The following is a 144179-nucleotide window of genomic DNA, read 5'->3' on the forward strand; positions in this document are numbered from 1 at the left end:
TGAATAGTTGCACGAACATTACGTGAAATCATTAGCATGCCTCGTGCTGTGCTCGTTCATAAAGGAAATTAGTGGCCCTCCGAGCGCATCAGCTTAACAGTAACCTTGTCAATACGTTACACTGTAAACCACTTTACACCCGTATGGGTGTAACTTGGTGTCTATAACTCACACCCCTACACCCCAAAAAATAGGTGTACCAAGCAGGATTACACCTATACAATGGGTGTAATTTCAAACTTTCACCCAATGGGTGTGGTTGGGTGTAAAAGCATATTGCACCCAAATGAAAAAAAGGGTGTAAGGTGTAAAAGCACATTACACCCAAACGAGAAAAAGGGCGTTAGGGTGTTTATGCACAATTACACCCAAACACCCAGGCAAAAATTTCCATAATTCGAGTGGTTCCCCCCTCCCAGTTGGCTCCCATTGAAACGCTAGAAAGCTTACCTTTTAGCTAGTCCTTTCAAGGGCGCATGACCTATTATAGTGGCTCCTGCCACTGAAGTAAAATGCTGGCAGCAGCACTGATTTTATGGTGCATATGAAGCACGGCATATATGGTCCTTACATATACAGTGCAATCGTGACTGAATACAAGGTCATTACCTAAAATGTGTTGACACATATTGCAAGGTGTTCACACAGTTATCCAATAGTACAAAATAAAGTCAAGCTTTTATAAACACAGAGCTCGTACATCCGAGAAAAATTCTACGGTATTCAATGACCTTTCTCGAGTGTGCGGAGCGGCATCGCGTATGCCGCCAAACAAGGAGCACAAATGACATGGAGGACAAATGACCAAGGCGTTTGTGTCAAAATATGAAGCAAGGGCGTTATTTCCACTTCATAATGAGGAATTCAATTTAACATGCTTCATTGCAACACAGCCGTATAGTGCAGAATGGGTCTTAGAACAAGCTACACCCGTGCGAGTGGGGTGTAATAGATGAAACCGCCCTCAAAAAGGTAGCAGTTACAGGGAGAAGCACAAATGAACCTTCTTCCCTGTCAGCCCCCTTGGGGCACTACAGACACCTGGTCCCTTTGGGCGCACCTCAAAATGAATTTTCCCGCTGTAGTTGCCCTTCCCAAGAAGGGAAATATTGGTGCCACTTCTTATACCTGCACTTATGCAGTTGATAAAATAAGGTGCCATCGTCTTAAATGGGCTGCATAACATCAGTGTATGTGTTTGAAATCAACTGGAACACACAAGGTACGGTCTGGTCGTTCTCCTGTTAAGGAGATAGTTCAGAAATGTGCAATCCCTTGATGAGAAAGTGGATTGATAAAGTTTCAAAATTCCAGCAGTGCCCACACCATTGTGCCTGTTGTCGACTTTCTTAGTAGGGTAAACACTGTCATCACACAGCTGTAGCTGATACACGAGCAGGGTATCAATGCTCCGTGACAACTCACGCAACATTATAAGGACTCAGAATGTCGTTTTCCACAGCAGGCCTCCATATTTCTTTTCTGGGAAAGTACATGAGTGAAGTAGAAAACTGTGCACATTGCTGGAATTACGAAATATTTCCCACTTTCTCAAAAGCAATGGATTGTGGCTCCAACACAAAAAAGTGAGCAATCGGGCCATGATCGGGCGCATGCTGAATGCGGTAATATGCAGGAAATGCATGGGAATAGGGACGTTATGACCACGACAGCACTGCAGAAGCATTACCTGCATAACAACAGTAGAATCAAATTTTACACGGGCATGTTCAGAGAAATTTAAAGATTATCCCTTTCCAAGCAAAGACAACAGAATCATTGGTAATTGAATAAAACGAGTATTTATTTCCTTTAAAAAATATTGACAAAACCGAAAGCTTGTCATATAGCTCAAAAATAAATTTTAAAACAATATTCGATGCACTGATTTCACTGACAAGTACTGGCAGTTTTGTTAAGCTAAAGTTTCAATAGCAAAAGATCTCAATTATTAAAACTACTGCAAAAAAGTCACAAAGTCCTTTGAATATAAAAACTAAGCCAATAACCACAAAGTGGAATGACCTGCGAGAACATGTTGAAATCGGCAGAGACAGAATGGCTCGTATTAAATTTCACAAGAAAATGAGCAAGAAATTGAAATGAAATACTAGTACCGCCATAGTATTCGTTTCTGTATAATGTAAAACAAATAACTACTCGTTACCATATGAAAATATAACTTTATGGCTTAAGCTCGAGTTAATCAAACGTGGCGACATACTTTAAGCAGAAGCTAAGGCCTATTTTCTAGGCTTTCTTGAAAATGTTCAGGAGCTTTACTACTTGTATCCTCGGAGTCATTACCCACTGGCCAAGAAGGAGCCATTCAACAGCGACGAGAACGTTGAACGCCTTGTGATGGCAGTCGATATTTAACAGTCAATGTGCTGCCATGAGTGCCGCTACTCATTCTTCGGCATTGGACAAACTGAAGAGCAGTTCTTTATCCACATGGAGGAAAAGCTTGCTTGCATAGGGAAGATTGGTGCCATCGTACATAATGCAAGGTGTTATTGGAACGCTCTCTCCCTGCATGATAAAAAATAAAAAGATCATTGTCTGGCAAGCGCTACGCAGACTTCGGTTATTTGTTTCAGTAAATAACAGTTTCTGTACCGTGTACTATCGTGAGTAATATGAGCTCGAACATGCGAGCACGTGGAAAATAGAGATAGGGTGATACGTGGATGGCGCTGCCGAAACTGGAGGGGAGAGGGGGGCGCCGTTCCGCTGACTGTTGGTACTCCCGTCTCGCTAGCGTTGCTGCGAGATGTCGGCTGATTGCGTGCCAATGACCGCTAGCAATGATAACAAAAATAAATGAGGCGCAGCAAAATCCTCAGCCGACACCACCGAGATACCGATGCGCAAGCATGGCCTGCGCATCGTGGCAGGCTACGTCACAGCCGATATCTCAGCAGCTACCTAGTCTGATGTGGCTGTTCGCGTTGATGGGAATTCATATCACCGCTAGCGGCCACTGACACTCTCTAAGATGCTGTTTCGCATCAACAATATCGAAGCGGGAGGGTCAACAGCTAGTGGAAGCGCGGCGCCATTTCCGCTTTGTTTCCGACAGCCGCCGCTGCGAATCAGCCGACGTAAGGTTCAAGGCTGTTCGCCACGCGCTCGCGCGTTCGAGCTCATATTGCTCACGATAGTACCATCCAAATATGAAGCTCATAACATGCCCCATATGGAACTGGAGAGAATTAACAGCTTTTCTACGTGCAATGAGCTTGTTTGGGAAAGAGAAAGTACTATTTGACAAATATCATCCGCATTTTTAAAGAAAAAGGAGCATTCTTTAGTGGCATGAAGGATTCCTGCACATCGATAAAAAGCATATAAAACAAAACTATGCACAAGGACTTCTCTTCAAGGCTGCAACTTGCAGCCTTGAAGGTGATTGGAGAATTTAAAATATCTTATAAATCATTAGGCTTGTCTTTTACCAAATAATATCATTGGAGGTGGTCGTACAAACTGCGTTTTTTAACGTTTGTACACGTAAAAGTATTTAGCGAAGTTACAACGCCAAAGCGAGGCGAGGCGCATATAACTCTTAATAACCACAACAAAATAATGAAAGCTAGACATAATGGAAACAATTAGAATAAAATAAATTGTGCTTGAACGCGGGCACTCAGGCGTACGCACGAAGGGGGGGGGGGTGCACCCCCCTAGTCAATTCAGAGGGGGGGGGGCGCAAAGTCTGCCCCCATACTTTGATTTTTTAGTAAGGTGGGGGGAGGGGGGCAGCGATTAACCTTCCTACTTCCCTCCCGCCTGATGGCGAACCCTGCGCACGTCTAGGTGCACACTGATGCTCGAACTAGCGCTTGCACAGTTCAGGTAGTTAAGGCGATTCGGCCACACATAGACATGAAAAATTAATTCGAACACAAGTCAAGTTTAACGAACGGCTCCCCGTGCTTCGGTGCCGGCATTATCAGGAAACCTATGTTACGATGAATTAAAACATCGGTACGAATTTAACGAAACGGAATGTATTAGCACTTAGGCGAGCTTCGCGCGGCGTACCTAAAACGAAGCAACATGCTGCGTTAAAATGACCCACACGCATCAACCCGAGCATCACGTTAGTTGTAGCGCACAAAACAAACACGGACGGAAAAGAACGACGCGGACACCACGTCGTTTTTTTCTGTCCTGTTTTTTTTTTTCTTGTGCGAAAAAAAATGCACTTGAATTACCAACAGGCCGAAGCATACGCGACTTAGACACGCTTGACGCTTAGAGGTAACAGGCGCCGTCACAACCCAACTATTCTTAAATCAAAATCGTGGTTCATCGAGAGCGGGGCCCCCTTCCAACACCACCGCCGACAGGAGGGCACCGCCACAACTGCGTTCAAATCCCCTTCCGAATCACAGCCGCGCATGCGCACACTGCTTTCAACACCAAACAAAGCAAAGCTTGCCCGCGCCTAATGTCACACAACTTTGCCTTCATCCCGATGAAACAATACACTCACATATGCTCGCTACGTTAACAAATGCTCACCGATCGTCAACCAGTTAAGAAAAGCTTAGTTAACGGCATTAGATCGCGCTCTCGGAGTTAAGAAAGCGCTGGTCGTAGCACCGTGATAGTGGTACATACCGTTTCAGTTCGAGTGCTCCACGATATAAAGCTGCAGGTCTCCCTTTGAGTATAGTGCATCTTCGTAATAAGCAGCACTGGCAGAAGGTAAAGGACGAGCACACAGCGCAGGCACACTTCAAACAACCGAAACACCGACTGCAAAACTCGACCGATCGGGAGGCGATGCACAACACACGCAGAAAACGATTGAGTCCGGCGGCGCGTCTGAGCGCGTTGCATAAGTCACGTGGTGATAGAGCTGTTCTGTTCCGCGCGCTGCGCACGCGCGGCGGCTGCGCCGGCCGAGGAGGTGGCGCCCCGGCCGTTGTTGGGTCGCGTGGGCGCAGCTTTCTTTCTGCGGCAGTGTTACGTTTTGTTATGCTTTACACAGTGTATTCGAATCGCAGTAAGCATTGCGACGACACAGTAAGGGCTGCATGACTACAAGCAGGGCTTAAAGTCTCCCTTCACTGGAGGGGGGGGGGGGCCTCAGAAAGCGGCAATATATATGCATATATATAATCTCAAAGAATAGATCGCCTAGCAACGATCTTTTCGCCGCTAAACTGATGCTGCTGTGGTCTCAGCGGGATGTTGGCAGGAAATAAAAACGAAAACGTATTAGGCTGAAAAACGTATTATGCAGAATCGTGTCAACGAGATTTCACTGTATATGTATGCTATAGATTAAGCGTTAGAAGAGGTGTTTGCGATGATCACAGTGCAGTGAAGCCAACTGTCTCTAAACTGAACAAATGCTTATGAATGCTAAACAAATACATATATTATTCCGAATGTATTTCGGGCATTCATTCAACGTGTCAATCCAATCAAGCAATAAATGAAATTATTTTGGAAACGATTTCTCAAAAATAAATCGGGATGTAAAGGCTTAAATATATGTGAGCTCAAAATAAGTAACATCAGTTGACTCACTGCATTCAGAACCTCAGGCACGACAATGCTATATTTTATTTTCACTACCACTTGCCTAATAAAGTAGGCAAAATACATGCGTCTTTGCAATTACAGCAGACTTGTGATGCACAACTAAAAGAATGAAAATTGAGTGGCAAGCTTAGCAGACCAAGGTGAACCATTACTGATTCACGAGCAGGTAGCTTCACACTCAGGTGCCTCGTGAAACAGTATCCTGTGCCAAGATGCTCTGTCGAACAGGGTGGTGACCCGTGGTTTCAGGAAGCGTTGCCCGTGGTGTTCAGTGTCTCAGTTAATTGCATTCAGCAGTACAACGATACCTGTTTACACCTATGGGTCAATTCACTGCGTTAATTGACCCATAGGTGTAAAATCCAAAGAACACCCATGGGTGTTTAACAGAACATACACCCATTGTACACCCAAAAATAAAAAAAGGGTGTGCGAAGGGTGTGCAAAGGAGACATTACACCCTTTCGGATAATATTGACAGAAAAAAAGGGTGTACGATAGGTGTTTTATCGCAAATACACCTATAAGGGTGTGAAACGGTTTGCAGTGTAGTGGCTGCTGCAGATTGTGACAGTCCTTATTTTCTTACTTTCTCTCACAGATATGCTCACACGTGTGTGTCCTGCCCGCTTCTTTGCACTCAGCGTGGGTTAATCTTCCCAAGTTTTGGAGCATCTACGTGTCGCCACCAGCTGCGATTGCAGTATCCAAAAGAGCAGCCGTACGCGCAAACTACGGTCCAACGAGTACGTGGAAAGTTTTCAACCATCTTGCATACGCAACCAGGCAGTGTTCTCTCCGCCGCATAAGTTTTTGGCTCTAGTGTGCATCCTGCGCCTGCTGTTGAATTGATGCTTCATACGCGCCACTATGACTCGCATTCATTCACGCTTCCGGAACAATATTCAGCACTCGTACACGAAAATGTAATATAAAATGCATAAAATATATTAAGTGGCTAGGAAGCACGACCATATGGTAGATCAGTGTTAGAGCATGCACACACCAGAGGTGAAGGGCTTGGCTCCCACAAGGGGCAATCGAGTTGTGTTCGCGCTCAGTTTTACTTTCCCTTAGTTATTCCTCAATATCAATGAAAAATAAGAAGAAAATTAAGTTTGACCTATGCTTTCTCTGGTTTAATTGTGTACTCGGGTTTCTTAATTATAGCTACCTTGTATCACACGTTGTCCCACCGTATGTCATTTTATTACGAGGTTCTCCACTTTCGCAGCGAAGACGTGGCCATTTATTGGCCTCTGGTGTCTCATCAAACGCGAAAAGCGACTGCCGATGGCGGCGCCGGTGTCAACACGAACAAAGCAAAAGTCACGTGATGAGACATGTCGGCTACATGACGTCATCATGTGGCGTCATCACGACTTCACAGATTACAAAAATGTTGGCATCTCTATGAAATCATCATAAGGTCACCATGACGTAATTTAACATCACGTCGCACGATGACGTCATACAATATAATCGCTTGGTCGAAGGCCACCTTAGGCAGGTCTACATAGTGCTTAAGAAGCACAAAAGTGGTTCAACTGCCTTGTGGGCCGCCGAGCGATGGGGACGGGGCTCCAGCAGCATCTGCACGGAGAGCGGTCGATCGTCCAATCGTCGCATCGCGTCAGAAAGAGTTCGTCGTTCAGAGGCAAATCGAGGGCAGCGGCATAGCAGATGATCAATGTCTTCCTCAGTACTGCAGACCTCGCATGCTGCACTGTCGGTCACGCCTATGACTGTTGTACAGTGCCACCGCCACATACGTGTCAGCTCATTTATTGATCATTTGCTTTTTTTTTCTCGCTCCCGCTCTCTCTCTTTGTCTCTCCCATCTTTCCACTCCCCTTCCCTTTCCCCCGGCGTAGGGTAGCCAACCGGACTGCTGTCTGGTTAACCTCCCTGCCTTCTCCCTTTTTGTGTTCCTTCCTTCTACATAGTGCTGATATACAAACACCTGAGAAGCCAGAAGGGGCTACAGCCTCTGCGGTAGTCTAGAACCGTAAATGGGGCATCGTACGGTTTACGCTTATGTAGTTGACTGGAGAGCTTCTTCCAGCTCTCCGAGTTCTTAACTAAAACTTTTTGTTGGGCTAGTTGGTGCATTTTAGAGCGGTGAATAAACGGCGTCAACGAAACAACGACATGAAGAAGAGACAAGGACGCACGCCTACTAACAACTTTAGCAGTTGTTAGTAGGCGTACGTCCTTGTCTCTTCTTCATGTCGTTGTTTCGTTGACGCCGTTTATTCACCGCTCTCCAAGTTCTCTTTATTCAGGTTTTATCTTCGATTTCGCTTACGAGTTCTGCGAATTACCAATAGAAAAGAAGCTGAATGACATGTTTAGCATTTACATGCTCAATGTCCTCCTTGACAATGGCACACACAAGACAAGATGGGGTTCCCACGAAGTTCTGTCCTCGAGCTCTGTATTGAACATGGGGGCATAATCAACAATGATAAGTGTGCGGTTATTGATTGCACATGTTCAATATACAAAAAGAAGAAGCACATACAGTTGGTAGCAAGTCGCTCACGCATTCTCAGTGTAAAATCAGTCTCTACTTCTTTAAGGTACGCTTAGTATTCTTCGTTCGACTCACGTAATTTCGATGATCTTTATGCGTACAAGAAGCCGCAAAAAGCTACGTAATGCACTCCTTCACAGGTATTATATGTCTTGTCTTGAACACACTTCCGAAGAATAAATCGAGTTCTGAAGAGCGAGAGGCTTTTAGAATCACCCAATGCATAGTATGTGCGTAAATACATCGTACGTGCTATGTTGAGGCGTGGCACGGTTGCTGTAAGGAAGTGGAGCCTAAAGTAAGATGGCCTGATTTGTATTCGCTGTAAATACATCGCGACGTCTATTCGATCCTCGAAATTTGCTTTGACCACGGTCAGTCAATACTTAAAAAATGAAGAAAAAAAATACTCCACACAGTATCTCCCTTGCGAGTTGTCTAAGTTTTTGTATGCATAGTTGTTTTTTTTTTTTGAAAACTGAGTGGTTGCAGCCTTCCCTGTAACTTTGTTTTCGGGCTGCACCGGCACGGCGTCTTTAATCTTTCTAGCGCTCGTCAGCCTCTGGAATGACCCAACGCCATGCACATGCCGCGACCACTGAAACGCGCATTCGGCATTAAATTGTCGCGAAGCTGGAAATGAATGCAGTCCTCCATGTCTGTTTACCTCTTGTTCTACAGAGCATGTTTATTCCATAACAACCAAATATTTCTTCGAAACCCTCACTGAAAGTGCTCTCATTTTTCATTTCTTTCGTAACGCCGGTACAAAGTAATTACATGGTTCAGATATAATGACATTCTGCATGCGCGGGCGTTTACTACGAAGAAGGGCCGTAGCTTAAAAACCCAGCACTGCCGCGAAAAATAAAGCGTTCTGTTTGACAGATTTATTTTTTATAGTGAATAATTTACGTGAAAGGGAGACGGATAGAGAGAATGTTCTTGTTGACTCGGTATATAAATGCTTAAGCACTAAAAAAATTAGTCGCGGTGCATTCACAAATAATCAAAGCTTATATGAGACAGAATGCTTTGCAGAAATTTAATAAGAATAGGCAACTGATAAGCGCGCGTTTTTTTATTGTTGAAAGACTGGTAATAAACTTCAGCGTAAACCCTCGAACGCAGCAGAAAGACCATTTCTGCGACAGCTTTAGCAACAATATCTTGTATATAGATTCTTTTTGTCGTCGAGGTTCCCTGGCTATTCATCGGAGGTCAGCTGGCTTACAATAACGAGTTAGAAATTTCCTACGCGCTGATTTTATACTTACTGCCTTGAAATCTTTCCCTAATTCTCTGTAATAATGTCCCAGAAAAACACACCCGCTCCGGCAATCTATAAACACGTGTCCACTTGTTTCCGGTTCATTGTATAAGAAACAGCGTGCGCCCCATGGAACGATTAATCTTCTGTCTTCCAACCAGTTACCGTTAAGTCCACGTGGGGTCCGTTTTCTTTCTGTTCAAAATGAGGTTGGCATACCTTCTGACTAGAGCCCCGTGTTTTGGGAAAAATCCGATAAATACTCGCCGGTAATATTTTTGACAAACGGTTCTAAATGATAAACTCCGACTTGAAAAGATGATTTTCAACGTTCAAAGGGAATTTTCAAAGCTGAGTATCATCAGTCAAAAGGAGCGCACCTGCATCAGCGGCAGCAACCTCGTAAAATATTGTCACGATGGTCGTGACGTCGACGAAGGCAGCAGTCGGTGTGTCAGACTAAACTATTTATTTGGCCGAACTTGTGGCTGGGAAATGGAAACTACAGCAATACACACTGTACACTCACAGCGGTGAACAGAGCGTCGGCCATCGTTAAACGGATCATCACTGGAACGCGCCGGCTTTTATACATCACGCATCGAACTTTCCAGCGTTTTTGCTGGTGCTCGTACAAGCTCAGGAATATTGTTGGCTAGTCAGATTCTGCGCGTAACCTTAACGGAATGATCTCAAACAGACGCGAAGCTTCTGAAGCATTGTGGCGTGGTCTGCATCGAGCGTCGTAACAGTCTTTGCGGGTGACATCCGAACACCAGAAAACAAAGTTAATAAATGCGTGTAGCAATATGCTGGCGCCTATTAGAAGAAGCTTTGAGGCTGTAATACGAACAAACGTAGGTTTTCGCATTCAAGTATATGTCTTGTATGTATATGTGTTTGTGCGTTCAAACCTTCCGGACATCTAAAATACACCTAATGTCTTCGCATGCTGCCTGTTCAGATATCATTTCATCTAAGACTTCGGAGTATTGAGAATATTAATAATAGATCATTTATTTTTCATGAAGAAGATGAGGGAGGCTGGGAGAAAAAGTTGAGAAACAGCTTGATCAGTCCTGCCCCCCCGACCTCCCCGCTCGAAAGTACACGTTGGCGAGTTTACAGCATTGCGCATGAACAGCCCTATTAACATGGTAAATGAAAAGGAAGTGAGAGAGAATGAAAGAATGGAGAAACAGGATAATCAGCAACAATGCAACACATTTTCATCGGAAATTGCATGAATAGGAACACATTGCAACAAATTATAATGCAAAATTATACACTGAATTTCGGAAAATTGGGGACTTACGAGAAATAAACCCCGATAAATGCCAAATTTACGCCGGAAAACTAAGCTTCAAAAAACACCCTCCGAATTTCAAGACAAATAAACTCCGAAACTACGGAGCCCTACTTATGACCTAGTCATGCTCCTGGGCCCGCATAGCATATGGCAAACCCGAAATGCCTTTGACAATGCGGACGTAGAAGGGAGATCTGTGCGCAAATATTTTGGCAAACCTGTGTGCCGTTTTCTTGAAATGCTAAAAAGGCAGGAGGATGTACCGGAGTGGGTTTCGCGAGTGGAACCATTGTTACGCATGCCAAAGTTTCGATAAGTAGTCAGGTCAGAGCTGACGGTTCATCATTGCACTTTGTAGTTGTACTGCTATTACCTTGTATTTTTGGCGAGTATGAACTGTCTTGTATGCAAGGCAGTAAAGAAAAAAGCAAAAAGTGAATCAGTCAGTCAGATTTCTTTTTTGTGCTCAACAGGAGATAGCTCACCGTTCTTCCATAGTAGAGTACAGCCATCAACACGGTTAACTCGAACGCTCCGCCGCGTGGCCTCAACCTGCTTCGACTGACGCCAGCGCCGCCAAGCGTTGGATACTGTATGTTTGCGGCGGCTAATGATAGGTGGATCGCGGGTCAATTGGACTGGTAAATTTTTCCTTCTCTTCTGCCGTACCAGCGAATCGAACACACTCATTTGGCAGGTCTGTTTTCACCAGCTTTCGCTCGTGGCTGCGCTCTCACGCGTGCCCATGAAATTCGTTGCCGTACGCTTGCCTGGGCAATGCCACAGCTTAGCATACGGCAACGTGGAGATAGGCGTAATGCAACGAATTTCATGGGCACCCGTGAGAACGCATACGCGACCGAAACGTGACGAAAACGGACCTTCTAAGTGAGTGAATTCGTTTCGCCGTTCAGGCCCAAGCGAAACAGAAATTTACCAGTGAAATCGACCCGCGCTCCATCTATCGACAGCTGCCGCAAACATTACGGTATTCAACGCCTGGCGGCGCTGGAGTCTGTCGAAGCCGGTCGAGGCCACGCGGCGGGGCGTTCGAGTTAACCGTGTTGACGGCTGTACCACGGCCGCTACATAAAAAAAAAAAAAACAGGTGCGGTCTGTTGCGTGGCACCGAAACGGCGTCCGCGGCCTAGTTCACCTTCCGCCCGCACTGGCGCCACCACACTGGTACAGCTGTTCACTGAGAAGCGCTTCGACAGCCGCGTTTGTACGCCCGACACTTACTCCAATCAGGCCGTAGATAACGCGTTTTATAGTTACACATTACAGGTTGAATATTAAAGTCGTTATTAGAACTGCCGATTACCCCACATCTGTGAACAGTTTGCCCTAGGAGTACCTGTGTTTTGTAGAGTGGGCCTCAATACTCTCCACGAATACTGCCCGTTTGACTCACCTGAAATGAAAAGTGTCACTCAATCACTGATCCCGTAAATGGACAGGCAGTCGTCGGGCAGATTCCAAGTGCTGACTTATCGGCCCACCGAAACGCACCACGAAATCACACAAAACTTAAATGTAGGTCCTGTTAGTGCGCCAGCAAATGCCGGTTGTGGTCCAAAGCAAGAGTTAGAGCCAGGAGTTGACAACACAAATAAAATATATTCTTAGTTAAGGCAGTACAAGTATCACGCAAACATCCACACTTGGCAGGTATCAATTACAACTCGCAACATCGCTTAGTGGTGTTTATAACAACGGGAACAAACTTACCGTGCTACAAGTCCACTCTCGCCCATTAGAAACTGTCCAAGAACACTAAAAGGCCTTGATCATTCACCAAACGTGTGCAGCCCACAATTCTTCGAACGTTTCTGGAATATTTCTCTTCCAGGAAACACTCAAACGAACTCCAGCTCTGGTCACCGTCATTCGGCGACACTCGTCTAAACAGTGCTCCCACGGTGTCATCACTAGATCATCCAAGATCGACTGACCGCACTACACGACTCCCACGAACAACATAACTTCTTCGCCGACTTCACCATACCGTCCTACCCTCCGTCGTCTCTCGTTTGGATCCTTCCCGGTTTCGCGAACATTCCAAGTGATTGTTCCGCTCGTAGCACGCAGCGCAGCGACAGCTAGGGGAAGGGGGTTCGTCTCGCCGATTCGTCTGCAAAATCGGTTGGTTCCACTTTGATTTCTTGAATTCTCCCGATCTGCGCGAGTGTTTAGGCTGTCGCGACCGCGACGGCGTCTTCGGTGGAGAGGGTAGGGGCTCGCCCTGGGCGCCTTTTGATGCTTATCTTTTTTTTTTCGTTGCGCGCACCCGTTGGGGGGTAACAGTCGGCGCAGTGGTTTGATGCTGTCGTCAGGATGCAGCGGCGCGCCTGTTTTAGCGCTCGTTTGTGACAGAAGTGCTCTGTTACGAATATCACGCTTCCCGACACTGTAGATCGCATGGGAATACGTGGTACTTCACAGTAGCGTCTTCTCACACGTTCGAGTTGCACAGCGGCACACAACAACTTCTCGTCATCACACCGCTAGAAAAAACCGTCTGCCACACACGCGCGCACCAAAAAACCGTACTCAGGCGCAGGAAACATGAGGCAAACTACTCACACGCGCGGTCACACACAAGAAAAACACGAGAAAGCACACGAAAATGCACATGGACACGTATAAATCCTGAGGCGACCACATAGTAACACGAACCGGCGTCTGTCTTGAGGACCGTGCTAGTGGCGCCCTCACCCAAAACAGCTGCCGCTCAGCCGACCCGCGCTCGCCCACTGACGGCGACGCGACGCAGCAGGCCGCGCCTGTTTTTTTTAAGTAGCGGCCGTGGCTGTACGTAGTGCTGTAATTTGTTAACCTTTATGCCTGAGCGCACGCTCATCGCCCACTTTTCAAGCGAAGCATGTATCGTATCACAACAGCCATTGGTGTTTTAGGTGTGACTGCAAAAGAAAGTCACAGTCTCGCCGCAAGGGTGAAGCAATGAATGCGATAGCAACGAGTTGGAATGTCACGCGAAGAACGGCAAGCAGCTCGATACTCGCAGCGTGCCTCTCAAGCGGAAAGGAAGCAGGAAAAAATATTCGGCAGATCTCACGTACCGTGGGAGTCGATGTTATGCGAAGCATGCGGTGAGTAGGTGACTGGGGCGTAAGTTTTTTTACTGAGCGACACGTTACAAAATGACGCTAAAGATTTGTATCAATTTTATACGCACATATATATATGTTGAAGAGCCGCATATGTGTTATATAACCAGATGTTTACGGTTGGGTAACGCTGCCAATGGCAACGTGGGTATTACCAACACCAGAAGCGGCAAGCTGATATGTAGTGCTTATACGTGTCCCGAGAACGCACGCACGTTTCACGAACCCGTGTGCATGTGTGCTAGAAGTTTTTGACATTTCTTGAACAAGGGCATCATCACCGTGATCAATGAGCACCAGCAGCTGGTCATGACTTGTTATAGGATCCGGTCCTGAGTGTGGTGACGAGGGGTTCATATGTAGTGAAGTATGTGGTATAGTAGAGCTTTTGGAGTTCGTGGATGCCTCGGTCATTTCGGCGACAAATTGTCTGTGGACAGAGCCGGCGACATGTCGGAACCTGAAGCCACCCTTCGCGTTGGTGAGGTATAGGCTGTCGAGGCTGGTAGGCCTGGATAGTGCTACGTAGACCAACATCAGTGGATGGTGTTTGTCGTATTCGTAGACTACCTGGGCGTATGTGGCCTACGTAGCCTAGTCTACAGAGCGGCTCTCAATCAGTCATCATCCTCGGTCGGCATGAGGCCATCGCCCAGCCTCGTAAGAAATTAAGAGGACACTGCGTCGTTCTGGCGGACTAAGTGCACTTTACGGTGCGATGATGGGAATATCATACGTAACTTTCGTTAATGTATTCCTCCGGGGTCGAGCATTGCTTCAATATAGCTTGCTGAATCATAGGAATACAAACGTAATGTTTATTATACTGCTATAAAAGCGGAGCCAACACTGAAACTACAGACGTTAATCTGATATGACGCCTGTATCGTAGGAGTACACATCGTAGGAGTATCATATAGTGTTTATTGCTTTCTTGTAAAATTAGATAGCCAGCCCCACAACCACAATTGACGTTGCACCGATATTACGCCTGCGTAGGCTGTTTTTCCAAACCAGTTTATAGACCTGGCGTGGCTCAGTGGTAGAACACCTGATTACCACTCTGAATGCTTGGGTTCGATTCCTGCTGGGATCTTAATTTTCATTCTTTCCATTCGTCGAGTCAACGCTGCCGATGTTGGTTTTCCTGAACGCTCCAGCATTTAAGTTACCAATGTCTGTTCTCGCCGTTCCTGGATAGATATAAACTGTCAATCACCTGTGGCACATACCCGCACACCATGGCCCGTGGAAAACGGGTATGTGCCACACGTGTCTAGTGGAAAGGGTTTGACGACGTACGCGACAGGAGTTTAACGTTATTCATGTCATGACCCGGCAATCATATTCGTCAAATCCTCTTACCCTCCCATGCAAATTTTGGTCTTCACCAAGTTAAGGAGGCGATCATGAGAGCACCCAGACGTAGGCGGCTAGATAGATAGATAGATAGATAGATAGATACGTAGATAGAAACGCTCAAAGTGCCAGAGGTTCGCTAAGAAATGCTTCGCATTTAAAATGCACACAGGACAAGCACGAACTAACAACGGTCACGGCTCGACATTTGGAGCGCGCTGCTCAAACACAAGGCAAGATGCTCGAAAAGAGCGCACAGGTATACGCAGGACGGAGCGCGAACAAACTGTCACAGTTGTTACTTCTTGTTTGAGCAACACGCTACAGCCGAACGATCTTAGATAATTTTTTTCTTGAATGGTACCGCGCGTGGGGTGAAGCCTCCACGCCTCTTGCCGCGCGGTGGCGTTCGACGCATTGTTTGCCCGGCGTTCCTCACCGCGAGTGGGTACAGAAATGGGCCGCTTTTTTTAGTGCACGTCTGAAGGGCAGTTTTCACATTGCAGCAAAATCTGTGATCGTTGCATTAAAGTGGGCCCATCGGGCAATCTCGCTATTGACACTGCACAGGCTGAAGCACCTCCGAGCTCTACGTACCTCCAGCGGTAAACGGTGTATATAGACAGCTCGCCGTTCGTATCCCAAGCAACGGATGGAGCGTGGCCCAGTTGCCTAACGTGCTGTGCTGCAGAGCGAGGGGTCGCAGGCTCGAATTCCGGTGGCGCACTTCGGAAGTTTTTGCTTCTGATTTATTTTTCTTTCTGAATTTTATTTATTTATACATACATACATACATACATACATACATACATACATACATACATACATACATACATACATACATACATATACACATCTGGGACATGACGGCGACGGCAACGGCGACATTGGTGTCAAAAACCCGCCTAGGGTATCCATATAATAACCGTTTTTCTAAACGCCATTTTTTAAGCGACAACTTACCGCTCTCTCACAGGGGAGCATTTGGCACTACCTGTTAATACCTTCTGTTTCTTTCCCTTGTTCTTCCTCCTCTATCTTTTCTATTATTTCACCATCCTCCCCACGTGTAAGGTAGCCAACTGAGCCAAAGCTTCGCTGACCTCCCTGCCTTCCTCTTTCGTTTTTTTCTCTCTCTCTGCTCACTTTGTGCACTGCATCTCTAAGAACTGCAGACTTTCTGCGCTCTTCGTATAAAAAAATTCTGAGCACTGTCTATAAGAGAAAGACAGTGATTTTGAAGCTTTATGCGAGTAATCTAGTACTTTTCTTGTAGATTGTTGACCCACGCATTACGTTGATTTCAAGGAAACAAGTGTATTCCGTGCGAGCATGACGAGTCAGTCATAATTTATATAAAGAGGGCACGTCACTGGGTCGTTTCCAACAACTTGAATTGTGGCTATAAAAAGCTAAAGCGCTGCTGACTGCGAATCGCGTTTTAGCCAGAGGTGTGTCTAATGCGAAACTCTGCACTTGACAGACCTTTGGTGTTTATATACATCGTATTTATAACTTCTCAAGCGTGTTATTGTTTTATCAGTTCATTGTCATGTTCCCCATTCGTCAAAGTGACGTAGTTGTGTCTCATCCCTTGTCGACGTTTCAATATTTTGCCCCGCAGCAGTACGGTGCTGCTGGCATTTTTTTGCATCCCCAATAGTTAGCTTAAAACTCAGATGCAGAAATCATTATCATATCCTTATCTCTTATTGTGACTTTTTTCCTTTACCAGCAAATTTTTTCGTCAACTGTATTGGTGTCTTATGCAGACCGGATCGCTCATTCTCTGCACGTTTTCTGTTGGAACATTGCAGCTTTCGTTATGACCACCGAGTTCGCACAACTGTGGAGGTGAAAGTCGACGGCAGGGCATTACAAGAAACCAGTGCTTGCGTGTCCCGCATATGCTCTTGTTCAAAAAATTCCCAATGAGAAACGCACCTCACGACATTTTTTTCTTTAGCGAAAACTTACGTCTCTCATAGCAGAGCACACGGAACTGTAAGTGATGTTTTTTTCCAAGTTATTATTCTCTGTGGAAGCGTTCATCGTTTACCACATCGAAGCGTTTACCTAAAAAAAGCAATCGGGTCATTTAGCTAGCGATAAGATCGCGTGGGAAAGCCATGTTTTCCAGGGCAAACATGACAATATCTCATTCTGCGACTTAGAACTTGTGACGTTGGACACTGCCCCGTGGTATACTTTTATGCTAACTGAAGCGGTTCTTTTTTTTACTTCTTTTTTCTTTCTCTTCCCTCCTCTTTCTTTCACGTCTTTATACCCCTTTTTCCTAATACCCTAGTGTAGCGCAGTCAACCGGAAGCTTTTCTCATTAACCTTCATGCGTTCAGCTTTTGCGTTTCCCTCACTCCTTCCACAACTGTCGCAGCTGCCGGTTACAAAGAACGTCCTCGCTAGAATGCATTCAATTCCGCGTCTGCGCACTTTCATTTCATCAAGCATAAGTATGAGCCTTTCATTGCTTTGTTGTTAGCGTAAGAGGCCAGCGTTCAAAGAATTCTTTCCTCAGAGACGTTGTGTAAGGTCCTACCTAGGGCCATGTGCTTAGGAAAAGACGACGCTTTTTTACAATACGCGAATAGATAATGTCGAAAATTCCAACCGTTCGCGACATTCTTCAGATGTTTATGGACTGCACTGAGCCGTCAGTCTGACTAACTCTTGTTAGCCTGTTATCCAACCTATTTGTCTTCACTTATTGCTCAGTTCGAGTGTACTGCTCGGTGAAGAAGAAAGACAATTTGTTTCTAAGGCGCCGCTCCATTTCCCACGCACCATTTTTTTCGTTCTATTTCAAATTTCAGCAGTTCACGCGAAAGCAATATACTCAGCCGGGTGAAGTTAGGCGTTATATTAAAGAGGGGAGGAATTTGTTCCTATCGAAAGAAGGAGGGGAAGGAAGTACGCAGGCCAGTTTGCCGTGACTGCTTGAGGCATGAAACTCCGGGAGTTCTCGAATGGAAAAAAAGACGCAATACGAAAAGAAATTGAAGTGGAAGCGAAATGTTGTCCGCACTAAAACTATTTGCGTTGGTTCGTGCGAGTGTTTTCCTCTACATACGTTGTTTTCAGGATGATGGTGCAAGAACTTGAAGGTACCGTTCCTTGCAGACCGACCAATGACAGTTGGCGTGCACACTGTGTCACCGTTTACGTGAAGTGAGGTTACAGCTCTGATTGCTTCAGACAGCAAGAAATGAACGCTGATTTTATGCCTAGGCCGTTCACTGTCCCGTGGTTGTTGGTAGTCGAGAAGAATCACTAAATATTTAAATTATTTTAATCAGCGTTGGTTGTTAGTCCCCCCCCCTTGAGCTAGTGATGTTCACAGTGAATATGTAGAATATACCGTTGACGTGATAATATACATGAAAAAAGTTATCTCGTGAAGTAATATTGATTCTTTTTTTTCTGGGAGTAATCTATGCGACAGATACATCTCTGTGGTCGACATGATCTCTGCAAGTAGAATAACGCTTCCACAGGAATGCGCTTCTCAACAATACCGCATACCTTCCATGATCCATCGATGCGACACGCATATTCGGCGAATTTATCTGTGCATTGCTTATAGTGAGCAGTGAGTAGCGGATTAGTAGACCTGTATAACACGAAATAATATGAAAACGCCCATTCTTATTGTGTAACGTCTGGTGTGTCAGCCAGCACGTGATTATACACCGTGGTAGCTTATCAGTGCAGTTGCCGAGCAGCTCAGTTCGCGAACACGACCACTCTACACCCATCCACGGTGGTGGAAATTCTATAAGAGATAAGTGCAAAAGTACTGGCGCATTTAATTCAGGTGTACGTTAGCGAATTCCATGTGGGCAAAATTATTGCGGAGTGCCCCGCTACGGAGCGCTTCGTTTGGTGATTTTCTTGAAAAGCACCAGCATGTAACCTTTTTAACGTATGATAAATACAAATGTGTGATGTATCATATTGACGACATCTTGTTTTCGGGATGAAATTTCCAGGGGTGCTCTAACGTTTCGTGGGAACGCACCTGTGTGCAGCTGGAAGTGGTTTATGTAAGTTAGTTTTATAGAATGGGAATGTTATCGTTCACTCCGTTTGCATCATGAACCTGCAAAAAAAATTCCTATCACGTTTTCAGAAAGAAAACCTCCTAACTTACCGAAAATTTGCATGGGTCCTCAATACAATCGCGGTAAGAACGGCTGTGGGGTCCTTTCGCTCTGCTATCTAAGCCGACCAGAACGCTAGCAGATAGAAGTGCGAGGGCGAATAGTAAATTCAAGTGGTGGTGATATAGTGAACAGATGGTAGAGCCACCAACTTAGATGCATTGGTATAGGTTTCGAATCCCGGATCAAGACGGAGATTTCGTCAGCCTGGGAGCTTGCTTTCAGGAAATCCGTGCAAGTTTCGTAACTTCCTGACAAAATTAGACAAATGACAGTTTTCCCCCTATATCTATAATCAACTTGCAGGCTTCTTTAACGGTTCGAGGTTAAAAGCTTATTTTTTTCAAAAAGGTTGACAAAGTTTACGAAAATTTGAAGTCGCACAGCCAAGAGTAAAAGCTGAACAAGTCAGCTGTACTATCGTCCGCCTCATCACCATACAAATACGAAAATCTAGGAATACGAGAACCCTAATTAAGACAATGATTTAAGGGACAGTCGCTGCGATTGATGCACTAAGTATAGGCGAAAGGGTTGGCCACATGCCTTAGTAACAGAACAGCTTTGAAGACGTGGTTTTTTTATCATATTGACAACGCGTCAATAACATTTTTGTTTTAGGTGCGCGCTATAGAATCCCAGTCGGTCGATATTTCCGGAGCCCTCCACTACGGTGTCCCTTATAATGATATCGTGGTTTTGGGACGTACATCTACAATTATTATTATTAGCGGTAATATCTATCCCAGCTGCATGCTGTCCTTTGCTTGTGCGTAGTTGTTATGGGTCGTACAACTTTACATTGCATAAGCGGGAGTCTGGATAGTACTCAAGTGAGCCTCTGCAGGAATCGAGATGCACTGCGTGTCACGCATGACCCCCCACTGAGTTGGGTCAAAAATCGACCTTAATTAATTTAAGCTGAAAGGACCGCCAGCACACCGAGTGAAAAATGCAGGAAGGCAAGTGCGGTGCACCCGTACGACCCGCTGAGATAAACTGCGCCCTAGCGGAAACGTTGGTGCAGGAAAGTAAACACGATATGGGCGCCTTCACCTTTCACCTTATAGCAAACCTTGCGGATTTCAGGAGATTGGATGGGATATTCGAAAGTGCCTACGTGAGCCACACGATGCGTGTGTTTATTTTTCCGTAGCGATAATCTAACAAAAAAGAGGAGTCTCTGCAGACTGTGCAGACTGCAGTGAAAGCGCACCATCAGACTTCTAAATTAGACTTTAAAAACGTGAGCCATATTTCGAAATTGTAAACATTATGAGAGATCGTTCATGGCACTTAGTGCGAAGATTTCGTCCTATTATGGACTCATGTCTTGGGAAGGAGATCAGACCTTACGCTTTTGTTCACAACAGCAAAAGAGACACGTTCTTACGCGCTAGTGCAGTCGAGGTAAACGATATTTCTGAATTTCATTCTGAATGTGGCACGACGCCGTTTCTGAAGGTGAGACCTATTTTTCTGCTAGAAATGCGTTTGTCATAACGTACTTGTCAAGAACTGTTTACAAAATTGAATACTCTTCTAAGGACATCCGCGAAAAATAGAGTACCACCACAAAAATATTATCCTGTCTTTTGAGAAAAGTGAGATACATTTTTTACTGTGCTACTTGGAAAAAAATCGTTTTTTTTTTTCATAACTTTGATTACTTCACGTAACTTAGAATAATTACATCTATTGGGACGGATATGTCACGAGGTAAGTGTTAAATTATATCGTCAGGAAGACGAAAGAAAGGTACATCAATAAGTCGCTCTGTCAACCTGCTGAATGCTTTCTTAGAATGAGGCGAGGACTCCTAAAAACAGCGCGGCGGCAGCAGCGTAGGTGTTTCATAAAAATAATGCCGCCGCTGGCAGCCGCGCAGTCGCAGCTGCTGCTAAAAAGTTTTACGTACAAGGATGCGGCAGTTGGGAAAAAGTACTAATATGTATTATGAAAACCGGCTCTAATCTTTACTGTACTTTCCCATATATGTACCACAAACTGATCAGCGATGCTGCTTTTTAAAGGAAAGCGATTGAGCTCATGCTCCCTTTCATGCCTATGCAGCCGTTTAATCACCGGATTAAAAGTTGACAATGTAGTCTTGAAAAAGTAGTGGGAAGCGCTGTTGGCAGAATTAAAACAACTGCACCAAAAAAGGATGAATACTCGCAAAGACATAGTCAACATCAAGATTAAAATATTTCAGTGAGTTTTGTTCTTTAGTTTCGCTTGATTTGGATGGTTCGGTTGCGACCTGAGGACGATCAGAAAAGAAGGGTAGCAAAACTGCAGTACAAGCAAAGAGAGGCACATGTAAAAATAAAAAAAAAAGCACCGAGGTTGAGCGAAATGCCGCACTGAGCGCGTGTAGACTCACTTTTGATCAAACTAATAAAACACCAAGGCCGCAAGAGGTTAGACACGTGGTCGTACAGACCGCAAGATAAGAGTCAACGTCCGTGAGGGAGTCTAAATGAAGAAAGCAACATAAATACTGCTTAGGTTTTTCCTCCACGTGGAAGAACAAACATTGACTCAGGCGAGCGACTAATGGCATGACAATCTCGAAAGCTTGAGACATCGTACTCAGTGTAGTTATTTGGTTTCTCGCAGTCGGACTGTTTTTCTGCGACAGAATAAAATCTATCAGGTGAAAGAGGCACTTCAAAGCAGTCCTCTGCCACGAGTAATAAAAAAAGCACAAAGGAAACAGGGATGACTTGGGAAGATATCAGTGAGGAGAAGTTCAACTTGGAGCCAAGATCTAAAAATTCCCTCACCGCTTGCTATTTTTTTTAAACTGGGCGAATGTTAATAGCTGGCTTTTCTTTCCCGTTTCCATTTATCAACGTGCGTCCCGATATCAAAACAATCAAGCACGACACCGAAGCCTTCCGGAAAAACTTATACGGTGCAGTGAGAGTACAGCATAGTTTCTCGTCTTAGTTGTGCTACCTGGATTGGTGGCATCCGCTCTCCTGGGTAGCAAATAATACTAGGAATGAGAGAAAAAAACTTGTTGTTTATGAAACAGAACGGATACCATTTCAGTCGATCATGTTTTAAATTCGGAAACGCAGATACCCGACAAAGGCACCTGACGGAATTAAACGTATGCAATAATTCGCGTAACGTGTACAAGAAAAGGAATGGGTCTGCTAGCAGTCCAGCATATACAAAAGGTGTAGAAAAGCATCTAAATACTATAACTTATATTTTTTATATATGAGGAAAGCGCACCTTATATACAGTAAAAGTGTGGAATTATTATGTACACCACGCGACGCATGCTGAATAATCAACGTATATCGCCAGCACACACATCCTCTGATATAGAGCGGCGTGCCCATTTCTTTGGATATAAGTATATGTATGTAAACAATTATCAGAAATCAACTGCTCGTTTCTCTGCGAAGATAAGGAAAGAATAATGCACTGCGTATTTGAACTGCCGATCAATTGGAGGTATTAAGTCTCCAAAGCTTTCTGCTTCATATGCAGTCTCCATGTGCAATAGACGCTTCGTTTCTTATCAATAGCACAGGAAATAGGAATACGAATAAGTTGTTTTCTTTTACAGTCCTTGCACATGTATATATGAGGTGAGAATCAGGCGTAAGAATAAAAACAGCCGTTGGCCTCTCGTACAACCTTGTTTCGCAAGTGTAACGAAGTGCGAGAGTGCCTCCGCGAATGAGTGTCCCGAGTAACGATGGACAGTAGGATACATAAACGGCCTATAGACCTTGGCCCTGAGTGTTCTGACTGCACATGTTGTCGATCAAGACTTGCCTCGTTAGCCTATAGACCTTGGCCCTTTATTCGCGGCAGAGTGTTCTGCCTGCACATGTTGTCGATGAAGGCTCGCCTCGTCAGATTGTTCTCCGGGAAGGGAGAAGTGAATCCAGTCCTGGGAAGCCGATGTGACGGAACGGAGGTAATTTGTTCCTCGTTGAGTGAGCGGAAGGGTGGGTTGGGGGAGGCTTGGGTAAATGCGAGAAGGTCTGTACGCTTGGAACGAGAACGGGTAGCAGCTTTCCTCGGCTGAGCAAGGACACGACAATATCCGGGTCGTCAGGTACTATAGGGCAGTATAGGAAGCACGACAGCCGAGATATGTTTACCAGGTATTTGTTCTTTCCACTGTAGGGCAATCGTCACTCGTCCGCGGCTGTTACTTTGCGACGAGTATATATCGCTTTCTGGGAGGTGCTACCGGCACGATGACGTTCTCATCAGCGGCAAAGAATAACAGCGATTACTACACAGAAGACTTCAATATAAAAACGAGTGGACTTAGTTTTGCGCATGAGTAAATATTCATGCCTCACGAATAGCGTGAGAAAAAGTACAATATACGAAATGAAAAAGAACAGAGGACGAGCGTTGACGTGCTGCGAAATGAAACATTTATCGCAATAAATGCAAGTAGGGCTTCGTCGCCAACTTGATTAGCTGAGCGCACGTGGAACCTTATTAAGAGTACGGACGATACACAACCATTGCAGAAAATGCAGTGATATCTAAGCTGGCCTGTCACCAGTTTTGAATTCTTTGGGCAAGGTTTGCGTAGTATTCAGGTGGTTGTGGGCAATGACCGCAATAAAATATATACATCTTCCGTTGTTAGCTATAGAACGTCTGCAATCCGAGTACAGAATGTGCCTATTTTTCCAAAATCCGCCCGCGCTCCTCCTTGTGTATCTCCTCTTTGCCTCCGTGTGTTTGCGCGAATAGACCGATCTCACCAGATGATCTGCGCATGCGCGAGTTTCCGACAGCGGCACTGCCGCCATCTTAGTTGGAGTACTCTGAGCGCTGCTGGTGCGGCTGCTTGCTGCGTGCTTCAGGTATATTGCCGTTTGGCATGAATCCTCGGCACAGACAACAACTGAACGCAGTGTTGAACTGTGTCCGGACCTCTCATGTATGTTACTTTACTTCAGGTTACACTCCATATCCTAGCTTTAAGAGAAAAAAATAGAACAGTAGACAACGTTAACATGTGGCCAGGTCGTCTCGTCGTGTTGATGGGCGCGCGTCGCTTCGCTGAATAAGTATTAGTTAAAAAAACGAATCACGTTCCTGTCGTCATGAGAGCGAAAATCTTTAGTGAACGTCAGCTCGCGAGCGGTACAAATTGCAGTGTGCTGAAGATAACTTGCCCAAACGTAGAGCTCTCCGCGACTACGAAGACGGGAAAAAAACAAACCGATGGGACAAAAAAAAAAGCTTTTTGCGCTTCTTTCTTGTTCAAGGAGTACTTTCAATGTACGTACACTGTGTTGTCAGCGCAGGACTTCAAGCACAGTGATGCGTTAAACGTGAATGAATATGAGACGGTCACCGTGAAGCAGCTTAGGAGCGCGCCCGCGGGGCGACGACTGGCCGCATACCGTTAGCAAACGTTTAACGTCATGGAAATCTTGTCAACGGCAAAATATTTCCTGCTGCTCAAGGGATGGAAGAGTCAGTAACAGGTTTTGGTGACACACACAATGTGGCGGATGAGCAGTAGCCCGCTCAGGCCGGCGGCGGCATGCAGCCTCAGCTGATTACTCGGCGCCGATATCGTCGCTAGGCCTATACTGCTTCGAAGCTGCACACGTACGTTAAGAGCCGCCTACGCTTATATAAGAAGCTAAGCTTTGCTACCGCTGTTGCTGGTTTACGCTGCGTTCGCCGTAATATCACATTTTGAAAAGAATAGGGAAATCCAGGCGGCGAAGTTGCCTGCGATGCCGGCACGGTCGAATTTTCGCCGTGCACTCCATGGCGCGAGTTGTAAACATAACTTTGGCTTGTATCACAGGTATCGTTCACGCTAGACACTTCACAGTCGTGATCGCTTTCGATGAGAGGTCGGTTTAGGTTTCGCTATATATTGAAGCGATCTCTGTTTTGCCCGGAAAACACGTCGTATCCAACCTGTCGCCGCTGGCGGCGACCGCCCCGACGAGGGGATCGAGCACACGTTGTATGAAGTTTTGCTGTCGCGGATCGGCACATCAGTAGCGCAGAAAGCTTGTTATGATGCAATAGATTGTTGCTAAATTACCATATTATACACACGGAATTCCCAAACACGGTGAACACTACGTTGAAAGTGCGCGGTAGTTGCTACTCCGTCCGACTTTGTTGACTGTCGCACACATTCCTGTCGGAGCTTGACATCCTTTGAAAACACGTAAAATCCGTGTCTTTTTACTTCAGGTTGCTGTTGTAACATCTCAGATTGCCGCACGTGAACCCAACCATCGCGATTCATCCAAATACGGCACCTAAAGCGCGATAACGCAGCTCGCCGATGCACCAGCTACATGCAGCTGAACGTACCGAGTACTCTAAGTACCGGCACGCACTGCGGCAGCGGTGGCGTAGTGCAACTCGCGGTGAGATCGGTCTATTCGTTAAGATGAATATCTTTCAACTAGGCCGAATTGCAGTACTTCAACGAAAGTGACTTTACGGCACACGAAGCTTATCAAGAAATAGCGAAAAAGTGCCAAGAATTCGTAATCAGGTAACAGTACGATGAATATGTGCATTCGTTACACATTTTTTGTGTATCGAAGAAAATGTTAGGTTTTCGCTTTGTTATGTATTGTTACACCGTAAGTAAGCTTGCTTTTACTAGTTATGAACCTGGTCTCATATTTATATCGCTTATTTAATGGTCAAAGGTATGGGCATACTTACGCTCCCGATATAGAAGAACCGAAACTTCAGAGGCTTCGTGGAATTAGTGTAAAGTGTGAAGTATATCAACATTGTAAAGTATATGACCTATATGTTACCTTAAGGGAAAATTAATAGAGATCATATTGTAGCATGTGCAGTCCTTAGCGTCAGGTCTTGTCATTTAGTTGCACATGCACTTCTACAGCCATACCTTATAAGAACAAAAGCTTATTTTTGCTTATTACAAAATTTAAGTATATTAAACAAAAAGCTAAACGCAACATCGTTTGAGCTCAGATGTGGTGGTGGTAACAACTTTTATTAAGAACTCCGACAAATTCGTGGCCTGGGCCTAGGCCGCCCCCGAGGAGGACCGGAGACCCTGTCTCCTCGCCACCTCACGGCCTTGCTGGATGGCCCACAATTGATTTTGCAGGTTTGAGCTGCGCAGCGCGGCCGTCCACCGCGCCGCAGCTTCATCTGGGGAGACTGCATTTTCTTCGCCTGTAACCGCGCATTCCCAGAGAATGTGCCTAAGAGATGCGTGAGTCCAGCCGCATAATTTGTAGTTATCGTCTGAATAGACGTCTGGGTATATCCTCCTGAGGTGAACGGGGTTGGGGAAGGTCTACGTTTGTAATTGCCTCCAATCTACCGATTGGGCCCTGACGAGTTTGGGGCTTGGGGGTGGATAAATACACCTGGATTTTCGATAAAATTTTGTAATGTCACAGTATCTAGTCATTCTGTCCCTCTCTGTCCAGCCCTCCTCTGGATTTCCATCCCCTGGAGGGGACCTTTCTACACGAGCGCGGAACGTGAGAGCTCGCGCTACGCGATGGACCTCTCCATTGAGGTTGGGTACTGGGGTGTGGGGGGACGTCTGCCAGATAAAAAAAAAAAAGAAACATTGAGGACGCTGGAGCTTCGCCTTCAAGAATAGAACGCAATAGCGTAATCGGGCCCCGTGCGCATCGCCTTCTCAACTGCTAGCCTGCCTTCGGTTCTCGGTGCATGCCTCAACCGTGCCGTAAGGAAACGAACGACTGTGCGCTTAACATTGGCCGTTTCGAGGTATCCTAGAATGCCTACGACAAGTACAGTTGTTAAGTTCCCACTACGCCATGATTATTCCTTTCACGAATCAGCGAAGGGCCCACACACATCTGTAAGGCAACAAGCGAACTTACGCAGCTGTTCACTTTGTGGATGCATATGCTACTGATGATGATTAAATATGTCTGAGCGCATTGTAATGGGTGGCCCTGTAGAACATCCAGTCGTTGCGCAATTCACATGTTTTGACGCCTGGCGTGGTTCTACGCCTCTGTCACGCAATATTACGTGCGTTAAGGAGACTCCTTCCACTATATGACATTCCTATAGTGTTTTTTTCCGAAAAAGTTTCAAGAAAAGGCATGGCTCTTTGGTGGAACACCTGCTTGCCACGCAGACGGCCTGCGTTCGATTATCACTCGAACCCGAAATTTTGTATTATTTATTGTATTTGCATCTTTCTGGAATTTTCGGTCACGGAGAAGGTGATGATTTTTCGCTCACAACCAACGACGCCGGAATCGACGCCTGAATTTTTGCGGAACAAGGTCTTTAACGCTATCGCTTCAGACTTATTAGTCATCACCTGCAATAAAAGATACACCACAGGCAGATGTGCCAGCGCACCACAGTTTCGGAGCGCTTCAGAGAATCGACAGAATTACACGGTGTTGCTTTCCTGTCTGTCCTGTGCGTTGCCTGATGCGGAGAGATGATGCAGGTATTTCTATCAACCATGTATGATAAACTTATGTAACCACATAAGAAGCTTGCCGCCACCTTCCGGCTCGGTACCGGCTCTTATGCGGATGTTTCTTATGCACTTCCAAGCTTGGTCGGCGCGGCACGAAGTTAACCTGAGCCTGTAATCCCCTTAAATAAATGACCTTCGACGTTCAGAAAATGTCGACTTGCCATTGGAAGCCTGAATTTACGTAGGTTATGTTACAATACTTCGGGGTTTGTGGTACGGCAAAACATTACCCTACAAAGGATGCTTCGCACATAAAGGGTTGTATTGTGCGGTATTTATTGCGGGCGCACAAGGATACAAATAAAAGCCAGCGCTTTTGATGTCACTTGAGAAATTATAATTTTAACGCAGGAAAAATGAATGCTGTTATGATATCGAACACCGCGGCAGCGGGCAAACTTGTAGAATCATAGGAGAGCTGTTTCTTGGGCGAGTTGGAAATTCATACTTGAAAGGGTAGCGCTAGGGCACACGGACTAAAGGAAGACACACTGACACACAGACGGACAAAAGAAGAGAGGTTGACTAGTCACCCAGGACTTCTTGAAACCATCGAATGGATTAAAAGAGGCGTAAAACAGGCAGGAGGGCGAATGCACCGGCGAGTACCCACATTCGCTTTCTTGGAAGGGAAGCTTAAGCAAATACGAAAAGGTCAGTAATGTTCATGTAAAAATTTTATGGGGTCCCATATGTACTCTCCTAAGATGAGTGGAAGGCGCGCGCGTGTGTGTGTGTGTGTGTGTGTGTGCGTGTGTGCGTGTGCGTGCGTGCGTGCGTGCGTGCGTGTGTGTGTGTGTGTGTGTGTGTGTGTGTGTGTGTGTGTGTGTGTGTGTCGTTTTCTTAGAAGGCTTGCCAGTGCGTATAGGCAAGAGCCTAAGGAATAATTTCTAGTAGAACGCGTTCAGGGCATAGCTTGTTAGACATACTTGCAACTATTCGTACCACAAAGCCACGTTCACCTATGGTTCCCCACAGTAGTTTACAGGAAAAACATTTCTGATCTCGCAGTTTATATGTGGCATATGTCGTCAAGGTCATTTTCAGACTATCACCATTTTACTTTGTCTAGAAGCAAGAAATATTTCGGAGCCTCATTTATTTTGTACGTTGTTTTTGTAAGGAAAGTGTGCCCGATCTCATTTGAAAATATTGATATTTGGACGCCTATCACAAAAGGCCATCCATGGACAGACGTTCATGAGAGTTGTATTGTGGAGATTAACAAAACATCATTTGGTTCATGCAGTCTGAGAGAATAACAAAAACGGAATACCCGGTAAAGATAGCAACGGTGAGCATTACTTATTACCAGACAACGCGCACTTAAACAGTATGAGCACAACCCAAGCACCTGCATTAGTGAAGTCTGTGCTGCTCTGCGGGACTGACACAAAACATGAGCTCCGTGCTGGGCTTCTGCGAAACCGCGATAACCAGGTCCAGTGCTGGCATGCAGGTTTTTTTTACAGTCTACTCAAGCAGACAGTAATGAATCACGCTATTTATCAAGTGAGGACTGATTTGTCACATTATTGCGTTCATGCTACAAGGAGGAAAGTTTGTTTGAATGCCAGAAAAGTAATTCTTTTGTTATCAGTATTCTGGCATCAGAGATATTTATTACATTAAACAAAAGGGGGGGGGAGATGCTCAGCGCCTAAATCCTTCCACAGGTTGCAAGCTTGTGGGTTTAGATACTACCGACGGATAAGGTGCTTTTTCGTCCACTTTATTCCTTTCAACAAAGGTTATAATTATTACACTGCACTTGAAACAATAAAAAGAAATATTGTCCGCTATGCTTTAGACATATTACCAGAAAAAAACGTTCGGTATGTGCATAAATGACAAAGCACACAATGTAAAAGAAATAATATTAAGGAAGCTGTGGAACTTCCTCGCGGGGAAAATTTCCGTGTAGAAAATCGAATGCCTTGACTTCACAATAGCCCTGCGGGATGGATAGAAGGGGGTGGGAGGGGGAGGAATTTCTGGGCTTTGTTACTTGATTAAAATGATTGCTTCGAAAGTTGTCTTAGTGGCGATGGTTTTCGTTTTCGTGTCTGGTAGGCTAGCACAGACAAAACTACCGCTACGCCATCGCTAATTAGACTGTAGTAATAACGTTAATTTTGCAGCTCGCAACGCAAACATTTTTTGTCACAGTAGTTTAAAAACATCTCTAAATGGGGCTTTTGTTCGCAGGTTTAAGTAAAAAAACTGCGGGAACCAATACACAGACCGCTGCTGAGTGGCTTCGTGAGTTAAAACAAAGTAGAAGAAATAAAGAATGTGTTAGGCAAGGTTGCGGTGACGCCACCCTCTTTCGAAATTACGCGCGCGACATGATTAATTAATCCTTTGTTTAGCTAAGATATCTTTGACGGTGTTCTTACGCCGGAAGGAGTTTTGTCTGCGAATGTAACAAAAAAAAAAGATGCAAAGCTTTCGCCTATCACCAACGCTCAGAAGAACACGCATAAAAGTGAGATCCCTAATATCTTCCGGGTCTCGAAAAAGTGAGAACAGTCTCTGAAGTAAAAATTTAAGAGGTAAAAAGGGTAAACCTGCGCACGAGTCTAATGAGAAAGTTGTTGGGAAATACAACGCGTGGCATGAAAGGTGCGTACGCGAAATTCCTTGTGGTAATATGCAGGAACAAAATTCCTGGGAGTTTGCTCGATAGTTTTGCTCGATAATGTTAACGCCTGAAACAAAGAAATGTTTCGCAGCTCTCGCTCTGCAGCCTTTAGGTGCACCAGGTCCTGTCGTTGAGTAAACGAAGCCTCAAATAAATACCGAAGTAACATTAGCGTTAAGTTGGGGCGGTCGTGATCTTCGCTGAAAATGATGATGACTAATTTCCTGGAAACCTTGACGGAATTAACTCGTATAATGCACTCTAAGAAAAAAGGTGTCCTTTGACTCTTCATTGCTACACATGTGCTCTCCTATGTATAACTCTTTTTAGAGAGTCACATTGACTCTCTTTAGGAGTGTCGGGGGATGCACGACTCTCCAAAAGAGAGTTAGCGTGCTTTTTTAAAGAAAGTCATACATCCCACGACCCTCCTAAAGAGAGTCAGCGTGCCTCTCTAAAGGGAGATATACATAGGAGAGTCACATGTGGCAAAGAAGACACCTTTTTTTTTTTCATACAGTGTATGCTACGAATTATGAGTAAGAAGGAATCACATTTACCAGGAATCCAGGTTCCCTTCAGTGATGATCTCCCTTCAAAGCGTACTCACGATGCTTCCCCTGAAACAGTTGCACGTTAGGTAGTCATGTCGACTGTTGAGCTGAGCTTCCGCTGTAAACGGCTGCGAATGATAGCGAGATTAATGTGAACGCCTAACTGATTGTCCATACTTTCTCCCTTGGATCTACTGTTGACACTGCGATATACATGAAGCATTAATCTCTGTTTCCAGTTGTACAGTTCAGCACAGATGCGATAGGGAACGTATCCGGGGCCAAGAACGAGAAATCATATTTTCTTTTAAACTTATAAAGCACGTAATGTGTAGTTAGACGGAATTCCTCAAATATCACACACTATATGGTGTAAGGAAGAAGTTCTCGAGAATATAGAGGTTTGAAGATAAGAATACGGGGGGTGTCGCTGGAAGCAATGTTTGGGCGAGCGGTCTTGTTGTCTTGAAGCCGCTGCCTTGAATAAGACAATACCGCGTTTCGAAACGTCAGCTCCGGCGACAATGCCTGTTCAAGAATGTTCTTCTCTTCCGTATAGGAAACATTCGGAAAGTCAAGAAGAGCGCGACTTATACTAGGGTGAGGCATAAACAATACAAGCGCTTGTTTTGTGTCAGGCTCGCCATTCTTAGACTGTGCGATTCTTAATTATGCAGCTCCGAAACTAGCTCACCCAGCAACACGGTGGTCAAGGAAACCTAGAATATTCCTTTCCAGTAACAGTTTTGTCTCTAATGGTAATATACCGAGAGCAACTTATGTACGGGACGTGGAGGAATACACCCAGCAGAAGACAACAGCTTGTCATGCGCTGTGTGAGTTCTTCTATGGCCAGTACATAATTTGCCATAAACCTTTCAGAAACAAACCCGATTTGGCCTCGCGTTTATAGACATTTTTCCATGTGGCTACTTACACGTCTGTGTTATTTTTTTCATCTCTTTTTTTTTTCTTTTTTTTTCATTCCTGCTATTTTCCTGCCCTCTGTTTCCCCCTTCCTGAAAGCGCAGCCATTCGTTGTGCCCGTTTAGGTGGCAGTTGTAAGCCTGTTTCCTCCCTATTTCCTATGTGCCCTTGTGCGTTTTGTGTATCCAAACCCTAGAGAGAATGAGTAAGCGCGAGGGATGGGAGGAAGAAGAAGTGGCTCTGTTCGGTCGCTGTTTTTGTGCAGTGTTCGATTTTTGCTCTTTTCTTGGTCTACTACGCTGACATCCATTTCTTCCTCGGCGTGCCAACAAGACGTCGGGTGAAGACTTCGAGGGCTCGGCGCCTTACAGGTACGAGGTTCCTTTATCAAAGACTTGGCTAGTACGCGACCACTACGGTGGTTGGTAACCATCGCCACAAGCCTTATGCTCGTCCAAGTGCGTCAACCCTCATGAGTGACACTGCAGGACACAATGAAAAGCCTGGGGGCTTACAGGCGCGCCAAAATGTCCTAAAGCCGGCACGTTTGCACATTCACAACCGCGAAATGGCTTCAGCGAGCCCAGCAGCAATGGACGACGATGAAGCTGAGCGCAAGAAGCTTCGCTTAGAAGAGAATCTTTTCGACGATAAAACGTCAACTTATAACCTAAGTTATGAAGAAGACATGGGCGAAGATGAACCATTTACGTTGGTTGCGTATAAGAAGAAGCGAGCAGAGGGCATCCCAGTCGTCTTTCGTCCAACAGCTGAAGGTGCTAGTTTCTGGAAAGTGAACCCCAATCGAGTGTCAGCCGAAGTAGTTTCCGCTGCTAAAGAAAAAGTGCAGTCATTCAGAACGACCAGAGATGGAAGCTTCAGTGTCAGCGTTGCTTCCTTAGCTTCAGCCAAGCGTCTTCTAATGCTTTCGAATGTAGGCGGCCTGGAAGTTAAGCCTTTCATCCCAGAGTCATACACTCGGAACGTTGGGAAAGTAAAGCATGTGCCTCTGCAGTATTCAGACGAACAACTCCTAGAGTACTTGAGAGATGCAGGGGTTATATCGGCGCGGCGGCAAATGAAATATTACCGCCAGGAAGATGGAGCAGTAACGTCGCGTCCACTTCACACAGTGATTCTGACTTTTCGAGATGACCGCCCGATTCCAGGAAGAATCTACTTAGGATTCACCAGTCACCCAGTGGAAGAATATCTTGGTCCAGCACTCCGGTGCTATAACTTCCAGCGATTCGGACACATGGCAAAAAGTTGCCGTAACACACGCCGGTGTAAGATCTGCTCAGAAGAACACCACCATAAGGAGTGCAAGTCAGTTCTTCAACCTAAGTGTGCAAACTGTGCAGGTAATCACGCTGCCTCATATTCAGGCTGCCCGCAAAGTAAAGCTGCTGCGAAAATGCGTCGGCATGAGCTCATTCATGGAAGAAAACCGCGCCCCAATGAACCCTCTCCAAACCTTGAGATTGTTCATCCTGTACGTGATCTACCTCAGCGCACACCGCAACAACAACAGCCGACAAACACACCAAGAGAACCGCCAAGAGCACACCCGAGAGACCACTCACGAGAAGTACATTTAAGTACCCCAACCTACGCGTCAAAGCTGCGAACGCCCACGCGACCTCAGCCGGAAAGTAGCAGAACCGACAGCGCCAGTGTTCGCCCAAGCTACAACATCGAAACATCACGTCGTTCTCAACAGGCCTCAGAAACTGAACCATTCAAGGGGGACCATGCCTCTGCATCAGTCATGCAATTGATTCTACCAATGCTTTTCGCAGCACTTAAGGCAATCCTGTCTGCTCTACCGGAAGCAAACAACCTGCCAGAAGTAAAAGCCCTGCTGCCTCTGGAAGCACTATTGTATCAACAATCCGGGTCAGACCTGCGACAAGTAACATATGGATAAGCGCTATAAAAATGTCTCCGTACTCCAGTGGAATGCCAACAGTCTTCGAAGGAAGTGTGCTGACTTCCGTAAACTCCTTTTGCAATATAACTTTCCAATACTTTGCATCCAAGAGGCAGGAATGAATGACAATTTCCGCCTCTCTAACTACGTGATATATAAGTCATCTCGTCGAAGTGGTCCTAGCAGAGTGCATCTGTGCGTCAGAAAGGACCTACCTTCTCACCAAGTTCACTCAAGTGATTCGGACTTCCCGGAATTCGTCGCTTGTAAGGTATCCTTTGGTGAGCAGTGCATAACAGTGATTAATTTTTACCTACAACCTTCAAGCCGCATTTCGGTGGAAGAGCTAACAAATATCTTCAATATTTCAAATTCATATACATTTGTATGTGGAGACTTTAATGCGCACAACATAATCTGGGGTAGTGATCGATGTGATGCACGTGGGAACGTTGTTGAGTGTGCCGCAGACAAATGCAATTTGACAATTTTAAATGACGGCTCCCCAACTTTTCTCCGTGGACATAATTACTCGAGTTGCATAGATGTTACCATGTGTTCCCAAGATCTAGTGAATGGTGTGGGATGGACAACGGATGTAGAAACACATGGGAGTGACCATTTTCCCATCCTTATAAGTCACCCCTACTTGCGAAATGACGACATCAGGCGCTACAGCAAACTGACGAACTGGAAAGCTTTTCGGTACCGCCTAACAAACCAAAATAGTGAACTTACGACAGTTGAAAGCTTTACTGAATTTTTGCAAGATAATGCGAATAAATGTACAAAAAAAGTCCCGATTCCAAAAGACTATGCTGCAGTCGACGGAGAGTATGAACAACTAAGAGCCATCAGACGACGTTCCGAAAGGGCATATCGACGCAGCGGAAGTTTAGAAGCATACAAAAATGCACAGAAAATCCACAGTGTAATGCGCCGACGACTAGAAAATTTAGGTAAACGACGCTGGCGTGATTTTTGTGGAACGCTCTCTCCCCACACACCTGTCCCAAGAATTTGGCTGGTAATTCGAGCATTTAGTGGCCCTGTATCACAGAGCTTCCCATTTCGTGCGCTTGCTGTAGCCTTGGACAAACGGGAAGTTGTGGTAGCAGATGAATTTTGTCAACTTATCAGTAGGCCCGCCGCATCACAATGTGCCTTATTTGATAATTCTGTCGCGTTAGCCAGCCAGAAAATTAATGCTTGCTATTGGGCCCAGCATCCTCAACTAGACCCTGTATTTACGTTAAGTGAGCTGCAATGTGCTATAGCATCATGTCGTCAAAAATCGGCCTCTGGACCGGACGGCATTACGTACACTATGCTAAAGAACCTTGGGCCGACAGGCACAACCATTCTCTTAGATATTTACAATAATCTATGGATGCAAGAAATTGTACCCGAGTCTTGGAAGTTTGCTCGCATCATTCCGATCTTAAAACCGGCTAAGACGCCCTTGAGCCTTGAATCCTTCCGCCCAATTAGTCTGACAAGTTGTTTATGTAAAATAATGGAAAATATGATTGATGCAAGACTTCAGTGGTGGTGCAACAGAACCGGTGTATTCTCCAACTACTTAACAGGTTTTAGGAAACAGAGATGCACAATGGATGCAATACTGGACATAGTAACGTATGTGGAGCATGAACACGCCTGTGGTAGTTTGACGGTCGCAGTGTTCTTAGACATCAAAAGGGCATTTGACACAGTCAGTCACACTCATGTTCTGCTGAGTATGTTGGAACTCGGACTGTCCGGCAGGTCTTTGCGGTGGATATCTAAATTTTTATCAGGTCGCAAAATATTCATTCAGACGAGCGAAGGAAAGAGTGCAGAACACGATGTCAGACAGGGAGTGCCACAAGGAAGCGTACTCAGCCCTTTTCTTTTCAACTGTGTTATGGCTGACTTAGCTAAAAGACTGCCTTCTAGGCTGAAATACTCTTTATATGCAGATGATGTGTGCATTTGGGCATCTGGCACGGATGTACGGTTGATTCAGATTGCATTGCAAGACGGCATAAATATTATTAACAACTTTTTAAAAGAAAGAGGAATGGTTCTGTCGCACGCAAAGACAGCTGTATTGCCCTTCACCCGTAAGAAGTTAAAAAACTTCAATCTCAATTTAGAAGGCGAACCACTAATGACTGTGACACAGCATCGATTTCTCGGAGTAATACTTGATAGGCAGCTATCATGGGCACCTCACATAAAGAAACTCGAAAACGAGGTGAATATGCTAGTGAATATACTCCGCAGAATTGCTGGGACATCATGGGTCGGATCTGTATCATCCATGCTCGCTGTTCACAATGCGTTAATACGACAAAAAGTTGCATATTCTGCAGCAGTCTTACATGGCCTTTCCCGCACTTCAGAGGAGCGACTTCAAAGACTATTAGCTAGGGGACTGCGCGTCTGCCTAGGTGTTCCGCGAGCGACTTCCAGCAGCCTTGTCATAGCTGAGACTCGACAAGCTCCCTTTCCAGTCATGAGAACAATCGACACATGCCGCCATTTTTTTCGCTTACAGACGCAACACAAGGACCACCCATTGGCACTGGAGATTTTACGAAGGGATAAAAGCAATGCTCATGCAGAAATACAGAGTAATATACATATATTACCAAGAAATGAAATTTGGAGCTCTGAAATGGACTATCCTCCATGGCTACTTGCAATACCAAGCATTGAATTCTCAGTAGATGGCATTATCAGAAAGAGAGACATGTTCATCCAAGCTGCTCAACAACTAGCGCTTTATCAGATACACATGCGGTATCCAGGGTACATTCAGGTTTACACAGATGGCTCAAGTATCACAACGTCTTCAACATCGGCATTTATCATACCACAGCTCAATATTCAGGAATCATTCAAATTATGTCGTACGACGTCATCTACTACAGCAGAGCTTTTCGCTATTCTGTATGCTATAAAGTTTATAAACTCGGCAGCAGACGCGAGAAAATGGGTACTTTTCAGCGACTCACAGGCCGCATTAAGATCACTCTCGAGTACAAACACGACAGTAATTAGTGATAGCATGATATACGAAACGCTGAAAGAGCTCACCAAAGCAAGCAAGGCACAACATGAAATCAAATTCCAATGGATACCTGGCCATTGCAACATTCCTGGAAACACAGCTGCCGATGAAGCGGCACGACAAGCACATCGTAAAGATGTTACTATTCCTTTACCAATTTCGAAAAATGAATTGCGTGGTCTTATAAAGGCTACAACTTTCAGAATGAGCAAAACTGCTTGGTTTGACCAAAGTACAAAGAGCTGTGATTTATATCACATCGATCCATTCATTGAATTCAAAATTACGATAGCATTAGATAGAAGTATGGAAACTCTTATTCACCGATTGAGGCTAGGCACCGCATACACAAAACATTTTTTGCACAGAATTGGTAGAGCTGAAACTCCCGAATGCGAATGTGGATTTATAGATGAAGACGTATGTCACCTTCTCATAGACTGTCCACATCATGACACGCCGCGACGCCGTCTTAAATCGGAACTGTTGGCATTAGACCGCAGACCGTTTAGCTTGAGGAAACTTCTGGGCCCGTGGCCAACTAGAGTTTTACAGACGCAAGCTTTAAAAGCGTTAACACGTTTCTTACAAGACAGCGGCATTGCTGACAAGTACTAAGAAATACCGAACTTTCATTTCTATAACACATGTCGTACTTATTATGCGCAGTCTCATATGACACCCATCATATATGTGTGTGGTGAAGTGAATAACGATCGACTGTTATGTACTCACGAGCGAATACATCTTCTTAAAGACCAGACGTGTGCTCTGCTCTTTTGTGCTGGTCGGACCAAATATTAACGACGGACATTATCAGAGACTTCATTCGCTGTCTTTGGAACATTTCTTTATCATTGTGTTGTGATATGTGCCTATAAGTGTGTTTTTGCATATGAGTGCCCGAGTGTTCTATTTTACATGAACTGCCTTGTATGTTTTACTTTAAGATATGTGTTCAAGTTTCACTCAAGGGCTAAGGAGTAGCCGGCGCCATAATTGTGCGCCAACATCTCCTTATATATCATATCAATAAAAAAAAAAAGTAAGCGCGACTTTACAGGGACGTAGAAAGAAAACATTTGAGGACACAGCGCTGTCTCCTCGTCTGTTTCTACTTCTACGTCCCTGTCAAGTCGCGCTTACTCATTCTATCATGGATGCCAACCAATTAACATGCCAACGTGTTTTAGCGAAGTTGTGTGCAAGCCAAATGACAATAATAATAATTTGCACTCAGGAGTTTACCATTATGTACAAATTAGCTCAGCAAACAATTCTCTTCATATAATTCTTTCCCTGCAGGTATTTTCATGCAAACAAAATACGTACACTTTCACTGGCTACAAAAAGACAAAAAGACCCGTACGAACCTTTTCGGCGGGGTGATTAACCTTTAGTGGTCATGTCTAATTGATGCGTCCGTTCGACATACCCGACTGTCGAACACCTGCCGGTCCTCTTTCCTGTCGTGGACCAGATATATGGTACGAGGCCTGAATGAGCAGCTGTAGCAACAGCAGCAGCAATGGGGCAAAACTCTATACGTAATACGTACGTCGTTGAGCAACAAGGCGAAAAAACAACAACAAAAAAAACGTGGCTTATCAGTTAGGACGACCACTGGACAAACGCTATTCACCTTCGCGCCGACGAGGCCATTCCCGGGGTCTGAGGCTTTCCGTCGAAGGGGTGAAAATAGAGGGACCAAGAAATCACCGCGGTTGCATTAGTTTCATATTAGGGATATACCCGTCGCCTGCGCATGGCGGGGTCCTTGCTCCACGCAAGACGCTATGTAGATATTTTGTTCTTTCTGTGCAGATATACTTACGTGCAAGCCACTGCTGCGCCAGTGAGGAAGTCAACAGAATCCAACAGCCCTTGCCTTGGAAAAACATCTATTGCGTAAATGCCGCCTGTGATTGGCAATCGCCGCCGGGGCGGCTCTTTTCCGCTATCGCGTCGATCAGCTAACCGCCAATGACGGGTGCCATAAGCTGGCATATTGCTAGGAGTCTTTGCAAAAGGCAAGTTTTGAGAGTGCATGTTTAAGTCCTCATAGGACGAACGCATGAGTTAAATGTGTTGTGCTAACTCGACAAGTGAAGCACATGCGCATAAGTGTGTTTCGCTAGTTGTACTCTATTTGCTCGCTTCTGTATGGGCCGGGTGTAATCTTCCAAGTACGTGACTTAATCTAGGGATCACTGAGAAAATATGGGCGTTTATCTAACTGAATAGATTGAAAGGTTATTCAGCTCTTAGTGAATAAAACAAATTTTGTTCGTAAAATAACGAAATTTGAGGGATGGCTCAAAATTAACGCAATAAACAAGGAAAACTTACCGGCTTAATCTTACCGGACTGGAAGGTGGCAGTATAGGACTGAGAGGTAAACATGAGTTCTCAACTCACGTTCCTTGTTTCCTATAGAAATAACGTGGCAGACTGAACACGCTCTGTTCACTGAGCGCAAACTGTCACACTTACTGCCCGTTGAGCATATCACCTCGCACCTTACGTAATGAATTGCAAAACTTTCGCGTGGCATTCTATGTCGTGCGCGTTGGTAATGCAGATAATAGAGAGGATAATGACTCCAACGCTTTCAATCTGTATAGCCTTACAGTGTTCGCCGCTGCCATGCCTTCATAATGAAATTCTATTTCGTCTCAACGAGGAATAATGTCTGGTTTTTAGAGAACGGTATCCTCTAAACGGTCAGTGGCCGTCGAAAAGAAAGCCCGATAATCGGTTCCTGCGCCATCGTATTGCGATCAATCTGTATAGGTCAATAGATTGAGTACCAAGAATGCGCCTAAATGAAGGTGTCGAAATGGCAGCTTAACGGTCGATAGGACAAAGTTCACTGGTCTGGTAGCGTCCGTTTCAGTGGCGTTGCCCCTGACAACACTACTCAAGCTCCGCGTAATGTGAATGCCCCTAGAAGCGGCAAAATTGATGTGGCCTACCTAAATTGACAAAGCGCATTAGGAAAGCCGGCTACTTGAAAAATAGCAAAACATTACAGAAAAGGCTACGGTGTAGGTCATTAGGATTCTAGGGAAAAAAAAGAATAGCTCTATGGTGAGTTTCTAAACGCCACTGAAAATGAAACAATCAAGGGGAGATCTGTTTTTGTCGCCGTATATTCAACTGTTGTAAAGACCTTGATGAAGCAGAACGCTTGCGCTATGTGGCAGTACACGTAAGTGACAGAGGGAGCGTATTCTCATTGCAAATTTCTAACATGGAGGTATTTATTCATAATTCAGTAGCTTACAAATATAAAGAAAACAATGAAAAAAAAAACCGAGCTGCGTCTTTGAGTGACTTGCTGTTCACATTGCTCCATTAAGCTTTGAAAAAGACAGAGACAGACCTACAAAAAGAAAAAGCAAGCGGTTAATGAGGCAGAGCGTTGTTGGCTACCCACCATTCGTGAAAGTAAAATGGCATTTAAAGATGGGGAAAAGGTTTTGGCACTTTGCACACATACTCACACGCACGCATGCACGCACACATAAAATGTTCACTGTCCCGACCGTAGCAAACGTTGGCACAGGTTAGACCGTCTTAAGATCAACAACGCTTTCATAGTCATGTACAGTCAGCGTCAGAAGTTTAGAGACCATTAGACACAAGATAATTAAAGCTGAATATTGCAGCTGCATCGGCTGTGAGCCTTGAATATGGAGATCCGGCCTGTTATAAAACGCGATAACAGCCTATACCGTACAGTTCGAGCGAATACAGTAAAAAAAACCGCTGCTAAATTCAACGTTTTTCTAGCGGTCTCTAAACTTTCGAGGCCGACTGTACATTGCGTAAACACGAGGCCATGTTCGCAGAATATTCTCCTTTGTTAAGGGCTTATCATCTAAATGCCTTAATGCTGCCTAAAGAGCAAGCCTCTCATCACTGTAAGCAGGATAATCGAAGCTATGTAGTATACAAGAACAGCCACCTAAGCTCCAAAGGAATTCAAACGAGCTACGGGATACATATAGTTAAACAAGCAAATGCCTTCCCTCTCATACTCTCAATACCTCACTTACAATTCCTTTTGGTAGTACATGTGAGACTTTGCTAGTTTGTTCAGAAAAGCCCCGTTAAAAAGAAAACTATGTTCAGGAGAACTTTACACAGAGCTGCATCGATGAACAGTTCATGATTACACGAGTACCACAGACACATAATTCTCGAAAGCATTCTGAAGGTGTTCCCTTATAATCCGGGCTTCGCCTTTATTATTTGAGCGTGAGACTTACGCATCCATTAGTGCTTCAAATCTCACTGCCAGAAACCTAATTTGCCATATACCGATTGAGGAAGTGCGCATTTTTTAACATTTAGAATGGTGCATCACGTTTAGTGGATGTAGTGACGGCGCAGTTATCTGTATTATCATCATGTTACAGAACTGGATGTTTCTTCTCTGCGCCGCTCATTCCAGAAAGATTAGAGATGGGGGAATGTCGCGTAAAAAAATTTACGTCAAAATGTTTTAGTTCCTCAGAAACAGTTTTAGACAAAAAAAGGTAAAGTAAAAGAGAAGAAAATTTAATATAATGCCCAAGGCTTACTTCTAAAGAAAAAAAATTGATATAAGCATCAGTGAACGATGACTGAGAAGAAGAATGTTTAACAAGACGAAAAGAGGACAATTTGAGTAGAAGAGGAATTTTCCCGCCTCGTCTTTCGACAAAAGAGGCTCCTGAAGTGCCTGCGTCGCTCAGCTCGACTTTTTAAATGTTCCACCCGCAAAAGAAAAGCCATCTCATAAGCGTGCCTTAATGAGGATCAACTTTCGAGAGGTGCAGCCTGAAAAGTATGTGAGTGCTCGTCTTCGTCCTGCTTCCTGTACCCTCCTTTATGTATACACTATTTGTAAATGTTTACCGGAGAATATGGGACGGATGTGCCATTATAGCTCATGAAATTTTGAAAAGTGTTCGAGCTGAAAGTCACATGCTTGGAGCACTTAGAAACAAGATCCGTTCGAAGTAGACGTTTTATGAAGCAACAAAAAGGCGTAAGCCGAGAACCACCATGTACATTGGAGCTAGTGGCGTTGTAGCCGTTCCTCAACTGCTTTGTGAGTTAAGACACAGGCTTAGCCACCGCTCAAGCTTCTGGAAGCATTTAGTTTTAGGGCACCCCATGTTTAAGGATGCGAACTGCCGGGCATACAATAGAGCAAAGAATCTTGTTGCACCAAAGAATTCACGCACGGCGTAGACACGGAGAACAAATAGTTTTGACATTATCGAGCTGTTCTTTTCAGGAGATGCACCAGCAGAAGCTAGTACATAAGCAGTCAACCCGGTACCTTCGGCGGTCGATTCGGTGGCTGTGCAGAAGCGAGGTATGTTTGGGGCGCGCCAACGTGCTGCTGCTGCATATTCTTCTAATTCCCGTAACCTTGGCAATCTTCATGCAAATGAGGGCATTGGTGAACGCATTTTTGCGGAGGCGATGAGAATCACCTGCCGCTCTCAGGCCGAAATTTTGAACTTGCAGCCCCATGTTTACATGTCAGTGCAGTCAAAGTGTCAACTTCCGGTGAAGTGGAAAGACGTTCCGCTGCCATGCCGATGGGGCCTGCAGTCTTGTTTCCCTTCCACCTATGCGGCAGACCGAGCAGAATTCCATTCAACTGAGAAGCCATCATCATGACATGACCTAACATAACGCGATGTCACAGGATGACATCAAAATTGGGCCGATCTCGGAGGCACTGGAAGACCACCTGAGGTGTAGAAAGCTTTCGGGAGTGGGGGGGAGTGATCAATACAGTCGAGGGAGAAGTAAAAGATGAAGAGGACGGCTTTCACCTAGGAGTAGCCTTAGGCAAAAATGCAAATGCATACGAAGCCATGTGACTTTTTACAGCGGTAATGAGAAAGAATAATGACGGTGTCCCCACGTGAGACCTAAGGATACATTTTACCACCATGCATGAGCGTGAACTAACTGTCACACAAGGATGAGCGTGAACTGTCACAGTTTTAACTTATTTTTGTGTGAGCAGCGCGCTCCTTTCGCAAAAGCGGCCGCTGCAGTGAGCGAAGTGACCTTCGTGCTCTCAACGCAAAATTGCGGTGAGAGAAGACGACGTACAAACCACTGCCATCACGAGATAAGCGCGCGCTCGAGCGACCACGCCCTGTAGAGGCGCGGGCTCATGGCAACGCGTGGGGCGACGACCTTTAAAGCGCGTTCTTCGAGCTCGTCGCGCCATCTCGCTAGTGATAATGAAAACACGCTGATGTAACACCGATCTCTGAGTACCGTCACCGGCGAATGGTATATATAAATAGCTCGCCGTTAGCATGGCGAAGAACGTGCCGTCTGTGGCCGAATTGTTTCGCGCCGCGCGCTGCGGAGCGAGGGGTCGTAAGTTCGACTACCTGTGACAGAACTTTCTGCTAGTTTTTTTCTTTGCCCTCTGTTAGTCTTTATATTTTTGCAACGTCATATCCGTGACCGAAATACGTCAGTGGAGCCGTGGTGGACCCCGGAATAAAACACTTTCGTGTTAAAAATCAAACAAGACGCGAAAGAACTTTAATTTCTGCAGGAAACACGCTAGAATTATGACTAATAAGCAAAGACGTCATCTTGTTGGCCCTGCATGGCGTGCTCGAAATGTGAACCACGTTTCCGATGCGCAAGAATCCTAGGTAGAAGCAGTCAAAAAACAGCTCGTGAAACGTTAGAACATTTTAAGTCAGAAAAGCAGGTGAGGAGTGCGTAAGCGACACATCCATTGCGCTGTACAGTGCAGAAATTCAATTTCCTTCGCGCCTTGTTTGATTTTTTTTTTTCATTAGTCGTTGTGACGATGCGCCTGCTCAGTTTGTTGATATATAAACGTGTGGATCGGCCTTCAATAAAATCAGTTGTTAGTTTGCGCCTGTACTCGGCTGTTCCTGTCTGGTGTCCTGTCTCGTTGCGTTACTCACGATGGTTTATATGTTCAGCTGTAAGGCAGCTCTCGCGCCATGCCTTACGCTCCCGTTTGCTCCCGCATTCTGGCCTGCTTTTCTTCCCCCCGAACACTGCATTTTTGTTGCGTTCCCAATAGGAAACGAATGAGTACTGTGACAGACAGATTGCGAAACTCCCGAAAAGAAGCAGTGAGCGAATGGCAGCTCCCGCATCAGAAATGAAAAGACGAGCCCATCAGTCTTCTTCTATTTTAAGTGTCACAGCTACCAATCAAGCATACCTCGACTGCTGCACGTCATTCGAGCACTCTGCGCTCCGGCATGAAACCCGGCGGCAATGAATCACGTTGCTATGGCGCGTGACCAAAGGTCGTAGGAGTAGGCAGTGATAGAATGTTCTCCTCTGGCGTTCGAAAATATCCACGGAGTGAATGATAATGAGTGGGCGAAGCTGCGGAGGTTCATCGGTAAACCGTGAATCTTCCGCGAATTCTGCCCAGTACATCATCACCGACGTGAGATCGGGCGCGTTTATACTAAAGGTTCGATGAGTTATGACGACTTGCAGCTCACTTTAATTTTACATGTACGCTGTGAATTTTCATTGTTTAGAAAACCATTGCTTTAGAAAACATCTGGCGTCTTTCGTTAAACAGCTGGCGTATTTTCGTTTTGCTTTAGAAACATCTGGCGTTCTTTCGTTTTTCTTTTACAAAACATCTGGCGTCTTTCGTTGGTTTATTTCATCAATCAACGGCGTTTTGAACAAAATTTTTATTGTTTAATCACGCACAGGAGAAATCTCACCAGGCACTACCTTGGAGGTAAAGAATGGCTGCTAATGGGAATGAGAGACAGAAGAAGTCGGCTTTTAGCTAACGCTGCGAATTTTTTATTGTTCAACAACGCACAGGAAAAATCTCCCACCGGCACCACCTTGGAGGTCAAAGCGTAAGACTGGTTACGCACTACGACAACGACTACGAGGGAAGAACGGGTGCCGCCTTAAGGAGCTTCGCCCCTAAAAAAGCACCGTTCCATAGGAACAGGAGAACCTATTAAACGAACGCCTCTTTAGCAACAAGCTGAAGTGTTCCCGAACAGTAGTCTTCAAATAGGAGGAGAAGGAGGAGGACGGAAGTAAGGAAAGTCAGGCAGGTCAATCAGACGCGCGCAGGTTTGCTACCCTACTCTGGGGACAAAGTATTAAAAGGAAGAAACAAGATGTAAGAAAACAATGTCAGGGTATATGTGCGCCAGTCCATTGCACGCCTACAAGCGATCGCTTAACCGGGTCGATTTAAAAAAACAGTATCAATGAACGCGTCACTTTGTTGTCCTGATTCTTCGAATACAATGTGTACAGCATAAAGGGGGACTAAGAGCAGTTATCGGTGAAGGTAACAAACAATTCGTGAGCCATTCTATTGGGATCCAACACGCGATCTTCGGGTCAGCAGCCGATCACCGTAAGCCCTGTGGCGTCGAGGCGGACAGCTCCGATCTTCTCGGAAGTATGCAGTATAATGCATCCAGTAGATCCTTGGGTGTTGCACTGTGCTCCTGCTAATTTTAATTCGTCGTAGCACAAGCGCATGGATAGAGACTTGGCAGATGCGTCAGCAAATAGAGTGAGGTCTCGTGTGTCCTCTCGTGTAATCTTCATATCCAAGTTCTTGCACTTTCTACATAGCAATTAACAAGGAAAACATCCTTCAATGTATCCCGTAACCCCGTATATTGGTTCAGTGCTTTTTTTTTGTCAATTAATTAGGCATGCTGGCCTTGCGAGGCTTCCCATTTCTACGGCAGTCTTCTCTTCGGGACTAAATTTGTGTTTTGACAATTACGGCGCAGTTTTAGTTTTTCAATTATTAGCGTCACAGCTAAGCCGCATAAATGATGAAGGTTTAGCGTTCTCACAGTGTCATTCATTAGCTTTGTTCTTGTTATTCGCAGAAATATGCTTACGCCTCTCGGACCTGTAGATTGTATTTCTACGAGGAAACATTATAATGAAAGTGGGATTTCGAGTACTTTCATTGGATTTGGATGAGAACTGTTCCTTGATGTAGTTGTTACCTGAGATCCTTCCTATGCAGATTGCACGAAAAGTAAAAAGAGATACCCTTACGGGTTAATTAAAATTTTCTTTATCTGAATTTTTTTTGGTTAATCTGCAAAGTGTCGAGATACTATGCACATTTAATGAGCAATTTCTCAAGTCCGCTCGTGGCCAGCTTCTTTAGACCGTTGAAATATTAGTTTCTATGCTTTGGAATATCGTATAAATATAGATGCACACTCGCCAGCTTGAACTTTTCTTAATGCGAGCAGCGAATGACTTTCCATTTCGCACGAGCAACTGCTCTCACCGCCGCTTAATTAAGAGCTAACTTAGGTGTGATTTCCGTCGAACGCCCGACTCCGAGTGTTGAAATAAATAGCCTCTTAATTAAAATAATATTGGGGGTTGAACGTCCCAAACAAACGATATGGTTATGAGAGACGCCGTATTGGAGGTCTCCGGAAATTTATACCACGTGGGCTTCTTTAACGTGCGCCTAAATCTAAGTACACGGGCCTCAAACTTTCGCCTCCATCGAAAATGCAGCCGCCGCGGCCAGGATTCAATCGCGCAACCTTCGGGTCAGCAGTAGAGCGCCATAACCTCTTAATTTAAACCTTATATGGGACGTGTATAAAAAAAATGCTTCTTGCAGCGTAACAGAGCGTCGTAGGTAAAGAGTAAATAAACTCAGATGTGTAAGCTGCTTAATGAAAAATATAGTGTAAATTTGTGGCAATGTTCTTGTTTCGTTTCTTAAGGCGTTGCCCAGTTAATATTGACTAATTTTGCCGAAAATCATACTTTTTGCAGAATAGAAATTGTAACCCTCTCGGTAACGAAGATATTCGTGAAGTGAGAATTCACCGCACGTATTTCTTTAATGTCTCCCACATATGCGTTAAGTCGACGTCAGGTTAAGTCATTCGAATCAGCTACAAAAAGAATAGGTATCTAAAATGCCAATAAACCGCCTATGAATCATGTCAAATGTTGTAGAGAAGAGAGAAGAGAAAGAGCAGAGGAAGGCAGGGAGGTTAACCAGAAGTTTGCATCCGGTATGCTACCCTGCACTGGGGTTGGGGAATAGGGGGTTGAAAGCGAGAGAGAGAAAATAAATAATAAGAAAAAAAAACAAAAAATAACAGTCACAACCACACACACACAAGAGCGTTCCGCTCAGAGGCGCTCTGACAGGCCAGTGGATCGCAGGAAGGTGAGTAGTGCTTGTAAAGCCTTCTTCTGCGACGTTATGTCCGGACGATGGCGTAAAAGTCTTTCTTCTGATAGAGGCTGGTCGTCTATCTTGTTGAGAGCATGGCAAAGAGATTGTCTCTGTGTTCTATACTTCGGACAGTCACACAGAACATGCCGAATCGTTTCTTCGTCGCCGCAGTGTTCACAGGCGGTGGTGTCGGCCATCCCTATGCGAAATGCATACGCATGGGTAAACGCGACGCCCAGCCATAATCTACAGAGAACGGTAGCGTCACCTCGGCGAAGTCTTGATGGCAATCGAAGGCTTAACGTTGGATCAAAGGTGTGTAGTCGTGCATGCATGAAATGTGGCTCATTCCAATTTGACATGGTGCATTGGCGAGCGAGCATGCGGAGCTTCCGAGCAGCGTCTGTCCTAGAAAGAGGTATCGACAGGTCGCGGTCCTCTGTATGGGCTGAACGGGCAGCTTGATCGGCCCGTTCATTGCCGATAATCCCACAGTGACTTGGTAGCCACTGAAATGTAATGCAGTGTCCTTTCTCGGTGAGGTGGTGAAACATCTCGGCAGTCTCAAATACCAATTGTTCGTGCGGACCGCGGCGTAAAGTCGACAGTAGAGACTGCAGTGCCGCCTTGGAGTCGCAGAAAATCGTCCACCTTTTTCTCATTTGGTCGTTAATGAAAAGCAGCGCGGCGCGAAGCGCTGTGAGCTCTGCTGCCGTCGATGTTGTTGGGTGAGCCGTCCTGAACTTGATAGTTGTGGCGATCGTTGGAATCACGACCGCCGCTGTTGAACTGCTCGGTAGGACGGAGCCGTCAGTGTAGACGTGAATCGAGTCGTGATACTTCTCGTACAATAGAAGTAAAGCGAGCTGTTTAAGAGCTGGTGCTGACAGATCTTGTTTTTTCTGGACGCCTGGTATTGTCAGGTTGATGACTGGTTGTTTCAGCCACCATGGAGGAACCGAAGGTCTCGCCGCCGGTGTGAAGCCAGTCGGTAGAGAGTCGCCGTGTGCGGTTACTGTTCGGCAAAAGGAGGTGCGTGGTCTGTCCGCTGGTAGAGAGGCTAGGTGGTGGTGTGGTGTCCGGGCAAGATGCCTTATGTGGGTCCTCAGTGCTTCAACCTCAATATGAGTCTTTATGAGGTGGTCCTTGGCGATGGCTATGGTCGCCGCTGTTGAAGCACTTTGAGGCAGGCCTAAACAAATCCGGAGGGTCTGGGCCTGAACACTCTGTAGCATGCGTCGACTTGTCTTGTTTGCGTTAGTTAATGCAGGCAAACTGTATCGCAGGAAACCGAGAAACAGCACCCTGTACAGCTGTAACATAGCACTGGGCGACATTCCCCAAGTCTTTCCAGCGAAAAACTTGAAGAGGTGAGAAATACCTGCCAACCGCTTTTTCAGGTACGAGACGTGAGGACTCCATGATAGTTCTCTGTCTATTATGACACCCAGGAACTTGTGTGATCGACAATACGGTATACTTTGACCATTGATTGATACACTGTAGTTAGACATTGGTTTGCGCGTAAATGCCAGAAGAGCACACTTTCCGGTAGAAATATCCAGGCCTCGATCACGGAGGTACAGAGCAACTTGAGTCGCTGCTCTCTGTATTCTCGCTCGCAGCTGCAGGCGAGTTACCGCAGATGTCCAGACGCAGATATCATCTGCGTAAGTTGACAAACAAACAGTGCTTGGCAGGTGTGTATGGAGAGCAATCAGCGTAAGATTGAACAGCACAGGGCTGAGCACACCGCCCTGGGGAACACCACGATAACTGTAGTGTAGGGAAGTGTCCCCGTCCTCCGTGATCACAAAAAAGGATCGCATGCAGAGGTAGTTGCGTATCCATTTGAACATTCGACCGCCCACTCCGACGTCTTCTAGCGCGGCAAGGACGGCTTCATGAGTAACGTTGTCATAGGCCCCTTTGACATCGAGGAACAAAGAAGCGCAAAGACGCTTGCGGCCTTTCTCGTGCTCCACGAAGGTGATTTGGTCGATGACGCTATCAATTGATGATCGACCACGGCGAAAGCCGGCCATGGTGCCTGGGTAGATGTTGTTGTATTCCATGTACCACTCCAGGTGTCCGAGGATCATCCTCTCCATCACTTTGCCCACGCAACTTGCCAATGCGATCGGACGATAAGATGCCAGTTCCAGCGGTGACTTGCCAGGCTTCAACAGTGGTACCAAACGACTTGTTTTCCAACTTAAGGGGAGTGTGCCCTCCTGCCAAGATTCGTTATATAGCTCAAGCAGAGCAAGTCTCGCGCGCTCACCCAGATGACACAGGGCTCTGTAGGAGATTCCGTCAGGTCCTGGCGCTGACGAACGTTTGCACGAAGCGAGCGCTGCCTTCAGTTCTTGGATGGAGAAGGGGAGGTCCATGCGGGGGTCACGTGGTGGTGGACAGCTGTTCGAAAGTTGTAAACTGTCGGGTGCTGTAAGTTGTCCAGTTAATCTGGCGCAGAATTCTTCTGCTACATCAATATCTGGTCGCTTTTGGTAAATGCCTAACGCCTTGAATGGAGACCTTTGAACGGGGGATGACCGCAAACCTCGTACCGTCCTCCATAGCTGCGATAATGGCTTACGAGGGTCGAGCGACTCGCAGAAAGCAGTCCAGCGTTGGAATTCGACCTTGTCCAACCGGCGCTGGATCTTTTTCTGCATACGTCTGGCAGTCCGTAAGTCGTCAATGGCCTTCGTGCGTCGGTACCTCCTTTCAGCACGTCGCCGGAGTGCGCGAAGTCTCTCCAACTCTAGGTCGAAGTCCGTGAATTTCGAAGAGCAGTTGAAGGTACGCACAGACTCCTGTACAGTGCTCTTGATTGCCTCTTCCAAGTCTAGTATGTGGTCTTGACATTGATCTTCCATTCGAGACTCAAATTTCGTCCAGTCCACTCTTCGTATCGTGTCGTGTATCTTGGAAGGTGACAATCCTCTAATCTTGACGTATGTGGGAATATGGTCACTCCCATGCGTTTCTATGTCCGTGAACCACCCCGCATGCCTCACTAAGCTTCGTGAAACAAAAGCCAAGTCGAGACAGCTGCTGTATGTGGAGCCACGTAAAAATGTAGGAAGTCCATCATTCAACAACAAAAGTTCATTATCGGAGGCGAAAGACACCAAATTTCTGCCTTTCACGTCGGTCTTCGGGCTTCCCCATAGCGTATGATGGGCGTTAAAATCCCCGATGATAACACATGGATCAGGGGCTGATGATAGGATATCTCGTAATCTTTTATGATCAAACCGACTTGATGGTGATAGGTATGCGCCCACAACTGTAATGGTAAGTCTCTTCTTTTTCACTCTTAAACATACATATTGATTATCATGATGAGGTGGTACAGGCTGAAGGATGTAAGTGAGATCGTGGCGAATGAACACCAGAACCTTGCTTCTTTCAGTAATGGCAGACGACATAAAAGGTTCGTATCCAGAGACTCTTATTGCACTGGATAAATTCGGCTCGCAGATGACGATTACGGGAAACTTATTGGCGTACACGAATCGCCGAAAATCAGCAATCCGCGATCTCAGTCCTCTGGCATTCCACTGAAATATTGCTGCATTCCGGACCTCATCCCTGAAAGGCATCGGTGACTGAGCCATGGTCTATTCAAGGGCTGCCAGCACCGGACTGAGAGCGTCCAGTACTTGAAGGGCACTTCTAGCTGACGTCGTCTTCATGTTGCCTAACAACATGCGAATGGCGTTCATCAATGATCGCAGAATCGCCACCACTTGATGATCTGTGTGCCATGCCGTTGTAGCATCTTGCACTTGTGGTGTTGTAATTGTTGTAATTTTATGTTATGGGTACAGGGGTCCCTGTCAGGTGTTGCTCGCCTTTTGCTCTTCTACCTTTCTTGAAGTTGGATTCAAGATCATTCATTCATTCATTCATTCATTCATTCATTCATTCATTCATTCATTCATTCATTCATTCATTCAAAACATGTTACTGACACAATAACTGATGGTAAGCACCTTCGTGTGCTGCACAGAAATAAGTGGTGAAATTTGCAAAAATATTTCATTCAACTGAATTGCAGGCGTTGTATGTTTACTGTAGCGATCGCTTAGTGATCTGTGTAAGAATGACAATTACGATGATCACATTTGATGATATTGATAAGTTTAGTGATTTAAGGTAATCACCGGACCTTTCAAGACCATAATTCCTTCTAACATTTAATCCATAACAAGAAGCGTTATAATTACTCCAACGCAGTTGTTAAAAATCGTGTCTTTGTCAATCTTCCCAAATAAAGTCCCGACCGTCAGGAGAGCGATATTTTGCTCTCTGTGTTAGTTTGCCAGAATTATCAGTACTTGCTAATAGCAACCGATCGCCTGATTAAGAAAGACTGGTCTGCTCAGCGATATTGGGATGGATTAAATGGGCAATACAGTGGCGTGCTTAGCTTAGCTTCGCTATAGTTCCATGCTAATCTTGAAATTGTTCGTGATAGGTACCGCGATCACGCTACACTTACTTGCATGTCATAGTTGGCCCAACCTGGGCTCCATCAGAAGCCGCTTTTGCTATTCGCTTGCATTCAAGGCTGCTGAAGGAGAGCTGCCCGTAGCTATCACTACCATTCTTCGTGTCTTTCAAAACAACACCTTTTTTGGCGTGCGCGTATCATTTGGATATCTTAATAACGGATGTTGGAAACGGAATATATGTGTGAGACAACTCCAGCGCTTCAGAAAAAATCAGTACACCGTTTAGAGTGTGGCTGCCTGTCCCGTCCTTTGTCCTGCCCATCGACACCGCCCCCCCCCCCTCTCTCCCGCCCCAGATTTCTTTCCTGAAGCACTGGGAAAATCGAAAATCCGCCATTTCAACTTGCTGAAGAACAGAACTGACAGTTTATGATAAGTTCTCCACTACGTCCATAATTTAACGATAAATGGTGCCGCTAGGGGGTTACAGTCACATAAGGAACGACCGCTCAAATGACGTCTACTCAATCATATCACATTGGCGGACAACGAAAGGGCAGTCCGTGTAATGCGTGCGACATATCCGCCTAGCCGGCCGTCGGCGAGTATGCGGAACCTGGCCATGACATCTCGTGCCCAGTGGCCATACGTAATGCGCCGCACCCAGCTGAACGTTAAGTTGCTCCAAATGGCTAAAATTAATTAATATTCCCCCACTACAGCGCCCCTTGTCATGACATGGTTACTTTAGTGGGTAAAATTCTACAAGTTCGTTTAGTTTTATTCTAACATGCATGCTGAAAACATCAAGTGGAAAAAAAATGCCGCTGATGGCACACATTGTGAGAATCAATTTCATGCGAAGCAGTCAGAGAGTGGCAGTTTATGCCGGACTTCTTGCTTGGAGTCAAAATAAGACTATCAAATACCTCTTCGTCTATTTTCGGGTGTAGCTGACCCCAAACGCGGCGAGGACTTCATAGGAATTAAAAGAATGCTCTTCGCAATAACAGCCAAAATCGTGGGCGTGTTATAAGACAGAGTGAAATTAAAGGTAGTCCTTCCTTAGAAGTTCATACCAGACCTAACCAATGGCAAACTTAGAGCTGACGGGCTGAAAGCGACCTAACCAGAGATGACTCAGTCCAAGTAACAAAGGAGACGCTATCGTGTATTTTTGAAGCATGTGCACACCCGTCTGATAACAGCCAAGTGTGCAATAGCAGGGAGGAAAAAGAAAAAAAAATGTATAGAAAACGAGAAACATTGCAAACAACAGGACGGAGAAGGACAAAGCGCTGTCCGTCTTTATTCTGTGGTCCTGTTGTTCACTTATTCTCGTTTTGTAGAGAATTTTCTTTTGTCTTTGGCTGTCCTGTTCTCCTTTGGTTGACGTTGTTCCTCGTTTTTTATGGACATGTACAAACCGGCCCAATTGGGCAGTCTGGTGCTGTTTAAAATTCTATAAATGTAGCAAGCGTAGAGGGCACTGTAGGCAGCTCGAAATTGACAGCCGAAACGGTACTGTTTTACAATGACGTTGGGGTTGCGTGAGCATACAGCGATCTGCTGTGTCGCCTTTATACTTTTAATACTAATGAGGGATTCTCGTTCTGTGCGAATTTCCGCTTAATAAATACAAAGTTGCAAATAAGCGTTATCTGAAAATACGAAAGCCCGATGTACTGATAACCATGCTTTACGATTTTTTTGTGTGTGTGAAACGCATGTGCGGGAGATATGCGAAGAAAATGTGTGCACATGCTATTCTTAACTCCAAAGTTAACATTTTTTTTTGTTATTAAAGATGTTATGTAAACAATATTGTCGAACAAATACGGGAGCGACTACTTCCTGACTGAACGTCTTCTTACTACGATTACTGAAATAATGCCATGATATTCAAATAAGTTAGCAAATTGGTATATTAGCCAGAGAAAATAAAGCCGAGGCAACCAGCAGCAGATATTAACTTTACAACCATTACAATCATTATGGTTTTATTGTTATATTAAATTGGAACAGCGAAACTGTTCTTTTTTGCTACTTACGTTTTCGAGAAGGTCGCTTAGCAATGTCGAAGTAACTCGCAAGAAAACAAGGGCGCTGAACGCAAACATGTGAACTTATTTGAAGGACTTTATTTCAACATCGTACCTGTAGCTTGCCTTCTGTAAAAAATAACTGAAAAAAAAAAATCAAACAAGCATTATTAATCAGCCTTGTGACGGAATTTAAGGATAGAGTTTCAAACATCTGCTTTTACGTTTGGGTGCTCTGTGATTACTGCTTTTACGTTTGGGTGCTCTGTGATTACATGGCTTCGGGCTTTCAATGAAAGTCGTTCAGTGCGCATGCATATATCTACGTAATACTATGAGAGGGCGTATCAAATGTCTTGAGGATTGTGACGGAAAAGACATCGTGCGGTATGCGCTTGCGAAGGCAACTGTCTATGCTGTGTTATTATAAGGTTTGTGATAGGCATTTCCATAATGGTGGCTGCATGATCTAACTAACATCATGACCAGACGTTTTTGGCATTCGCGTCATATCTAAACTTTGCACAGGGGCGTCGCACTGCTTTTCAAGTCAATAATTGATATGAAGTGCGAAACATGCCATCCTTCTGGAGGCTACTAAGACTAATAAGACTACCAATCACTTTGGCGTGTTACACTCCAAAATACATGTGGCCCTATCTCGAATAATTGTGGCGCTCAAATCCTTAGAATTGCACGTTCACGCATTTGCCGCGTTCATATGCTCGAGGCAAAAAAGCTCGAGGTGCAAGGTATGACCTGAAAAGCTGTCATCATCATAAACGGGTATGTGCCACAGAAGTTGGACAAATCCCACTATGCACCACTGGCCCACTCAAAAAATAAAGAAAGCAACAGTTATCCCAAAAAATTACACCATCTCCCGCTAAAGGGGACCATGAGGCGATGCGAAGCCGGAGCACTTGCACGATCGCGTTCCGTTGGCGTTCGTTGGACATGCTACCGACCTCGCGTCGTGGAACGCGAAGAGGGACGCTACGCGCGTCGTATCTTCCATCTAGCCTGGCCGTTAATTCTCACAGGGCGAGCGGGGAACGCGGTCGACAGGCGGTCGAGAGGGGGGCAGCGTAGGAGAGGAGAGAGAAGGGGAGGGGACGCGCATGCGCTCGAGCTCATCGCGGCGTTGCGCAGGAGGGAATTTCGTCATGTCTAGCCCGCGTTTCGGAGGAAGAGTGGAAAGGGGAGGGGAGAGGGGTATGGAAGAGGGGAAGGGGAGAGAGAAAGTGGAGAGGGGAGGAGGAGGGAAAGTAGAGATGGGAAGGGGAGAGGGAAAGTGGAGAGGGAAAGTGCAGAGGGTGTGTGGAGAGGGTATGCGCATGCGCAGTAAGGGTGGTCACGCCGCACACCACCGGATTGAGCTCGGTCTTAAGATACTTCGCATCTAAAAATGGCTGCAAAGCGGTGGCGGGGAGCCCAAGATCTCGAGTGCGTACACCGTACAATGCTAAGGTAAGGTAAAGGCAACAGCGACTGCGAGAACACCCCGAAGCGATGGAAGCCCTACGTCAACGACGACCTCCGCAATAGATCTACGAGAGGTGCGAATGCTCGATTCCAGCGCGAGTTTCTGTCTCTGCAGTTAGTACATTCGCGTCGTGTCTGTGAGTGTATGTGGTTTAACTCGAACCTCTCTGCGCTGAGAATCAACCTAGAAATAACCTAACATCACCTATCTAAACCTAGCAACAACCTAGAAGCAACCAAGAAACAACCCAGCATCACTCAGCTAAAGCCTAGCAACAACCTAGAAGCAACCAGATTAGACTTCTGGACCTTCCAGTTTCTCTGTTTCATGCCTCGCGCGACTTAGCGCTAGCTTCGCTGCTTTTATTTGGGAGGGGGGGGGGGGGCAGGGGGACGGGGGTTTACCTCGCAAAACCATGATATGATTAGGAGGCACGCTGTCGTGGAGGGCTCCGGAAGTTCCGACCACCTGGGATTCATTAACGTGTGCCTAAATCTAAGTACACGGGCTTCTAGCATTTCGCCTTCTTCGGAATGCGACCACAGCGGCAGGGATTCGATCCCGCAACCTTCGGGTTAGTAGTCAAGTACCATAACCGCTGGACCACCGCGGCGGGTATCCGCGCTAACTCCGTGATATCATCTGCCCACCTAACCTTATTCCTTCCACCCCCCCCCCCCTCGCGCGCTTGCCTTCTCGAAATTATGTCGTTCCATCGCGCCAAAATATGTGACATCATCATGGCGTCACTATAACGTTACACGATTACGTCATCACATTGTCGCTTGGTAAAAGGTGGCCTTACGATCACAGAGGCGGTGAGAAACCAGGTGAAGTACAGAAAGTTTTCCGGAAATGGCGGGAGAGGCTGCCTTGTTGGACGGTTTAGGGCTGTAGCATTCACTCCTCCAAGATGAATTCCTCGCCGTCCGGAGAGTTCACGACATCGCGAAAGCCTTTGACCTACCGATGCCTACGTGGGCGGAGCCGCCGACTTAGACGGGAGGCTTTTGCTCTCAGGCCCTTGTTTCTATGGACCAAGATAAATTCCTGCCATGTGATGCCATGGACGGGCGAGGATCAATACATCGACTGAGAAGAAAAAGAAGTAGCTAGCTTTCCCATTCGAGTCGCCTTAGTCGAATGCATAAGGGGTCCAGTGAGCTTTTTCCTGTAAATTTTAAAAATTGAGGGGCCCTGCAACTCTTTCTTGAGTTATAATGAAATAGTCTTACTATTAGCGCATGACGCTTCACGAGTCACATGCCGCAAAAAATTTTTAGAATCCGTCAAATACGAGCGCAGTTACGGGGATTTGTCACACGCCTGAAGCGTTTTCACTCTCCTCTCGTACCACCGGCACGCTGAAAGCTACGCAGGGAGGGGGACGACAAGGGGGCACGAATATGCCGGCCGTCGTCAGCGCGTGTCATGATTTTAAGGAATTTCTTTTTCTTCTTTTTTTGTTCAAACGCGTGGCTTACTTTCAGTGTGATTGGGAGCGGGCGCGTGGGCACGTAGCGGCATCCTGCGGCGGCCACTGTAATTATACATCTTACGATGTTAGAATGAGCCAATGGCGGTGACCTTGGGTATATGGCGCAGTAATTTGGATATATGGCATTATTTGCCGAGAGACGAGGGAACGATTTTTAGCTCACTTTGAGAAAGAATTGAAAATTTCGGGCCCCGTGCTGCGCTATAATGTTTGACTCGCGTGTTCTCGGGAGCCTCGACTACTGATCGGGAGCGTTTTAGGGGTGAAGCTCCTTAAAGCGGCACCACCGTCCCTCGTAGTCTTAGTGCGTAACCAGTCGTAACGCTAGTACCAGATCTTGACCTCCAAGGTGATGCCGGTGGGAGATTTTTCCTGTGCGTTGTTGAACAATAAAAAATTCGCAGCGTGCGCGTTAACTAAAAGCCGAATTCTTCTGTCTCTCATTCCCCATTAGCAGCCATTGGCATGTTCCAGTAGGAAACGTTAATAGAAGTAGAAGTGTAAGTGTTAGCTAAAAGCCGACTTCTTCTGTCTCTCATTCCCATTAGCAGCCATTGTTTACCTCCAAGGTAGTGCCTGGTGAGATTTCTCCTGTGCGTGATTAAACAATAAAAATTTTGTTCAAAACGCCGTTGATTGATGAAATAAACCAACGAAAGACGCCAGATGTTTTCTAAAAGCAAAACGAAAGAACGCCAGCTGCTTAACGAAAGACGCCAGATGTTTTCTAAAGCAATGGTTTTCTAAACAATGAAAATTCACAGCGTACATGTAAAATTAAAGTGAGCGGCAAGTCGTCATAACTCATCGAACCTTTAGTATAAACGCGCCCGATCTCACGTCGGTGATGATGTACTGGGCAGAATTCACGGAAGATTCACGGTTTACAGATGAACCTCCGCAGCTTCGCCCACTGATATGCTGTAATTGTTTTGACCATGTCAGAAAGTGCGGCAGGGCCCTTTTGAATTTTACTCTTCAAACAAAGAGCGTGGCCAAAGAAATACGACTGCCTTCGCTTTCGATCAAACCTCCACGTGGTTAATGCTGTCGGGCCACTTGCAAAAGCCGGCTCTCTGTATCAGCGAAATCCCTCAACGCAATGCGCTCCCGACGACGTGGTAGCGTTCAATGTGACTTGTAGAAATATCAGCAATGTAGTTCCTGACTATCCACCAAGAAATGTTAAACAAACAACAGTAGTTCAATACTAATATGGCATTTTCATCACAAAACTGGGCATTTGAAACCAATGACACCGCAAAGATTCCTCTTACGGTGATGTCTAAGTGATGCTCAAGCGTTTTATTGTAGCAAAATAAATGATTGTGGCCTTCCCTGGAAAGCTTTCGTCACGAGCCGTCGGCACAGCGTCTTCTATCTTCGTTCTTGCGTTCGACAGCGTTTGAAATGGTCCAATCTAAGGCGTGTGTCGCGAACATCAAAACAAATGTCTGGCGGTAAATTTTCTGAAAGTAGGAATTTTGCTGATGTGTGCAATCCTCCGTGTCGGATTTACGTGTTGTCCGCGAGAGGGCTTTTATTCCCCCCAAGGAGGTTTAACCTCCTTGATTCCCCCTATCGCTAAATATGCGAATAAAGCATTCACTGCCCCTCCATTGTGGTCTAGTGGTTATGCGCTCGACTCCTGACGCGAAGGTCGCGGGATCGAATCCCGGCCTCGGCGGCTGCATTTTCGATGGAGGCGAAAATGTTTGAGGCCCGTGTACTTAGATTTAGGTGCACGTTAAAGAACCCCAAGTGGTAAATATTTCCGGAGCCCTCCACTACGGCGTCTCTCATATTCATATCGTGGTTTTGGGACGTTTTGGGACAGGTATTAGGCGGACGGCGCGAGGACAAGCTACCGTGATCACCGCGAGCGGCATATCACCCCAGCAACGGGCGCGATTATTGCGGTTGCGTGTCGGGTGCGTGCGGACGCAAGCGCTCAGGCAAAGCCTCGGACACTCCTTTTACAGACACACGCCCAGAGTATGGTGAAGTGAAGACCCTCGAACACTTGCTTCTGTGGGGCAGTGCTTCCGAATAGCGACTAGAGGAACTATTGAGCTGTTTCCGCGAGCAAGGGCTGCCGATCGACAATGTCAAGGTATTTCTATGTCCTCGCGGTTTCTCCCAGGCGCGGGCGGCTGCTCATAGGACCCAATGTATCATTTTTTTTCCTAGAAGTCGAACCTCACCTGCCGGCTGCTCTCTGTGACGTAAAAAGGATGGTTTGCGGGGTTCAGTGACAAACTCCTAAGTGAATCATGGTCAAGGTTAGCTACCACTTTCCAGCACTACGAAGCGGCAGCCAACACAGCCTACATTAGCCAGTGCTAGTAAGGTGCATCCAGGGCCCTCACAGTCCTTACTTTTAGAAATATTTCCCGTGCTCTCAAGCAACTGTACACAACCTAAAGCTGGTTTCTCTGACATCCACCAGTAGAAACGTGCGTATTTAGGCTGGTTGAGTTCATACTTGTTGAGTAATCAGCGCCGGGGTTTGTCAACCCTCTCCTTTCATCCTGTTTTTCTTGACCTTCCCCTACCTTCATCAGTAGTGTTCCACGGATGGACCCATGGTGTCAAGAGAAATAGTGTGGTGCTCATGTAGGCTGAACGCCCACAGTTAGAGTTTAAAATATACATATAGTATACCTTTATTTTAAAATTAATTGTTGTTCTAGCTTATACTTCAGCTATTTTGTATAATGGATGTATGCCCTACATGATTTCACTTGTATTTCCAGCCTTCAACTTGAAAATAGGGTTTTTAGGTGAATTCAAATACTGCTTCCGAAATCGCATCGTACATCGCCTAGAATAATACAAAGTAAACTCGGAGAGGACAACTACTTACACAAGAGCAGTTAATATTCTTCCGATCTCTCCAGTCTTTCGCTTGTTTGTTAAGTTGCTTTGTAATAACACACAGTGCTGATACTTCGCACTGCATTTAAAAGATATGGAGGAAGCTTGAACTTTGCCTTCAGGGGTAGAACGCGATAGTGTAATCGGGCCCCGTGGGCATCGCCTTCTCAATTGCCAGCTCGGCATCGGTTCTCGGTGCATGCCTCAACCGTGCCGTAAGGAAAGAAACAACTGTGCGCGTTACATTGGTCGTTTCAAACTATCCTAGAATGCCGACTGCAAGTACAGTTGTTAAGTGCCCAGTACTACATAATTCTTCCTTTTTCAAATTCGCGAAGGGCCCACTACGCGTCCGTAAGTCAACACGCGAAGATACGCAGCTGCTCACTTTGTGGATGCTTTTGCAGCTGATGATGATTGGGCGGGCCTTTAAAGGGTGGGCGTTTAAACACCCGCTCGTTGCGCAAATTCACATGTTTTGACGACTGGCGCGATTCTATGTTTCTGACACGCAATATTACATGCGTTAATGTCTCTCCTTCCACTACATAACATTCATGTAGTGTTTTTTCCGATGCATTTTCAAGCAATATCGTGGCTGTCAACAGGTATAGAATTGCTTTTGGGTGGCACGAGGTAACGTATGCTATAAGAGTTTAAATAGAGTTGTTTTTTAAAAAGCCCTTTGTGGAACGTCCCAAAAGGGTAGGCGTCTTTACAGCTGATGAAGCAATGTTCTATAGTTTCCGGAACTTCACATGGGTATGCACAGTTTATGGAAAACTCGCATGTTAGACAGGCATGCGGAAGCCATGGTATCATCGCGGCTGCATTTCATTCAAATGGCTCTTCAGCTAAAAGACTTTTATCGACAATTACAGTTTCAACCGGCCTGGTATCCACTCTTCAAGAAAAGTACTCCTTTAATACCCTTTCAGGACACAGAGGTATTTTATACTTCTTTCTGCGTAACGCTTGTTGTACGCTTGTAGAGGCCGCGTTGAGTATTTTGTTCGCTATGTACGCTAATTATGCACATTTGTAATAAATGCCATGCAAGAAAAAAAAATATCGTGGTTTTGTGGTAGAACACCTGATTGCCACTCCGACCGCCTGGGTTCGTTTCTCACTCGGACCGCAGTTTATATATTGTTTATTTTATTTGCATCTTTCTCGATTTTTTGGTCATGGGCAAGATGATGATTTTTCGCTTAAGAAATGAGAATTTTCTAAATTGCAGTTCGATATGAATTCACGAAATAATCGCCTTTAGGACACCATATATTAAGTCTATCATCGCTTTGTTAACGAAAAAAAGACGCGCACATTCACGCACAGGCAGGAATGCATTCCAATCAGAGTCGTTCTGATGGACCTATATTTCCCTGGGCATTGTAGCATACCAATTACTACTACCAGGTTGACCTCCCTGCATTTCCTTTTTATTTATTTCTCACTGCTGCCTCAACAACCATGTTGAAATGTGACACAGAAATGAAGGAAGGTGAAACTGTCAGTTTTTCGTATAAGGCTGCACCACCTTTTAGGTTTACGAACGTTGTAATAAAAAATCTTCGAGTGGCTTATGAACTCTTATATAAAATATATGTATATATTTGTTCCACTGCGCATCACGTGTCAGTAATGGTCAATGAGAAAACAAAGGTTTCTTTACGTTTCTTTCGTCAGTACTGAACGAAGCAGACCGTGTATTTCAACCCTCATTACGGTCCTGGTATTTGCCGTTCACGTGCAATCGAAATATACATTGCAGCCGTCGTTCTGTGCGCAAACAGTACACGGTCGGTTTAATGACTTATTCCGCTGACTGAACGATTCGGAAATCTTGAAGCGCGGCGTAGTGTTCGGGTACACTCACTTCTACGTTGGACGCAATTATTCCTCAAGGGATAGTGTATTCCCGGCATACACACAAAGACGACCGGAAACTACACGCTGTCGTACAAAGTGGCTTCGTTTCGAGAAAAACGCCCTGAAGCATGGCTTTCGACTCGCTCACGTGGAAGTTCAAGTCGCCGAGTTCGTGCGTGCCATTCTCGAGTGCCGAGACAGTATAGTCAGCAAACGTGTGTGTACTGTGCAATGACGACCTACAGTGTAATTAAGTTGCGCGCAAACCCGAAAACAGCCTACATGTGGGGCTAGAACGCTAATTGGGGTGCCGAGAAATTCCTTCCTAATGACGCTGTCAGAAACTTGCGCTAGAAACTTGTGTCAGGAACATTCCGTTGCAAAGCGTAGTAGTAGTTCAAAGGAAGGCGAGCAGTGTCCACTAAAAACAACCACATTTAGCTCATGAAGATCGCACAGTTATATTTGATATTTGTGCTTGCGGAATATTTGCCTTCGAACTTTAGGAGCGTTATACGGTGTGATTTGAATGATGAGCCGACGCACTCTGACAACATAATTGGAGTATATATATATATATATATATATATATATATATATATATATATATATATATATATATATATATATATATATATATATATATATATATAAACTCCAGTTATGTTGTCAGGTGGTGTCGGTTCTATATATGCAATCGCACAGATGCACTGGTTCATATATGCACCAGTGCATCTACTCGTACATATATCTAAGAATAGGTTATCAATCTTTTTTTTAGAAACACTGAGAGCCATGAAAGCTCCAACAAAGTGGTAGCTGTTTGCAAACAGTCCTTTGCCTCTCTTCTCCGCACAGGCACTTTTTTTTTCTTTAAATCCATGTTGCGTATCTTTGTCCCTCTGCATATGATGTTCAGAGCGAATGGTTGCTCTGCCAAATAAATTGCCGAACGCCTTGTGCTTTTCGCTACTTTGAGACATTCGCGATTGATCGGCCGCGGCAGATAATCGAACTGCAGGGTACACCTTCAAATGGCTATCCACTTCGTTCGTCACACTGGAGATCATGCTTAACACATGAACGCATGCTTAGTAAGCTATCGCCCGTGCATAAACGCATGATTAGTAGGCTAAGATTAGTAAGTGGCATTAGCCGCGACAGGCATCATTATTCCAGAATGTTGCCTCAGAATTTGAGTTACGCAACATTCAATTCAACACTCCTTTAACAGGAGAAAAATATTCTCGGTACCCACTTAAGGCAAACGAAACAAACCTGCAGTTCGAAGTGTGATATATCGATTTTACAAATATTACGCCAGCATGTGACGTTGCACGAGAATGGTGTCGCAGACGGTTAACTTATGCTGTTACTTCAGGCCAGGCTCGCAATTTTGCTTTCGAACACCCCCCCCCCCCCCCCATTCGCCTCATCTTCACTGCATTATTCTGAACCGCGATCTTCGAGTACTTCTTATGAAGTGCCGGCTGCCTGTTTTCACGAAAGTGTTTCATCTGGCTCTTCAAAAAATACCGAAGTTTGTTCCGAAATCCTACTCATTCCTTTGTCAGGTCGACGCTACCGCGTTTCATTGAAAGCCCAAGATTGCATGCCGGCTCAATGACTGGTAAAGGAAATGCTGATGGCGCAAGTGAGTCTGTGTTGTAACAATGGTACGAGATGAAAGTGCGCTAAAAATGGCAATTTTCATAGAGGCCGGAGTCTCGCCTTTGCAGTCATTTGACTCACACTTGGGATCGGAGAAAAGTTTTTTTTTTCTTTGCTTTGTTCTTGAGCAACGCAACTAAGCTGTCGCTGCTGCATGACTGGTCTGCCGCTCACTTCAACAGAGGAGTGAATAATGTACGTTTTTCCACGACCCATTAGAGTAACGAGGGTCTTAGGCACTTCATTGTTGCGAAAAAGCTAGGAGACTGCTTCGCGGCACCTAAAATGTAACCAGCCCATGCGTGGTATGGTGCTGTCAGCACGGGAAAAGCTACTATTTGTTTAGTTTCTTTTGACAGCAGAGCAGTTAAGGTCAAGACATGGCGTATGTCGCAGGTAGAAAATTGTCATCGTCATTAACCGGCACATGTCAACTTCGTTATCTTCTTCATCGCCTTCCTCTTCTGCTTCGTTGCCAGAAGAGGTGCCCTGAATTAGTCCGGCGAGGGACGCAATAACTTGATGGGCGAGAGAACGAGTACAGAGAGAGAGAAAGAAAAAAAGAAAGAGAGAGAGCAAGAGAAAGAAATAAATAGAAAGAAAAAGAAAAAAGAAATTTCTTGGCGAAAAGAAATTTCTTTTGCCGAGGTGGCATACGAACTCGCTTACCCACAATCCCAACGCGAGCGTCCTAACCATTCGGCTATCCAGGCACGCTGGCAGAGCCGTGTATAATATCCTTGTATGGTATAGTACAGCAAGGCGCTGGAAAAGGTTCGGGATGGAGAGGAGGAGAGGTGTGAGGGTTAGGAGGAGGTAATGAGGATGGCAGAACGAGTACAGAGAGACGCAGAGAGCTAGAAAGAAATAGAAATGCAGAAAAGGATAGAAGGCGAGAGACCGACTACGGAGAGAAAGAAAGAAATAAGAAAGGGAAGAGACATAGAAAAAGATAGAAGTCGAGAGACCGATTACACAGAAAGAGAGAGAGAGAGATAGAGAAACAAAGACATAGAACGAAATAGGAAAAAAAAAGAGAGAAAGACAGCGAAGAAAGAGTGGCAAAGTCAGAAACACAGAGAGAGAAAGAGTTAAAAAGCGAGAAATAAAGAGAAAGAAGGATAGAAGGCGTGAGACCGACTACACAGAGAGAGAGAGAGAAACAAAGGCAGGGAAAGAAAGAGAAAGAGAAAAAAAGAGAAAAAAGGGAAGAAAGTGAGGAAAAGAGAGAAAGACTGAGAAAGGAATAAACAGAGAGAGAAATAGATATAGAGCAACACACACAAAAAAGACGATACAAAAAAAAAAAGAAATTAAGCATCGCCATGTATTGTACAGTATAGCAAGTATAGTTGGCCGTGTGACGTAGAAAAAACTATCGTCTTCATCAACTGGCACACGCTCTCTTCTTCATCTTCGCCTTCTTGGTCCTCTTCTGCTTCTAGTACATCAATCCTGCTATGACCCCGCCTGGCGCGACTTTGTGCAAGCTGCGCTCTTTATTTGCGATTGCACCAATTTCTTCTTAATTCACTACAGATGCGAGCTTCACTTTCGTCACGGTACGTTAAATATTCACTTGCTTGTAGCATAATTATATGTCCCCCTTACTTGAGCTTCTGATGTCTTGACTCATGGAAACTAGAAAAATGGGATCTGTCTTTACAGTTCATGCTTTTCACTGCGTTACCTATTTAGTCTCGCAGAGCGGCGCAGCATTGTTTAAATTATAGGTGAAACTTGCAGTTCAAAGCGTCTAGTCTGCGCGACTTTCTGGCTTTCCTATTCTGAAAAAAAAAAAAAAACTAAGTCTAAGCGAAATAATAACAAAAAGAGGCTTCCTGTGAATTGGCTGATGTATTAAGAATTTCGTTTTGCAAGTTTCTACAATATCCCACCAGGACAAAGTTTTGTGAACTACACGCAACTGACCTGTGTTATTTTTTAAGCTGCTATGCGTAACCAGGTAACTAATCATAGTGAACTATAGGATCTTTACCAAAACATACCAGCTACACTTTACTGGCATAAACTACACACAGTCTTATGATTCTACAAAATTAAATAGGCCATTCGAGTTCAACGTACTATGGTTTTCGTCTGTTTCCATTTCGTATACTGGTACGCTGTAGGCATGAAGTGAACTTTATTGAGATTAAGTCAACAATGAAGATTGAGTATGTTGTTGCAACAAATACGAATTTACGCTTGAATTTAGGTGGTCTTATTCGTTGTCACACCGTAAGGGGCACTGGGTTGCAATGTCCAAGAGGCCTAAGCGCTATCTTTGAAGCTTTCTTTGTCGTGACTAAAAATAAAAAACTTGCTTCTCGTGCTCGCTACTGGCATGCCTCCAAGTCGTAGGAAATTACCGTCGGACCTGCTTTAGTGCACTTGTGGATAACGAAAAATATTGTGCTCCAAGCTCTTGCATGAACGTAGTCATACGTAAATACTAAATGCTTTCGCGGGAAGCACTTTGTGAGTCGCTGCAGGTAAGGCCTATCGTGCAGATTTTGTTTAATTTTCTCTGGACCCCGCAGCATAAATATCAAGGGAATGATGTTGCACACGCGAACTCATGGGGCAACATAAGGTCATAACAGACGCGAAGGCTCAGCAAAATAAGCACGACGCAAGTGGAGTTCAAAGTCAAAGCAAACGCGGCGCTGCAGCCGCTAGCAGAGGAATTTTATGGTCTATGAATTGCACTGCGCAATGTCGTAAACATACGGCAATACCTCGTCCTGGAATCATGGGTCGTTATCCGACGCTGGCTAAGTTGCATGTATTATTTACCTTGCATTGTATCCAGGCTTCCGCTTGCAAAAACAATTAATAATTAATAAAACACAGTTTCGTCGCAAGGGTGAAGCAATGCATACGATAGCAACAAACTGGAAAGTTATACGAAGTAAAGCTAGCAGGTAACTCCTTTAGTGTCCAATCTCGCGTAACTCTACAAAACGATGGTTTAAGGGAACACGGCCACAGCAGGTAGCGAAGCGATTTTCATGCTGTCCGTCGCGTAAACGCGTAGTAAGCGAACACAGCACGTACAAGGCTACAAGGTACAGCACGTACAAGGAACAGAGCACAGCACGTACAAGGCTAGGAGCCGTCTACTGATGCCGCTCGAGATAGCGCGCCCTTTTGATCAATGTTCGCATTTGTTGCCCAAGCGGTGCAGCAGATGACTAAGAGACCGCGTGAGTTTGTCCTCGGTGTGGTGGTGCCCTGCTTGTAAACAAATAATTATTTGTTACGAGTTACGCCCTGTGGTTTATTATTTGCGGAATCTCATAAAGGTTACACAGGTACACAAATGTGGGGCGTGTGCTTCCGACTAACGCAACACCACATTCTTGCATGGGGTGAGGAGACTTTCGTGTAAGGAATAGCAGTAAATATTCAGCTTACTCATGAGGATTGAAAACACAAATACGCCATGCCAAAATATTTTCATCTCAACAAGCCATTAGTTTTCTTTAGAAATCCTATAACATTGGTTTCAATGACATGGTTATTCAGATCTCGCTTCTTTCGCTTAAAATTCCGAGAGATCCCACATTGTGAGAACGCATGCCATGTGAAGCAGTAGGCAAGTACTGGTCTATGCTATACTTTTATTGGTTTGAACCAAGCGTTAGGAGCTAGACGGACGTCTTTGTGCACTTTGAGAAGTTCTGCACAGTTACGTCGTCTCAAAGTGCACACGTAACGTGGGCACTCACGTTAATGCACAGGCGTCAGTTTTATGAAGATGAACTGCACGCTACGGTGCAATGATGTGCATATCGTAAGCAGCAGTTTTCGCTGTGACCTCCGGGTTGAGCAATAGTCGACTATAGCTTGCCGAGTCATAGATGTTCATATGTAACGTTTATTACGTTGTTATCAAAGTGGATAGCAAAAGCTGCAACCACAGTTGTCGATGCCCCGACATGTCTGCTGTACGGGGTGTTTTTCAGAAGCAATTTCAAGAACTAGCGTAGCTCTGTGGCAGAATGCTTGACTGCCACGCAGAATGTCTGAGTTGAATTCCGGCTGTAACTGCGATTTTCATTGTTTCGGTCAGGCTCATTTTTCTCTGAACGTCATTGCTCCTGACGTCGGCAGCCGATATTTTGCGACACAATGCCCTTAAAAGTGTTGCGTTAAGAATTTCAAACTATATTATTGCCGTTCCTAGGCTTATATAAACTGTGAATCACCTGACTCCCTTCCGAACAACTTGGGGCGCGATGGAAAGCCGCGATGAACAGCTCAGAACGTCAAGCACAAATATGGGCCATCCAGCGAGCACGAGAGGCAGCTAGTAGACGGGGTCTCTCCACCACCCCTGGCGCGGCCTAGGCCGAGGCCACAATCCGCTGGTTTGAATAATGTTGTTCAGACACCTGTGGCTCATACCCGCATTCCATGGTCCGTGGTATGCGGGTATGTGGCACACGTGGCTGAGGGAAAGGGTTTCATGACGTACGGAACAAGTACCTCATGATATTCATGATATTCACCTGCTAATCGTGTTCGTCATACACTAATGTCCTTCCATGCAAATTTCGGTTTATGTGAAGTTAAGAAGAGGACCACGAGAGTGCCCAGACCTAGGCGGCTAGATAGATAGATAGACAGACAGACAGACAGACAGACAGACAGACAGACAGACAGACAGACAGACAGACAGACAGACAGACAGACAGACAGACAGACAGACAGACAGACAGACAGACAGACAGACAGATAGATAGATAGATAGATAGATAGATAGATAGATAGATAGATAGATAGATAGATAGATAGATAGATAGATAGATAGATAGATAGATAGATAGATAGATAGATAGATAGATAGATAGATAGATAGATAGATAGATAGATAGATAGATAGATAGATAGATAGATAGATAGATAGATAGATAGATAGATAGATAGATAGATAGATAGATAGATAGACAGACATTCCTGCCCAACTTAAGACATCTGGCTGTTGAGTCAGCCACAATGCTCCACTTATTGTCGATACTTACTTGCCGTTCCCAACAGGAGGGCTGGAAATATCGCCAGGGGATAACTTCTCAAGTACCCTAACGAACCCATACGCGTATGTCAAGACCGACCAGCTCTTTATCAAGAGGCACTTAAAATTCAGCTGCTCGCGTGTTTTCACACTTGGCTAACTTTCCCGGGAGAAGGGTGTTGCAATGGAAAAGATCAAAAGTTTAAAAAATAATAGGAAACAGCGAAACTGAAAGTAAACGAAGAAGCTTAGTTTGCCCAAGCACGCGAAAAGCGTACGGTATACTTGCACAGAGAGTATGGCTCCAGGGCATGGGTAATCAGTGATGACCCAAGGCACCACTAAGTGAAAGTAAAAAAAAAAAAAAAGATTGCGTATGTGCACTTATCCCTGTAATTTGTGCTCTTACGGCACGCAGGGCACTCGTTCGATGTCTTACAAGGTTCTGAAAGAGAACTTATTAAATAAGCACAAGCGCACTTATCTGCTGAACGATGGTTATTGTCATGACCCCCTTCCAGCGAAGTGGAAATTTTCTTCATCCGTTTGAGTATATAAAAAAGAAATTGGGGTTAATTTGCCACACCGCACTTCAAAACTGCGAAGAAAAGTTCGTTGCTGTTTAACACACATGAACGCTAGGAAAGTTTCCAGCTTAACAAATTTTATCCACTCTTCTTTCTCTACAAGGTTAGATAGATTACACTTCGATTCCGGCTAAGCTGACACGCACTGTTTTATCAGAAAATTTAAGGTTTCTTTTCTTGATATGCACATGAAATGTAAAAGAATCAGCGTGTGATAAAACAAACGACTGTTAGTTCTATCGTCAAACTGCATTTGACCAATGTTCGCAAATGGCAGCGAGCAGGGCACTATTACAATAACACGTAGGCCTAGCTGTATTTTTGAACGCGCTCGAAAAACAAGGACACTGGGAGACACCCACAAAACCACGAACGGAAGTGCTGTGTGCCTCACTGTTGTCCTTGTTTTTCAAGCGCTGCCAAAAATACACTATCCTTCTCCAACTAGCCCAAGAAAGAACCCAGGGCTTGACATTTCAAGTGCCTGCCTGAACCTCTTTAGAGTTCTACGGGAGGTAGACAGCTGCGTATATACCGTTTTAAACTTAAACAGCTGCGAATATAACGGCGCATTCTTCGGCTTGTGTAGCCAAAGTTTTATTTGACAAAGCAGCATCAGTGTGCCCCGCATGTGTGTCACGTAATAAAAGAGCAACTTCCATAATAATTCCGAATGTACTAACCAACGCGTGAAAAGGGTATCTTATACACTACGACCCGTGCGCACATTAGATTACTTCGCGCATGTTTTCGCGTTTTCTTCGGGCGTTAATCGTTCATTCAGCTGCAAAGTGTGGAAAGCATACCGTGCGCACTGAACTCAACTAATTCATATTGCCACGCAGTTTTTTTATTCAATTTCTGGGACATATTTCGTGCATGTAGGGGCACTATTTGAACACTATAATTATTGACTAGGTCGCTTTATTTGTTTGTTGCCTCATAGCGGCTAGTAGCTGCTCCGCTACAGAATTCACAAATATAACTACAAAGCCTGCTTGCTACCGGCATGGATCATAAGGTATCCTTTAGATGAACACCTTTCTTTAGGTTCATGTCTGCCGTAGATGAATGTAATTAGGGGGCATATCTTGACCAATATTTTTATCACGTACTGTGTCGAACGCTGTTCTACTGGAGGCTCGAGACTCACGTTGGAAACTCGAGACTGTGGACGACCATTAACCCCTTGTACCAGTAACCATGTCTTTTAGCCGGATAAAGAGGACGTGCACAGTTTGAAAGGATATTAAAGCAAAGATATCGCGTGCAACAATCTGCATTAGATGATGTCTGTTGTCTCTTTTTTGTTTAGTTTCTGCTGATCTGAGACCACCAGTCGTGATACCTGCGGACATTTTTATGTTAAGGCGAAAGCCTTAGATGCCTCATCAAACGCGAAAGTTTACCGTCGGCGGCGTCAACGCGAGCGATCCATATGACGTCACCATGATGTCACAGATTGAAACAAATTGTAACGTCATTATAACGTCATCCTGACGTCACAGTGTGACGTGATCCCGTAATACCGTCGCACTGTAAGAGGTGGGCGATCACGGAGGCAGTGCAAAAGCAGTTGAGGTGCAGAAAGCTTTCGGGGGCTGGCGGGGCAGAATCAATACGTCGACTGAGATGAAAGAGAAGATGGTTTTCGCTTTCGAATAGTCTTAGGTAAATGCTTCAGAGACAGTTTGAGTTTAAGAGAGAGTGCGAAAACCAAGACAGTTTTTATCAGCCTCATAATAATGTATTTGCTTTATTCATAATAGTTAATGATAAACCAATAACCAAAAGCATCGATCATTCCTACTTATGGTCAGCCCAGTAATTCTTAGACCCCATTAGTCAAGGCGCTTGCTTGAGCAGTGTATGCGTCGCTATGGCCACGGTCAGCCTAGTAAATATATTAGGATGTATTAGTCAAATTAAAGGCTTTTTTACAGAGCAGGTACATTGATGTAAGAGCAAAAATGTCGCACTCAAGCTTCTCATGAAGAGGAGCCTAGTTCGCTTGCCACACAGTAATTAAACGGAGCTACGAATTTAGGGAGAGCTCATTAGTTCGGCTGGCACAATTACGGCGAAATTAAACCGAGCTATTGGGGCACTAAATTCACGAACGAACAAATTAAAAAAATCTGGGATGTCATGGTCAGACACACTGTAATTACTTCTTCCATCTCCGGTGGAACCAGTGCTGATGTGTGCTTGCATTGATTTGAGGACGAAGAGACGGTAATGACAGTGTGGAACAATGAGGCACAAAAACGTATTAAAGGCACAATTTAAAGCACAATGGCCTATGTTCCTATAGAACTAACGTGTACGTTATTCGAAAGCTTTTTCTTATGGTGGAAGCAAGAAGGGCGAGGAGGAAACGGAGCTGAATGTGTTAAGAGTAAGTGCCGCAGGCAAGAAAAAAAAATCGAAGAACTAAAGTAAGATCGAGTTTTATCTGAAGCTTCAAATGGCAGCGGAGTTTCGTGCGAAAGAAACATTTGCTACGAGACGACGATTCATTCCCAGGACCATTGTGCTTACGTGGGCTCATCAAGCTGGGAGTTAGCTCCGCTTCCCTCGTTTGTATCGAGCGAGGCAGCGACTGTGCGAGTTTGTATTGTACAGGCCCATACGCCAAGACATCAGGTAGCAGAAATTTAAAGACGATATAAAAGGAAACCAATCTAGGCCACACAAAAATTGGGGCCTAACAAAACCTGCTGATCTTGATAATGCTGAAAGGCATTGAAAGGTGTATTTCACAGTTATTCTAAAAGAATTAAAATTCTATGTAACGTGGTGTTTTCTTTATTTTTACTAGAAAAACGACAATGATGAAGATGATAAGATGGTATTGAGGTTTCTTTTGGAACACTTTCTTTTAAAACATTATAACGTATCTCATTGATTCGCGTTCGTATTTGTACAGTGTCCGCATAGAAGATTTCTTGGCATACATTTGCTTATTCGAACAATAGTCTCTTGGTACATCCTCTCAGCAGGTGGCGCCCGCGTGACAATGCGAATTCTTTATTAAACGCGCATCCATGCCCTTGCATGCGAGGCTCCATGGGAGGAAGCAATGTTTACATAGTATGGCTGACTCATCTTTAGTATACTGTTCTCTTGTGATACATGTTTTTATATCGAATATACTCATTTCCCGTCATTGTCATGATTTATTCGATATACCAATTTTACGCACTTTTAACACGCATGCATTACGGCCTCCATACAGCCTTACTCTACTCACTAGCACTGGTCACACCCCTGGTTCACCAATACACTACGTGTTGCGCGCTTTCCCATGAGTGGCCCCAGTATGCCGCGTGCAGGCGTCATACAAGGCACACGGCGAAAAATTGGATTACCCTTGGTTACTCCTCACATAATGTGTCGCTGCTTTGAAAACGACGACATGCCCACGTGACTTAGAGACAGGCTTTTCGTGTAAAACATATGCAGGGTAATTGTTTTGCATCAGTCATCCCCCGTTTTAATAAACCTAATTTACCCGTCCCGTCTAGTTTTTTAACAAGAACACAAGGCAGGTATGATGTGATTTTGGTGCGAGCCAATGGCTAAGCGAGAAAGTAATGCGAATTAGTCCTTATCAAACCTGCCCCAGGGTTTCTATTCGCAGCGATTCACCGGCAATGAGCGGTTTGAGAGAGCAGGTTTGCAATTACTGTGATCGCGTCTTGAGGCGCTGCGTTAATTGCTAACATATGGTAATCCCAAACAGTGTCGCTCGAGCAGGAACTGTGAACTTTGAATATAAGGGCGCGGTCGTAATCCCTGGCGCGTGCGCTATCTCGGCAGCATCAGCAGACGGCTCCTATACCCTTCTACGTGCTGTGCTCTCAACGCGAAGAGATCGCGCGAAAACCGCATCTCTCCCTGTAGCGCCCGTACTCTTTCACACCAGCGTTGCGTAGATTTACGCGAGACCTGATGCAAAAAATTACTGAATGGGGCATAGCGCTAACACACACGGACGGGGACGAGACAACAGGACAAGCGCTACCTAAAGTTAGCGCTTGTCCTGTTGTCTCTTCCTCGTCCGTGTGTGTTAGCGCTATGCCCCATTCTGAAGCATATAACCAACTAGCCAAAAAATCCACGTTGCCAAAAGAGTTAGCTGCCAGCCTTACTTCGTACAATATTACATTTTGTTGCTAACCCATTCATTGCTTTGTCTTTGCAGGTGAAACTGTGGTTTTAACGCGATAGCGTTAAAGAGCTCGTTTCGCAGATATTCCGGTGTCGGCGTCCTTAGTTGTGAGCGAAAAATCATTATCTTCTCTGTGACCAACCAATCTGAAGTGATGCAAATAAAATAAAGGATAAAAAGCTTTGGTCCCAGTGACAATCGAACCCAGGCCGTCTACGATATTGCTTGAAACTGCCACGACAAAAAAAAACACTATTTGAATATTATGTAATGGAAGGACTCTCCTTACCGCATGTAATATTGTGTGGCCGAAGCGTGGAATCGCGCCGTGCGTCAAAACATGTGAATTGCGCCACGAGGGGGTGTTTAACGGCTGACCCATTGCAAAGCGCTCAGAGATATTTAATTATCATCAGTTGCAAAAGCATAAACTACGTGAGCAGCTGCGTAGGTTCGCAGGTTGCCTTACGGACGCGTATTGGGCCCTTCGCTGACTCGTAAAAGGACTAATTATGGTGTAATGGACACTTAATAACTGTGCTTGCAGTAGGCATTCTAGGATAGTTTGAAGCAACTAGTGCTACGCGCAGAGTCGCTCGTTTCCTTACGGCACGGTTGAGGCATGCACCGAGAACCGAAGCCAGACTATAGCAATTGAGAAGGCGATGCGCACGGGGCCCGATTACGCTATCGCGTTCAATTCTTGAAGGCGAAGCTCAGGCATCCTCCAAGTTTTGTTGTTAATCCACTCAATCCACTCATTGTATCAAGAAACAAAAATATTTGTACTTGTCTTGCGTTACTGCGAAAGGAATATGTTAAAAGTAACTTCGCTGTTGGGGATAGGTGAACCTACAATCTCCGCAAGACGCGCTTCATGTCTTGTGTTTGAAATAGTTGATATGAGTAACTCGCGCACCAGGCGACAATAATTCCCGAATTCCACACCACAATTATCAAGGGCTATGCTTTCGGTAATACACAGAGTGGTGAAAATTAAGACACTCACAAACTACACGTAGCGAGCGCTGCGTTTTGACAGTGGAGCTGCCCTAGGGCTGTGCCTGATGACAGGTGAGTGTACGCGCTGGTCATGCTGCAGTTCTCAGATAGACCGATAGATGGCGTTGTCACCTATGTTGTTATAACCGGCTTGGTAATTGGACGCAACCAGTGACGTCAGTGGGAGAGTGGATTGAGAAAACAAGGGCTTTGTGTCGTCGTGTGCTGCGAGTTTTATTATAAAAAGAGAAGTGACTTTAGTCCAGGTGCAGTCATTTTGATTATCCTCTTGCATTCATGTCACTTTTCAATAACACTCACGCTAAAGTGCTACAGAAGGCGGTCTGTAAAACGTTGCTTCTGCTTTTCGAAAGATCAAAAGGGTGAAAGCTGAAAACTCTGAGAGTAACTGAAACTATTTGATAGAGTTTTTTTTTTCTGGGACACCGTTTTTCTTTCCGTTTCCCAGAAGTGGTAACTGTCGTGACGTAATTGCACAAAACTAGGTCTTCACGTGGGAAGGGGAGATCGCGAAGTTTTGGCACTAATTTCAGCTCTGTCCTCGTCTACTATGCTGCTGCTGCTTGTTTTGTGACGATGCATCAGCGTAACAGACCTTCCAGCTAGCAGGAGCGAGCGTGGTATAACGTAGTTATGGCCTATACTTCCCAGGTAATAACCTTCTATGTAATGACGTCAGGACAAATGCGAAATCACTACAAAAACTACTACGCAGAAATAATTAATATTTTTTGGGTTTTACGTACCAAATTCATGATAGGATTTATGAGGCGCGTCGTAGTGACGCGCCGGAAATTAAGACCTTCTTCTGTTCTTTAACTAGCAGTGACATCGCACAGTATGCGGGCCTGTAGCATTTCGCCTCTATCGAAATTACTTCGTAGAAAGGTACTACGGTAATTTTGATGGGTGCTCAGGCTTCCAGGAATTTTTATACGCTTTGACGGCGCATACCTTTGATTTTACAAAAGATGTAATGTCATGTGAGTATTTTTGAAAGTTATGTCCAAGCAAAGCAAATACAAGTAGGACGTTGCAGATATAGACTCGTGAACATCATGGAAAAACAAAGTAGAGAACATTAATGTACATTAAAATGCTCTTTAAGGAGTTTACAATGAGAGCACTCAACTTTGTCGTGACACCTGGCGTAGTGTTATAGCTACAGTGCCTTCCATCACCGATTGCATTCCATCGCCTAGCAACCTTGTGTTTTGCTCCTCCTCCATGCCTTCCCACTTTTTTCGCGCTCGAGTCAAGAGGACTTCAAGGAAATTCCCGGAGGGAACGCGGCGGGCAACACGAAGCGGCTTGCGCACGTGAACATGAAGGTCGCTCTTAGATATGGCACCTCAGAAAACAAGCCGGCTCCAAAGTGACGTTCTCAAACTTCTCGAGTCAAGCTTCCGTAGGGACGTAGATTGCCTCTCACCCGTTCGCCTTTCAAAACACATGGCTTAATGTCTGTCCCCAAGCAGCATCACAGGCAAAAACAGCTCGCCTTTATGAGCGCAGGTAGGGCGCAAAGAGAGACATTTATATGCATTAGCGTGAGGAATCTAACTCGTTCAGGAACCGCTGGTCTCAGGTAAAAGTAGCGGCAAAGATCAGGTACGCTGATACGAGCGCACACAACACTCGTCTTTGTCTGTGAAATCAGAGGCCGGCGAGTGTCCCATGAGAGAACTGTAATCTAAACAAGCTCTAGCCGGCGATCCCGTTTCTAGATGGTTTCTGATAAGCATCGTATGAACTTCGAGTAAACCCCTTGGTTATGGTTAACGTGTCCTGTCTCGGCAATGGCATTGCTGCCAGCTATCCTTGGGGAGCCAAGTAAGGTAGTAAATTTTTGTGGGGTCTCAAGAGCGCTTCGAGCCACGTGGAATCCTTATGTCATCGTGCACGGTGTTGATAAGCCTATATCGTGCACTGCATTCGCTATTCCTTGAATATATTCAAACGCGCTTGTCTCTGTCTCAGTTGCTTTTACGAAAAAAATTCAAAAGCCATTCCACCTCAATTTGCGTGGCCCAGAAGTGCAGCGCGCTTCCTTTTATTCTTTCTTATTTATTTGCTTCTTAAATTATTTACATAATTCCCAAAAAATATGTTTAATGATTAACAACAAATTTTATCTGTGTCTAATGTCTACTTAAGTAAATGAACGCCAGTGTATGTCTAGCACCCAACAACTTTTAAATAATTTCTTTACATACGAACCCCAAGAATGACAGATCACGTAAGCAATCTAGGTCAGTATAAAAAATGCAAAAAATGGTGATGCTTGCTGCATCACCTTCTGAGAATGCGCACCACAATTACAATTTTCCAATGAATTGACATTCACACTATGACTAAACCTCTTCGAAAAATTACGAAAACCTCATTTACTTTTAATTAGCGCAACTTCTTGGATAATGAATTACGTCATTAAAGGGCCGCTTACCAGGTTTGACAATTTTGAGCTAACGAGTGCAATGCATACACTGGGCGTTCACGATCACGTCTGCCAAAATTTGCAACGCTACGCGCCGCGGAAATGGGTCAAACTTCAAAGTGAACGCTGCTTTCCCTTCCTCTCGCGGGCGCGCGCTTTAGAGAATGAGGGGATGACGTACATGAGAAAACGGCCCTACGTAGATGGTAGTGCTGTGACGTCGCTCCTCTACGTAGACGACTGTGCTCTGACGTTGCCAACAGTAGGACGTGACACTGCGATAATTATTTGACACGACATGTGTAGTTTGTGTAATTTGCTGCTTGAATAGATTAATAAAACTTGAGAGAAATAATGAGACACACAAAGGGAATGTGTGCGGCTTTTTCATTTTTTTTTTCGTGAATTGCAGCAAGATGCGGGGCTAATGTGCCTCCCTTTCCCATGCGTTCGTGTCCCCGCGGTTAGAGCATCGAGGAGACGCCATCCCTGGAAACAAAAGTAATGTTCTGGCGCGTTCGAGCACTCGTTATGCTCATTTATTCTACCGCGTCCGAGTAAACGTTAAGGCGGCACTGGCTCATGATACCGCCACTCTCGTGCCCGTACAAATGTCGCAACTTTCGTGCCCCCCCGTCCCGCAGAAACAGGCAGTACACCACAGAGAACGGGGACACAACGCCCACGGCCGCTACATAAAAAGAAAGGTAGCGGCCGTGCAACGCCACTCGCGTGCTCGGGCTGGCTCGGGCACGTCATGCGCACGTGAACATGCATGCGCATGACGTGTTCATGCGTATGTGTCAAGTGAAGAAGGCAGGGAAGAGAATTGGCTTGCGAAGGCTGCACGGGGCGAGTGGCAAGGGTTTGAAACTCGCCTCCTCGCATCATGGTTTCGCGCCGCTACAAATTATTGTTTTTCTCCGCTCGTAATGAACCGATTTGAAAAATACTTGCGGCATACTGCTCTTAATTCGGCACACAACAACTTCCAGCGTCTAACAAAAATTTGCTATGTGGCCTGGTGAGGGGCCCTTTAAGCGCCGACATTGCGCGATAGCAGAGTTCCTCGCAACGATGTTACGAAACTCGCATACGCGCTCCAATTAAACGTCCACAGGTCGAGCGCGTGACTCCAAGGTGCGGCAGGAATCTCGGAGGCGGCGTGGTAAGCCCTAATTTTTCACTGTCTAGGGCCGACCTTCTGGTCTTTCGGATTCAGTTTAGGAGCGCCTAATTAGCTGGCTTCCTGGGGGGAGAATTCGTGAACTAGGGAGTGGGAAGTGGGGAATGGCATGGCTCTGAGACCCGTGGTCACGGTACCTCGCCAGCCTGGATTGAAGCGGCACCGAGAGGCGTGTTCTGCGGAGACATGTCCTAAATGAAGCAGCCGTCAGGATGACACGTATAAAGGACCTTTCTTCAGCCCCAATCTCTGAGAGGTGGAATTTCAGTGACATTTCCGCGAGACTTGGCTTATTCATCTCTCTTGTGTGGGCTCAGTACGAAGTTTTGCATATGAGTTATTACGTACGTTATTCTGGTCCTGTGGCTCGAGGAGACAGCTAGCGACCAGTACGGCTTGTTCTGCTATTTTGCGCTTGTTTACGATGACATGATGCAACATTGTGGTTGTGCTTGCACTAAGAAAATATCCGCGCTGCTCTCGCATTTAGGTACTTTAATCGAAAGCTGTCATGATGACACCCCTTGACAATCACTCATGCACGACAAGAACTTACTGTAGGGATATTAACGTCTCGTCGCTGAAGAACCTCTTTCTCAAAAGAAGGATTTTAAGGATGCACACTTTGCATCTGAAACTGTCATGTAGTACTTCGCTCTTACTAAGTGGTCGTCGGAACCTTATGGCAATGGTAGCATGCTGCCTCTTCTCATACATGTTTAGGACGAAGCATTTTACTCGTTTTAAACAAAGCTTTCCTTGCGCCTGCCAGAGGCTCTTCTTGTCATGTCCTAGCCTAGAGCGTAGAACCTGAAGAGGTTGGGCTGGCCTTTAGTTGAACATGTTCGAATGGGTACGCGCCCAAACAGACCAATTATAAGAAACTAGCCATTTGTCTACTCCTCGTCATCACAATAGATATTTGCCTCATTCGAACAAACGCAAGAAAAGCCGTAAATGTAACGAAGCATTCGTTTTACTTCGGCTTCGCCGTACGTAAAGACAACGTTTACAGCCTGTCCTCTCGCTGTCCGCGTGACAGCGAGAGGTGATTGGCCGATGGCATTAACAGACACCTGTAGGGCTAACAGATCTATTGGGCCCAAGATCTTTGAGTCGCGCCCTCTCGCATGTGACGTCATCGCGGAAACTCGGGTGCCTTTCTTCGCGAGCGCGCTCGCTACCTGAAGGCTGCTCGACGCTGCCGGCCAGCCTGTCCTCCACGAGTTATTGAAACATTATTGGGCAAGTTTATAAAACAATTTGTACTGAATATTCAAGCGAAACGCCCCCCAAAATCGAGCGGAATGGCCGCCAGAAGCACGTTCAGTGTCCATTCCTTCTGTTGTTGTCTGCTAAGCATCAATGTCTACATCTGCATGTATACGGCGAGGATATCTTTTCCTGACTTTTCTGTGGCCGTGGCGTATTCAAAATGACTTTCGGTCCCGTTCTCGATCACTGACTTCAGCGTTTGGGCTTCGGCTTCCATGTCTGTATTATAGCGCAAAGTATGTATACACCGTGCTGCGCGTGTTCGGTTGCCAAGCCTGCTCCTTCGGTTCAATTCCGTTGTTCAGAGTTTTAAGCGCATGACAAACGACGTGTGATGTCATTCAAATAAATTAAGTGATTGTTATGGGCAACAACTTTTGATTAGATCCGTTTTCAGCAGCTATTGTGTAAGCGCGTCGTAAGTACCTAAAACTTAAACAAGAAATAAAAAATTTCAGAGTTCGAGGAAAAAAAGGGGATGCACGACGGTGATGTGAAATACTGACAGCTTTTACGAAGTTCTTTTATGCAACATATTTTAATTTCTCCGTTGAAAAATCGACGTTTTCCTACTCAATCACGGTTTTCTGAAAGTATGCTGAAAAGAATTAGAGTAATCATACTAACGTCGATAAATACAAAGCTTTCGTATAAGAGGTATTTGCAATTAAAGACTGTAAATCAATCTCAACTGTCGCCTCCTAGGCGGTGGGGCGATCAATATACTAAAAAAAACTCACAGGGTCTCTTATATGTTCGTCTACGACGACTCCAAGGCTAACGTCAGCTTTTTTTTTCAATCGATGTTCTGTCCCCCCCCCCGAAAGCTTTCTGGACGTAACGTGGATTTGCACTGCCTCCAGAATCGGAGGCACTGGAAGCTTTGTAGACCTCACCTGGTTTTGCACTGCCTCCGGGATGGGTGGGCCGATCACGGAGGCAGTGCGTTAAATGTACACGTTTCCTAACCTCATGTAATGCTGGCAACCATCTATAGAACTATCCCTAGAAGAAAACACAGGTAGTAGTCGACGAACGCCCTGCGACGCGAGCGACCTATAGCGAAAATGCTGCTGTTCTAGCCAGAGCTAGCACACGACACAAGGCGAATCCCCCCATTTGCGTCACTGGAGCGCCGTTCGCCGCGCCGCCATCGGTGGCGCACGAGGCGAATAGGGGGCGATGCCACATTTATAGCTCTGTAGCTGCACAGTCGTATCCTTCACTCTTGCTGCTCCCTCAGTAACACAGGCCTCGCTTCCTTTGTAATGCAACATTGCCATTGATCTGCGTTTTCGTGAGTCTCAAGTGAGGCGTTTCTTAATGATAAGGCTGCAACCAATCCCAAGAAAAGAAAATTGGAGAGGGGCGATGCAAGAGGTGAAGGGTGTTTCAGCTCCACTAACGTGAACCCTGGGGAGCGCCGAAGCATGCAGCGTGCGCGAATGTTTCCCACAGCGAAATCTTGACTCTACCGCTTTACTCGGCACCAGTCCACTAACGCTCCAGTACTTTGTAGAAGTGGTGTTTCAAATAGATGACTTTACCGTAGGGATGCGTGTTTGCGTCTCCGATTTTAGATAAGAAACATGTGCGTCCTGGTAAATTTCGTCGGGGATTCTGACGCCGCTGTTAAGCCAAACGTAATGTTTTAGGCAGCAATGACGAACCTTTAATTCATAATATGCATAGTATATGCGGAATGAAGGCATCGACGAAGCCTATATAAACATAATGGAAGAAATCTACAGCGGATCCACAGCCACTATAGTCCTCCATAAAGAAAGCGACAGAATCCCAATAAAGAAGGGCGTACGGCAGGGAGACACGATCTCTCCAATGTTATTCACCGCGTGTTTACAGGAGGTTTTCAGGGCCCTAGATTGGGAAGAGCTAGGGATAAGAGTTAATGGAGAGTATCTCAGTAACCTACGATTCGCTGATGACATTGCATTGATGAGTAACGCGGGAGACGAATTGCAGCTCATGATTACTGAACTGGATACGGAAAGTAGAAGAGTAGGTCTGAAAATTAATATGCATAAAACTAAAGTAATGTGGAACAATCTTGGTAGAGAACAGCGCTTTGCGATAGGTGGCGAGACACTGGAAGTTGTAAAGGAGTACGTCTACTTAGGACAGGTAGTAACCGCGGAGCCGAACCATGAGAGTGAAATAACTAGAAGAATAAGGATGGGTTGGGGCTCATTCGGCAAGCATTATCAAATCATGAATGGTAATCTACCACTATCCCTCAAGAGGAAGGTATATAACAGCTGCATCTTACCGGTACTTACCTACGGAGCAGAAACCTGGAGACTTACAAAGAGGGTTCAACTTAAATTGAGGACGACGCAGCGAGCGATGGAAAGGAAAATGATAGGTGTAACCTTAAGAGACAGGAAGAGAGCAGAGTGGGTCAGGGAACAAACGGGGGTTAATGACATCATAGTTGAAATCAAGAAGAAGAAATGGATATGGGCCGGGCACGTAGCACGTCGGCAGGATAACCGGTGGTCATTAAGGGTAACTGACTGGATTCCAAGAGATGGCAAACGCGTGAGGGGGAGACAGAAAATCAGGTGGGTAGATGAGATTAAGAAGTTTGCAGGTATTACGTGGCAGCAGAATGCACAGGACCGGGTTGATTGGCGGAACATGGGAGAGGCCTTTGCCCTGCAGTGGGCGTAGACAGGCTGATGATGATGATGATGATGATGATGATGCATAGTATGGAACGGTGGCGAGTGGTAGTATTTGGGCAATTCGTTTTTTTTTTTTGTGGCACATACGCGTTTATGGTGGACCGTGACGACGACATCACACGCTGACATGGCGAGACCCTAAGGTGCTTCGCGCCTAAAAATAGTATTTCATAACGCAGGGGATACAAGTATCAACGGGTCGGAAACACCGTGGTGATGAGTCTGTGATCATATCTGGTGCACGCGGGTTAGAAACAAGCAAAAACAAAACAGGGCGCTGCGCGATAATAGCACTTCTGAGTGTATGCGCCGTAAGCGCGGGCTTCGCGATTAGCTCCGGTAACATAACGGCGCGTTGCAGGAGCTAATCACGGAGGTCACACCGCCTGGTAGAAAACATATGCCGTATGTGCCGTGTGGTGGCCAAGAGGACGGCGATTTTGTGCGTGGCGTTGCTCGAGGGAGGGAGAGGGACGGGGCATGAAGGTCCCGAGCTTTGCCGTTGAGTGCTGACGGGCACACTCAAGGGTCGATCCACGAGCACACAGATTCCCGTTGCATCAACCGTGGAGCGGTTACTGGTACGCAGACTCCAGGGTTCAACGGTCGTGGAGAAGAACTCCGTAGGTCTACACGGCCAGACCACGCGCCTTGCTACGACATCTGACCGACAGTCTACGTACAACGCCGTCAACGCGGTGACCTCAGCAGCTCCAAGAGTATGAAAACTTTCTGAATTTCACGCGCAGCATTGAGTTAAATGTTGTTGTAACTGTCGTTCTTCATTTGCTGAGTCCTTCGTGAATCTAAGTCCTACGTGTGCTTGTTCACTTGCGTGCTGCCTCATTCTTTTATTGCAATAGCAATTATATGGACACTATCGGCTTATTTTTGCCGTTGCCGTCGCCTTCCTTTCCCTGATATGTATATGCATGTGTATATATAAAAAATGCAGAACGAAAATTAAAGCAGAAAAAGAATCCCGCCATATCCACGGAATGAATGATGATAAGTGGGCGAAGCTCGAGAGGGGGAGATCACCGGTAAACCGTAACTCTCCCGTGAAAGTTAGCCCATTACATCATTAGAAAGACGTAAGACTGTGCGTATATTATACAAAATCAACTTTTATTTTGTTCTTGTTCGTTTGTTGTTTCGTTTCTTCATTTGTTCTTTTCATTTCGTCGTTGTCATGGCGGCTGGATTGGGAGGTCCCTTCATTATGACGGCTTTATGGTCCGTGAAGTGAAGCGAGAGAGGTTCTTTTACTAGCTGAAGTGGGAAGTTTGCAAACACTAAGTCTATGCACGTCCCTCGGATCGTGGTAGGTTGCATATGGATACATCTGTGTGCGTATTTGGAAAGCATGTGCTCCACGATCCAGTCATTGGCAATGAGGTCCACGTTGAAGTCCCCAACCAGCACAAACGGACGGTTCTTGTACTTGTTGTCGTAGTCACGTAACGCAGCGTCTATAAACGACTTGACGTCTCCGATAGACAGGTTGTGTGCGAGGTAAACGGTCATGACGGCGACTAGCAGACGGCGACTTAATCGGTGGACCGGTGTTTCGACGCGTGGTGGCGATTCCGGGCTCGATTGTCGGCTCCGCGATGGAGTGCCAAGCATGAAGCTTACCCCGCACCTCCACTAGTGTAACGACGTGGGATGGACGAGGACACGGAGCACGACAAACAAACACGCTTTATCGATCAGAGAAAGAACTGCAACGTCTTCTTCGTCCCTGCGCTGGGCCAAGAACACTCGCGCCGCTTCGTTGTCGTCACCACTGGCACATACGCGCGGCATAAGCGGTCACGTACGAGCTAGGAGGGACAGACCCACAGCTTTAGGAGCTTCGCCCCTAAAAAATTCTGAAGCACCCGACCGGGGATTCGAGCCATCGACCCCTCGCTCCCCAGCCCGCTGCATTAGACAACTCAACCATGCCCCATCCGTGTGCCGGCGATATAATGACGAGGAACTTATATACACCATTTACCTCTAGTGGTAAGCAATTCTCGGAGGAGCTTGAGCATGTTTTCTATCACGTAACGCTCCTAGTTTTCTATCCATTTAAAAACCGCCCTTGAGACGCGCACGACAAATTCGCCCTTTTCTGTACCCACTCGTGGTGTAGAAGGAAAGAAAAAACAAAGAACACGGTGCACACCTTACATCAGACACCACTCTGTGGCAGGAGACGCAGGGGGTCACTCCACGCGCCGCAGTTTAAAAGAAAAAGAAATATCTAAGAGCATCTGATTCTCCATTGTCGACACTTGCAGCGCGTTGCTCAAGACGTAACAACTGCGACAGTTAGTTCACGCTTGCCCTGTGCATGCCTGTGCGTTCTTTTCGGGCGTTCTTCTTTGTGCTTCAGCGGTGCGCTGCAGCTATCGAGCTGCTTCTCGTTCTTCGTGTGACATTCCAACTTCTTGCTATCACATTCATTGCTTCGCCCTTGCGGCAAAACTGTGACTTTTAGATGCGAAGCAGCTTTTGCGCTGGGCTTTGTCGTAGTTCCACTGGCGAACGTCCGCTTTCTAAAACGTACCATAACCATCTGTAACATATTGAGCGCGAGCTCGCGCCAAGGAGAAGTCTTCTTCGTCTTGTTCTTCGACCGTCATGATGATGACGTGTGCGCTTTAGGGGCCCGGGATGCCGTATGTTGTCCTAGCTTGGCGTAACGCAGACAAAACCACGTTTGCTGGCACGCGCTAACGCGTTCGGGCCTGTGTAAGAAGCTGGGTAAGACGCTGTGGCCTCTCCCCCTTACACTCTCTCGGCAATCATGTGATGGCGTCGGCGAACGAGATTCTGCAGACGCGCGATGAACCCGCGTGGCGTGCTCCAACAAGAGTTCGGGAAGAGTAACAGCAATAGCAACTACAGTGAATTCATGGTGTGCTCCACATGCAAGGACGCGCTAACATCGCGCAAGGTGCCCGTGATGAACGGAACTTTAAGTCCGATCCATGCGCTCCTTCGCATCCCCACATGGTTTGCTTTAGTGGGAGATGGTGAAATTTTGTTTCTGTGAAGACGTTTCAGTTTCGCGTCATTTCGAATCCTGTGACGGAGGGATAAGGCGTGTTTTTTTTAAATATAATAGAAGTAATCTGTGATAAAAATCTGTGATAAAAAACGGCAGGGCTTTTTATAGAATAATATTCGTCGCGCTCATGCCATACATTTTTCTCCATTGGCAAGAAAATTATTCATGACCTTTGGATGGAGAAAACTGGGACCTCCATGTCATTTCGCTGGGATGGCATACAGGTTATAAAGACGGAGACACCGACTCTAGGCGTTCACGTTGGATTGTTTGGAGGTTTGCTTTCTCGCTTCAGACACTGTAGCGAGGGACATCTTTCTGGTCTCCCACTGTTCTGAACATAGTGTTACTTCCCAAGCTTTTCAGCCAATTCTGCAGTTCGCGAACGGACTGCGAAGCGCTCTCCCATAGTAGAGTACATTGTGCTTTAAATCGTCGCCATTTTAAGTCTAAATTTGTATGACTTTTTCCTAAAAAATGATTTCAAATTTGAATCAGTTCTAAGCCACCCATTTATTTCTAAATTATCTCTATGTTTCGATGTCGTGTGAGGTACAGAAAAGATCTCGTGCGTGCGTGAGCTACGCGTCCATTTTGTCCTTTCGATGTTAAACAGCGCAGATGTCACGTGATCGGATCCTAATCGCAGGAGGGAACAGTGCGAGAGAAGCTGCAACGTGGCGTAGAGCGTCTGCTTCGCGAAAAACGTAGTTTCTATTCCGCGTTGGAATGACCTATGGCACTTCCTTGCCTCCCCAATGAAAAGCGCAAATATCACATGCCCAGTCCTTACACACAAGGGCCCGATGACAGCAACATGCGGCTCTAACGCGGCGCAGGCATTCTGCGAATGCAGAATTGGTGCAGGCACAGGCCGCTGTCGCAACCACATATCAGCAAAATGTTCAACCGAAAGTTCAAAAGAGAATCAGATCAACAGAAGGTCCCACTAAGCTTTAGCCTTGACTTTCACAGAAAGTTCTAAGCATCACCCGTAATTTTCGTTGTGTTTATGCCGAATACCATGCACAGTGAAGACACGTCTACTTTTCCGAAAACCTATATTTAGCAGCTCTCTCAACTTCTCCGTTCCCAATGTCTTCCAAAGGCCTGTTCGTGTTCTACTTGACATCAACGCGAACTGCTCCAAGAAGGCTTTAAGGAAGGTATTTCTGATTCCTGTTTATCGGTTTCCTAATTGCAGAGAAAAGGGACGTATTGATGGAGTTGCAACTGACTCGTGTTCGCGCAGACTCATGAATTATCGCGTGATCAACGAAAAGTGTAGCGAAAGCTGGAGAGACGTCTGGCGTCGAGAGAACTCTCAGTCCTCCGTACGGCTTCAAAGCTACGCGCGTTTGCCATTGTGTGTTGTTTTCATAGACTTCAGGGACACTCTTGACAGAGATTGTAGCAAGGAAGTGACACCAACCAGACCCCGTTACAGATATACTGACTGTACATTCATATGGCCACCTTTCCAGACGAGATAAAGAGCGTGCAATTAGCCAAGTACCATGTCTCGGCTAATGAACGATACTCGGCAGTGGTAAGCAGGCGCCGTTAAGATACTAACTATACCTGTTTACTATTGGAGTACATCGCGCAATCTAAGCTCAGGCTCAACTACGAGGCTACTCTGCGGCCAACTTTCACTAAAAAATTACATATAACCTGTATCGTAAAACTGTTTACTCAGAGCATTTATTTCTTAGCACCTATTGATAGCTTCTCAATGCCAAGTGTTCCTTTTAGCATTACCCCAGAAGCTTCTTTTTAAAATATATTGTTTAAGCAGCTTTGTAGAGTTTCTACGTTTACGGTGAAACGTAGAAACGTTTCTACGTTTCTACGGTGTTGCAGTTCATAGTTAAACAAAACAACTAAAAAAAAACACAAAGGAAAACAAGTGAACAGGACGATGAACATCCACCAACTCGCCCAACTGTCCGTGTTAGTTCTCTGTCGCTGTTCTCCAGAATTAATTATCATCTCTTAATACAGCAATTTAATTCGCATTAGCTACAGACAAAACAAATAAGGTGTTTCAACGTTTTTTTTTTGAACGAACAATTTGTGATGAATTTTGAACAGATTAGATTGAAAGCGTGCACTGCGTTTGTACGTATGGTCTGCTCAAACGAGAGTATTTGCACTTAGCTGTCGCCAAGAAGTGGCGACAACTTCTTCATTTATTTTTCTTAGTTCAACAAACAAACAAATCTAGAGACGTAGTCAGCATCCCTAAATCTTTAGCGGGTGTTTAGGCTTGCCTAGTTGCAGAGTGAAGCTCCGTTTTTAAGACATACTTCCATCAAACTATTTTAATTTACACTTCAAAGTATGATAACTGAGACGATCGTCGTCTTCGAATATAACAGCATTAAGTTCTACGTAAAGTCCACTGGAGGTGAGTTTCGCAGTCATAACTTTCTTCCAGATTGGGCTGTGTGCCAATCCTGAACGACTACTCCGTAACAAAAATACTGATCAAACCCGGAGCCTACCGTAATTGCGGGTTAATCGATTGCACGAACGTTGACTATTGCCTCGGTTTAATTAAGCGCCGCTCAGGTGGGAATGTACGGCGTCCAGTGCGTACACAGAAACAGTGAATTGTAAAATGCAGAGTATTCAGGATAAACTGCATGCGCGAAAAAAACTGATGACGATCAAGCAATGACGTGCGCAATGTGTGCAAGACGGGATTAGAATTCCGGGATTTCCCATTGCCTTCAACAGATGTTTCGTGTTCGCAAGCGGGCATATTTCAGAACAACAGTGGTGCACGCAGTGGTCGCATAGAGCTTGCGGAAAAACTTCGCTGTGTACCTATACGTTCCTTTGTCACCCGTCATGGTGATCTAGTGGTTACGGCGCTCGACTGCTGACCCGAAGGTCGCGGGAACGAAACCCGGCCGCCGCGGCCGCATTTCCGTCGGAGCCGAAAATGCTTAAGGCCCGTGAACTTAGATTCAGGGTGCACGTAAAAGAACCCCAGCAGTTCGAAATTTCCGGAGCCTTCCACTACGGCATCCCTCATAATCATATCATTGTGTTGCGACGTTAAACTCCAACATTTATTATTAAGTTCCTCTGTCCACAGCATTTGCACACAACGAGTCGCGCCCGAAATTCTTTCCATATAGGGCCAAGTCAAGCGCATTTAGAAGGCGAGATCATGTTTCGGTGCTTTCTTACCAAACTGCTAGTCGACAGACGATCTAGAAGCAGGCTGTGCATCAGCAATACCGCAACCCAGTAATAGTGGTGTCTTACCAGCAAAAAAAAAAAAGAAAGAGTAGTGTCGACTGATTTGTCCAGGCGTTATAGTCGAAGAAGTTCTATATCCTAAAAACTATGTGATATTTTATCGCGAAGTTCATTTTCACTGCCTGTGTCTCCACGTTTTCAGAGCGTACTCTTTATAGAATAGAATGACGCAAGCTGACAGTTTTGAAATAAGAGAAAAAGTGAAAAAGGAGTGATGTCGCCAGAGGCGAGATCGCTCCCTTTTACCTTATACACTTATATTATTCTCCTTTATACTGCTCACTCTTCATATACACCCGAAGGAAATCGAAGAGGCTGTGGCACAAGGGTCGTCGGAATTATTTTGACAAACGATCTCACCAAAACACTCTTGTCGCGTCGTTGTCCCCTTCTTTGTCCGCCGGATCTTTGCGCCTTCTCTTATCTCTCGTTCCCGGCTAGAAAAAACGCGAACGCCAGAAGAGGCCACCGTTTTCTCATTTGCCCAACCAGCCGAACCCTACACGACACTCCGGTAACAAATGAGGGATACGCGCGGCTTTCTTCGAGAGAGCGTTCGCCCAGGCAATAATTGGACCGCGTCCGTGCATGAGCTTGGACTTCGGTATTGTGTCACTGCAAACGAAAAAGGTGTAGTGGTAATGCTTGTAGGAGGGCGTAGATTTAAAAAAAAAGCGACGGTGAGTTTTTAATTCCGAAGTTTACTTTTCTCGTCTTCATGCTCGTTCGTTTTCCGTGTGGTTTGTTACCTTGCGACACGAATGTAGATATATACAGGCTTGTGCATATAGAGAGAAGTTTGAACAATGCGCCGTTACAAAGCTGGAAAAACTTGCCTGTTTTTCTTGCATCTATGCAGGATCTGCAGAGCACTGGGTGCTCTGCACTAATTCCTGAAAAAAAAAAAAAAAAACACGCCAGACCTGCGCGGAACGCGCGGCGATATCACACTGAATGCTGGAAGGGCGGCCTTTCTACAGCCCGTTGTAAACTCTCTTGGCGCCACTAATACAAGTACACTTGCAGAGTGTCCACTACGCAATCAATCGTAATTTTTGTGAAGTAGAGAAACACTCATTCTGCGGAAAAGCGAAGTACCCGCTGCACAGATCTGTAAGGCAGTATGTGCACTTTGCTGATGCAACGGCTGACGACGATGCAGAATTATGACTGGGTACTTTGTAGTAAGTCGGAAGCTTTAAACCACGCACGCGCTGCGCAGTTCGCATTGTGTGACTCCTGGTTGCTATTTTATTCTTCTAGGATGCAATTTTACATATGTTAACGCGATCCCTTCCCGACATGGCGCCTATATGGGGTCTTTTTGCGAAGAAGGTTCCATCCCCGGCGTGGCTAGAATACTTGAGTGCCACGCAGAGGGCGCCCGTTAAAATCCCGTCTGAGCCTTGATATTCTTTTTTCATTTCGTTTGTTCTCATTTTGCGAGATAGAGGTTACGGACGCCAGTGGCAGCGGAAAACTACGGCACGAAAACCGGCTGTTGTTGTGATCTCATATTAGCTTTCGCTGTAAAAACAGTACTAAAAAGGCCGTTTCAAAAAACATGCCGCATCCTTAGCAAACAACCACCGGCTGGTTACGCTGCAATTCTTTACCACGTGCCACGTCGAGGACACTCGCAGTTACAAGAACACAAAACTGTTGCGTCATCTCGCCTTGTCTGCTTTGTCTCGCTTTGTATTAATCTATGACTCAAAGCGCATCCCATTTTTTTTTTCTGAAAAGGGTGTTCTGGCGTTCTTGTTCTTTTGCGTCTTTCTGGGTCCTTTCTTCTTGCGCGACCACCACGTGCCTCTGTATTCATCGGAAGAAGTTAAAGTGCGCAGCAACCATACACAGTGCACACTTCGGGAACACGGAATCGACATGCGCCTTGTTCCGGCGCATTCGCTGTGCCGCTGATTTCGCTTCGCTGGAGTCACGCATATACAAAATGGATGGAGTTCGCAACGCCTGCCGACTCGCATTTCCGCGAGTTGTTGCGAGCTGCGCACACAAACGATAGAATTGGGCGCGGTGACGGTTGTTCGCTTTGAAAACAGACAGACACTGTCCCTAACAAAACAAAAATAACGACCCATACAGGACAGAGATTCGGAGGCAAGGTAGGGACTTGAAGTGATGTGAGCGGAAAATGACGCTGGAGCCGACGTTTCCATAACGGCTTTTGTCTTTGTGAAGACAGCGAGGGCTTTTCAAGCAGTTGTTGGGTTGTCCGGGAATAGCGAGTTCCTTACTGCGGTGACAAAAAGAAGTCGCCTCGCCGAAAGATTTACTCGAGTGACATTCTCTAGAATGGAAAACAGCGAAAAATTCGACGGAACACAACACGAACAGCTCACGACAACAGCGCTGCGTTCGTACCTTCTTCTTGTGTTCCGTCAAATTTCGCGCTGTTTTCCCTCCTTTTGCTAACGCGAACCAACCAGCTCAGTTCTTAAGCTTCGTCGAGGCGCGACAAGGCACAACGACACCAGAAAGAAACCTAAGACAACACACAGCGCTAACGTACAAGAAACGTTTATTTTCGATTTCCAGGGGTGTTTGTACCCCTCACCATCATGTGACACGTGTTCATTTCATTGAAACCCAACAAACAAAAACCCACAAACCACGAGGCACTTTTTAGATTGACCTAATCACCTAAACAAGATATTCACATTCTACCCTGATAACCCAAGTCTTTTCATGATAAAGAAATGGATGAGTTGATGACACAATCGTGAGCACGTGACGTTACGTGCTTCCATATTCAGCCGTGTCATCTCGCGTCAATTCCAGTTGGATATAACTGTTTCATTAAAGTTTGGTTTGCACCTACATTTCAAACAACTAACGGCAGGAAGCCGTCAGCCTCTGCTTTGTTACTCTAATCTCGCAACTTATCAATTACGCATTTGTCCGTTTGTATTATGTAGCTTTTACCGCGAAAGTTGTTATGAGATCTCAACAACCGCCGATATGGAGCCGTAGTTGTCCGCCGCTGCCGTCAGTGTCCGTGACCGTTATAGCGCGAAATAAGAAATATAAATGCGAAACAAATACCCAAGATCGGATGGGATTCGAACCCGAGCCTTCTCCGGGGCACTCGAGTATTCGACAACAGAGCGACGCTGGGGCTTGAAATCTTTCACAAAACTACCCTATAAAGGAGTCCTGTCAGGCGAGGATTCGCGTTAAGATATGTTATATAGCTTGGTAGAACAGTAAAATAACAACCAGGTGTCACACAATGCGAATTGCGCGACCAGTGGGTCGTTGATGCTTCCAACCGACTACAAACGGCCCAGCCATATTTCATCAACTCATCAGCCACAGCACAAAGTGCATATATTGCCTTACAGATGTGTAGCGGGTACCACCCTTCCCCGCAGAATGACGAATAATGGCATAACGGGTGCTTCGGTACTTCGAGTAAGAATTGAACCCAGGCCGTCTGCGTGTCAAGCAGGTGCTCTGCCACAGAGCCATGTTATTTCCTGAAACTGCTTAAAAAAAGCACTATATGAGTAATTGAGAAAGATGCAAAAAAATTGCCAATGAAAGCTATCAGGTTTGAGTGAGAATCGAATTTGGGCCGTCTGCGCGGCAAGAAAGTATTCTACCACAGAGCCACGATATTTCTTAAAACTACTTCGAAAAAAAAAAAAAAACACACTATATGAATGTCATGTAGTGGAAGGAGTCTCATTAGCGCATATATGTGGCAGAAACGTAAAATCGCGCCAGTTGTCAAAACATGTGCACTGCGTGATGAGTGGGTGTTTAAAGGCCCACCCATTAGAAAGCGCTCAGATATAATCATCGGCAAAAGCATCAACAATGTGAACAGCTGCGTAGGATGGTGTTGCCTTACGGACGCATAGTGGGCCCTTGGCTGATTCGCAAAAGGAATAATTATGGTGTAGTCGGCACTTAGCTGTACTTGCAGTAGGCATTCTAGGATACTTTGAAACGGCCAATGTTACGCGCACAGTCGTTCGTTGCCTGACGGCACGGTTGAGGCATGCACCGAGAACCGAAGCTAGGCTTGCAGTTGAGAAGGTGATGCACTCGGGGCCTGAATAGGCTGTCGCCTTCTACTCTTGAAGGTGAGGCTCAAGCGTCCATCACGTTCTTTCCACATGTGAGGGGAATGCGGTATACCACACCTGCGGCACATTCGACGATCTTATTTTTGTGTTTGTTTTTTTTTGCAAATGTGATGAGGCTGATTCCTTCTGGTCTCGTCATCCTGCAGATGTTCACAATCTCGAATTGTAATTCGAGGTTGGTTTTAAAAACATTAATGAATAAATAAGTAAATCTTTGCTTGCAAGTCAGCAAAGCTTTCGCTCTCAAGTAGCTCGCTATCTCTCTGGTTTTCGAAGCATGGAATACCGCGCACCTGCTCAATATCTTTCCGCTGGCTGAGCCCAGGCAGTGCTAACGAGGTCTGAGCCTTGAGCGAGTCTCGGGCGCAACAATGTCCGAGAACCCCGATTGTGCTATTAGCATAGTGGGCCCTAATGAGCAGCCCTAATCGTCATGCCCCGAGGGATCGACCAACCTCACGGGCGAAAGAGGGGATACAAAAAGGGGGCATCCATAACACAAGGGAAGCCGCGCAGCTGCTTTCACGGCGACAATCTTTTACTGACCAAAATAAAGTAAACATGCACCTGTGCTCTTCACTATCTTGTTTCTTTGTGTCCGTACTTTTACTTGTCATAAAATGGCGGGCTGGAGAAACAAGTTGAGTAATTAGTGAAGGGTATTGTACTAGTTAGTATTCATTCATTCCTTGTGTCATATGCGCCAACGAAAAAAAAAAACATCCAATGTAAAGAAAGGATGGGACAGGACAGATCACTCCGTGTTATTCCAACCTTATTTCGCAGTTAGATATTTTGTATTAGTAACCATATCAGTTGAAGTTGAATAGGGCGGGGGGAAAGAAAGCGGTAGATTGTCTAAACTTCGCAAAGGTATAAAGTATAATTATCTATACTGCATAGCCAGGTATAAATTCAGATAAACACTATCAGTAGCAAGTTACTCAGTAAGATATTACCATCACCGCTTGGAAGTTGGGGTGCAACCATAACACTGCGAACCGGAACTTCCAAAACTTTGTTAGCATAGTGGTAGTCTAGGACGACTCCGTTGAATTGAAGTTCAACGTTACGCTATTAGTCGGGTGTCCTCCCGGCGAATTGGTTACGTTAGGGTACGTCCTTTGAAAAGCCGACACCCAACTCAGATATATGCTTCCCTTAGTGTGCAACGAAACTTCCGAAAACTGTTTTGAAAAGCCTAGTTTGTACGTTGATGTTGCGAGTGTCATCGGTGGCCTTATAAAACTTTTTTTTGCCAAGCCATTAGTAAGTGGATGACTTGAAGAGCTGTGCAGCTCTTTCGACAGCCATTGTTATGTTGTTTGAAAAAGGAAAAAAAAAAGTTTGGTGAGCGTTTTGCTTCAGTTCTTTTCAGCACCTGAGGTCTCAAATGAGAACGTTCTGGCGCGTTTGCAGGTACGTATAATGCGCCAGCTATTGTTCACCTAGACCTGCGCACAAACAATGTCTGAGCAGACAAGTGCGCACTGGAGCTTAGGAACGACTGCTTCGATGCGGAGTGCATACGCTTACAAACCAGTCTTGTAGTTGCATCCAACTTCGTATGCCTCAAATCCGTACCAGCGTTTTCAAGGAACTTCGCAGTATGAAAAGGCCTCGTGGCAAGGCGGTTCTCGAAACGAGACTACACTGCAACCGTTGTTTTGTTTCGAAAGAAAGTTCATCTATAGGGAATGAATTGGCTTAGAAAAGCAAGACACTCGAGCATGTGAACTCAGTGCAGCAGTTCGCAAGAAACGCACGGAATGTAAACGCGATGAAGATGACAGGAAACGGTGTGAAGAACCTGGCGCACTGTGCAGCCCCTCCTATTATTTCCAGCACACAAAAATACTGTTGCATCCTTAAGATACACATATACTCACGATAATAAGATGAATGCTCACATGAGCGAATAACATCAAGGGAATAATTACAAAGTATAGGAGTACCAAAAATACTAGTTCATCCAGTGCTTATAAGTCAGTATTCCGGTGCAATGCCAACTTAAAAACTGAACTGCTCAAGTTTCACAGGTTCAGTCGCAGTTGCGGCTGGTCAAATTTGATAAGGTCAAGAATGCAGAATGCTTATAATCCCAGGTTAAGGTGCGCAGTAAGAAAACATATGTGACATAAATTATTCCTGAGGTTCCTAGTAAGCTGTTCACTGCACCGGTAATTTGTGTTTTTGCTACTTTAAAGGCCAAAATAATATTTTTTTATTGCCAGAGTAACGATACAATACACAGTAACGACGCACGAAATAGCCCTTATCGAATAACATCTGAGTGTGATTTTCGAAGAATTTTCAAGCGGGTGCTGAATTTGTTTGGTTTTACTTCAAGTTTTATGTTTATTTTTGTCAAAATATACTAGTTTTTGTACAGACGTTGTGTAGCCCCATAGCCAGAGGTTAGCAATAGAACCATCTAAATATATGCAGTTGGTCCTAATTCTGACCAATACATGAATAGCGATACTAAGAAGCAAGAAGCCAGGAAGAATACAAAGAAACAGTACAGAGAAAACATGCGTGGAAATTGCGATGAAGCAGCACATTAAGTTACGATACATAAGTTCATGTTCAATTTGGACGTCAAAAGAAGCAATTCGTTGTTATGAACGTAAACATGAAGTGAACACATCAGACACGTTCGGTGGATACTTGGTGAAGGTGGCATTTTAAACTATGCGGTATATTTTTGTCTTATTTCATTTCATATTAGATGGGCATGAAACACATGGCAGTGGTATCGATGCGAAATCTGCCCTTCTCGCACTTGTCGTCTCGTGAAAATCTCTCATCCACAGTGAATGGTGCTGCTTGCTTTTGCTTCGGTGCAATTCGCTTCCTTAATGGACTACAGACAATATTCAGCGTTTTATTGAACATCGATTCTTACTTCAGCGCACACATACAACCGAGGTCTTGAGCTATACAGCGCAATCTTAATTACGCTGCGCTAAAGCTCTTTCGAACATTAATCCACGGAGAGTTAGCGTGTGGAACACTCTAACACTACACAGGTATTTTACGCTGTACTAAATCTTTGTGTAACTGGGAACCTCGAGCCTCTGGCATCGTGTTTCGTCCCGCAGGTCGTATGTGAATACTGTATTCAGAGCACTTAAGGGCTTGTAGCAGTGACACCAGATGCAGTCGTTACTCACGTTGCACTCGCACAGCTATTACTTGTGGTTCTGGGCTGACGTGCTCAGGGTGAAGCATTCACCGACGAATAACTCACGCAATACGACCAGAAACAGCATTCGCGGGTAATCTGCTAGTAGCGCTGCAGTTGCTGTGACCTCTTTTTTTTATATATTCGATCGTAAAGACCTTAACATGCTCCTCCTACTCAGACCTCACACGTTCGTGTCATAACATCATTCACGCGAACATCGCAAACCGTGCTCCAGGTTTATCGTGCGAGCTTCGGTAGAGAACGCGTAGAGAACAGTGAATAAAACTTAATTAGCGCTTTTGAAGCAACGCGTATGCTCACACGTAATATGTTTTTCCCTGTTTGACTACAAATAAAAGAACGGCAGAAACACGTACTTTAACTGGCTTAAATGACTATCCCGCATGTGTTGAATATAAACGAAATAAGGAGAATAAATTGAGGGCCCCGTTTCTTGTAAGACTCAACAATGTGAAAACAACAGATGAACCAAAGACAGTATAGGGTCCCTCTTTGTAGCTTTCTTTTATTTGAGGTGTACTAATGACGAGAGAATTGGAGGATGAGTTAAACGGGACGAAAAAAAAAGCTATTTGCCGCGAGTGGGGATCGAACCCCCAACTGTGCATTATTCTTGCATTCTAACAAATGAATAAGTGAACGGTGAAGTGTTGCATTTTCTAAGTTTTGGTGAAATACCGGTTGCCTTATCGTATTTCAATTTCTATTTTCTCTTTCTTTTTTTTAAAGTTTTTCACTTCTTAATTTGCTGTAATTTTACATTTGCCCACTTCTTTGACTTTTGGTTTGCGTTTGTCAGCCGCATTGCTTTTCCCAGCACTTATTTCAGGCAGACGTTATTGAAACCGATTTCAATTTCATAATGGGGGTGAAAGAGAGCTAAGAAGACATTGGCTTCACAATCTTCGTTAAAAAGTTGGCATTAAATAGTTCCTGTTAGTCAAATGAGTTTATTTCACTGTTATATACTCACAACCAACATTGTACAATGAAGAGAGAAATGTCTGCCATTATAAATTATTAGTTAATATTGTCATGGTAAATACGTTATCTTGTAGGAGAACACTAACGTTAAAGCAACAATAATTAAGTACGACAGCCCAGAATGTAAGGAAATACAGGTGCTGTCTCCGTTTTTATAATTAGAGCAGGAAAGCTGCTTTAGGTTGCTTCACATCACACGACAATGAGGTATTGCGCTCATGAAGCTGATCCATTCGGCTTCTGAACAATTAGAACTTGCGTTTAATTGGTTTCAACAAATATCAACCGCAAGAACAGTTTCGTACCTTCGGAAAAGTAGTGAGCCTTTTTTTAGGCGAAATCTCGGTGCGACACTGCACAAATTGCATCGATGGCAGTCGATCTAAACCCGAACCTATGAGCAGACGTGCGTCACACACTAAGAAGTGCAGGATAAGAAATCGAAGGATTAGTGCGTGTAGGTGCAGTTTGAAGCATGTCAGGATCGAATGTTGAATGGGTTGATTTTATTGCGAGTGTGTCAAACGGACATAAATGCACTACACCTCAAAAAAGTAATGCCATTTCCTCTCAATCAGGGTCACGGGAATAAGAAAGTGCCTTTTACCTGTGCTGCGATTCCAATCTAAAGAGAGGAGCGACAACATTAAGACACTTTGCGATATCCTCGAAATCGTCGAAATGGGCCAAATGGGATACTTTTTAAAGGACAATTTGCGGAAAGTGCTTGCTACATATCACTACTGAGGCTTCCTCTCAAGCACACCTTCTATGACGCGGTGCATCTATACAGGCGGCATGAATCCAACATAAGTGCAAAACATACGACAGCAACCTTTGTGTACTTGCAATATCTGCTAAGGCATTGAAACTGGTGTCTATTTTATTTATAGGCAAAGAACCATCTTGCTTTTATAATTCATGTCTGGACTAGTGGCATGAAAAAAAATATCATTGTGATTATTTTACTGAGAAGTAATTTTACTGACAAGTGTCAATTTAGCGCCCTTTTAATGCACACCAACGACCAAGTGCGAGGAAGAATAAGTCATCACTAGAAAGTGTGGTGTTACGAACCTTTCATACCTCGACAAGTTTCCAAGTGATATATGAGCATTTAACAAAAGCAACAGAATTCACACTGAGGGATAAAGTCGTTTCGATAAAAATAACGCAAGAAAAAGGGATATCGTTGAGGACGCCCTTCTTTACCCGGCAGTGTTGGTCAGACCGAGTGATGGTTTGGGAAAATTATAAAAGAGGATCTTGGCCGTCCTCGGAAACACTGTCGTCGGTGGCTATTTATTTTTCCCGAAGCTGTCTCGCAGTGGCATTCCAGTCACATATTCGAGGGCGCAGCTGGCGTATTGTTTCTCTTTGCAGCAGCAAACGCGACGGAAGCTGCCACTTTCGCGGGAATATTGCTTTTTGCGCTCGCCCACAGATCTTTACCTCTGTTACGCATTTTCAGTCATAAATTGACGACGACGCTAAGCTTCATTTGAATTGCACAGACATTACCGAAATGTCTTCTTCGATGGATGGATGGATGAATAAACTTTATTTCGGTGGTTCGGAACGCATCCTAGCACGATGAGAAAGAAACAAAAAGTTCACGGATATCAAGTAATATATATTCAATCGCTTCAAGCTAGCATAAACTGACTTCCGTGCCTCGTCGTGTGATTTTAATATTCCTTTGTTCGGCTCTAAACACCGGAAAGCTAGCTGATGAAAACTGAAAACACATTTATCTTCATCGGTGGCGAATATATTAGCTCTTTAACATCGGAGCCCGCCCTTGGCAGGTTTCTCCTGTTTATTTAAAAAAATGAAGCGGGTATTTCAATATGACAAATTTCACTGTACTTCAGGGATACCATGGATTACTTGTACCCTGTTACAGGTAAACGGTAGTTGCTTTAGAGTACAAGTGCGTGGAGCATTTGCACATGTAAATTCTCGAGGTATACCTCAAATTTGTGAGAATTTTTTGCCAGTATGGATCATGGATTCAAGTTTATTCGAAGTCGTGGTGACGTTCACTTATGCGCGGTATTTTTGTCGAGACAAAGCCCCCCTTATCGGCGACTAAACTTAAGCGTGTCACTAGCCTCTTAATGACGATTGTACCAAAGTTTTGTTGCGACTGACGAATTACACACACAAAAAAAGAATGTCTTCCGCTGGCATTCTACGTAACAAAAGTTTTCAGCCAGTTATCATTAGCGAAGGCTGTTGACCAATGGCAGTGAGCACATAGGAGCGAAAATATCTTCTTGAATGTGGCCCCTGTACATGATCATCATCCCTTTTTCCGCGTTTCATCACAAGAGCCTCATTGCGTTAATATACTCGTATATATACACTTCTTAAGTACCATGTGTGCTGTTAGCGCCTAAGATGCATAGAAAGCAAGCACGAGCACCAGTGACTGCAGAGAGTTTATAAAGAAGCCTTGAAATTTCCGTATCACGTTGCCATGTCGTCATAAACTTTAATGTCTATGGCTCGGGCTTAGTCTGTTCTTTCTTATTTGGATAGAATCAACTTACTCGTATTGTCAAGGAGCCGGAAACAAACGGTACCAAACTTTACTCAGCCGCGAATGCAAGAAGAAACTCGTGACGTCAACGACTAACCCTTTTACAACTACATGCCAAGACGGCCAAGGCGCCTGTGGCAAAGACAGGTCCACCTATCGCACCGTCGGTTTGCAGATCTTAGGCGCTTTATTTCTAAATATACAGCGACTATAGCGCCTGGTGTGAAAGAGGCATAGGGAAATATGGTTTCGGCTTGCAATTCCTTAAATAGAACTTCGTGGACACCAACTGTCTTTATGGTCAACCTTTTGCCGCAGGAAGGATGATATCAAAGTTTTAACTAAATACTTGATCACCCTAAACGAAGTGAGCTTTTCGCTTTAGTTTGCCTTTAGCTCCGTTTAACAAAACTTAGGCTCTTGCAAAATAAGGGCATAGCGTTTATTAAGCTGCCAATTACAGTTAATCACTTTAAATAGCGCATAAAATTTTGTTTAGAACCACGTACTGCTCCAGAAGAGTTTCTAAACATTTTTTTAACAAATTGGTTGTGCAGGTTCGCACTAAAGAGAAAAGTTCGAAACAAGACAAAAAACAAGGATTGCATTCAAAAGAAATGGCCGGGCAGTCGCGGTTAAGCTCAACATATATTTTGGTTCAATATGGCTTGATGGTCAGAATTTCGCTCTCATTAAAATTCTGACGAAGTGTTTACTGACTTGTATACAAATAAGCCACATACACTCACTAATGAATCTATATGATAACTACGGGTACATTTCATCACTGTTTAGTGTTCTTAGGAACGTTTACATAACTTCACAGCATCACTTCGCAGCATAACTTTTCTTTAGAACCTCGCGACACTTACCAGCCGGCTCCAAGTTAATAACAACTCTAAATGACTTTAAACAAACAACTATTCGTTCATATGACGCTTATAAACAGCACTTAAAAGAGCAGTGACATAAAATTTCAAGCTCGAGATGTGGCCTTCACTCGATAGTTTGGTATGCGTAAGTTTTTTTATCGAAGTAATAATTGAGCCCGTTACGTGGAAGTGTCCGTTACATTACGCAATATCTAACACTACGCCATTCTAACCTCTGCCATTGTGTAAATATGTAATATTGAGGAGCTTTGCATAACGCATATGAGGTAGGATGAATAGAAAATGTCCTTAAAAACTCCCGCAACCAAAAACAATACAGTCGATCGCGTTCTCACCGACACGCATTTTTGAACAATTAGATGGCGCAATTTCTCAAACGCAAGCTCAATGTACGCTTGACGGCTTCCCCTATCGGACGACCTCCTAATTATGGTGATTTGCATTCCTCCCTGATCCAGTTTACAAAAACGACGCATTCGTAATGAGTTAACAGCACGGAATTCACGGGCCGTGGACGGCGCAAAAGGCACGGGCTTGCTTACGCAAAAATTGCACCTCGTTCCCGGTGTGACAAAACATTGTGTTCTGAAGCGCTGACGCGCTGGCCAGTTCCATTGTTCGCGCAGTTGACGAAACGGTGCGCTCTGTCTTGGTGTTCGTCACTGTTCACGCGGACGACTCGGTGTTTAGAATACCTGCCCTAACAACAATTTAGGTGCCCCTTCATGAGGCTTCACAACTGAATTTAACATCTTAGGCACGGCAATTACCTGTTAAGTTGTAGAAGTAGTGATTAGTATAGTTTCCAGCGTCATGTGTTCTTTCAAAAAGAGTCATTTAGAAAAGCATAAAATAAAAAAAACACTCTACAAGTGATGGACTTTTCAGGAGATAAAAAAAAACAAGCACGTTCATGTTTCGCCGCCTTTGAAAAACTCCCCATTCCTTTGCACAGTGTAGGGCAGCACACCAGTTTTTCCAGATTAGCTAACGTCCCTGTCTTTTTTTACTCTCCTGTCCCTTCGTTCGTTCGTTTCTGAAATTTATATGCCTAAATAAAAGAGAAAAACTTCCAAAATGAACATTCCTTGTCAATTCGTGCAGAGAACATTTCATCGTTATTTCATACAATTAAAAACAATAACGCATGGACTTCGAATAATTTCTGTGTTCTCGTCCTCATTTTAGAAACAATTATACGCGGTCCTTGCGAAAATTTGACTACAGCGATGTATGTTTATCTAGTCTTCTAATCTGCCTGGTTACATCGTTAATCGTACGCGAGATTGGGGCGTGTCTACACATGAGCTCGGTTATTAGTGACGCTTGCACAATGCACTGTCTTCAAGATTGAAGAATTTAGGCACTTGACCTTGTTTACTCAATGCCTCTAGGCGTTAACGCGCGCCCCTGCTTGCCTCGACATCGGGCTTCACTGCAGCGCCTGTCGAACACGCGTCGGAAGTGGGCGTGCTAATTAGACTTCAAGGCAGTGAAAACGCTTACGCTTCTTGGAGGCGACGCAAGCGAGGGGCCAGCTTCTGTGCTAGGTTTCCAAGGCGTTATCTTGCCAAAAAGCTCCGCAACTTATTACAGACCTCATTATACATCCATGTCGAGCTTGTGCTGTGACCATGCTGAATATCGCCCGTGCCTCTAAAGCATCCTTTATTAGGGAGTTAGAGTTAAGTGAGTTCACCTTAAGATCACACGAGAACAGGAGTTTAGGCTCGCCAATCATTCGCTATGTACCAGCTTTGACGCGGCACCGATTGATCGAGAGTGTACACCATGGCTGCTTTCATCATGCTAGAATTACGAAAGTTAGTGTTTTCAGTATATGATTCAATATTACTTCCATTTTGGATATAACAGCGACAAATATGCGTTGTGTTGCATTCGGCTGGTCGCTTTTGAGCGCTCCAGAGCACCCTGGTGACGCGCGTCACATTTGGCTGGTCGTAATCGAAAGCCTCATTACATTCGGCTGATTCCCAGCAACATCGCTTCATCTCAGAACGCTACGAGTCGCGCTCATTACGACCACGCAGCGCGACCAAGGTCTGTTTAGGTGGCTCCGCCAGGTTTTATTCGGGAGTCACGTGAGCCGCTGCTGCGTGCTCGTTGCGCGTGCGCGCCTTCTTCGTTTACAACGAAATAAGCGGTGGCGGGCTACCTCTTCTGTCCTCCGAGTGTTTTCGCGAGTAGGTGCATGTTCGACTCGGACCCGCTTTCTCTGGCTAGGCTAAAGAGCGAGCCTATCATTGCAATCCCGATTGATTGATTGATTGATTGATTGATTGATTGATTGATTGATTGATTGATTGATTGATTGATTGATTGATTGATTGATTGATTGAATGAAACTTTATTTCGCCCAGAAGAGAGCAACCGATTCGAGGGCCGGTTACTCTGCTTAAAGGAAGTCGGCGAGGATCCATTGGAATTACACGGCCTCCACTGCGCATAAGGAGGAGCGCGAGATTATCCGCGTTGTTGTGCCGGGTCGGGAGGCACGGAGGAAGCACTACCATGTATCAAGTGTGCGTGAAGCGTCAGCGTGTTGTGGGCATGCCTGTGCCATGTTTAGCAGGGTGGCTGACCAGGAGCAGTGTGGTGACAAGACATCTATAGCCAACCTTATCTGAGTTGGAGCGCGTTAGTGCCCTGCCAAATGTACCATTAAAAATGGTTTCGTGACTGATACGCTGAAAAAACGCCGACGCCATAAAGCGAGCTTTTTTTAATTTCGTTATTTTCCCCGGAAATCACGATTGACATTTCCAGCTGTCTACTGCTGTTTCAATTTGGCGAAGAGCTTACTACGCGACCAGCAAATTCTATTTCGGCTAAAGTGGTCTGTAATACGATTTCAAGGACGATTACGTCGACATGTGAACGTTTTCTCACTCCTGAGCATTTGCTGTTTTTGTATGCCAGTAGTAAGTATTACACGGACAGATTTGCGCGCGTCACGAGAACGCGTCTAACTATGAATGATATAGCTGAACTCCTTATTACAAACTAAGAATAATGATTGCTCTGGGCATTGTGTGCTGCCTCGAGATTGCATATGTCCCTTTTTCTTTTGCTTCGTTGTGACGGGGCTACAGCTTTACCAATGACGAAATAGCGAGACATCGAGATAACACTGGCATACAAGCCTTGAGGTCAACGATGGTCGATCAGTCGCAGCGTCGCTCTTATACATCAAATGCCCTCGATGGAAAGCCCCCGGGTACAGTGTCAATGCCCGTGCGTTGTTATCTGTTCGAGGGGTTTTCGTAAGCCTTAGCATGGGGACCTTCGACGGCTCAGAAACGGCTGACCGACACGCCCTGTGCGGATTGCACCAACGCGCGGCCGGAGGGATTATGGTCCGGAGGCTTGTATGGGGCGAATGTTCCATCTTGTTACCACGGATGGCGGTTAACGGCTGATTTCTTAAGGAAGTTAGGGAGATGATTCTATCGTGCTTCCCTTCCAATTTAGGCGTGTGCTTCCCTGATCTGAGATGATCGATACGGCGAAAATAAAACCACGCGAGATGCGCTATTCATTATTCCGATCGTACCACTGGTGATTCCGGGCTTCCTCCGCTCTCGAATTGTAAGAGCTTCGGCACAACCGTGCAACTGCTAGCTCTGCTATAGTAGCTCGTTGGCGCTAACGGTTGACTGAGAGAAGAGCTCACTTTTCTAGTTTCTCAGATCGATTCTGTGGGATGTCGTGAGGGGCGGTCATGAAAACTTTTGCGGTGGCGTAAACAAAATAGCAATGACGACCTGTTCTCATCGTTACCTGCTTGATGCTGTGAGTTCACTCAGACACTTCGATGTTCAGTTTACAGCTTACACCACGTTTCCGCAACAGTTACGGGCACCCTGGTATAGTCCCGCTGACAAATTAGCGCTGCTCATGTGAGTTTGTTGCGCAATGTACAGAGGTGTCACAGTTCTCCGGTGTGTCACAGTTCTCCGGGGGGGGGGGGGGTCTGATGTTTACGAGACGAAAAGAGAGACGCAGGATGAAACAGCACACATCAGAAATCGAAAGAAAGGCTCGCAACATACTGTGAATGTAAATAAATAAGGAATACGAGTTACTACAAACTAACAAAACTGCCACTTAACACAGCTAAGTTTCAGATCTCTTCGATTTCTTTTTCTTGAATTACATGCAGCACAGCTGGTAGTGCCGGAACGTTTGGTGTCTACCGATGGTATAATGCAAAATTGTTGTCTTAACAAAGCCTGTGACCTCCATCACCGCATTGCTCTGCAGTGGATACCTGCCCACTGTGGAATACAAGGCAACTTCCAGGCTGATGACGCTGCCAAAGCTGGACATGACGCCTCGAGAGAAATCATCGAGATACATTTCTCGAGAAAAGATGCCGCGACAATCGTATCGGCATACGCTTGGCGGCTCCGGCGATCCCTCTGGACAGATGCTAATCACCAGTGTGGACCACTTTACAAGATTGACCCATCGTGTAACTTTGATATGCCGCGAGACCTAAACAGGCAAGATGAAACATGCTTTCACCGCATCAGACAGAACGTCGCAAACACCAACTACTTCAGGAGCGAGATTAAGCTGTCGGACTCACCAATGTGCGTCCAATGCAACGTCCAAGAAGATCTACACCATGTTCTTTGTGAATGCAAGCGATACGCATCAGAGAGACAGTCTCTGAAGGCAGCCTTGCATCTTCAACGGGGATCGTGCTTAGAGTTGCGACATGTTCTGGGCCCATGGAAAAGCAGCACCTGTGCGCTACGTGCCACGAAAACGCTGTTGAATTTCTTGCAGGCCACGAGCCTGAACGAAACATTGTAAACTTGTGTGACTGTATGTGTTATGTGGTTATCACTGTATATATCATAATTGTCACACAGCACCTGGAGTAGCATATCAGGCGAACAGCCAAGCAAACATCTCCAGCTTCATTAAAATGTTTATCTCTCTCTCTCTTAACACTTTCATGAACTCAAAACTCCTTTTGAAGTAGGTCAGCGGTCTGTATTGGTACCACGCAAGTAAGGCCCATATCTAGGAATATTTTTCGGGTGGGGGCGGGCACTTGCAGAAGGCCTTGACTATTTGAGGAAATCGCCTATTATCATTTTTTATTTTCTGTAAAACATCTCCCTCCATCAAAATGTCGGGAGGCGGGGGGGGGCTCTTAGGGCACCCCCACCCCCTGGCTGCGGGCCTTACGCAAGTGCTTGTGCCTATTAGGCTTGCTTAGAATGATGTGTTCACTGATGTGTTGCCTGACTCATGTGTAGGCACCAATATTTGTGGCTGCAACGGTAAATGCTACGAAGGAGTGCTGTGTAAACAAAAAATGCTGGCAGTTTGCACTAAATTGCGCAAACTTGGCCCAGCGAAGCACGGACCCGTCGACCGACCTGTCACGCAGCCAAGCTATTCACTATAGAGCGGAGGTTGCGCGCGTTGTCTTCGTCAGTGGGCGTTGCTTAGCTACTGCGCATGAGCGGCGTGGCCAGGCGGTGCGATATCTAGTGGCTAGACGACGCGATGCTTGCTTCCCCTTTCGTTCAAACTTTTTTAGATGCGAAAGCTTATGGCCGAGTTCATTCTGGTGGTGTGCGTCCGGACCACCCTTACTGCGCATGCTCTAATCCTCTCCACACACCTCCTTTCCCCCTCCCCCTCCCCTCTCCCTCTCCCCCTCTATACTCCCCCCGCTCGCGCGCCTGTCGACCGCGTTCCCCGCTCGCTCTGTGAGAATTAACGGCCAGGCGATAGAAAAGAAATGACGCGCGTAGCGTTCTTCGTAGCGTTCCACGACGCTTTGAATAGATGGATGCAGCTTACGGCGAGGGACTTCGCCCCAGCTGAAAAACCTGGCGAGCCAGCTCCTAAAAAAAATTACACCACCTCCCTCTCAAGCGAACCATCTCCCCGCTGCTTCGCATCCCCACATGGTTCCCTTTAGCGGGAGATGGTGTAATTTTTTTCTCTCTCTGCTTCTTTCTCTCTCTTTCGTTGATATTCTTTATGTCTTTCTGTCTCTCATTCTTTCTATGCTCAGCCTAACACTCTCCCCTCTTCTTTTTCCTCCACCTCACCATCACATCTCTCCTTCTCACGCTCACTTCCCTTTCTCACCCCCTTTGTACACTGTACTAAACAAAGCTATGCTATGCTCTGCTAGTGTGCCTGGATAGCTGAGTGGTTAGGACGCTCGCCTTCAGATCGAAGGTACGCGGGCTCGAATCCCGCCTCGTGAACATTTTTTTTCGGCAAGAAGTTTTCTTTCACTTTATATCTCTCATTCCGTCTCTCTGTTTCTTTCTCTCTTTCTGTCTGTAGTCGTTCTCAGGTAGCCGCACAGTGGCGCATACCCGTTGAGATGATGATAGGTTTCTGCGATCGAGTCGAAAGGAACGATTTGCAAAACAGCTTCACTGTAGAAACTGCAGCCACTTGGGACACATCTTGAGTTGAGGTTACACATCTTGTGCACGCGATGCTGCATCAAGCGCTATCAGGAGAGCACGCCAAAGATATAGTCAATAGCGTTTCTCAAACCCTTTCGCATGCTCGTGTTTGCTGGTGCGTCAGAGGGAATCCATTTTACCCTGTAAGTCTCAGCCATGCCTTAAAATGACAATAAGAACATTCGTTAAAGACTGCAGACTTCATCAGAAATTTTCTATGGAGGCCTTAGCTTCGAGCGCCACGTTCATACAAGTTTCTTTGTGAAAAAAAAGAGAACCTAAGCTGTTTCGTGTTTGGTAACGGATCATTATGCCAGATTAGCATTGCATGAGAGACCGCCTTTTAATATTAGAATCGTGATGTAAAGGGCATTCTTTTGGGTGCATCCGAATGAGACTTCGAAGTTTCACGGTTTATTCTTTCTCGTTTCATTCCATAACGCTTAACCTGCCCGATCGAACGGAAAACACAACTCTTAGTTTTCCTTTTATTCTTGCATACGCATCAGTAACCGCTGCAGACAGAGAGCCAGTACGAGCTACGTCTTTTTTTATATAAACGCTCCAGCTCATTAAAACTTCCTCGAGAGTAATATGATCTCGTGATTCATTTTTTTTCTGCTTAGGGTCACTCACTACTTTGAACATATCTTCAACAAGGACAAACTTTTAACTCAGACAAATGAGCGGAAAGATTAGCGAAGTTAAAGATCTCATCCCTAAGTGCATGGATGTTGCCACGCGCGCTTCTTTTATTATTTTTATGTAACAAGTCCCTTGCACGCATAGCCGCTGTCTTGCGCAAGCCGCGCCCTAAAGTCTGGGAAACTTCCAGATTATGTTGGAATCTTCTTATAGGCTTGTGCGCGCAAACGCGAACTGCTGAGATTATTCTGGAACAAACGCGGCCACCAGCGAGCAGGCTCGAATGTTCGGCGCCGCATGTATAAAATGCCGGCGCGCCTTGACGCGGTGCAGATTATCGACGGCCGACGCTCTGTTCGCCGCCATCAGTGCACAGTGCGTATAGCTTGTAGTTTGAATTTGCGTTTCCCGGCCACAAGTTCGGCGAAACAAAGGGTTTCGTCTTGGACAAGCCTCGGGATGACTGCTGCCTTCGGCAATGTCACAAGCCCGTGACAATAAGGAAATCGGTAGTTACGGAATTCCTGGTTTGTTTCAGTTGTTCTACTCTTGAAATCTTTGGAGCCGTTCGTTATGCTATTCTGAAGCTCGCACTTTTTTTAGATGCGAAGTATCTTAAGGCGGAGCTCAATCCGGTGGTGGTGGTGGTGGTGGTGTGCGGCGTGACCACCCTTACTGCGCATGCGCATACCCTCTCCGCTCCCCCTCCCCCTCCCCACTCCACTTTCCCTCTCCCCTCCCCCTTTCCACTCTTCCTCTGAAACGCGGGCTAGACATACCGAAATTCTCTCCTGCGCAACGCCGCGATGAGCTCGAGCGCATGCGCGTCCCCTCCGCTTCTCTCCTCTCCCACGCTGCCCCCCTCTCGCCCGCCTGTCGACCGCGTTCCCCGCTCGCCCTGTGAGAATTAACGGCCAGGCTAGATGGAAGATACGATGCGCGTAGCGTCCCTCTTCGCGTTCCACGACGCGAGGTCGGTAGCATGCCCAACGAGCGCCAACGGAACGCGATCGTGCAAGTGCTCCGGCTTCGCATCGCCTCATGGTCCCCTTTAGCGGGAGATGGTGTAATTTTTTATTTTGCTCGATAAAGCGTATTCACTTTTCGATCTGCTCATTATAGTAAGCAATAGCAAGAAGATAGCTTGCCTCAGCTTTCTGTCTGCTTGTTGAAAATTATGCTTGAAAGTTCGCAACAAACTCTGCAGCATTGCGTTGTTTTATGAAGCTGGTTTTTAATTTTGTTAATTGCGTATACGAGGTTAAGTAGGCACGTTATTATCACGCAACGCTAACTCCCGCGAGGTGTCTGCTAGCACTACTGGCTCCACCATATCCTCTAAAAACTGTACGACGCTACATACATATATTGCAAAACCGGCAATGATGTTAAAACAGCAAATTAGCCCCAAAGCCAGCTCGGAATATCTCAATAAACGAGAAGGGCGCTTCGCGTTCTTCGTTAATTAAGATTAACAGTTAAAGCACGAGAAAGTACATATTCAGAGGCACGAAAATTATGTACACACATATTTTATTTAGGGTTCAGACGGAAGCCGAAATAAATGAAATAATTATATGGGGCGTACATAATCATTTGGCTTATGTTAGTTCGGCGACCGTGGGATTCATTACTGTGCAGTTTTCTTTTTCGAAAACGCCGCGACAATTTCTCGTTGTAAACAGATTAGAGCCCTTGCACAGAGCTTTTCCTGTACATCATGGCTCACAAACTAACGAGATAGCTTAATATACATTACGAGAAATAATTTCCTCGGCGCTGACGTACAATGAGTAGTCGCCGTGATACGAACCTCGAGCTTTCCCCCATACTGCGTCCAAGCGACGCGACAGCTTACGCATCATTCCGCGCAGTAAGACTTGAATTGTTTTACGCGATACAAGTTCGTGTAAACTTTCGCCAGATGTGTTAGGGTTAGATCGCCTCGAGTTGAAGAAAAGTTGGTTGAGTGGTGGCTCTAGGTATGGTGAAAAGAACGGTGCTGAGAGAAGGCGTCACGTGATATCCTTGAAGCCTAAGCGTACAATACATTACAAAAAAAAAAGTCAGAAGTCGTTGCGAACACTTCTAGAAGCACCATATTAAAAGATTGTTTTCAGTAACGCGATTGGGTGGCGCTGGACTTGTCGTCTAGTTGCCTGCTGCGACACTTATAAATTATCATAATAGCCATTAGAGTACTTATAACCATGATTATATGCATTAATTCATGCCCATCGTGAGACAAGAAGGCATTCATTATTGGGAATATACGCATTCCGCGAATCCTGCCAACGTCCCTCTTCTAAAAAAATTGCGAAGCTATATACAGCATTGAGTCGCGCAAGGTGGGCGCAGCGCAGAGCTGGTCCGTACTCGGCTAGCGTGAGCTTGACTAGGCACACGTGAATTCACATGCCGATGCACGTATTGTTCACGTGATCACATTATAAATCACTAGTATCGGCTTGGACGCCACTTGAGCCTTGGACGCCACTAGCGCACCTGGTAGCCATATCTTGTGAGGTTTGTTCGAGCTGTAACTCGTTCGAAAGATGTTTTTTTTTGTTGCCTGAGTGTTATTCTTGAAGGAAAAGTATACGACGGCTGTGTGTCAAAGAAAATATAATTTCTTACGCTTCATATCAGCAGTTTAGTGGAGTTTGTTAATTTATTGCAGTATTAGCATTGTAAGGTTCTCTGATTTTACCGAAGTGTCACAAGATCTCGCTACCAGGGTCATTACTGTCGTAGACATCTTTCCGCCACCATGCACTCGAGCAGCACCAAGCACTCGAGGAAGGACATAATATGATATTTCAATGGTTGCCGAGTCATTGCGGAATTGTCGGCAATGACCGCGCGGATGAAGCTGCACGATCGGCCCATGACCAAGACCTGTGGGCACCCATGCCACTCTTGAGAACGGACGCCGCGTGGCGACTACAATCACTTGCACGCCGCATCACCCTTCTACAATGGAATACGCACGGCTTTTCCAACGCGCGCCTGCATTCGATTGACCCGAATTTGCAACTTCGTTTGCCATCCGGGCTCTCACGACGCGATGCAACTTTGCTCTGTCGCATGTGGTTGGGCGTGGCACTTAAGAATGCTTATTCGTGTCTCATTGGAATGGCCAGCAGTGCGGCATGCAACTTCTGCGCCTGCGAGGAGACGCTTGAACACATTCTATGCCACTGCCCATCATACCAGGCTCAACGACGTAATATGGAAGTCAAGCTCCGTCACCTGGACTCAAGACCACTGACAGAAAAGAAGATCTTGGGACCTTGGCCTACGGTCTCGCATATGCGCAAGGCCACGAAAGCCCTCTTGTGCTTCTTGAGGTCCACCGGACTTCACGAGCGCCTGTGAACTAAGAGAGCGAGTTCGTGTTGTGTAGTTTCACGCTGTTCATCCATATCTTTCTTACTCTTCTTCTTTCTTCTCTACCCTTTCTTTTCGGTCATTCCCCCTTCCCCCACCCCAAGTGTAGGGTAGTCAACCGAGCCAAAGCTTGGTTAACCTCCCTGCCTTTTCTCTTCGTATCTCTCTCTCTCTATCTCTCCGCCTACCCGGTATTGCGCGAACGATAACAAGGTTACGGGCAATCTAACACTTTCTAACATTTATTACAAAGTTGATGTCATGAACTAATAGACAACGAAAGTGGCGCGCGAAAACGGCTGCCGATAGTTGGGCAACAACCGAAATTCAAACCCACCAAGAATCAAGCTAGGCTTGCCGTGCTAGCATGCAGATTTAACGCGTCCTGTGCGCGTAATGTGTCGTTACCGCAATGTAAAGAGAAAGAATGATGCCATAGAACGTTGGCTTGAGAAGGTCGATTATCTGACGCAATTCTGTCTTGTTATTTTTATTCCGACAGCAGTTAGCTGCTCAAAATTGGATTTTCGTCGTTCATTCGCCATCCTGTCACGCTAACGAGGACCGGTGGTGGCCCCAGCAATTTATACCCACTCTTTTTTGTCATCTAGTCCATTTCGGCACCCCAGCTTCGCCCTGCTGTATCGTGACGAAAACCAAAACATTACTCGCCACAGCCGTTAGTGGAGCAATCTCAATACGTTATTCGAGAGCGCTAACTACTGATCTAACGCGCAGAGGCTCTCTTGGGTAGTCAGTGCAATGCGATGAAGTTCACGCAAACTCTGACGGCAGTGTCGCCTGTGCATGTATTTCGGAGACCTTATCGAAGAGTGCTGTAGTGAAGGATAATTATATTGCGTGCATCGCGTAGGACTTGCTCCTGCCAAGATGAAGATGCATTTGCCTATAATGCTTCGGTATCGACCTGAAAAAAAGACGTGCATGAGAGGGATGCTGACTACTCTTAACTCTTCCAGATACACGGAGTAGTAAATGAGGACGTTAACAATACTTATCTCAGTTTGGAGAGTATCATGTTTGTCTCATAATTCCTCACTCACCAATTGCTCTGTGTTTATTACCTATAGCTCTCTGAATTTCTTTTTAGGAGCTGTAGCCAACAATTCTTGAACCATAGACATGGGCCTCGAAGGCGTGGTAGGCAAGAAATGCGCTGCTGACGTAGTTTTACTGAAGAGATTTGTGCGACCAACTGTAGTCTTCGTGTGCTCCCCCAAGTATGCCCGTGATACTGGCCATCTCTCTCTTCTGTCTCCCTTTACGCACATTTATCCCCTCTCACAGTGCAGGGTAGCAAACCGGATGTGTGTCTGTTTAAGCTCCCTTCATTTTCTTCCTTCTCTTTCGAAGCTCAGCTCACTCAGTATGTACCACTGGCTATCTTTACATACAATGAACATCACTGGGCACGTAGCCTTAAATACGTGTATCAGTGCACAAACATCCAAATACGAGATAAGCGCCAGTTGTTGAGAGTGGCCACTCGATCGAAGACCACTCATTAGGTCTATTCCAAATATGAATTATGATTGAAATTACAATAGCTTCGATGCTTGTCATTGAAAATGCAGAAGCTTACGGGTTCTTGCGGAATGGTGTAATTAAAAACGAACACATGACTTTGCGCGCGATTCCCGACGTACAAAAGATAAAAAATAGTCGTACTGAACGTACGCCATTATTTTTGCTTAGACAGGAGATAATGCGGTCATAGGTCCGCGAAAAATGTGGAGCTCACTCAAACTCACTCCAGTAGTAAATTTGGCGCTTAGGACTCACTGGTGCTAAAATTCAACAAAATGTTCCTCAACCGTGCTCACTCGGACTCAGACTCACTAATATTTTTCTCAACTGGACTCACTCGGACTCAAACTCACGAGAATATTACTCAGCTCGACTCACTCAGACTCATGGCTCTATCCGAGTCTGAGTTAGTCTGAGTGAGTCGACTCGCGAGTGAGTTTGCCGACTATGAATGCACTTGACAAAAAAAAAAACTAGATGCGAGCGGAGAAACTTGAGTCATGAGAGCCACGCGGGTGGCTCAAAATCCACACCTTCAGACACAAAGCGTGGGACACAGAACGAAGCGGCCTGTGTGAAGTACACGGCAAAGACGAATACAAGGGGTGGCTTGCGAAACCAAGCGGTATTATCGTATACGTGCTGCCAAGCTATCAGTCATAGTGGAACTAGGTAATATTTACAAGACATTCGAAGGACGAAGGATAGTTATTACGGCACGAAGCCAGTAGCATGGATACTCCACCCGAACATCTGCAGTCATCTTTCGACTACGGGATACTGCAAGCGCAAGAAGCACACAGACGGGAACTAGAACGACTAGTGAGAGCGCTGCGTTGTTCTTTCTGTGAGTTCCTTGCGCTGCAGAATCTAGTAATTATGTACCAACGCGACGAACTCGCCACTTTATTCCTTCCACTTTTCGTATTACCATGACTGATCGACTTGCTATGGCGAAATCAAATTGCAATGTAAAGCCCTAGCTCTCATTGGGAGTCTGGACGGTGTGCTTATTTGTTTTTTTTTCTGTCCTTTTTGAATCATTCCTGAGAGTAGTAATTTTTCTTTGAATAAAGCTATGCCTTTGCCATGGCTGATCGTTTCCCACGCGTTACTCAGTCTGCTGGCTTTCAGTTGAATGACGGTGTACAGAACGAGAATATAGTGTCGATTTCGTGCATTTATGGCTACAGCTGGTAAAATGCAAGCACCGTACGTACTCGTTTCAATATTGTGCCTAATGACATCAGCGTGGTCTGTACTTCGTTTCATACATAGTGTGCAACGTTGCTAAGGTTAGGAAGCGTACTACATCGAGAACATAGTTCTCGGAGCTGCTAAATCAAGAGGATTCCGTAGCATTTGCTTAAGTAACACTTTCAATATGTGCCGTAAAACGCTTTTCAAATGGCGTGTCAGTACACTTCATTGCGTCATAGTCACATATAGGGAAGTATGCGCGACCACATGCTACTACAACACATCATGTATCTTACGAATCAAAGCAAACATATTCTCTTCATTGTCAAAATATCACTGGAAATGAAAAAATCAATCTTTTTCCGAGTACATGTGTGATTAAGATGCACGTACTGCAATATTCACCGCGTGACATCTGAAGCAGCAAGCCAGGTGATAAAGTGGGCGCACATCTCACAGAACTTCAATGAACACTATCTATCTATCTATCTATCTATCTATCTATCTATCTATCTATCTATCTATCTATCTATCTATCTATCTATCTATCTATCTATCTATCTATCTATCTATCTATCTATCTATCTATCTATCTATCTATCTATCTATCTATCTATCTATCTATCTATCTATCTATCTATCTATCTATCTATCTAAATCTCCAGAGGCTAGGTTGAAAGAGGGTTTCGCTATAGGAACGTGGTCCCGACAGCAGCCAGAAAGGTTGCAACAGAGAGGGGTCATAACAGAGATTCTACGGGCAAATGTGGCCGCGGTCGCTTGCAACGGCTACTTCAAGAGGACAAACGCGCTCCATTTTTATTGACTTTGCCACTTTCGCCCGCCGACCGCAAATGCTACGATCCATTTCCGCCGCTTGCGAACGTGACCGACAAAGCTAGAGCAGCGCTGTGATGGGCGCGAAACAGAAGAGACACTGTGTATATTTAGCATCTTCGGTATGGCGGTAGCGAGGCTTCGGAGAACGACACGTGACCATAGAACCTGTATGACCCAAGAAGAAACTTAGAATATTAACTGAGCTACCCTAACTCTCACTTGATCCTAGCGCATCGCGCAAGTTGCTGATAAGGTTTAAGAGAGGATCAGTACACTCAGAGACACGCAGACCGGATATATATATATGTATATATAGCTCGCGGCTGCTTTGGAAACCGTAAAGCTATGTCTTCTTGCCTCAAAAGACCTATATATGACTTATGACTTATAGCCGAAAGAGTCATCTGCGTTCCAGTTTACTTCTATTGGTTTTTTATGTTCGATCTATCCGACATTTATCGCATCGTTTGGTGCATACTGAGCATTTGGCAATTGATGTAAACCGCTGTGTGTGAATCAGTGGTTGGTGGTGTAGACAAAGACTTTTATTAGGTGATAAGTAGATACATAAGGTTGTAATTTATGCGGATATATATGTCATTAGGGCACTTATTAGCGCCTCTTCGGGGTTGCTTGGCACTCAGGACAGAAAGTGGTATTACTCATATAGTGGTATCACTCATATAGTAACATTGATTTCATAGTATTTACTTCGCGCTGACCGAAAAACTTAGCGTCCGGTACCGTATGATGATGCAAAAGGCCGGTAGACGACGGAACACATGTGGGAGATACAGTACACAAAGCCTACCGTGAGTGTGCGTCTCGCTTATCTGTGTCATAGTCTCCGGGCCTTTAATTTCTGAACACGCTAAACCAACTCGCCCAGTTTTCCTTTATACCGTACCATGTGACTCCTGCGGCTTCTTCTTCACCGGTGACTCATCTACCGACGTCTACCGTAGTGGAACAATGGCTACGGTGCTCGGCTGGTGACCCGAAAGTCGCGGGATTGATCCCGCGACCTTCGAGTCACATTTCGATGCAGGCAAATGCTAGAGGCCCGCGTGCTGTGCGATGTCAGTGCACGTTAAAGAACACCATTCGGTCTAAACTTCCGGAGCTCTCCACTACGGCGTGCCTCATAATAATATGGTTTATATACCTATGCTTACCGCATTGAGATGGCCGACACCGCAGCCTGTGACCACCGTGGCAACGCAGAAAAAATTGCACATATTTTTTTCCGACTGCCATCAGTACAGCGCACAGCGACTATCTCTTTGCAACGCGCTTAGCAAGTTGGATGGCCGACCTTTGTCGGAGGAAAAAATTCTGCACCATCGACAAGACGCAACGTCGCAGAAGAAGGCCGACCAAGCGCTACTGCGCTTCTTGCGATCGACCGGCCTTTTTGAACGACTGTAACCAGAACGCCCTTCCTGTGTGTCTTGCTTGTATCCTGCATGTGTGTATATGCGTTTCTTTTTTTCTCTATCCCTCAACACCACCTTTCTTGCCCATATTTCTTCACCCCAGTGCAGGGTAGCAAACCAGATGCTAACATCTGGTTAACCTCCCGGCCTTCTTTTTTAACACGAAAGTGTTTTATGCCGGGGTCCACCAAGACTTCAGTGACGTATTTCCGTCACGGAAATGACATCGAAAAAATATACACAATCAGATGGCAAAGAACAAAAGGTACCGTTAACGGGCATCGAACCCACGACCGCTCTGTCCGCAACAACAGATGCCGGGCACGCTATCCACTGCGCCACGGCCACAGACTCTAGAGGCTTTACAAACGCGCCTTTTATATCTACCACTCTCCCAATCGGCGGGGTGGTGTTGCCCTCTGGGAGCGGTAAGGTAAAGTAATTCGTCATTACTGTGACCTCCGCGACTAGGACCTGCAACGCGTTACACGTCCGTCCCATTCGGCTCGTTTTCAACAGAAGTTCAATTTTCTCAGTGCCTTAGCACACCGCGAGGTGGTGATCTTTGCCCAAGCGTCATAAAAGCGTCGGCCTCGCTCATCTAATAGAAGCCAAAAATAGCTCTGCGACGCGCGCCTGCCTCGCCAGGCTGTAACACCGCGTTCCACACTCACGCACTCGCCCGAGAAAAATCGCGGCTGGGCTACCTAGGTGGCACGACGCGCTTTGCGTTTCGCTCTAGTCCTGCTGTGGTGTTCATGGCGACCAAGTTCTGCGTCCAATATGCGACGCTCTTCTGGCTATCACACCTCTTTCCCTGATTACGCTTTCACCGTTAACTACTACAGCTGCCACAAGGGTTTGTTTAATCATTTAACATGGACGTTAGTCGTGGGAATGGAGATGTACCACCAATCACCTAATGGCACCGTTTAACGTGACGGTGAACGGTGCCATTAGGTGCCAGACATCAATATGCATTGTGCAAACTCTCTTATATCAATGTACAGTAAAAATTCAGTTACTTCTGAAAGGGCACGCTTTACTTTCGTGTTATTCCGATTCCTATGACGGAGGGATCAACCATGTTTTTTTTTCATCTCTCTCTCTTTCTCGTGGTATTGGCGCGTAAACCCCCAAATATTATTATTAAAGACTCGCCTGCCGACAAGTGTGCAGTAGCAACACCAGCCGTCGGCTTCTACCAAGGAACCGTGACATAGCTAACAGCACGATCAGTCCGGCCTCGAACAAGCAACTCAGCGCTGCGCATGCGCAGCAGTGTACTTTGCATTACCATGGCGGAAGCAGCAACGGCGGACATTGTCGCTGTACACTTCAGCCGGAGACTGTCTGCAAGGCGAATGCTGCGTCCGTGTTGTAACTTAGCAACCTGTAAGTTTGAACGACATGAACGATTGCTGATAACGTTTCTCGAGCATGTGTTATTATTTGCGAAGCTTGTAACAAATGTCGTTCCATCCTTGTCGGGCCTTGGTCACTGGTGCTGTTTTTGGCGAACCTGAACTGAAGCAAAGCCTGTAACTAACGGTCAGTTGCCTCGCTATTATTCGAAGGCCGTCGCTAACGAAAACATATTTTTTTTGCCAGTTAGGTATCTGCGCCTGACTTTGCACACTATTAGAGCCCAAACCGCGTTGCGGCGTGAGCATCGCCAACGGAGCCTGCTTCTGTCAGGGGGGATAAATGATGAACGAAGTCTCCGCAAGTTCTGTTCATTTGGTTGCCATGAATAGCGCTTGCTGGACTAGCACAAGTGTGCTTAGGGCTGCGCTCTTGTTCTTCACCGTTCTTTTTTTTGTTCGGTTATTTAAAAAAAAGAACTTACGCTGGAAGACGCTAATACTGTCCTTTTTCTTGCCGGAAAAGCCCTTATAATGTTCCTCATTATTTAGCGACTTCACAAGTTCACGGCAGCTTTTAAGTATCCCAAGAATATCAACGCATGTTCTGTTTTGAGTTGGATACCTCATAGACTGCATGCCAGCTTTCTCTTTCAAAACTTTGTTCAAACGTGGTAGAGCGCGACCAAACTTTTTTATGTCTCGCGCAGTCGAGGTTGAGTGGTGAAAGGTGCCGGAAGCGTTCTGTCTTTACAGAAGAAATGTATCTGTGTCACAAAACCTAGCGCAATAACGCTGTAGAACCGTAAACTAATGTCACATTTTACAAACACCGCATATGCATCGCGCCATATCTAGCAAGTCTGTGCCATCCTGCGCGTCTCCAAATTTTCTGACATATCATTGTTCTTTTCTGTTTCATGGCTCCACGGCACTTTTTTAACACCTCATCTCTTTTAATATCTGCTGCCAAAGAAGTCTGGAAGTCTTGGTAATATAGCTTCAACGCGATTCTCCTGCTTTAGGTGTTCATAAGCTCTACGTCTGGGACGGTGTGGTGCAAGTCCTTTACAATTTCCATGGGTTTGTCAGTGAAAATGTTTGAAGTTACAGGATGATTTGTGGAAGCAAAGACATCTCTTTTTACGGCCTTGATTACCCTACAGCGGGTAATATTCAAGCGATACGTATTTTTATTGACATTTTTTACGATGCCGCTCCCGCTTAAGCTGTTGGGGCAAAATCGATACGGTACAGCGAATTCTATAAAACGAACGAATAAGCAGGTTGCGAAATGCACACTTCATATTGCACGACTGGGCGTTCTCGCTTTTCACTTTTTCGAAATATTAGCACGTACGACCTTGATCATGCGTTAGAACAAAAAAAAAACGAAAAACGGAACGTCAGAACGTTGCCGAACCACATGACAGCCAGGAAAGGTGGGGGCTTGTCTTCACTGTAATAAATAAAAAAATGAAGGCTTTGACTCTTTTTTTTTTCATCGTGACTTTCACCGTGCGTGATTCTTTAAAGTGACACGTGAACTCTCTTCGGATACCATTATACTGTCGTCGGAGGAACATGAGAACCAGAAGAGAGCAGTGTGTCTTTAAAGAGAGTCATGACTCACCGAAAAGAGTAACGCATGCTATTTCTTTTTACTGAGAGTGTTGCTGAGTTTACATACATAAAGTCATGTCGAGAACGATGAACGAGCACTAACGGAGAAAGCACCCATTACGATAACGTCCAACACTTTAATGGGAGACTCTGAATCATTTTTTCTTGTCAGTTGAGGATCTTTATTAAGTCCCTAAACTTAAATGCGCGTGTTTTTTTTTTCTTGTAATAAACCATTTTTTGAAAAGCGGCTACGTGGCACTGAATAAAACCCGCATCTTACAGCTTAGCAGCGTGACATCTTAGCTGCAAAGCTATGGCGTCGGAGGCTAGGATGTGTTTTATGCATAGATTGCAAACGAACTTTCTTAGGTCGAAGACGCCAGTCTTTAGCACGGCATTAAAGCGCTCGCAATATTGAATCAAACGATCTTTCGTAGCGGCACTGTAGCTCTTTACACACTACCTTTTTTTATTTAATGTATATAAGGAGAAGTTGGTGCCAATGCGTGACGCCTTTGTCTCCCAAGAGTATCTGCGCACGTTCGGTACTTCACTTAGATACCTCTATGACTGCATGTCGGATTTTTCTTTGAAAACTTTCTTCGAACGTAACACAGTGTGACGAAATTTATTTTTACGCCTCGCGCAGTCAAGGTTGCGTTGTGAAAGGCGCTGCACGCATGCTGCCTTTTGCAGAACAAATATATCTATGCCACAATTCCCTAGCGCGATAAACTCTAGAACAGTAAACTGATTGTCGCGTTTTCTCCAATACGTTAAGAAATGGCAAAGTTTGCATATGCAATGTGCCATAAAGATATGACACCGTGCATATGCAAATTTAGTGTTCATTTTCTACTTTGAGACGACAAATATTTTGTAAGAGGAGTAGGCGAAGCAATATCATTATTGCGGCATCGTGTTCATACGCTCGCTGCTGATGTCATAAGGTGCAGCCACGCCGATGCTTTCCGCCAGAGATCAGTTATTCATGGAAACAGGGTGTGCGCACGCATGAATGTAAAGCACGAAGATGAACAGAATATGCTGAAATAGTATGCCTACGAAAGCTTGGCTCTGTAGTGATTGCCCTTCCACAAAAACCCTGAGAACGTGAGCATCATCACTATTTCATGAAATGGATATGAAAACAAGAAACAGAGATCACCTGAGAAAATGCAATATGCGAAATTGTGCAAGTGCGCTTTCTTTTAAACGTCAAGGTAGTCGTGCTGTCGGTGTACGCACGGCAGGCTTGCTGAAGTCAACGTGTGCGCGTTTCGCAAGCCTCGGTGATGCAAAGAATGACGTGACGGGATGCCAGTGTAACAATACTATGACGTCTTATTTGCAATTCTTAGGGTTGATGCCACCCATCTTCTCATACAGTTTGGACACGTCGCGCGAGAAAATGCAGTCGCGGTTTTTGCGTATCATGCAATACCCTCACATTTTTTACCGTTTTGAGGTAGGCGAAGTCACGTATGAAAATTGCCCAGGAAAAAAAAGAAGATAGACGCAACACGTTGTCATTGCATCGCCAAAACTTCGGGATAAGACAATAAGACTAGGCAGCCAGAGGCGCGAATTCTGGTTAAAGCAGTCGTAATGTCCACTCTGGCGTTCAGTGCGAGTTATCCGGTTGAATTTTAACCAAGACGAACTTATTTCAATGAAAGCAACTTGAAAAAACCATACTGGGCTCTGATTTAAATTTAGTGCGCATTAAATATTAGTCAGTGTGAATGCTCAAAATAAATCACATGCACAAGTGTAGAAGCCACGGCGAGCTGTTTTTGGTTCACAACCGCGTATAGCACCGCGCACGAATGTAGGAACAAAAGGATAAAGCAGACAAAAAGTGCCGAATTTCAACTTATCTTTATTTACCGGTGGTGCATTTCTATAGGTGCAGTTTTTATGCGTTACAAATGTAACTCATAAAATATTTTTTATGAGTTACACAAACATGTAAAAAATTAGTTTTTTTATGAGTTACATAAAATGTAAAAAATCAGTTTTTTATGAGTTATATCAAGTGCGATGTCGCACTTTATGAACAGCGTTATCGTACCATGAATAATGTGAATGTACACTAATCAATCCCTTCTGACCGGCCGCTACGAGTAACAAGCGTCACAATGATTGGAGATCAGCTTTCTTCCCTTGTTCCTGCATACGGCGAATTATCCAGCTGTACTGAAAAACAATTCGTTTGACGTAATATTGTGAAAGTTGTTTTGTTCATACTGGTCAGAGTCTTCGCTGTGTCGCAACGTCACCACATAACAGAGACGTAACCCAGGGACAACCTGAAAAAAAAAAATAATTAGTGCAGCTTGCACAAATTTGGCAAGGCTGGGTCGCAGGTGAGCTGCTGGGCACGTTTCAGCAGCTCTTGTTGCCATCTGTACTGAATGCTTCTGCGGTGATTAAGCGCGCCGGTTCATGATGATGATAAGTTTCTATCTACAATACACCATCGACCATAACAGTTCTGCTGTAGAACTCCTATAGCGCGTATGTGCCACAGAAATTGGTCAAATCTCATTACTCACTCCACTGGTCCACTAAAAATTAACAAGAGAACACACGGTCGGCATACACTGATTAAGATTTTTGTACAGAAGAAACCAGTAATTGAGGAAGACTTAAAGGAGCTGTCGGATTTAAGCCGGTGATAAAAACACCGGGGCCGCCAGTCTCCTCGTTTCTTAACCATCTGTACAGAATGCCTGGGCGGTTACTGAGGGCGTGCCAGCTCATGATGGTGATAATTTTCTCTCTACGACACACATCGAACCTCGACCATAACAACTCTGCTGTAAAAATGTCTGGCCAATAGCGAAGGGCCTATGACCAGGAAGACGCATAATTTAAAATAATGTCTTTGCGTTTTTTTTGTTATAGATGCTTCTCTATACGCATATGTAAATGTCATAACTTTATTGGGCATTTTCGCGGTTTTCGTTTCACCACGTGACATACGAACGCAGTGGGCGTGACTGCAAAGATTTTCACCATTCACCTATCTCTAATGGCATACCTAGAACACAAAAATATCAAATAGTGTTTCATTACAGCGACCCGTTTATATACCAGAATGCTTATATGGTGAGTGCCCACTTATATTAACGGTGCGCACTTTATTGACTTCTAAGTCGTTCTTGAATGAGAGCATGTCCTTATGTTCTATGTGCCCTGCACTCCTGTAGTTCAATTAGCTCTCCAGCGCAGTTCCGTTCTCGTCGCTGACCTGATTTTATGCCGTTTGGTCCTCATTACAAAGCCGTAAACAGCGATCGTTTCGTTTTCGTTAGAGTTTAGTTTGCTCGTACGCCATTAGCAGTTTAAATGACGTGATGCTTTTGTTCCCGAGGAAAGTTATAAATTCAAACTGATGAGTAAACGCGTCAAGTACAGAGTAAGCTGATTATTCAAGGAAACAACTTGCTACGGGCACTTATTGCAGTAATTACAGTAAATACATTTAGCACTGCTTGTTTTAAAATACCACAAAAACACGGTTGAGCAAAACATACAGACAGGATATTTCAGAATGAAACCTGAAATACATTCAGTAATAAATGTGGCAAGAATAGGAGCACCTGCTCATAAAATGAAATTGCTGAGGGAAATTCTGGTGGTGAGGTAGTTCATTAGGCGTGACAACGTTCGTTAATACATATATTAAAGACGATAGTCTTTCTTGGGGAACTTAAACGCAGAAATTTTGGTCTGTCTTTCTGTCTGTCTGTCTTTCTGTTTGTCGGCACGTCCCTCGATTCAGCCACTCGGCCAAAGTTGAACCACTTGCCCAAGGGCCAGCCGTCTTGAACTGGTACGGCTGTTCATACTTGTGAACGTTGTCGATCAAAAAGTAAATATCATGCATATCTGAGGTGCAACGTCACTAGGTAAGTATTAGGTGGCGTGTTCCTTTAATAGAAAATGCATACATACGTAATTTTAAGGACCCTAGTTTCATAAGCTGCGCTGAAAATTCATAAGAATGGAAGCTTGAGCGAGTTGGTATGCGTTCATCTTTGTTGAAACAGCGCTCACTAGACGACGACGAAGTAAAAGAAGGCACAGGACAGGCGCTGCCTGTCCTGTGCCTTCTTTTATTTCGTCGTCGTCTAGTGAGCGCTGTTTCAACAAAGCTGAAAATGCGACTGCGCTGAAATTTGCCTTCCTCCGTGCCCTTCGCACGAGCTCATGGTTGTGTTTCGGTTTCGGTTCTGTATGGCACTGTACGAATGCCATGGGTTGGTGTTGAAAAACTTTAGTTTTGAGAAGGCCAAGAAGGTGAAAAAAATATTTAAAAAATGAAAAAGCAGCGTTGTGGGCGTCCTTCAGGCTGCCGGTTGTGGGCGCCGCTCTGGCGTTCCTGTTTTACCCAGGCGACGTGTAAATAAAAGAGTGTGTGGAGAGTACTCGTTGAGTGCGGACGTTTCTCTGCTTCAGCGCTTCGCGCCAAACCGCGTTTTCGGGCTGGCTGGCGTCCCCGCCGGTCGCGTTGGTCACCGCCGGTCTTCGCCTGCTGCTGCGCCGGGACTACCAGCACGCAACACAGCACTCATGTTTCCCGACGCATTGCCAGATGGCGTCCATATCTCACACAGCGCCTCTTCTATCGTCTTTACACGACATTTGCAGCGAAGCACGCAGATACGCGGCCAATTTTTTGCTTCAGTATAACAGGTCAGAGAGAGGGATAGACAAAAAGGCAGATGAATGGCAGGGAGGTTAATCAGGCTGCGCCCGGTTTGCTACCCTACACAGGAAATGGGCAAATGGAGAAAAAGATTATAGAAATGAAGAAGGAAAGAGAGGACAACTGATACACTTTGAGGCATAGCAGCGCTCACCGCGTACACACAGAAGGTTTCATAGTGCGAGCTGTCACAGAGTACGGTTCGACTTCGACTGCCTTAGAGCAAGTAGACTACGGTCCATGATGCTAATGAAGGCTTCCGAGTACTGGCTCCAAGATATGCAGAACTTGCTGTGCGCTTCGAGATGATAGGATTGTCATTCTGGTGAGGAGTGTACACAATGGAACAGGTGAACTTTATTATTACGCACATGCGATGTAACATAACAAAAAAATTGAACTGATTCGAACTTCGTGCTTCTGACTCAAATCGTTCTGGTCACGTCGTTTTCTACGCAATGTTAATGTAGAAAATTCGTATTTATCTGACTACATCTGGCGCATACGAAATAGAGAGAAACAGACGACTCGAAATGGGCAGGTGGTGAACCAGAATAAAAATCCGACACGCTACACCAGGCTGAGCAAGTTGAAAGGGACTAAACGCTAAACTGCGGCACACATGACGTCGTATTTTGGCAAAGGCGGTGCGTTTGCCAAGTGACAAAATTGGTTATAGAGACAAAAACCTTAGATACCTCCTTAAACGCTCAAAGTAACCGTCGGCGTCGTCGCCAACACCAGTGATGCACAAAATCATGTGACGACGTCACCCCATGACGTCAACCTGTTCACTGGGTATCATCGGTGTATCAAAGGTGAGCTGATATCCCGAAGGCAGTGCAAAGCCAGGGTGGGCGTAAAAGCTTTCTTTGTGTGTGTGTGTGTGTGTGTGTGTGTGTGTGTGTGTGTGTGTGTGTGTGTGTGTGTGTGTGTGTGTGTGTGTGTGTGTGTGTGTGTGTGTGTGTGTGTGTGTGTCTGTGTTTGTGCGTGTGTGTGTGCGTGTGCGAAGAAGAAGATGGATTTCGCCTTCGAGTCGCCTAAGGCAAGTGCATTAGGGACTGCGTGACTTTTTAAAGCCGAAATAGCAAAGCCCACGCAGATTCATGGGCCAACCATCACTCCCAACCTGTCTTCGATCTCCACTTGTTTGCTCTGGCAGCCTTTGCAGGAAACGCTACAGACGTCCGTGGGGACTAGGCACACCAGTTCATTTCTTTCTTTTTCCTTACTTTGTAGATTTGTAGTGAGGATTGAAGGGACAGAAGAAAGACAGAGTCGAACGAGCTTAGGCGTTTGCAAGAAAAAGACTACAGAGGAATGCTCACACAGCTCGCTTTCTAAAGTTTAAAACGAAGGAGCTAGTTCGAGCCAAGCGGGTATTTGGCGACGAGCTGCAGGGACCCATTTACTGAACCCGGCGTGCCCACGCGCACACGCACTGCCGGAAATGAAATCTGCCGGACCATCTGTGCTATTGTCTGTCGAGAACAACAACCACGCGGGCAGTCACGTCGGACCGGGTTTGATCGCGACGTCGGATATGAGGAGCACGTGGAGACAATAATTATATAAATAAAAGCTGAAGATCAATTTTACTTGACACGAATGCCATTTATAGTTAATCTTGACTGGGCTAATTCCAAGAACAGCATCTGCCACTCACATTGTTTCGCTGCGTAAGACAACGTGTAGTGAAAGATAGTTTGAAGCTGGAAACCGGAAAGGTTTGCGGAGGCGGTGCCACTCGTCCAACGGTACGCGGGCTTAGATGCACGCATCGCGTAAGAATAACGACGATAATCTTATCAAGTCTCATAGAATTCTTCAATTTCGTTCGGAACAGTTTAATGTAGTGATTGTTTCGTTGGTTGATTATTGGTTTGTTTGGTTTGTTATTTGTTGTAATTTGTTTCTATGTTTCTTCTCGTTCATACAGTTGAATAAGTCATAGTGGGCCAAGAACACTGTCATTTTCCTAAGCCTCTAGAGACAGGCGGCAGGCAATAAACAAACGGCCTGAAAAAATGTACATCAGGTACTCCTCGAGTCGCAAAAAATACGATTCGCCACGAAAAGTATTACGAGCAAGTTTGTTGCTTTTAGATAGAAGACCATTCACTGTAAAAAAAAAAGATACTAGGTCCATGGCCAACCACTGGTCTTCAGAAAAGAGCGCTTGTCGCCTTAAAGAAGTTTTTTGAAGAATCAAATATTTTACGGAAATATTAACGTACACGATGTTGCCTTCCGCGTCATACTGAAAACAAATGTATAATGTTGTGATCGTGTGTTTGATGTTATGTGTATTTATTTGTCGTAGTGTGTTTTCGTGTATATGCCAAGCCATACAGAATATCTGAATTTGGACGTCTACATGTGAACTCATTTTACCTGTTTGAAGTTGTGCTCTACTACTTGTGTACATATGAACTTATTTTCCCTATTTGGACTTTCATGTAGTGTTCGATTGTACTGCATCTGCCCATATTATGTTCGACTGTATAGCATTTTTATGCCCTTATTATTATTATTATTATTATTATTTCTTATTTCTTTACTACATTTTTTTGTCTCCTAAGCGAGAAGGAGTAGCCGGTGCCACCATAAAGGCACCAACCTCTCCTATTCACCATTTCAATAAAGAAAAACAGCTAAAATACACAAAATACGATTATAGTGAATGCAGGACGCACTGTAAAGAATAAATAGGGTAAGAAGCACAGCGCAGTAAATATGAGCACCCGGAAACCATATCTTGTGGTTGCCGAAAGAACAGATTTCTGAAGAATGGCTCTTGCAAGGAGCCCTCATTTACCTGGTTATTTTTCAACAACCGCCTAGCCGGTCACACACGGCAGCCTTATCTCCTTCGTTGAGAGAAATATTTACGATGCAGGAAAATATTCCTTATCTGCCTTGCCCAAAATAGGTGTCTTTGCTCCAATAATGTGCAACGTTTACTTTCGCCCTTTCCTATACCTGTAGCACGGAAGTCTTCGCAGGGGAAAGATAATAAATGATTCCGAATACTCTTTATTTTTGTGTAGAAGTGGCTTCTTTATTTGACAGTCATAGTGATTTATGGTAGCGCATGCGCTAGTAGTCACGTGATCATGCCTTTCGGCATAATTCAGGGATAGTCTCGCTTGTTTTGGGGGCATCGGTGAGCGGTATTGTGAATTTTTCTTTACGTCGCAGATGACACGAGTGACAAATGTTACAATGTATAGCGCTTTTTCTTTGGTTACGTGTATCTATAGAAATGATATAGAAGCTCTTATGCCAAAACAGATACCCGCAGAATAATTTGGGTTTGCTGGCGTGATTAAACTTAGACATGCAATCAATTCTTGTTTATTTTAACGTGTTTTTTTTTAACTTTGAGTAAACATTTTCGGAGTAAAGCAATAGAAAGTGGGTAAATAACGCACACGACAGATAATTTGTAAGCGTGAGGCATTTACATTTTTTTCTTATTTTTAGTGAGTATGTGGCTTACTCTGGAGCTGACGGTCCATGAGAAGGTGGTCAGAGGAGCGGGCGTGTGTCAGGTCTTGCGACTATCTCCACGGGTATCGATTTTTTCTGCTTGGGTAATTGCGATCGTTTGTGAAAACGCATGCATGAACGCGCACACACGCAAGCACACACGCACACAAACGCGCGTGGCCGTATAGCGCTCATGCGCAAAAAGGCGTACGCGTACACTTACACACAGACGCAAGACAACAAAAACACACGAACACAAGCACACACGGGAATGCGAACGCGAATGCAAGACACACACACACACAAACACACGCACACACAAACACACACACACAGGTACGCATCTATTTTCACATACGTACACATACACGACACGTGGCAAATAAAACATACACGGCACACACTCACCGATGTGTGTGTGTGTGTGTGTGTGTGTGGTGTGTGTGTGTGTGTGTGTGTGTGTGTGTGTGTGTGTGTGTGTGTGTGTGTGTGTGTGTGTGTGTGTGTGTGTGTGTGTTGCACACTTGTTCGCGCCTGCCTGCCCTTATTGTTTTCGTGCAGCAGTAATTAAGTGTTGCTCTCTGGCTCGTGTCAAATGCACGACACTGCTTCCCCGGCAGTACGAAGGAAAGAAAGAAAAAATCCAATTCCCTCGTGCCATAGGCTATTCCGTTCAGCACCACTCGAAAGAGCGGAGGTGAGCGAGTTGAGTTCTTCTGCGCATTAGTGCGTTGGGTCCTAAGTGTATTCATTAAGCTTTGTCTTATGTTGTGCTTCTCGCTAGACGCCACGTGTCGTGTATTACAAACGTAACGAAAGTTGTCCGTAGTAAGACATCCGTGTTTTTATGGAGGTATAGCTAACATGATTTGATCCCTATGTTATCTGCTGGTTTTACGATAAATTTCGTGGGGTAGTGAATACCCCATCGGCCGTCCTCTGAGATCTGCACTTGTTGAAAACGCTTCCGGGCTAGGTGAGCTATCTGCACGCGCTGCACGGTTTATTAGAATTACTACCGCACGTCTTACTTAATGTGACTCAACTAAAACTAAATTTTCAGTAAAGAAAGGACCACACGTGAAAAGATTGCCTTGTGCTAAAGCACATATCTATGGCGCTATTACAACTCTCTGCAAATGAAACTTTTATGCTTTTGAGCTGAAAACTATGTATACATGAAAAATGCAGAAAAGCACAATGTTCAAGTGATGTCCTGATGGCTTTTTCACGAACATCAATTACACAATCAGCTTTGCAAACACCAAAATAAGTGCATTGTTTTTTCTGGCATTCAGACATCATTATCCTTATCCATTATCCATTCAGACATCCTGAATCTTTGACTCCATATCACACAAGAACTAACACCTTCAAATTTTCTTTTTTTTTTGTTTCCTAGCACTATTACTGAACGGAACACACTGCCATAATCATTGATTGATTCAGTTGAGTCGATTGGCCTGATTGATTTCTGATATCCCTAACATTGAAATTGAAATGTAAGCATTGATTTTATTTTTTGCCTCTTCGAATTCTGTCTTTTGTTTTGCAATTTTACCCCTTCCCATGGGCGCCTGCAGTTTGTTGTGAATAAATAAATAAGTAAATAAATAAATAAATAAATAAATAAATAAATTATTACGTTTCCCTGATCATAAACATCCGCTCTCTAACTACTCCGCATTCGAACTCAGTTTGCATTCGACAAACGCTGTAGGCCACTAACGCTACCGGAAAATGTTCAGAGGTCGACCAGGTCTACGAATGTAGTGTTTCGAGTGATCTCCGGCAAATGCTTACGTGCGCCTGTTTGGATTTCGCGTGAGTAATTTTCGCGAATGCTCTTGACCATCGGCGTGGTATGCGCGGCGCGTCTATTTCTCGAAGCGCATAAATGGCGGAAACCTAGGCATTATTCTATAGATAGAAGGGCTTTGGAACAGCACGCGTCATTGAATTATACGGTAATACCGGAAATTCCAACGAAAAAGGGTAATTTTTTTTCGAGAGGCTCGTTTACTTGTCACACATAGCCAATTGAATTCAACAGACAATTAGGCCAAGGAAAACGAAGGGAGCACAAGTTGTCTTTATTTTCTTGTTGTAATTAGGACGTAACTTGAAATGAATAAAAGATGACAATAGACGTTCTTATGTTGATGGTATCCGAACCCACAACATTTTAATTACGTGTTATTCCGTGGTTCTCTGAGGAACGCTACGGAGTAACTGTAGAATTTCTGTATGAGACTAGCGCGGCGTAGGGAGAAGATCCTGTAGCTATCAAAGCGCATATGATGCGTCTTGCGCACGTGTTTGTATTTTCGTTGAAAAAGAATTCCGTACTGCTCAATATATGGATTCAGATCGCATCAACACAGCGTGGGTGGTATCGACAGCGGATAGCCATCTCTAGCCAACATTATAAGCCATTTTGATAAGAAGCTTTGAGCGCAAATAAACGAAGCAGGACGAAGACGGGAAGCACACACCACAAGCGCTCACTCACAACTGAATCTTTATCAGACGACAGAACCTACATATATACAAACAGCGCACCGCGCATGTCCCACGGAGTTTCAAGGCATACACCCCAGGCACCTGTTCAATGTCAGTTAATAAAATTAAATTCCTTGTCACCCGCTCAAAATTTGAGCGCATGACAATCTTTGAGCGCCATTCCTACGTTCAAAGTTTCATATCATAATGCGATACAAACTAGCCCACCTAGCTATCCTGTTATTAAAAGCCCTTTAACTATGTTTAACCATCGCTTAGCGAGCATTAGAAAACACTATATAAGCCTCCATTATTGATGATTTAACCAAGTTTACCTGCATTACCACGTGATAGCGTGTAGTGGTAGTCCACTGTTATTAAGCAAAATTTGTTGCTCGGCCCGCAGGTTCAAACGACAACTCGAAACATGCAGTTAAGTTCTTTTCATTTCTCTTTGTTGTTCTCCGTGAAGTATCGGTGTTTTTTCAAGCCTTGCATGTATCCCGGTACTTGCGATGATTAGTATCGTCACTCAGGTGATCTGTTAGAATGTACTGCCTTTCAGATTGGTGCTACTTTTAGATGCGAAGTATCTCTTCCTCGGGGGTATGTAAGGCGGTGTGGTAATCCGCACGCAGCGTCGGCGTCCGCACTCACACTACGCATGCGCAACCCTCCTCCTTCCCTCTCTCCAACAGCTGTGCGTTACTCTCTCTACTTCTCTCCTACCACCTGCTTGCGCTTCTCCTGCGTTCTCGCTTCTGCTCTCACGGCGCATACGCTACTCTCCTCCTGTGTGTGTGTGTGTGCGTTTGTGCTTCCCTCCCTCCCTATCCCATCCCTCTCTTTCTAACTTTTCTGTCTCCCCTTACCCTTTCCCCAGTGCAGGGTAGCAAACCAGATATGTTTTCTGGTTAACCTCCCTGCCTTTCCGCATTACATTTTTCTCTCTCTCTCTCTCCTCTAGTCTCCTCTCCTTCAAATAGCGGAGCGCTGCGCGCGTTCAGTCCAGCGGTTGCCTCGGTTGGCTCCTCTGAAATACGGGCTCGACATGCGAAATTCTCTCCTGCGCAGCGCCGCGATGAGGGCCAGCGCATGCGCGTCTCCTCGTCCTCTCTCTCCTCTCCGACGCTGCCTCTCTCTCGCGCGCCTGTCGACGTTCCCCGCACGCCCTGTGAGAATTAACTGCCAGGATACAGGGAAGACACGGCGGGCGTATTGTTCCTTTTCGCGTTCCACGACGCGAGTTCGGTAGCATGCCCAGCGAACGTCAACGGAGCGCGATCGTGCAAGTGCTCCCGCTTCGCATCGGCTCATGTCCCCTTTAGCGGGAGATGGTGTAATTTTTAACACGAAAGTGTTTTATGCCGGGGTCCACCAAGTACATCCGTCACGGATATGACGTTGATAGAATGGACACCAACGGGTGAGAAAGAAAAAAAACCAAGAGAAAGATACCCCGCTGGGAATCGAACCCACGACGTTGCGGCCGCGACGGCAAGCGCCCGACGCGCTACCCACTAAGCCATCTCGGGAGATGCTAGGCGCGGCGCGAACGCGCCTTATATCTTTCACACATTCTCTTTCGCGGCGGGCGGAGCGGGGCGGTGCCGCCGTCTGTGAGAGGTGAAAAGAAGTAATACTTCACGATCGACACTAGCGCTTACTCCGAGATTGCACGCGATATCTGAGGTCATGGTTAAAGCGTCTCGATACCAGAGAGGTAGAGTGGCCGCGCTGGCGTCGCCGAGGCACCCTTGACGCAGTTACGTTCTTTGCCTTTGGCTTCGTGTTAGCGTGCGTCGGCTCATCCGAGTAGTGCATCTCCCACGTGCACCAACGGGATTTCTCCGCCGCCGACTGCTTCAATTGCGAGAGCACCGACTAACAAAACTGCTGCAGTATGCGTTGCAGAAAGGACGCGATTTCGACGGGCGAATGTCGTGCCTTGGTGGAGCGAGAGCAGCGCCTGCGAGACAGAGGCCAGCGGGACGCACGCGTTTGCGGCTCAGGCTACGAACCTCTACCTCCCGTGTTGCTGAAGCGCAGTGCGTGTTATGTATGCATGAGCACAGGCGTCGGCTACCCATTACTAGAAAGCGCACACCGTGCTGTTTCTCTCCTTAATTGACGACGCTTTGAAGAAGTGCATACCTGGTACCAGTGTTGATTATGAGCTTGTTGATATCATCCTTACGCGGGATTCACGATTCGCTGTGTCCAAATATATGTTCACACCGTCAGCTACCACAACAGTTTAATCATGATCATGGGCGTTAGTCGTCGCGATAGAGACATGCTGTCAACATGGGTGCATCCACGTCAAACGGTGCTATAGCTGCCAAACACGAATAGCCATTGTACAAGCTCTCACATATAACTACACAATAAGCACTACTTCTGTGAAGACACGTTTCACTTTAGTGTTATACCGATTCCTATGACGGAGGGATCAGCCATGTTTTTTTTTGCTTAGAAATCATCTCACATCGCTTTCTTTCTTTCTTTCTTTCTTTCTTTCTTTCTTTCTTTCTTTCTTTCTTTCTTTCTTTCTTTCTTTCTTTCTTTCTTTCTTTCTTTCTTTCTTTCTTTCCTGAACGCAAACTATGTCGGCGCAGCGCGCGATACCCTTTCGTGCCCTTTCCTTTCCCGGCGAAAGCGAAATGGCTCTGATTGGTTGCGGGCATGGCATGAGGGCTCGCCTACGCAGTTGATATCGTCCCTATTGATCGCGCATTTGGGCGCAGGGCCCAAGGTATTGCCGCATCAACCTTTCGCGTTTGCGTGATTCGTGCCGCCTGTAAAGGGTACACCGCCACATCAACGGTGCGCTGAAGAGAAAGCCGCACTAGTTCTTGAAATGCAGAAAGCTCTTTATTCTATTGTTTTTGCAAACCCGCTAAAAGCAGAAATTAGCTCGGTATGTTTTCTGAGGGCCTTGATTTCATGCAGTATCGATGCCTTGGCTGATAATGCACGTGCACAAAGGTTGACGCCTCATGCTTTCCTGTTTACGTAGGATTCGTGCCGCCTGTAAAGGGTGCACCGCCATAATAAGTTTGTGCATGAGAGAAAGCCCCACCAGTTTTAAGTAGGGGTGTGCGAATATCAGATTTTTCGAATACGAATCGAATACGAATATCCACCTTCGAATATCGAATCGAATATCGAATATCAAAGAAAAAATGCCTCCACAGTAACAATATTTTATTTAACATGTAGCTATTTGAAAAAGAAAACATTAACAGCCTGACTGGCAACACAACATACACTGCCATCTCCAGAACACAATGTCCAGGCTAGCACAATGCACATCACAACACAAGCAAATATCACGACACAATGAAAGTAATGACTAGATGTTATCGTGAAGAAATATGAGTTGCTCCACATGATCAGGCAGCAGGCGCTCCCTTCTAACAGAGACAACCCCCCCTGCCACTGAAAAGGAACGCTCGCTTGGAACAGAAGCGGCTGGTATAGGCCTCGACAGCTGGTATGGTAGCGCTGCGGCGCTAGGACAGTCAGCGCCGCGAGTAGCGGCCGCGCGCGTGATCCCGTCGTGCCATGTTGCGAATGCCGCTCTGTGTGGGCAGAGCAATGGCATTGCGGAACGAGCAGCGCGCGTGATTATGTGGATTGCGCGGAACTGAATACGTAGAAAGATATTTAAAATAAAAGCAGTCTTCTTCACGGCAGTGATCTTTACGCCGCTACTATCATGCTTGCGGCGTCAGGGAGCAAACTGTGTCAGCAAAGGGGCCCTTCGAAGTCAGTTGCAAGTGTGCGAAGAGCGTCGACTAGGACGTCCGCCTTCAGGTTATCAAAGTTTTATCAAGGTCTTCTATTATTTACATTAAATTAAAAGCATTGTGACGAAGATGCGCCTCCATCCAGCAACATCGCCAACGCTCGGCACGCTCGACTCGTGCTTTTTCTTCCCTCATCCATTACGCGAAGAGCTACCTTGGACTTTTCCATCCGTTCTCGCTATTCAGCAGGGCATCTCGCTATTAATCAGTCTGCGTGTTTTAGTTGGTGTTCGGGCTAAGCAAGAGAAAAAACGTTCGTTCCTTTCGCTTTTTTTTTTCGCTGGCTCGTTCCCTTCGGACTTTTCGATGATTTTTGCACATTTTCCCAGCTGTCTATAGAACCAATTGCACATTATGGGAGCAAGGTGCACATGCAAGGGTGGACGCTGAAGATGGTGTAAGCTCGTCGCCGCCTTGTATATGTTTGTCAACAAGTGCGAGCACACATACTGCACAGACCTATCATGCGCCTGGCTCTGGCCATCGCCGCGTCCCCTTACGAAGATGTTTAACGCTTCGTCGCAGGGTCACGCTGTCCCCTTTCCCATAGCACGCAGGAAAACGTGTCGCAAGACACAGGCAGAATGCAGGGCTTTCGAGCTTCTCTCACTATTGCGCAAGAAGTGGGCACTGCATATGCGGTTTCGGTGCTTCACAAGCTGCCTGAGACCTCCATCGGGGCTAAAAGAAGGCAGAGTTTATGACCACAACGAGGAAATATGCGCAGAAATAGCGAAGAAAGCATTAAAAAATTAAGAACGTCTGATTATCTCGCACGTCGCACTGCCCTTTTCCGACGCTGTCATCGCTCGTTCTCGTGGCCCTTCCATATAAATCCATATAGTTTTACTTTTGGCGCTTAACGACAATGTTTCTGTAGCTGTTGCGACAGCGATACACGCCACAATACATAGTTACATACCTGTTTGACCTCGAATTAGCTTCGTCCTTTCAAGTTGCTATGGTTCCGCCCGTACGCACCCGCTCTCAGCAGCGACTGACTAGGAACGCGCCGCGGGCGGCGCCACTTGTTCAGTCAAAACTGCAGCGCACTAGGCCTATAGGGAGGTACATGGGGCAAAGGTTTGCCAGACTGGGGTATCTGAAAGTGCCTACAGTCCGCCACCAGTCACGTGGGTCACTGTCTTTCTTCAGAAGTGGTCCCGCATATTGAACGAGTGTATAGTGCGGCACGTTACGGCCGCATAATATTGAAAATGTACGCTTACATGATCGGCAACAGCGCTGCACGTCGGAGATGCACCAGCAATAAATCATACGTATACTGGGGCGCTCGTCGCAGGCAGATATCGTGCCTCCGTGTACTTATGATGTTTTATCGCTCCTCTCGGCAACGTTTTTAGCTATACGAACGCAGCAGAAATGTGGAAGACGAGTTATTTTGTGCATGATAATCGAGTCGCATATTCGAATTTTTCCAATATTCGAAGTTATCGAAATTCGAAACTTTTCGAATATACGATTTTCGAATCGAATACGAATATTTCGAATGTAACATACGACGAATATTCGAAACTTTCGAATATTCGCACACCCCTAGTTTTAAGGCGAAAGCCGTAAATGCCTCATGGGAAGAGTCACGTGGTGTAAATCCGGCGTGTAGACAAAAAAATTGGCCGCGTATCTGCGTGCTTCGCTGCAAATGTCGTGTAAACAGGATAGAAGAGGCGCTGTGTGAGATATGGACGCTATCTGGCAATACGTCGGGAAACATGAGTGCTGTGTTGCGTGCTGGTAGTCCCGGCGCAGCAGCAGGCGAAGACCGGCGGTGACCAACGCGACCGGCGGGGACGCCAGCCAGCCCGAAAACGCGGTTTGGCGCGAAGCGCTGAAGCAGAGAAACATCCGCACTCAACGAGTACTCTCCACACACTCTTTTATTTACACGTCGCCTGGGTAAAACAGGAACGCCAGAGCGGCGCCCACAACCGGCAGCCTGAAGGCCGCCCACAACGCTGCTTTTTCATTTTTTAAATATTTTTTTCACCTTCTTGGCCTTCTCAAAACTAAAGTTTTTCAACACCAACCCATGGCATTCGTACAGTGCAACAGAACCGAAATCGAAACACAACAATGAGCTCGTGCGAAGGGCACGGAGGAAGGCAAATTCCAGCGCAGTCGCATTTTCAGATTTGTTGAAACTGCGCTCACTAGACGACGACGAAGTAAAAGAAGGCACAGGACAGGCGCTGCCTGTCCTGTGCCTTCTTTTACTTCGTCATCGTCTAGTGAGCGCTGTTTCAACAAAGATGAACGCATACCAACTCGCTCAAGCTTCCATTCTTATGCATTTTCAGCGCAGCTTAAGAAACTAGGGTCCTTAAAATTACGTATGTATGCATTTTCTATTAAAGGAACACGCCACCTAATACTTACCTAGTGATGTTGCACCTCAGATATGTATGATATTTACTTTTTGATCGACAACGTTCACAAGTATGAACAGCCGTACCAGTTCAAGACGGCTGGCCCTTGGGCAAGTGGTTCAACTTTGGCCGAGTGGCTGAATCGAGGGACGTGCCGACAAACAGAAAGATAGACAGAAAGACAGACAGACCAAAATTTCTGCGTTTAAGTTCCCCAAGAAAGACTATCGTCTTTAAAAATCTCATGAATCACTTATGCACAGAGAACACGCGCATAACACGCACAAAGAAACCAGCGCGCCGCGTTGTTTCAGCAGCGCGAGCTGCGCCTTCTCTTCGTCTTTGTGGCGTTCGCGTGATTAAACAAAAAATAAAAACCGGAGTTTTCATGCCACTATTTTCTTTTATTGCGATAGCAATTATATGGACAGTCTCGGCTGAATTTTGCCGTCGCCGTCGCCGTCATGCACCGTATATGTATAAGTATTTATATATATAAAAGGCCCCCAAAAAAAATAATTCAGAAAAATGCTTCCGAAGCGCGGAATCGAACCAGGGAACTGTTGCTCCGCAGCGAGTGGCGCTAACCGCTACGCCACGAAACGCAGATCCTCCGCGTAGCTAACGCCGAGCGTTATATACACACCTTTTACCGCTGGACGGACTCAGAGACGGCCGGCGCTTATAAGCGTTTCTTCATTACCAGCGAGATGGCGCTAGGAGCACGACGGGCGCATTTAAAAGTCGTCGGCGAGCTCGCTCGCTTCTTATTATATTTGCGCAAGGAGAACCTTGCCCTTCCGCTGTCTGCTCGCGCGGTTTTCTGGTGGTGAGGGGAAGAGGGTTGTTTCAAGGTTTCACCGTGGTGTCCGTGCTCATGTTACGGAGCGTACGAAAGTCCCTCGAGCAAGGGACGCCGCTAAACGAACAAACAGACGATGAGCGCGAACTATCAAGTGTCACAGCTCGACACTTGAAGCACGCTAGTTTCGTTCGCTGCTTCGGCCGCCTTTGCAACAGGAGCGCTGTTCAAACTGAGAGTATCTATTGGCGGGACTCACTTCGTATAGCATTAGTCTCTTGCTATCGCATTCATTGCTTCGCCCTTGCGGCGAAACTGTGACTTTTTAGCTTATCTGGCTTTCATTACCATAATGTGCTTCCTCCCTACGACGCAAATGCTAAATAATTTCTTGGAGGTATGTGCCAGTGTTGTCGAGTAACAAAAACAACAAACATCACAACGACAACAAGAGCAACAACTTTGCCGTAGTCTTTAATACCGTCAATGCTTTCTGCGTATAAATATTGCACCAGCTGTATGTAGCCAAGCGAAATGGAATTTGAGACCTTTATATTTCTATGACAAATGTTACAGTCGTGCTGCTTCAATAGGATCGTCCCAGAGAATGAGGTGCAATTCAGTTCCGAGAATCCTTCTTCAAGATCACTCTTTCGCTAATGTGTGTTACGTATGCCTGTTGATTATCACTAGTAATATGCGGCTGTTTCGAGTATTTCTATTCTTTATTTTCTAATTTGGTAGTTTGCATTATCCAGTTTCTAAAGCCAACTTGGAAGCCATCTTGGAACACGCTGGTCCCTGTTATAGCATCAGGCGCTTGCGATGCTATGTTCAAGTGGTCTCAGCACATTACTGCTGTTAGGCTCAAGAAAAATTTTCACGAAGCAAGTTTCATGCAATTATCTCTTTACTGATTACAGTAAGCACCTTCAGGGCCACTGGCAGTATCGACTAAGACCGCTCAATGTATGCACATTTAACAGTGACCTGAACGAAGCACCCGACAAATATTCATTTAGCGTCTTTATTCTGTTTTCGAAAGTGAGACCAGATCTGCGTACACATTTGCAAACAAATAAAGAAGCGGGCGCGTTGAAAGACATTTACAGCGTATGAGGTGAATCCTGAGAAGAAAAGGTCCACTGTCGAAACCGTCGCTTATTAAATGTTTGTTACTGTACTGCATAAGACAACGTCTTCATTTTGCCTTCACTCATATATATATATATATATTATCATGGGGTCATGACGTTGACGAAGGAAGCAGTCAGTGCCTCCAAGATAAAACTGTTTATTTGGCCGAACTTGTGGCCGGGAAACGGAAAATAAAACTACAAGAAATGCACACTGTGCACTGATAGCGGCGAACTGAGCACCGGCCGTCGATAATCTGACAAGCGGTAAAGCACGTCGGCTTTTATCCGTTTGTTATCGAAGGTTCCTGCGTTATCGTTGGTGGCCGCGTAATCTCTCGAAGAAACTAGACTATTCGCGTCCTGCGCGCAATCTTAACGGAGTGATCTCAAACAATCGTGAAGCTTCTGAAAATGTCATCATGACCACAACACCTATTACTAGGTAATTGTGAGATATACAGTTATCACTTTATCTACTTTACCTAATATATAAGCTTCACACTAAATGAAACGAGACTGCAAAAGGTTCCTTTTCATGACCTTTCTTCGCTCTTTCCTTCCGGGCTTCCACGTAACTGTCTTGCCAGATCTTATCAGCTTGTAAGTGCACATCACTTATCTATCGTCATTTCCGATGGACACTTGCACTCGCTGAATCTAATCTCAGCGGGTGCACTTTCACTGTGTACAGCGGCAGGTACCTTTCTTCGCATCGAATATGCATGGGCGTCCTTTCGGTACCATGTTTAGGGAATCTCTTGTCATGCATGAATATTCAGCGTGTTTCCGCTAGAGTTGGCGTTCCATAAATCCTACCGCTTTCCGGCTGCACGTGAAAACCCCTCAAGCGCGAACGACGTCCATTGTTACGACTTCGGAACGCGCCGGAAGTCGGGCGAGCCCTGTTGTAATTTTCAACGACAAATGTTCACAGTACAAGACCGTTCAATAGCCTTCCTTGCGACTGTACATCCCGCGTAACATGTTCAACTCTACGTATGTGGATTATGTGTGGGTTGCCTATAAGTCTTGTTATCTTGCAGTGTGTGAGCGGCAGGTTCAGCTTGGTCTGAACAACCTTTCTAAATGAGCAGAGAAAAACAGGTTCCGACTGAATCCCCAAAAAGACACGTTCGTCTTATTCTCCAGAAAGAGAGGCATTCATCCCGATCCAGACATTGACCTGCATGGCCAACGTCTGTCTGTAAAGACTGAACATACATTCTTAGACTCAATCCTAGACACGACGCTTATCTTCGTATCACACGTCAAGTATATCAAAAGCAAGTGCATAAAAGTTCGGCAGATCCCACCCCTTGTGGGAATCGGTTTCACGCGAAGCAGTCAGCGAGCAGTTGTCTATGCTGCATTTTTTGGCTTTGAGCCAAGCGTTACTACATTGATCGACGTGTTTTTGTAAGCGTAGTAGTTGTGTGCACATCGAAGCCTTGCTTACTACCTTTTATTTCTTGAAACAACTTAAAATATAGACTTAGATATCTGTGCACCTTACACACGCACTATTTGCAACATAGATGTCCAATGTACACGTTCAGGCTAGTCCCTCCAGTGTCTAAAACAGGAAGAGAAACAAATACAAGAGAGGATGCGTAATTATTATCTGAAGTAAAGAACTAATTTTCTGTCCATGGAATAATAATTCAACAATAATTGCAACAATAATTGGGAGCATGTTTTCCTTAAAACTACGTGTTCCTAAGCGCGGTTCTCAAAACAATTTAGGTATTTCACCGCCTGAACATATATATTTTTCCATGCCTCAGCTCCTGTTTTCATCAAACGTGCCATGATGTTTTCGTAAGAAATGGTATGTAAACGTTTATGCGCACAAACATTGTTAGGTAGGCTCGTATTTTTCACGGGGCTTAGAATCAGGAGACGCGAGAATTCGTAGCCCAGACGTCCGCAAAGATAAACATGATACACAACTGTGTTTTTCTCTGACTGGTCACATCAGAAACGCACAGTGTTTTTCCAGTAATAGTCTATATCGCTGTCATGGTTGGTTTCAATTTTTGGTGAAATAATGCAATGGACTCTTATGCGCTGTCGTGGGTTCCCTCTTTATTTGAAACAAGGCGGAATTCATCGTTGCGTTGCTTTCAACGCGTAAAGCCTCGTAAGCATTTCCGGGTACGTTGCATCTAGGCAGGCATGTGTCTTGGTTGTGACCAATAAACAAACAAAAGGAGGCGCCAGGGTACATAATCTGAAAATTGGACCGGTAAGACATAGCGAAGTTTAAACAGCCAAACCTCTCGAAAAACTTTCGATTATACGGAAATGTGCATTGCTGGTGCGTGGGAAAGATGCCAGCTACGGTAACGTGTACATTGCGACTAGTCGGGACGTATTTACTTTCTATTATCACGTCGTTGTGACGTCGAAGAAAGCAAAACGCAGCCGGTAAAGATGAAACGTTTCATTGGGCGAAGTTGTGTCCAGTAAAGAAGCAACACTCAAAATGCAGCGAAAGAGGCAAGCACAGACGTCGCTGCTCTGTAATCTGATCATCGGATGAACGCGCTTTCTATTATACATGAATGAATGAAAATTCCACCTTTGTCGCTGGGACTCGCGTTGCTCCAGTATGAACTCGGCTACTCGTGTCGGGCACGCCATCTTATCAGAGTAGTCTCAAATATTCCGGAAGTTTCTCAAACATTGAGGCGTGGCCTGCGACGTGCGGTGATAACAGTTTTTGTGGGTGGAACCGGATCACATCAAAAATAAACAAATCAGCGTGCGTGGCACTATACAATCGCAAAAGCGGGTGTCTAGGTTCGCAACAAAAATAATACTCGCGAGTATTCCCATCGCAACCCATGATTTAAAAAAAAACGGCGGGATGTTCGCAGTTCGTCCATGTACCGTATATGATCTTTTAAGCACTAAAGCTGCGCCGAGGCCCTTAGACAGCCATTAGGCAAGAGTGGTGACCCATTATGTCACATCGCGAGAATGGCCATTAGTACTCGCGAGCGAAGTCTTTGTTTTCACTACGAAATGGTCCTTGCCAAGAAAAAGAAATATGAGCTTTCTATTTCTGTTGCGGATTATTCGTTCCTCGAGAATATTATGAAGGTATTAACATAGATGTATTGTTGGTAGAGAACGCATGTCTTTTGTTTTGTTTTTTCTTTGGAGCTTACGGTTTATATCTTTTTTTTTTTCTCTCAGTTGTCATTTTACGCTTTCAGTACGCGTCATAATTTCACCCGGTTATAATTTTACCGGATAGCTTTTTCACAACAGACCGTTTATTGTTGGCATTCAGTCCTGACAAAGACAAAAAATGCCAGGATTGGAGCTAAAAGCCGCTTTCCAGCAGCTTGGCAGAGGTTGCGACCCTGGTTACAATTGAAAAAAAAAAGTCATCATTAAAGAGACAACATATACATGGTATCTGACATTGTGATGAGTCATCGGTACATAATACAATGTACAATGCGTATTTGTATTACACGTTACGTCTTTATATATATATATATATATATATATATATATATATATATATATATATATATATATATATATATATATATATATATATATATATATATATTTGCGTTTGTGTGTGTGTGTGTTGACTCCTTCTGCCGGCACGAAGGACATACGGCTCGTGCTGGCAAAGTGTTTCACATGGTATATGCGCGAATAATAAGACTTTATGCAGGGTCGCAACCTTTAGATTTTTGAAAAATGCTCAACCGAATTATTTATGTTAAAATATTACCTATTCCTTGCTTACAATTTGCCCATTATATCTCATTTTAGCGAACGCAAACCGAGGAGAAATTTGCTTGAGTAGTTCGTTGCAATTCACCAAATACTTTCGAGCTGCCATAGACACATGCACGTATACAGACACGCACACGACGGAACAAATAAACAAACAAAAGCACGCCATTCGTTCGACTAGGCAAGTGGTGAAACGCACTTGCCCGCACGACAACTGCCAATTTAACACCGCCGATGCGCCTGCCCTAAACAACGACAGTGGTAATTGGCCCTTAAGACAGAGTGACCGGAAACACGAAGGACTACCTACACCTAGCGATGCGGAGATCTAGGAATGTTTAAAACCCGCACAATGCACAACCCCCTACGCACAACACGTACTATCGCTATCTGCTCAAACAGCGAAACTGTGTGTGCCGAGTCCAAACGGATGTCGGTAGGGAGGCGGCCCTTAGCGCAGGTAGGTGCCGCTCAATCGGACAGGCCCCACTACATACCACTGCTTTTGCAAGAATGAAGAGTCCGGGGGCAAAAAACGCATGTGCCGCAGAAACGTGGCAAATCCCACTACTCACCACTGGTACACCGAACTATCGCGAAATGAAGAATACGGTGAAAATACGCATACTGTTCAAAAGGCTTCTCAAGATCGTGCACGAAATGTGAAGCGCATGCGGCAAGCCAGACAGTACGAGGCATGCCGCTGCAAAAAGACGCATCCTGTTCTTTAAACGTGGATACACTACATTGAAAAGGGACTCTCTACCTTTCATTCAATTCGGTGCCTTACTGTACATTTAATCGAATTTCATTGTTGCATCTGTGCCCGCGTTACGCGGCGGCGAACTCGTCACGCCGTCAAAACGGGAAGCTGCTATTACAAGCTCCGGACTCGAACCACAACTATGGGCAGTCCAACGGGCCCGCGACGCAGCAGAGAGACTTGGTCTTTCTGTTCCGACGTGGGAGCGGCCCGCAACGTGCTAGGGTGCGTTCCGAGGGACCAAAATAAAGTTTATTCATCCATCTATCTGTGCCGCGTGCTACACAGCTTCGTTCCTCAACCACCTTCACAGAGCGGAATGACTCCGTGATAAACCTAGTGATGAACACCGGGGCCGCCCCTTTCAGCTTTGATGGTCAACAATCGCTACAGGGTGTAAGGGGGGACGATTGTTTTCACTATGGCTGATATAAAAGTTTTTGCTTCACCTCGTACAGGCAACTAGTTTTGCACGCACGAATGTGCAGCACACGCTACATGTCGTTTTCTAATGCGTACTGGCCGCCAAGGGATCCAGGTAACCGATCCCGTTCGGTCCGAGAGGCCGTCCTCCTCCGTGACTTCAAATTTACCCCGAGCCAAAGATTACGCATTTCTTGCAGTGCGTCTTTCTGCCGCAGTGCCTTCTTCGCAGGTGAGGGAAGGGGTCCCATGCACCCAAATTACGTCGCTCCTCGCGCTGGCAGTGACATCTTCCTCAGTACACGCTGAAAATCTAATTTCCAACATTGAAGCACCCGAACACGCGCTGCCAGACATGGGAGCTCGCACCATAATGAGTCTTTTTTTAACGTAAAGTTCATATTTTATTTCAAGCCTCTTCTTGTTAAATCTGAGTCACACTTGTGACCAGCACCGGTCGCTCAACCGAGTTGGTCGCAAGACAACCGGTCGCAAATTGTCGCAAATGAGCGCAATGGTCGACAAGTGATTGCTTTGGCTCAATCGCTCGCGACTGCAGTCGCACGCCTGTGAACGAATCAGATGCGCGGGAACAGGACGTGAGCTGATTTTACACGACAATCGCAGTGTGAGCAGACGCGCATTCAATGTGGCGACGGTAGCTCTGCAATTACCACTCCGAACGTCGGTCACCTTGAGTCGCTCCTTCGTCGCCAGTCGGAAAATATCGCGCCACCGCTGCTTGTCGCTGGTGTGAATGAGCATTTAAACTAGCAATAAACTACCAGGAAACTCTTGCACGCTACATATACCTGGAAGAACGATAATTTATTCGAACTATCTTCAGAATGCCATTCACTTTCACCTCGTGTGTGTAAGTTCCAGGCCTCTTTCTGTCCATTACAATATCTCGCATCATTTTTCTCGCCAGCTTTTTCTGCGCGTTCATTGCTCTAGGAGTGGGCTTCGACGCGGCACGAGCAAAACATTCACCGAAAGAACGACGATCCCCATTAGTGCGACTCCGCAGAGCGTTAAAGTCGACAGGTTTCACTGAGTGCAGCTCGACGAAGCGCCTAACGTTGGCATTTCGTTCCGTGTTCAGCGGCGACGCACACTGTATCGTACGCGGTGTTCCTCATTGTCTCATTAATAATTCTGTGTGTTTTCGCGACAACAGACAGGGCTGTTCGCTCACTCTTGAACTTATTCCAGCGCGGGATGGTTGTTGGTGCGTTTGATTCGAATTGACTAGGGAAGGCACTCGGACACGTGTTACATACAAAAAATATAAGTAAAATTGTCCGCCGATCGATATCTATATGGGCGGGAAATCCAACCAAGCACGCGTAGTCGATTTTGTCTCAGATCCATGGACGTCGCCTTGTTGGGCTTTCACACGAATGATTTCCCAGTTTCTGCGCTGTGACGTCAAATTAACGAAGTGACGAAACCCCGAATGTATCTAATCCTTCCTTTATGTGCGTGTAAGCCTCCTGGAGTACTGTTTATTTCCTTGAGGCTTGTACAAAATGCCAATGTCGGCGGTACAAAATGGCGGCACTTAAACGCAATCGTGAAATAGGCGTCGGTTGCATAATACGCCACCGACAGATGCCTCTAATCCGAGCTAAAACACACTTAGGAAAAATTTAAAAAACGCAATAAAGACGACACATACACAAAAACACACACACACACGGCGCTGTGTGTCATCTTTTTTGCGCTGTTTTATCTTTCCTAAGTATGAACGGGTTCGCCCAAGCATCGGTTTGAGTCGAACGCAGTGTCGAGCGCGACATTTCAAACTGCTTTGTTACTTTGAATGAGCCTTTGTACAGCGATTCCTATCAATTCCAAAAAAACAAGATTTAAGCTTAGTGAAGGCCAATACAAATGGAAGGAGAAAGCCTTGCGTGTTCCGGCATCATTTGTTCCGTTAAGAACTCCGGGATCCTTCGTGCCACGCGTTCTTCGTCGCAATATTTTAGCACGAAAATGTTTGATGTCGGCGTCCACCAAGACTTCAATGACGTATTGCCGTCACAGAAATACGTCAGTAAAATATAGATGAGAAAGAAAAAAACTATAAGAAAAAATTTTTACGATTTTGACGACCTGGGAGTCAAACCCAGGACCTCTCGGTCTGCCACGAAAGGTGCCGGGCGCTTTACCACACTACGCTACCGGCTAAGACTTGACAAACGCGTCTTATATCTCTAACACCTTCTCCGTTTCACAATGACC

Source organism: Rhipicephalus sanguineus, chromosome 10 (assembly GCF_013339695.2).
Source record: "Rhipicephalus sanguineus isolate Rsan-2018 chromosome 10, BIME_Rsan_1.4, whole genome shotgun sequence".
Taxonomy (NCBI): domain Eukaryota; kingdom Metazoa; phylum Arthropoda; class Arachnida; order Ixodida; family Ixodidae; genus Rhipicephalus; species Rhipicephalus sanguineus.